The sequence below is a fragment of the Sprattus sprattus genome (genome assembly GCF_963457725.1).
Source record: "Sprattus sprattus genome assembly, chromosome: 12".
Lineage (NCBI taxonomy): Eukaryota > Metazoa > Chordata > Actinopteri > Clupeiformes > Clupeidae > Sprattus > Sprattus sprattus.
Window position 1 is genome coordinate 11263411 of NC_137910.1, and position 144179 is coordinate 11407589.

The 144179-nt window shown below is 42.3% G+C and overlaps 7 protein-coding genes and 1 long non-coding RNA gene across 8 annotated transcripts in view; 3 read left to right on the forward strand and 5 right to left on the reverse strand.

Moving 5' to 3' along the window:
• Window positions 1-1832, forward strand: part of slit1a (slit homolog 1a) — a gene marked incomplete at its 5' end in the record, with an annotated part of 105275 nt that extends 103443 nt beyond the window's left edge. Inside the window, 3 exons of the mRNA XM_080848878.1 lie at window positions 127-415; window positions 766-977; window positions 1494-1832. Of these exons, the coding sequence (XP_080705004.1) occupies window positions 127-415; window positions 766-977; window positions 1494-1732 (740 nt within the window). The 3' untranslated portion in view covers window positions 1733-1832. The remainder of the gene's footprint in view (window positions 1-126; window positions 416-765; window positions 978-1493) is intronic.
• A 16752-nt stretch (window positions 1833-18584) lies between these two features.
• LOC308373188 (ligand-dependent corepressor) lies at window positions 18585-25183 on the reverse strand (the record flags this gene model as incomplete). The annotated part of the gene is made up of 6 exons (XM_080848603.1): window positions 25124-25183; window positions 22549-22628; window positions 21991-22126; window positions 21494-21823; window positions 21084-21168; window positions 18585-19542 (listed from the first exon to the last, which is right to left on the reverse strand). The coding sequence occupies exons 4-6, from the start codon at window positions 21771-21773 to the stop codon at window positions 18585-18587; spliced, it is 1323 nt and encodes a 440-aa protein (XP_080704729.1). The 5' UTR covers window positions 21774-21823; window positions 21991-22126; window positions 22549-22628; window positions 25124-25183.
• A 7034-nt stretch (window positions 25184-32217) lies between these two features.
• Window positions 32218-35210, forward strand: morn4 (MORN repeat containing 4; the record flags this gene model as incomplete). Its single annotated transcript, XM_080848299.1, has 4 exons — window positions 32218-32284; window positions 34567-34681; window positions 34794-34903; window positions 35062-35210. 4 exons carry the CDS (start codon window positions 32218-32220, stop codon window positions 35208-35210), a joined length of 441 nt encoding a protein of 146 aa, XP_080704425.1.
• A 6569-nt stretch (window positions 35211-41779) lies between these two features.
• On the reverse strand, window positions 41780-45500 carry LOC308373633. The gene is made up of 5 exons (XR_013968852.1): window positions 45394-45500; window positions 43401-43515; window positions 43126-43260; window positions 42435-42546; window positions 41780-42263 (listed from the first exon to the last, which is right to left on the reverse strand). It is a non-coding gene; the product is annotated as an uncharacterized lncRNA (long non-coding RNA).
• A 12125-nt stretch (window positions 45501-57625) lies between these two features.
• LOC308373743 (phosphatidylinositol 3,4,5-trisphosphate 3-phosphatase and dual-specificity protein phosphatase PTEN-like) lies at window positions 57626-69930 on the reverse strand. Its single transcript, XM_080849373.1, has 10 exons — window positions 69172-69930; window positions 64712-64796; window positions 64237-64281; window positions 64067-64110; window positions 63562-63800; window positions 63045-63186; window positions 61089-61157; window positions 59893-60059; window positions 58829-59080; window positions 57626-58624 (listed from the first exon to the last, which is right to left on the reverse strand). Exons 1-10 carry the CDS (start codon window positions 69248-69250, stop codon window positions 58439-58441), a joined length of 1308 nt encoding a protein of 435 aa, XP_080705499.1. The 5' UTR covers window positions 69251-69930; the 3' UTR covers window positions 57626-58438.
• A 6659-nt stretch (window positions 69931-76589) lies between these two features.
• Window positions 76590-86179, reverse strand: LOC308373073 (bifunctional 3'-phosphoadenosine 5'-phosphosulfate synthase 2-like; the record flags this gene model as incomplete). The annotated part of the gene is made up of 12 exons (XM_080848477.1): window positions 76590-76731; window positions 76986-77215; window positions 77727-77995; window positions 78212-78347; window positions 78678-78883; window positions 79694-79805; window positions 80251-80364; window positions 80672-80790; window positions 82402-82540; window positions 82977-83212; window positions 83647-83761; window positions 86153-86179. 12 exons carry the CDS (start codon window positions 86177-86179, stop codon window positions 76590-76592), a joined length of 1845 nt encoding a protein of 614 aa, XP_080704603.1.
• Window positions 86180-87194: 1015 nt separating this feature from the next.
• minpp1a (multiple inositol-polyphosphate phosphatase 1a) lies at window positions 87195-93980 on the reverse strand (the record flags this gene model as incomplete). Its single annotated transcript, XM_080848917.1, has 5 exons — window positions 87195-87549; window positions 90569-90699; window positions 91175-91272; window positions 91695-91889; window positions 93404-93980. 5 exons carry the CDS (start codon window positions 93978-93980, stop codon window positions 87195-87197), a joined length of 1356 nt encoding a protein of 451 aa, XP_080705043.1.
• A 13675-nt stretch (window positions 93981-107655) lies between these two features.
• sgms1a (sphingomyelin synthase 1a) lies at window positions 107656-115822 on the forward strand (the record flags this gene model as incomplete). The annotated part of the gene is made up of 5 exons (XM_080848342.1): window positions 107656-108284; window positions 108904-109021; window positions 112500-112653; window positions 113351-113517; window positions 114227-115822. 5 exons carry the CDS (start codon window positions 107656-107658, stop codon window positions 114398-114400), a joined length of 1242 nt encoding a protein of 413 aa, XP_080704468.1. The 3' UTR covers window positions 114401-115822.
• Between the last annotated feature and the right edge of the window lie 28357 nt (window positions 115823-144179).

The following is a 144179-nucleotide window of genomic DNA, read 5'->3' on the forward strand; positions in this document are numbered from 1 at the left end:
CTCTCTCTCTCTTTCCCTCTCTCTCTCTCTCTCTCTCTCTCTCTCTCTCTTTCCCTCTCTCTCTCTCTCTCTCTCTCTCTCTCTCTCTCTCTCCCTCTCTCCCTCTCTCTATCCTTCTCTCCGCAGGCATGCCGGTGGACGTGCACTCGGCCGCCCTCCGCCTGTGGCAGATCCAGAACGGCTCCAGCTTCCACGGGTGCATCCAGAATCTGTACATCAACAACGAGCTGCAGGACTTCACCAAGACCCAGATGAAGCCGGGCGTGGTGCCAGGCTGCGAGCCCTGCCGGAAGATCTACTGCCTGCACGGCATCTGCCAGCCCAACACCGCCGACGGCCCCGTGTGCCACTGCCAGCCGGGCTGGAGCGGCCCACAATGCGACCAGCCTGCCGCCAACCCATGCCAGGGCAGCAAGTAAGAACAGGAGTTATTGATCGGGGGAGATAATAAAATGGTGGTTTTGTTTCCGTAATTACATGATGTAAGGGCAGGAGGAAGTCCAGAGTGCTTGAATCCTCTCCCACATCACAAACCGTATCGAATCTCTTCCTTCTCATTGTATGCAAATAATATGATTTTCCTGTTGAACCTGAAGGTTGGGTTCCTGAAGTGGTGTCAATGGACTTACTGTTTTTGTTGGACAACAACATTGTGTATTCGCTATCTGTACATCTGTATGTTTTCAAACAGCAGAACTTCAAAACTGACAGTAAAATACTTGTCTGATCCAGTGTTCTGATCCGGTTTTCATAATTTCCGAACAGGTGTGTTCATGGGAAGTGTATTCCTCTGGACGCGCAGTCCTACCGCTGCGACTGCCAGGAGGGCTACCGTGGCGCCCTGTGCAACCAGCAGGGGGAGCTCTTCAACCCTTGCAAGAAGCTGCAGTGCAAACATGGCCGCTGTCAGATCTCTGACACTGGCGACGCCTTCTGCAACTGTGAGAGCGGCTACACTGGAGAACTGTGTGACAGAGGTGAGAACCTGTACCCTCAGGAGAGAGTAGAGTGGCACAAATACATCCATTTTGGTTCTGTAGCCTGACTTTAGAGTCACATGACTAAATTAAATGGCTTTTAATGGTTATATGTTTGATCATTAGAGCCAGATGCAGGTGACTCAGCACCTGCCCAACCAGTCACTAGTCACTGACTCTTTAGACCTATATGTGTTATTCTGGATTAAGTCCTTACAACTGACCCTAGTCACGGACTCTTTAGACCTATATGTGTTATTCTGGATTAAGTCCTTACAACTGACACTAGTCACTGACTCTTTAGACCTATATGTGTGTTATTTTGGATTAAGTCCTTACAACTGACACTAGTCACGGACTCTTTAGACCCATACATTTGTTATTCAGGATTAAGTCCTCACAATTGACACTAGTCACTTACTCCTCAGACCTATACATATGATATTCTGAATTAAGTCCTCAAAGTCACAAGATACAGTAATGAACTCACATCGCTCCTTCAATCCCCCCTCTCAGAGTCGGAGTGCCGAGGAGAGCCGGTGAGGGATTTCTACCAGGTGCAGCGCGGCTACACCATCTGCCAGACCACACGCATGGTGTCGTGGGTGGAGTGCAGCGGCGTCTGTGACACAGGTGCCTGTTGCGCCAGCCAGCGCATGAAGCGCCGGAAATACACCTTTGAGTGCAGCGACGGCACCTCCTTCAGCGAGGAGGTGGAGAAGACCATCAAGTGCGGCTGCGTGGGATGCATGTAGCACGCATGCTCACCGGAGGGGGCCCACACACACACACACCACAGAGTGAGAGCGTGTCAGGGAGAGAGAGAGAGAGAGAGAGAGAGAGGGATGAAGAGAGAGAACGGACAGAAGAGAGAGCCAGTGCGAGCACGAGAGTATACAGAAATATATATATATAAAACCTCTATCTATATATTATGGACAACAATGTTTGTATAATAGAACATTTCCTCCTTCTTTCCCGACGGCGTACAACGTAAGGTGGAAACGTAAATGTCATTGTCATCGAGAAGAAAAAAAAATGAAAACAGAAATCATTGTACGTACAACATTGTTTTCAAAAAGGGGGGTCCAAGAAATTTCGAGAGGTGTTGCATTCAGATCAGACGCCATTTAAATAGTCACACACATGGCCTGAGATTTCAGCCCTCATAACGCTTGTCCGCCAGGTCACTGAGAGCCTCATCGCCCCACCGTCCGGAGTTTGCTTCCAGAAAAGCAGTTGGTAAAATGGGAAACAGCACCCCCTGGTGCAGTGATAGAGTATTAGCAGATGTGTGAACAGAAAAGGAGGGATGGTCTCTTGGGCTGCGCCATTTATGATGATTGCAGATGGATGCAGTGGTCAAGCTTGTGGATTTGAAAGAGTTAAATGATGGACGTTCTTGGACCTAGAGAAACCTAGAGCAGCATCTTAAGGTACTTCCAGAATTTCGTTCACGAGTTAACTGGCTTTATGGCTCATGCACACACGTTTACTCGCAGATGGACACACACACACACAAACACACACACACACACACACACACACACACACACACACAGATATGGACACATTCATACAGCTTACATACACACATTCATAAATGTAAAGTACAAAATAGGCGCTGAGAAAGGCACATATTAAATCACACACACACACACACACACACACATATGGCTTTGGATAAGCTGAGGGTTTTTTTGTACAGAGAGGAGAGATCGAACAAAGACATTGCGATGCTTCATTACACGGGACCTTTGCATGTGCCCCAGCACAACACGCTCCAGATCCCACATCCCAGCTCCCGCTGCCAGACGGCTGGCCCTGGCTGCCGGTGTCCGTCGCTTCCCTCTGAATCCCTTTCACTTAGATTGAGTAACGGCCCTTAGGGTTTTGGTTCCACATTTTGAAACACACTCAGCAATGGGAGAGAGCTGGCAGAGTGTCCAGGCTGCATCTATTGGATGGTGTCATTCATGTGGCTTATGTGGCAACCATGACTTGCTTTTGTTTGTGTCCGGATTTGGTTTAGTTTTCTTTTTTGCACTGTCATTACTACAAATCTTTGTTGTTCTAATGTAAGGCATTGTTGTCAGAATGTACCCGAACAGTTCATGAAGAAATACACACATTTAAAAAAAAAAGAAAAGAAAAGAAAAAACCGGACTAACTGCTGCCTCCATGCTTTAAGCTCCATGTCCAGCCTGTCCAAGGCCACGTGATACACATTGAATCATCCCGGATTACCAGATCTTCCTCTGGGGCTGACCAGGGCTACATCATTTACAGATTTAGGTGCTGTCTGGGGGTACCCTGCCAAGTGGCTTCTGATTACTTTGACATGATCTCCACCCCCACCCAACCCCACCCCACCCCAGCCCCCCCAAAACACCCACATACACACAGCAAGAGCTTCCTGGTGTGAGGTGGTAGTTTGGCTGCACTGTTAGTGCCCAGTGCTGCCCATTGTCCTAGCATGCGTTGTCATTGCCTTAGCATTGGGATGTAATGAATAAGCCCTTCCTGTTTCCTCTCCCCAACCCTACAGTGTGAGCAGGAGTAAACTGCTCCTACTCTATGCCTGCAGTATTACTTGTGCAAACTCTTGCATGTTTGGAAGATCTTGCAAATGGTTGTGTAGAGCTTTTTTTTATTATAATAAATATTATTATTGTTATTACAAAAACAAACACTTCAGCGGCTTCAGTTTAGTTTGATCTAATTTTGTTTTGATTTTTATTGTGTTCCTTTTTTTAATTTTGATTGTATTTTTGTTTCCTGATGTAACCTAACTCCTTTAGCCCTCTCTTTATACAGAAATGCCTAACAGATTCTAATATATATTTGTATTTCATTTTGGTATAGTATTTTTATATGTTAAAGAGTAAATCTGTTTTCTGGAAGCTTCTGTGGACAAAGGAAGAATGACCCTTGGTAGGCTCCCTTAACTGTTGATTTGTCTGTTTATTTGAATTGCTCAAACAAACTAGTTTGTAATTGGCCAAAACAAGGTAGCAAATGGTTGGCCTTGTTATATAGGAGGCAGTATTGATTTAGAAAAAAATGTTTAATATTGTATATGTTGTCTTCCATGTGAATATTACATCTAATTCATTTGAAAGTCTGTGCTTTTTTATTTATTTATCTAAAGGCTTTTCCTGATGTAGAATATATAAGGCATAATATTTGTTGCTGATTTTCAATAATAATGAAAAAATGACAAGTTAAAAAAAAAAAAAGATAAAAATAAAATAGTCAGAAAAGGGGGGAACGGCTGTAAGGTATTGGCGACATCACTTGAAAGTTAGAAACTACAGTGTTGATTTCTCCTGACTTACACATTCCATCCACACAAACCAGGGAGGGGGTCGGTCATAGGGCGAGATCATGCTGGTTACAAATGGAAGAGATTGTACCTTTGTGTTAAATATTCTACTCTCTGTTGTTCCAATGTAAGTATGATGCTTGTTTTAACTTCACTTTAGGTGATGGTCAGTCATTTTCATTTCAGTGACACAAGCCATCAGCAAAGATACAAAGTGAACACACAATCTGGTACCACACCAGACTCCAGTAAGTAAGGGTTGGCCCATGTTATGTCAACTCTCTCCCAAATGATATTGCTCATGCCTTTGAACATGGACTGTTGGACAGTTTGGGAGTGCTTTAGCTGATGTAAGACATCCATTTTGTGCAAACATGACTCCTTTGGTCTGGCCGTGCACACGTATGTACCTGATCCATGAGACGCGCAAGCGGTACCAGTAAGCTTGGCAAATGCTTCCACCATGAAAAACAGCATACAAGGAGCACTACACTCGTGAAGTAGTAACTTTCAGCAGTGTGTTTACGTTTCACTGTACAGTACAATAGATATTACGTGGCCAGTTCTGATTCTTTGACTTTTTTTTTGTTCCCTTGCTTCCTTCCAAGGTGGGAGGGGAGGGGTTAGGTGGTGACAATTTCCATACTCTGCTGCTGTGGACTATAAGTGACTATTCTGTAGCCCCTCCTTGAAGAAGAGCCTTGTCTTTTGAAATGGAGGTGAGCGTGGTGGTGCCCACGCCATCCCTAGCACATCGCATGTTAATGATGCATTTCCATCTTTCTGGGGAATTATATATATATAAAAAAATCTAAAAAAAAATTAAAAGGTCTTTAACAGTCTGTCCTTCCCGCCGTGCTCTAAGACGGTTGATCCTGTGGTCCGGAGCCTCCCGCAGCATTCTAAGCTATACCCATGATCCATGTATTGTGAACGATGCAGTGTCGCTGTTGTATTGAACAAGTGAAAGAATCGTTCCTGTTTGTTTCCTACGGATGTGCTTCTGTTGCTTTTCTTTTTTTTCTCTCCGTGAGTCTCCAGGATTTGATGGTTATAATTGATAATTGCAGTAATTCTGAATGTATGTAGTGCCACCAACAAAATGTTTACTGAAAATCCACCCTTTTCATTCATTAAAAAAAATGTGTGTGCTTTTACTGTGTCTGACCACTTACCAGTCTTTAAATCTTAGCGTGGTTTAGCGTCTCAAATTCAGAGCTAGTTTGTCTTGTGAAGTGTGCTGGAGACAGCAAGTAGAAAATAGGCAGTGGGCTTCTTACAATATAGAAGATATATCCCAAATTGAAAGTGGCATTGAACTGTTTGTTCATATTTCTTGAGGTAGGTTTATGAGGTAGTCAAGCTGTTACATTTCATTCATATTCAGACACACAAACACATACACAGAGATAGACACACAACCTATTAAGGACATCTGAATGTATATACCTAATGTACAGCACTTCAGTAAAGCAGTAGAAATTGTTCTAATTACTAACACGTGCCTGCAGAAAGGTTCTCAAGAATATCATTGGTTTTGTGAATACGGTCAGGACCATAAGAGGAAAATAAACCTGAATAGCATTGGTTTTGTGAATACGGTCAGGACCATAAGAGGGAAATAAACCTGAATATCATTGGTTTTGTGAATACGGTAAGGACCATAAGAGGAAAATAAACCTGAATATCATTGGTTGAGTGACTACGGTAAGGACCATAAGAGGGAAATAAACCTGGGCCACACTGAAACATTCAAATATTTTTATGTGCAACGCAGGAAATTCATAAAAGTATCTTGGGCTCAACACAAATAACTGGAGTCATCTTGAAATACATAAGCAAAAAAGGAGAACTAGATTTCCACTGCAAAGAATGAAATGTTCAAGTCTGTCTGTAGTTAGATTGGGAAACTAATGCATTGAACACATACTGGCTGCCAAGTGTTTCAAAAAAACAATAAAAACAGAAAGGTACCATCATTTGCATATACAATGAAAAGCCAAGATCACTAAAACATGGTACTGTGCTACTTATTTATTTCCCAAACATATGGATACAGAGATTGCGCTATTGATGAAAATTGTACAATAAATTTGTTCCCCAAAATACAAAGAAACATTTCCAATTACACTAGTAAATACTGAATAATACCTTCTGAACGGGAAAGAATAGTAATTTGTTAACAACCACAATTCCCTGAAATAAATATATGTAGTCGCAAGTGGTTGGTTCTCTCTTGAAAAGCCAAATATAAACTGTAAAGATACAAACTGAACAGATATTTTTTATCTCCTAAAAGAACATCATAGAATCATAGTATTTGGTAGTATTTCTGTCTGCAGGTTATCTATAATTCATATTTGTTTCAGTAAAATTAAATTAGAACTCTAAATAACTTAACATATCCACTGGGGAATGACAACGGAGACTTCCTGGCACATCATGTTGTTAACTGTCCTCAGTGAACTATCTTCACAGAAGTTTCATATATTATCAATGTTTTGGACCATATCTTAAATTAATAGAATTGGTAGAATTCAGTTTACCATGGTATCCATCTGTACATGCATAGCTTTATAAATGGGATTTCAGAAAGCCTCTGGGTGTCCTAAAGTAAAACTGGATTTGTGGTTGGGTGGTAAAGCTGCCTGACAAAACACCCCATGCAAACAATAGGCTACAGCTTTCTGCACTACAAAAACGGCTTTAGAGGTTGAACAAGCAATTGAAAAGCATAAATCTACAGGAGGAACCACAATGTGCAGTTACATTTCAACCTGCGAAAAAAGGGCAGTAGACTAATGCTTTTGACACGACGACACTTCATTCCGCTCCAACAATAGTAATGCTTTCTGAATAAGGTTACCCAGTATGTATACATTGGGGAAAGTTCGAATGTTTAGTGCCCTACTTACAAGGGAAAAAAAATGTGCAACTTTTTTTGTTAACCTTTTTTTTCTTGCTTTTTTTAATTTTTATTTCTTAGCCTCAGATAAACCAAGAGTATGGACGGGACAGGTTGGACAAAGATGATGTGCAGATTATGTACTTATTGCCACGGTCTAACAATCTGAGGTCAAAAAACACCAAGGCCAAAATGAAACCTCTGTCAAATAACTCCATTAATCTAATATAAAACACAATCTACAGTTAATGCTTGTTTTACTGTCCACACTTCAAAAAAAACAAAAAAGATCATTGGAAGAAATGCATCCATGGTTAAGGTAATAAGCTAAACCATGTTTCTTTCCATGTTTGTAAAAACAAAAGTATGGTTAAAAATGAACGGGGAAGACAAATAGGACTGTGCATGAAAAGGACCTCCTTCTCCCTACAGTACAGGCCTGGGCAACGGGTCGAGAAGCGAGGCTTTATGTCCAGAAATAGTCTACATCAAATCACACTGATAAATAAGGCACCTTATCTAAGTCCCACACAACCACTTCTTGCCAGTAGGGCTGCAAATGTTTCTATGAAGAAAAAAGAAAAAAAACGTGAGCGATGGATTTAATTCAAACACCCATAAAAAAAAAAGGAAAAAAAGTCCGGTTTCAGTTTCACGTAAATTAATTCATTTAATTTACGGTTCAGTCATGGCTTTCTGTTTGTTTGATGGTGTGCATGGTCATCCAACTTACATGCTACAAACCCAGGTCAAAAACACTATGTGGGAAATAAGAATCTTCCTAAAGCCTAGCAAATTTACATGCGCAGCCCTACTTGCAAGCACTGTGCGGCTCTAGGGGGATAGAGGAGTAGGGCCCTCAGCTCTAGGGGGAGAGAGGACTAGGGGCCCTCAGCTCTAGGGGGATAGAGGAGTAGGCCCCTCAGCTCTAGGGGGATAGAGGAATAGGGCCCTCAGCTCTAGGGGGATAGAGGACTAGGGCCCCTCACCTCTAGGGGGAGAGAGGACTATGGCCCCTCAGCTCTAGGGGGATAGAGGACTAGGGCCCCTCAGCTCTAGGGGGATAGAGGACTAAGGCCCCTCAGCTTTAGGGGATAGAGGACTAGGGCCCTCAGCTCTAAGGAGTGGGCCCCTCAGCTCTAGGGGGATAGAGGACTAGGACCCTCAGCTCTAGGGGGATAGAGGAGTGGGCCCCTCAGCTCTAAGGGGATAGAGGACTAGGGCCCCTCAGCTTTAGGGGATAGAGGACTAGGCCCCTCAGCAGCAGGTCACATTGTTTACATGGGAACGTCACATAAAAAAAACACAGCAGAAAAAAAAGAACATTCAGCATCAAAATTGCAAAATTGGATTTAAATACGTTTTTTTTTTTTTTTCAATATTTACATCTTCATAACTTTGCAAACAGATTGGCAAGTTTTTCTCTGCTCTATATTCCTGTATATATATATACGAATTAAGAGGGGAAAAATGATAATGTTTAAGCAAACCTTGAATGTACACATACTGCATGACTATCTCAGTCCTCAATCTAAGAGTGGTTATTCAACTCCCCACTCCTGCAGTCCATTTGTCTGCATTCTTCAATTTGTTTTCGAGAGTGATGTCCTTGTACGTTTCACTGGAGTTACAACAGGATCTTGGGCTCTCTTTGTGGCAGACTTAGGAGACTCGCTCAGGCGCTGTGCAGCCTCAATCTTCCTTTGAGACCTTGTTAGCACTTGGTCTTGTGAGACTGACGGCTCAGGACTTCCGAGAGCTTTCGTAGGTGCCGTCTTCCTTATATCTGCCTTAGAGTCACTGGTTGTAGTTTGCAGAGATTTTTCGCCTCCGTGTTTCTCTGCTGGATTCTCTTTTTTGTTTGCATTAGCTTTTGGACTCAAGGGAGTAGCTGTTATGGTCCTCTGTAGTTTGGGGGACGCCTGGGCCTGCTGGACCCTCTGTGGTTTGGGGGACACCTGGGCCTGCTGGACCCTCTGTGGTTTGGGTGACGCCTGTGCCTGCTGGACCCTCTGTGGTTTGGGGGACACCTGGGCCTGCTGGACCCTCTGTGGTTTGGGGGACACCTGGGCCTGCTGGACCCTCTGTGGTTTGGGGGACACCTGGGCCTGCTGGACCCTCTGTGGTTTGGGGGACACCTGAGCCTGCTGGACCCTCTGTGGTTTGGGGGAAGCCTGAGCCTGCTGGACCCTCTGTGGTTTGGGGGACACCTGTGCCTGCTGAACCCTCTTTGGTGCAGGGCCATCTTTATCTGCATGTTCCTTCAATGCTTTACTGCTGGTTGTCTTTGTGACCTTTTCTTTAGCAGGAGTCCTTGCTGCACTTTTTTTAATCAAGGGGGACTGCTTAGCCTTTTCTTTCTTGGGAACTTTTGTGCCTTTACCACCACTTCTCTTTGAAAGAGCCAGTTTCTGTTGCTTGGAGGAGGACAACTTCTGCTTGGACGCCCCTTTGTTTCCGGCTTTCGGGTCTTTTCTCGACTGCTGTTTTCTCGTCTGCTGCTGCCCTTGCAATTTCTCTCGTATGTTGGAGTATTTTCTCAGGATCCTGGCACTAGCTGGGTTTTTACCAACACCTGAGGCCTTCTGGCTGTCAGTGGACTGTGAAGCACCCCTGAAACTCTGAGGCTTGGTGGACATCCGAGTAGCGGTGGTTAACGGCTCTTTTTCTTTCTCCTTTATGCTGATGGATTCTTTTTCCAATGCCTCAGCAATAAGCTTTTGACTCTTGGCATTGCTCTGGACCGGGGAGGCAATGGCAAACTTCTTCAAGTGTTTCTTCAAACGCTCTGCTTGCACACTCGGAAAGACACCATGTGAGGTCCCTGCCATAGAGGACGAACTGTTAAAAAACAGCTGCGTTTCAGACGGAAGTCGTGTGTTTACCTTTTTGACAATGACAAGTGACTTTGTTTCTGTGGACTGCAAGAACCAGCGACAAATGCTAGGCAAATCAAAGGATTTCATAAATAGCATCTGTACAGGTGAGAATTTATGGGGTTCTAATGATCTGGGTTTTCGAATTCTACGCTTGCTTTTCCAGATGTCTTTGAGGCGGTCTGCTTTGTTCCTGGATCTTGGTGTTTGGGGCCCTTCTTTATCTACGTTGACCCACCCTTTTTGCATTTTATCAAACTTGGTATTCAGGTTCATAACAAGGTGTTGATTTCTTTCTCCTCCTAGGGCCTGCAAGAACTTGTGGGGATTTGGTGCTACGGGCTCAGAGTTTGGGATGCTAGGCAAAATGAAAGGCATAACAGGTCCCTTCATTTGACCCTGCGTAACCTTTCCAGGTCTAGTCTTCCGAGGGGATCTAGCAGGCTTCTGTTCAGTCTCTGTGTCTGAGGAAAGATTTCCAAATTTGGAAAGCCTGGGAGATCTCTGCGCTTTCCTGGCCCTTGCAGACGTTGTAGGGCTCATGGGTGTTATAGCGCTGCTACTTCTTAAGGGCATACGCCCAGCACTCTCAGAATGATTTCCAGCTGAAGAACTGCCATCACTATCTATACCTGTTCGGCTTCTCAACGGCATATATCTAAATCTTTCTTCAGCAGAATTTGTGGAGGTGCTTTGGGAATCCCTGTGCGCGTCGTCAGCTACAATGGTGCTTGCACTTCTTAGAGGCATGTATCCAGACTTTTCGACTGTATTTTCTGTGGAAGACTTTCCCATAGGTAGAGGTTTACTGCTGTCTACAGGGCTGGTCTTGCTTCTCAAAGGCATGTGTCTTGAGACTCTAGGGCTAGTCACAAGAGAGGGGTCTGACTCAGGACTGAGCGACTCCATAAGACTATCTTTACTGGGAGGATCAGGAACATGCAAATCTTTCAATCCTCTCTGTTCAGACATGTCTGAAAGTGACATGTCCGTCTCAGGAGTTTCCTTTTCTTGTAGCTCTTCGGTTGTTAAAATTTGAGCATCAGTGACGTTTGCTACTGGGGAAACTGCCTTCTGTTCTCCCTCTTGTGTCTGCCTTGCCTGCCCTGACCTAAGTATCTTTTTCGTCAGCACCACGTTATCTGCTTCTGGGTTCTCACTAGAACTCGAATCAGCTGTTTTGTCCAATTGATCAGTGCTGGACTGTTGTGTTTGTTCTTTGCAAACTTCTGCACTGTGCTGAGCTTCACTGGTAGATACATCACTTGCTAGCGGTTTTGCCTTAACGGATCTCAAAGGACGCTTTGTCTCAGGACTCTTAGGTTCTTCTGCAGCAGAATCAGAGACCTGTGCTGATGCGGTCTGATCATTTTTCTCAGGGGTCGTGGAGCTCTCTTCAACACCCGAGGCCCTCCTGCGCAATTGTCTGTCAGAGCTGCCAAAGGTCCTTACATTTCTGCGTTTTTTCATTTTTTTACCCTCTGGTGAACTCAAAACCTCTCTTGCCACTTCTTCCTTCTCCAAATATGTTTCTGGGGGAGTATCTGAACAAGTATATTCACTAGTGGGCTCATCAACTTCTTTCTCCTCTTTTTCACAGCTGCTTTGAACAGTGCTCAATTCGGTTTCAGTGCCAGACTGTTCATCTAACACCTCATCATCTTGAGTGGTATTGTCAAAAGCCTCTTTCTCTAACGCTGACGTTTCTGACAGTCCTTCCCCCTCAGCTGAAACGTGTAAGCCAACATTTTGTTCTTTCAACACTACATTAGTTTCTTTATCTTTCAAACTAAGGTCATCTTCTTGTGCCAGAGCTGGTGATTCATTTCCGACACAGGGATCATCTATACCCTTGTCATCTGAAACAGAAAGTGCCTTAGGTGACTGCTCACATGGTGGATCCTCTTTTGTCATCTCCAACACTGGTTTGGAATTTTCAGCGCTTTCGTTATTCTGTTCAAAATTTGCCTTGTTTAGATCATCGGTGGCAGGTAGCTCCATCGATTGCTGGGAAAGTGGCTCTTCAGTGCATACATCCTCATCTTGTTCAGACGAACTGCCCTTCTGAACTGCTACTGGTGCGATAACTTCAGGATGAGCATCTATCTTGTCTGGACATGTTGTCTTACCAGTCTGACTTGTTTCCACAACCAGATCGACATCATTCACATTTGTCAACACATCACCAAGCATTTCGCTCTCCAGTGGTGTTTCCGATGGTGTTGTCTGCATAACGGATTCCCCACAACCTCCAGCAAGTGGCATGTCCACTGGGGGGACACCATCTGGCTTGGCAAGGACCTGTTTTGGAGTGACTAAATTGATGACAGGCATTGGTGCCGGACAATTACCACTTCCATTTTCTGCTGATTTCCGTGCCAGTGTTCGTACAGTTTTGAGTTCCAGGAACTCTTCAGTATACATGTGACCCCTAATGCTTTTCCTGGCATTTCTTCGTGGTAGCATCCGGTTTGAAGACTCCAACTGACACTCCGTAATTGATTTCCCAATATAAACTATGTCACAATGGCTATCGGGATCAATGCGACAAAGAGAACCATCCTTTGTTCGAGGGAAAGATCCTCTTCTGCTTTTTCTAGCTGTTCTTGGTGTGTTAGGAGAAACTGTGGTAGAAGTCCTCAAGACTGACAAAGGGCGGGTTTGGATATCTTTGGTATGTATTGGAAAACTTTGTAGAGGTTCTGAGAACTCATGTCTGTCATACGATGGGGACACGTCAATGTCTGATTCTCTGCTACTTGTTTGCATTAAATTGTTAGAAGCACACTGCGCCTCTTCTAAAGTGCCAGTAAAATACACCTTGTCTTTAGCTTGTGAAAAATGAGAGTTGGTACTGCCGATTCCATGGGGTGACTGGTATTGGCGGCTCAAAGTTTCACACTCATGTGAACTGGTGAGGAGAGATGACAAAATGTTGTCTTTACGAAGATCTAAAAGTGAACCATTCCCAGGGACATTACGTGAATCAGGAAAGTGAGTGTTTTTTCCTAGCGCTACCTTTTTGCTGTGCCCCTGAATTGCCAATTCCAACACCTCTGCTTTGCATCTGGCTTTTGAAGAACATTGGAGCTCTGAGCTTTGCTGGCAAGGTACAAGGCCACAGCTCCCCGGCTGCCGCTCATCTCTCGCAGATACATTTGAAACACTGGATGAAGCATCAGCCTTGACTTCAGTCTCCAAGTATCCCAGCGCATCAACAATCTGACGCTGGTGATGCAAACAGAGCTTGGCCATGAATCGCTCTAGATCAGACGTGGACTGTAGTTCACTTGCATAAGCAAGATCCAGGTCGTGAGAGTCACTGCAAGACAGAAGGAAAAAAGACATACATAAGATATCTCTATCAATATTTGGCAATGCTTTACAATAATGAGTAACATCTTGTGAAGTAAAAAAACCTCTAACTTACAATGCCATGTCCTGATACCAAGAAAAATGTTACTTTTGAAATATTTAATATACACGTCAAATCTCTTATCTGAATAGTGTGTGTGTGTGTGTGTGTCTGTGTGTGTAATATATATATATAGATATATAAATATATATTTATCTATATATAAATAATCACAATGATTATATGTAATTCCTTTATCCAGGAGTTAAAAACAAGGCTGTCACATTGCAAAAGTTCTCATAAACATTTATTGAAAGAAAAATGTTAAAACATTCATTTTAGTTGGTCTGTAATATTCCAGTGTAATAAAACACAGTTAGATCCACTCTTTTGTGAATGAAACCACCGATTGTTTTCACATGCATTAATCAAGATGCTCTAGGGCTAGGCTAATTAATAAACAATACAGGCTAAAAATTAAAATCACTTTAACACATCACAAATAGAAACAAATAAAATCTTTTTGGTAAGCAACAATTTAAAATAATACTTCATCTTTGTTAAACAATGAAAAAGGGCAAACAAATTCAGTAGCAAGTGCTATTTAACAAAATGCCAATTACTGCCAAGATGTCCCCAAAAACAAAAAAAGAAAAGAGAAAAAAAAAAAGACAAAGGGCCTACGCACAATAGAATTTACAGTACAAAACATTGAATTACATAAAATATGAAATGAGGTCCAGTGAAGCTCTGGTCTGCCTGTTTTAGAAAACAAAAGGCTAAGGCCAGAATTCACACAGCTTATTATACTGCCATGTGTCATGAAGCATGATAACATTCTGGCTTACAGTGGTTCTAGAAAATGCATGAAAATAAGTTATTTTCACCCTAAAACTGGGCCAGTATGCTACATCACTAAAAGATGCCAGTGAACACAAACCAAAAGGTTTAGCATGTGAACATGTCATCGCATATCTGAGGTACTGCTCGCATCGGAGTTCGTTATATCCATTTGGCCAACATCTAACCTGGACAAGGGGGTGAATTCAGACAAGCACTTCCGTGAATGCACCTAACACTTCACAGCGAAGGGGAATTACCCAACAGGTTTGACATCAAGAACATCTCAACGCATCTTTAATAATAAAATCTAAGGATTTTTGACATTTGTATGCCACTGTAGCTCTGAAATTCATCTGGCAAAAAAGGGGAACATCTAAATCTCTTTAGCCTAAAGAAAAGAAAGACAAAAAAAAACGTAAAAGGAAATTCTTTCTGATCTGTTATCAGAAAACTATCTGTGATGATGCTAAGTGTACTTTTTTTTCCTGAGGATGAGTTGTGTGCAAGAATCAGTTAGTTTTACCAAATGACGCTACCTGGTTCTAATGAGCATCTAAAAATTGAAAAATCAATTGTGTGAACAATGCATACAACAGCTAACAAAAACCTTCAATGTCAACTGCAACAAGAAATACAGAAGCCAAACTGAGCCCATTTCATACCTCCGTGATGTTACAGTCTGTTTCTTTGAAATGTTGGCGCCTCCTGATTGCTATAATAAACTTGATCCGTAATTAATAAAATAGAGCTTACATACCAATGCATTTAATGACATATGGTATCTATAATGTATGGCTTAATTCCACTCTTCAATAGAACATTAAGCTTACTGGCAGGTATCGGTCTGAATCCTGTAAAACAAATGGGATATACATGTGATGAACGTTCTTTTCCTGCTACCATGGTAACAGAAATGAAGGATAAGAACGAGCATCAAAGACCTGACTAGGAACCAGTCATCAAGTTTAATGCTGTCAAATATTGAATAATAATAATAATGAAAACTCTAAAATGATTTGTGGTGTTTGGATATATTTTTCATCTTTTTTGGAGTGCATTTTAGTAAGCAAAAAGAATAAGAAAAACAGAAACAATAAATCATATCGATTTGGAATATATTATTCTTTTGAAGTGCATTTTAGTTTTCTTCTTTTATCCATGCAGGCCTGGACAATATGCCGGAAATATTATATACCACGGCATTTGGCCATATCAATGCACGGTCCAAAGTTTCATCACCGCATTTTTTTAATATTGACGGTGTGGTTAGTTTAGACAGAGTCTAAGTTGTTGTTCATTTCTGCTGATGAACTAAAGCAGCTGTTCGAGGCCTTTGCCACTTGAGGTCAGTCAAATGGCATCATCAGTGTTCTACCTTCCTGATAAGCTTTTGTTACAACGCAAATGCACTTGTCAAATTACAATGGGAAGCAAAGAAAGAAAGGTTGAAGAAGGGACAAACAAAAGTAAAGCGAAAAATAGTGTCTACACTGCCTGGCAATATTTTGGTTAAATCCCAAATAACAACATTGAGCCAGCCAACCAAGTGAAAGCCGCCACGAAAAAAGGAGATCAGGTGAAACATGGCCGCTCCTTTCATTCATTTGTAATCAATTACGTAGCTTTGATGGATATACAACAGCTAAAATCTTGGAACAGCTTTTTGTAAGTACACTACAGAAGCGGTCACTTCACTGAATTTGATTATTCGCTTTGTTAAATGTAGTAGAACAGGCATAATTGAATAAAACGTGTTCTTCAATGATTGATTAATCCCCAGCCCCACCCCATCACCCACACAGACTCACTTAGTTTTGTAATATATCAAGGAATTCACCTTACATTGATTAAAACAGTTAATATACGCTATCTCAAACTCAGGTGAGATACACACACACACACACACGCATACGCACACAAACAGTGGTCTAACAATGACAATGTTTGAGGTGAGCTCTGATGACAGTATACACATACATTTGATACACAACATTTCAAAGCCTATATGTACAGTATATGAGGTATTTCAGTAATTCCAACGAAGTAGTAGGCATTCTGTGGATATAGATTTCACAAGAAAAAAAGCGTAGTTAACATGTAAGTATTGCACCGGTCAGCTAATTACTTAAATCTGTGTGTTTGTGTATATATATATATTATATATATAAATAAAACTATGTATTTATCATCTCCTAATTATGCAACCTGTTAGGCTACAACAAAACCCAAAACCCACGAGAGGAAAGCGCTTACATTTATCTAGCCCTCATCTTCGCTAGAATCTCATTTCTAATGCATCACAGATCTGCCTTCATATATTAAAATGCAACATATAAATAATAAAAACGTACAAACAACTGTAGGTAGCTGTACAGTTTCAGATTTTCTAAGACCAAGAGGATAAATAAGATAACCTTCAAAAACAAAACAAACAAACAAAAAAAAGAGGATAGGGAAAGGAATAAAAGTGCAACCCCATTTCTCCCAAACCCAAAAGAATCCAAAGATTGTAAAACATTTACGACAGTGCCTTATAAATCTTAAGCAGCTCAAGAGGGAGAACATGAAATTTCTAGACTAAAACCTGAAACATTCACACGCAACTCCTGAGTGAGATCAAAATTAATTCACCGGTTCTGAGAAATCACATGTGTAAGACCTACTGATATTTAACAATTCCATCTGAGCGGTCAGAACGTCAAGAAACGGCGCGGCTTTCATGAAGTCTTTGCTTGTACGAGTACATAGCATTCATAAACACAATGGCTAAAAGGAGAGACATAGAAGGGTGCGCCTCCGCTATGCTCACCACCAAACATGCTACTAGTCCATCGAAAATGTCTCCTTAGTGTCCAATGTAAGATAACCAGCCATCCTTCAATACAAACCATGCATTTACAACCAAACTTTGAGGGACATTTAGTTACAAAAACCTCTTGCCTCTGACAAAGACTGGACAAAACATTGAGCTACAAATGCCTCCACTGGCCAGACACACCCTTCCTTGCAAATGAGTAATGCCAGAGGATTGTCATGGAAACATGCAGCTTTCCGCAATTAATTTTGAAGTCGTTAAGTCCGTTAGGTTTTTTTTTTTCTCTTTCCTTTTTCTTCATCAGAGATGAGTAGTGAATGTACACTTGCTATACATTACAAACAAAACTAAATATTTTGTAAAAAATATTTCTCGTGGTCTTCCTATGGCCTTTGAAGCGTTCAAAACACTCTTCCTGTCTCATAAGATATCTGTCTTCACGTAGCCTACAAGGCCGCTTACCTTTCATTGACATTTGAAGACTCCTAGTGCCGCACCAGGCCCTAACATTATGTTCAAATTTACAACGTTTTCAGGAAACCCTGACAGTCTTCTGACAAAGTTCAAAACAAAAAAAAGTATCAAGCATCACATGCAAGAGAGGCCATGTGCATCAATACTTCCCTACGATCTTCAATTTTGATGTAGTCAAAGGAAGGCTCTTTTTCCCTGATGATTACTACTGAATTCCTGGTTCAGCTGAACAAACTGTTGAAAAGTGCAACTGCAAAAAAAAAACCTGCTGTTGATGTATATAAAAACTCTGAGATTAAGTATAGAACATTCTGAAAGTATTGACCTAAGGTACAGATATGAGGTGTATATGGTATGTGCTGTTTTAGGACACTTCACTTTGATACTGACAAGTTCTTCAATCATTCTCTGTAGGGGTTAAATCAGTCTCCAATCTGCATCGATGTACAAATCCAACACCCTTTGGGTAAAGTGGTTCAATCGAAGTCTTCAGTGTTTTGGGGGCCATAGCAGCAGTCTGACTTTCATCAGTGCTTGGAGTAAAAATTATGGCACGAAACAGTAGCAATAACCTGATCAAGATCCTCTAGAAAAGGAAAAAAAAAGAATGCTTAACTGTCATCACCTTAAGTCACGTAGTGTAGTAAGCGCAAGTTGTTAGAGTGCTTTTGTTATTTGGTTTGCCTGCCCAACTCCCAGTGGCAATTCAAATCCAGGATCAACCCCACCCACATGCCCACCCCCCCACCCCCGTCCACCTCTCCCATCTTCAACTGCCACAATTCTGCTCACCAGCAGTTTTCAGTGAAGGTCTCTCTCTCCTTTCTCTCTATTAAGGATAAGAAAATCTGCACTCATTTAAAACTACTCACTATTTTTGTATCTGCTGTCCAGAGAACAATATCGTAAAAAATGTGTTTTGGTATTTAAAAATCCCTGCTTGGGCGTCAAGCCCACATGACTGCAAAAGAAAAAGAGAGCGAACTCCCCTCTGCTCCGTGAAATTTCTCTCTTTCATTCATCTTTGGAAACATCAGCGCTGGGTGACGCTTCCTCGAAGAGATCGGGCGGCTCGCTTTTCACGACTACTTCCTCCTCGTGCTCCTCAGTCTTCAGTTTCAGCTTCTTCTTAGGCGGGTTCTTCAGTGTTCCGAGGCGCTCCTTCACTTTGTATTCCAGAGTGCTGTGAGGTATTCCGTAGACGGTCTGGGCCTTGGAGACGCTCATCTTCCCGTTCATCACCACGCCGATGGCCTCCTCCAGGTTCTCCATGTTGTACTGTCGATAGCGACCCCTCTTCTTCCGGGGCTGCTTGAAGCTGGAGTCGGCCTCGGGGTCAGAGGTTGAGTACGGCTGGCCAGATATGGCGCGCTCCGCTTCCGACCCCAGGCACTCCCCAGCCTCATCGTGGAGGCCCCCCATGCTCCCTCTGCGGCTGTGCTTCGGGAAGATGGAGTGGAGCTTTTTGCCGAGGGCGTCCTCGGAGTAGGAGCTCATCAGCAGGCCGTAACCATGCAGGCTGGAGTTGTGGGTACTCCAGGACAGATCTATGCCTCTGACCTGGGGGATCTTGAGGCCTACGGGCGGCGAGTGGCCCATCTCGGTCTTGTGCTGCAGCGACTTGAGAGCGGCAGGACTTCGTACAGGCACAGCAGAGGTTTCACTGAGATCAGATAAGCCCTTGTGGTCAATCCCTGCCATGTTCGGCAGGGGTTTCGAGAGGTTAAAAGGCGGCTTGGTCCAAGATTCATTCCTGAGTAATGGAGAGGGCAACTGCTTGTGTTTCAAGAGTCCCAGAGGTTCTGTTTGGCGTTCAGTGACATTTCGGCCCGGCAGGTTCGGTTCGGAGTGGGTAAACAGTTTAAGAAGGGAAGGGTGGTTGTCAAACTCGCCCATTCCATCGTCCTGCGAGCTCCAGGGAGGCGGCTGGTCATCTGCATCTCTCGAGCTGTGGTCACGTCTCGGGGAGATCCTGATTGAATGGAAGGAAATTGGTGTAAGCAGAGCTTGCACAGGTTTCGTTTTTTTTTTTCTCTCTCTCTTTTTTCTAAGGGAAGGATGGATTAGGGAGGGGGAGGATGTGGCCGCTCCTTTATGAGATGACCTTGCCAGGGTAACATCACTCTTTTTTTCCATTTGTCAAGAATTTGCTCTGCTGAATTACAGGAGGTACAACAAGGCTCCAGTTACTTGGAATTAGTTTATTTGGTTTGTTTTGTCCTCATATTACATAAGGAATGACTCAAACAAAACAAAAACATAAGGAAATCCAGTTGGAAACCAAACTAACAAGGGGACAAAAGGGAAAAGAAGAAAAATAAATAATAATAATAATAATAATAATAATAATAATAGAAAAAAGGTTTAGGCTAAAACCAGCAGCAAGCTTCAGTGAAGCCAAGGACTCAAGGGGTTATGTTCAGCAGGTTCTGCAAGTGAACATCAAACAGACACTCCAGTGCAGCTCGGAAGTAATGACGTTACCACTAAACAAGCACAACTATAAAAGAGTCAGCCAAGGAACAGGGAAAACGTTAGTATCCACCAAGTAGGGTGTTAGTGAAGGGGGGGGGGGGGTTTGGGGAAGCTAATATCTATCAATGTCCATTTTTTTGCAAATGATTATGAGAAAAACAAGTGACAAAAAGAAAAACACCACCACAAAAAAAGCTATTCCTTTGATTGGGAGAAGGGATAGGCAAGAGAGCAGAAAACTGATTTGTAAACATGACAGGCATTTTCTTTTCACTTTCTGCTGGACAGTATTACCCCCACAGATTACTCTTTGAGTAATCAGTTTTAGATAAGCGCCTCATTTTGTATTCTCTACAAATATTATGCTCACTTTTTTGTCAAATTGCTTCATATTCAGATTTTAGGAGCACGCTATTTTATGAGGATCTTCATCAGGCTAGAGTATGGAAAAAAAATGCGAATAATTAAACTGAATCATCAAAGTCCATGAGATGGAAAACCTACACCTGTACCAGTTATACAGAACCTATTTGAGATCAGTTCTGCCACGAAAGAAAAAGGTTGTCATTCGTTTAAGAAAGTGAGATGATCAAAAGAGGTAAATCAAAAAGGAAATACTCAAAGGATTTTCCTATGAAATAAAATGACAACACAACAAAATCAGGATAAAAACAGTGAACAAACAGGGAGAAAAAAAAAAAAAGGACAAAGAAGTGTGAAATATGACAACTGAAATCCTAAAATTACAATGACATGGCTTTGTTTCCCACATATGTTTATTGCCTTTCTTAGAAGGTCACTCAAGATGTGACTACACACCCTTCAGAAAGGTGCTCTTAGGGCAAACACATGGTGTTGCACAGCAGCCTACTGCACCCTAAGTAACCCTCTCAACACGTAAAATTAAAACAAAAATCCACTCAAATGTATTAAAAGGCAAAAAAAAAAAAAAAAGTAAATGCATATCCAAAACACATTTTTTTTCCAACTGTATCATATATTAAAAATTGAATGATCTAAGTACAGGTTTCCACTTACCCCTTAACCAAAGGCGCAGTAGGGGCTCGCACCGACCCGGCACCTTTGTTACGGCTCTTGTTGGTTGAGAGATCAAGGACACCATCTATGGACAAACACAGCCAAGGTCATCAAGGCTGGCATCACTCACTCGCTTAACAACATTAAAAGGGAAATTCAGTGACCAATGAAGTGTGTCTAAGCCAAATCAAGTGAGTCAGCCAACTGTGTGGAGTCGGAATGTCATGGAAAAGGAATTCCAATGGTGGAACCCACATGCTTTAAGCAATTTTGAAAACAATGTACAAACCCGACTGACTTGCACCCGCAGTCATACACCCACACGTACTGGAACAGTGGATTTTAAACAGCAGGCGCAGCAACACCATGCCCTAGCTCTAGACACCCCCAAACCCCAACCCAAAACACACCTTGCTCACAGACAATGGCGTCAGGCTTCTTGACTGTGAGGTCGAGGGGAGCCTCCTGTTCCGCCATAAGAAGCTGGCTGAGGACAGGGTTCCTGGCCGACGTGAGGGTGGCCGGAGCAGTAGCAGCAGGGGCCGGGGTCGGGGCCGGAGCAGGTGCAGGGGTGTGGGAGTGTGTGGTCAGCAGACTTTGGTCCGAAGTGCCGTTGGGCTGGGGGGCGCCCTGAGCAGCACTGGTTTTTGAGGTATATTCGGCAGCAAACTGTCGGATCATTCGCTGCATGATCTCACGAGCCACTACAGGAATGTCCGGGTCTGAGAAGCTTGGTAGGTCTGCAATTGCAAAAAAAAAAAAAAAAAAACGTGGTCTCAGTACACAGCTGTACTACGGATACTTACCCCAACTAATACATCAGTCAGTATGCAATAAGCGCTGCACAATATACTAGCAGTACATTTGTATAACATTTTCAAGGATTACACAAACAAAATGGATGTACCTTTCCTGTGCAAGACAGCATTGAGAAATTCCTCTGCTTCCCGCTCAAGATTGCTGATATTAAACTGATCTTTAATGAAGGACAATGGTCTTGCCACACTGCCTAAACTGTCGTTGTTCAGGCCAATTAGGTGTTCCTGTGACAGGAGAAGATGAAAAAAGAGAAAAGAGGGAAGAAAAAGACAAAAAAAAAGATGTTACACATATGCCATCAAGCCTTTTTATAGGAGTGTGATCCTGGAAGCCAGAGTTTCTGTTAAAAGTAATACAAGAAAGCAAACAGTGTTCAGTGTCAATTGTGTTTCTCTGTCGTCTGTGTGTTCGTCACGGCTCTCAGATGTTTCGATGAGGTGGAAAGCCATGAAGGGGATGAGTGGCGGTGAGGGGGCCAATAAATGGTTCAAATTACATCCAACCATTTCAACACAAGACTGAGCCACTTATAAAAGACGTTATTATGAGGGTGAGGGGGTAGGGAAGAAAGGCAAGCATGGAGACAGAAATGCAGGGAGAGGAGGAGGAGGGGGAAAAATAAAACACGGAGGCAAAGAAAAACTACCTTGACTTTCTCTCGTCTTAAGCAGCAGAAAAGACAATTTTCATCAAATGACCAATCCGACACACCTTCAGGCTGACAATCTGCAAATCCAAAAGAGAGGGGACAGATTTGAAAAGACAGCAGTAGATAATAACTGGCCCCAACAGAGACTGACCCATATGTTGAACAGAGGTGGTCAAATGGTGATTTGAATGGATTATGCTTTATTTATTTTTTTAAATCATATGGTGGAATGCTTCAGTTCATACATAGAGATACACTTAAGACCCGACAGACAGAGACATGAAGAGAAATGTCATGGGGATATGATGGTATTTAATATCAGTGACATTAATGACTTATGAGCCTGAATCAGACAACTGCCGAGAGCCTTATTCAAACTCCCTTTTCTTTTATGTTAATTTAAAAGGTTATATATATATTTTATCAACTGAAAAATTAAAGGATATTTCTCACTTAACATGGTTCTGAAAGACTGGTTTGACACTGGTTGGTTTAAAAATACATTGCCTGAATTTGCTATATGTCAATAGCTATATGGAGAAGTCGTTGTTATGGAAACACCCTCTGGTGTTTCTGCTCCCTGCGATCCCATGTGATCACCCTAATTGCAAAGTGACGTCTGAGTCCCTTCAAATGATATGTCTGAAGTGAGCAGACCTATGTCTCTTTCTCATTTTTTTGGATTCAATAAAAAAAAAAAAAATCATCCCCTTGGTCTGATATGCAGTGAAACCAAATTACAATACAAACACTGAGGCAACTCTTAATCTAACAAAATGTAATTTTCCTCACCACAGTGAATACTACACTTAAGTCGAATAAATCTAGACTCTGTTATTATCATGGCAGGACAGCCCTTCTGGCCTTCTACCATTGTCCAGCTGCCATTCAACCTCAGAAAACCCTATTGTGTGGTACAGTGGGCTTATTTAAACTACTCTGGAGATACTAGGTCCGGGGAGACAAAAATGGTACAGATGACGGCTAGGGTCCAAACATTACCGAATCTACTACAATAAGTTGCGATGTCATGATATAGCATGAGTCACGTGACTAGAGGTATTGTTCCTTTCTGGTTGTCACTACCCAACTGAATGTCAATGATGAACAAAAATCTGAACTTGCTCAAAAGAATCTCTTGTATTGTCATCGCCCCGTCTGTCTTTTGCAGCACTTGAGCAGCAGTGAGCCCAAATAATGGTCAGCATTGTCTGAGCCACAAAACACATTGTCAAAATATCTGAAAGGACTGTGGACTTTTACACTGGCAAAACTCCAGCCAAAACCCAATCTCGACATACAAACAAAGCTTCTTTCTACCAGCATGGCCTAATAGGCCCCACCCTGTGTGGAGAAGTGAATGGGTAAGTGTGCCAGATGTTGTGATAATGCACCATTGTGAACTGGACCTCATGGCCAAGACTACGCCGAATTAGAGAGTATGACAGCAACTTACACAAGAAACCAAACCGGTAACAGTGTCTATCAGCTGTATGGCAATAAGGCAACTAGGGGGAACTTTTAATGTCAGTGAGCAGGGAGAAATGCTAATTAGCCCAAGGCCACTTCATTAAAACCAATATCTTAATAATGTATTTTATGTGTTTGGAGGGAGCTTCAGCTAATGACCAGAGATATTCTCCACTGCTAAAGCAGAGGGCTACATATGCACACCAGGCACGGCCTAGACATGGGCGACACAGGACAACCTCTGCAATTCTGTGAACTACAGACTGAAAAGGAATAAAGATTTTGAATATAATACTCCAATATACTGATTTATTTGCCAAGATTATAGGGCAGTAACTTAAGTACTGCGACTGAATCAGTTGGAACGTTTCATTTCATTTAAGGCAGTCGATTATGCTTGTTAAATAAAAAAAATACTCGGTCAGAGAAAATCTATAACAAGGTCATAAGAAAGCCCAGTCAAAATCCTGCATCTTGAGCTCAAAATGGTGGCCAGCGTGCCAATACAGCACCTATGTGACCCAAATAACCCAGCAATTAAGCTCTGGCCCTGACAAGAATCTCACAGCATGACTGCATCTACCACCTACACTTATGAAGCAAGCTTTCGGGATGACAGGTTGGCTCACAAGGCAGCACTAGCCTCCTGAAATGCGAGGCGTTCTTTGTCGTGAATGTGCAGCAAATACTGCAGTCAGAATTAGTCTTGAACAATAAGACACCAAATGAAGGCCATGGCTGTCATTGTGACGGTCTGCATGAGGTTCTGCTCTGGCTGTGATCTTTGACCTGCATTTGTGGAGGTGTGGCCCGTTTATACAATCAGGTTGAAATTTTTGGACCCCAACCACACCCACACCCACACCCCCCTACTCCTGCTCAGACACACAGGACTTTCAAAATCACCATGTTTTTCTCCACAGTAAAAAATAATAATAAGATTTTAGTGTATCCTTTATAAGACCATAGTTTTCTTTCTGTTAATGAAGCATAATTTACTGACACTGAGGGTTATCAATCGTGATTGAGATATCTGGGTATTTTATGTTAATTCATAGTCCTGATGTTGACAAGTCAGTAAGCTTTTTATGACATGACTCACCTTTAAATAATCTAAGGTCGTCTTTCAGCCTTGACCCAAACAATCCTTCCAAAATGCTCTCAAAACCTGTGGGGGAAAACATATGATAACATCACTCAACCAAATCTCACTGGTTAAATACACGCTGGACAAAAAAAGTTAGATGCAAGCACTTTATTATATTTATTATACACATTATATTTTTGCATCCGGTTAAAATCCAAACGGACTGATCTGAGCTCGGAGGCAACTGGATTTGTTCTACTAGAAGGGAACTGGGTAGAGCTTAAATCAGAAGCATGTCTACAGCCATCATGTCTCAGGAGTGTGCTGTTTAAATGTTATTACTTCACATGTCGCCTAGCAACCACCTCTACCTCAACCAGCACTCTTCATGGGTAGGTGGGGATCGATTCATGATAATATGAAAACATATACAGCAATACACAGGGATACAAAATTGATTGTTATTAATGAAGAGGCATACAACAGCAGGGCTCAAGAGTATTGAGGGGGGGGGGGATGTTGTCTATTCAAATTAATGTTGAATTGTAACCAGGACCACGGATGCATCTACTGTGTGCAACAACCAATTTGGAAGCAGTAGTTTAATATTTTTCACACCTATAAAATGCTTACTGAACAATGCACCTTTCAGAGCAGGGTGGTGCAATATGACAATATATACAGTGCGACTATGGAGCAAAATATGAAACGATAGACTTTCAGCCCTGTTTTTGAGCAAATGAATGAAAGAAAAGCCGAGGATTGATCTTTGACTAAATTACCAGTGCGGTCATAACATAAGTTCAGAGCATTTGTGGGTTTAGATAGTTTAGACACTGCTACAAATCGCACTATTAGTTTATGTGCGTTTCTTTCACAGGCTAAACTATGCTACTGCAGTTTGCTTTTAAAAGTCAGTCCTCCTCCAACTGGAAAATCATTTCCAAGCCTACTCCTGACACACTACTATAGTTTAAACTGGAAGATCCTGTCCAAATACAAGTATGGAATTATGTATTTACAGAAAACATGATACATCATGATATGTATTGTTATCTGAAAACAAATTACCTGTATCAGAATGAGATTTGGGTCATAACGCACAGCTCTATTTCAGAGTTTGGCTTTGGGCTTTGGCTACATGTTGGGCTTTCGGTACATTCGCAATACAGTGATAAAACAGCTTAACAGTCAAAGGCATTTATGCATTTGACTACAAAGGCCCATTAGATGGATTTCAGGATTGAAAGCCTGCTCATGTTCCAGTTAAACACCTCCTGTCATTAAAATGCACTATTGCTTTAAAAAATTGCTAAAGCCTGTAACCATCTCAGCATGTGTATTTGAAAAGCATTACATGCCTGGCATCACAAGCATGCTTTTATTTATGATATACTTCTTCCCCCTAGGCTTACCCTAACCAAAACACCTCTGCAACTGGCTGGTAAAAAGGAAGCATTCAAGGCTGTAGCCTAATAAACTGCCAGTAATGCAGGCTACCATTGCCTGTAGCGCATCCAAAAGTAGGTTAAGCACATCCAAATACAGCTGCTAAAATTAAGCTAAGTTAATCATGAGACTTCCTTAGCTGCAGCTGCTATCAACCCCAGTAAACTGGTCAATAATCAATTTGAACATGTAATAACAGCAAATAACATTATTTTGGCAGAGGTTTAGTCCAATTAAAATTGCACTTTTTTTTAATATATCTAGTCCAATAGCCAAAGCAGATTATTATTTACAGACCTAAAATTAAACGCACTGAGAGTGAAACGCCATCATTCACCAAACACTAACCAGGAAACGAAATGCTTGAAAACTTGTATTTCTAGGAAATGCACTGCTCCAATACTTGGGCGCAGTTTCAGAGCTTGAATGCATAGTCTGATTGCTCTCGATCACAAACAGGCAGACACATTTATTTAAAAAATGACTTCCACCAAAGCTATCCAAGCATGCTCCTCAAGCAGTTCAGACTAGGGGGAGAAAGTAGGTCAACATCCCAAGTTTGACACACCAGGCTGACATCAAAGAGTTCTTGAGGAATTCATATTTGAGCAGTTTTCATTTGCAGTTGAAAGGGACCGTTACAACGTCGAGAGTATAAAAGGTGGGATACACTTGTGAAATACAGATCTATAGCCTTCCCCAAAAATTGTACAGCATTTGTTCTGCCTCTTAAGATTGCACAAATTGCTAATCAACGGACTTATCAGCCTTTAACTATGTCCTAACATGGCACCGACGAACAGTAAAAACTGTACAATATAGGCCTATACACCCATATCTAGGCCCCCTCCCCTTGCCCTAGACAGGGTTAAACGTTAATTTAATTAGGCTACAATTTCAATCATACTTTTTTTTTTTTTAAACCTAATTCCACCACTGAAAGAAGGGAATTAGCACACACTGACGAGAGTGATCCGATTGTAATGTGCTCCGCTGCGGATAGTGTAAATAATTCTGGAGATCTGTATGAGATCCACTGGAGGTATTGATGAATGTTTTAAATATTCTCGACCCAGTGAGAACCAAAACACTATGCCCCAGGGATGTTAGATCAACACTGCTTTTGCAGCCCCTTCAGTGCCGAACTTGACAGGGCTGAGACTATGGTGCAGTTGTGCTTCTACTCAATATTGACTTAAATTGATAACATTGACATATTTTGCATGCCTCAGGGAAGTGGGGCCTAGGCCTATAGCCATACTTGAAACATCTCTGGTGTTCAAAAAAAGAAAAAAGGCTTAGGGGAATGTCATAAAACATCGCCTTATCAAAGCTAAGACAGAGACAACAAAGACCTCTGAAAAATCTTGAAAGGGAGAGACCAGAAAATAAGTGGCCTTCAAAAATACCATGTTCTTAAGGGCACATGTTTTATCATATGATTTTCTCATGAAGCGGCGCAGGCTTTGACTGCAACACAAAGAGCTTCATTGAAATGGTGAATGTAAAGTTATGCATTCCTGTTTGTGCAGGGTGGGGTTAGGGCACTTGAAGCTGCACGAAAGCATTCTGTTCTGACAGTCAAAATTCTTCTACTGTTTAGGATTTCCTTCAAACAAGACAAAATAGGGAAGTGGCAAACAACCTCTATAGGTTTGAGTACCATTCCCAGTTACCTAAAGCTTGGGAAAATCCTGAATGGGACTCCTATGATAAAAATGGGCGTAAAAGACCAGGCGTAGGTTTCTATGCTATTTCTACAACTAGATGATGTTACTGTTGCTGTGCAACCACCTGCGACGAGGCACACTGACATCCTGTCTCTGCACAAAAACAAACAGTAGAGCTGAACACAAAAAGGACTGCGGTCTAACCACACACGGAGCAGCTAGTGACTTAAACAGCTATGGCAAAACATAAGCAAGACACAATGGTGGTGAGTTGACAATGTAATCCAGGGAGCGATTCTGTTCGTTTAAAAAACTACACCCAGAATTCATGAAAATTGCTTGAAATTCATTGACAACTGTGATTAGCACTGGGCAGAAGCTGTTCTTCTACGGTCAGAAAATTCTGATCTGATCTAAATCTGCAAGCATATTATTCCGATGCGCCCAACCCTTATGTAACTTGAATGAAATATGAACACACAAGTGCACGATTATATTTTCAGTACAGTCAGTTGCTACAGATTTGTAATACTTAGCATGATAGAGCAAAACTCCCATTGTTTTTGTTTTGAATCATTGACGGGGGAGAGAGGAAAGCAGCAGTCCTGATTTAGGCTAATGCTGCATTTTGACAGACGTAATGATACATCAGCCAGGAAACCCTCAATATTAGCAAGAGCAATAAACATATTTCCTTTGTAGCTGTTTCAAACAACCTCTCCTGGACCATTCCCTCCAAAAATCAATGATACAAAAATGTAGCTAGCTTTTTAGTGCCATCTGACAGTTTGTTTGACCTATATTTGCAATGCCTCCACTGAAACCAGAGCATGCCGGCTGAATCTAACATGACAACTTCAAGTCTATCCAATTATGACAACTTGACTTGTTATTACAAAGGACAGCTGAAGCGCCAATAAAGGGTCAGGCTGAAATGAACAGCGAATTCTGATAATGAAATATGCCAAAATGGCTGAAACAGGGAGGTTGTGTCATAAGCAGAAATGCTTTAAATACTCAATGCAATCCTATAAATAAATGTAGAAACCCTAAAGGGTTAAGAGTAGTCTACAGCAACAAAGCTACACAAACAGCCATTTGTGTTTCTGCTGTTTTTTGCCATGAAGATTGAATGTAAGCTACTGTGACGCCAAAATGTCTCTTAGTGAGGGGGTGACGACGTACAAGGCAGTCCAGCCTAAAACTGAAAAGCTAGACAAACACGCTGGTTGTTCGAACAGAAATATTATTCAGAGCATGTGTATCAGAGCACATTTCCAAAGGTTTGAGTAACAACAGCCGTTTGTGGGTCAAGTGTGAACTCACAAAAAAGCCGAGTGGGTGCGTGGCCCTGTCAAATATCAACAGCGCGTTCTACCCTATCCATTTTAGCAAAATAAAATGCGCACCACCGTCCAGATACTTTAGCCGATTCGAAAGTAGTGGGCTAAACAATATATTTAGAGATATTAAAAAGCAATGCCCCTACAAGGAGCACCAACACAGGAGGCGTGAAGTTCGCATGGACATATTACAGTGCAACACTACAGACTTATCTGCAAACATGCATTCCACACCCACCCCCCCAAAAAAATGCAGTTGCAAATACAAATGAGCCAAAGTCATTTTCGTGTGGGGCGTAAGTATGGAATACAGGGTTGCAGACCACAGTCAATAACGCGAGTTGTAAACGTTGGGATCACTGACTCTGGTAGCTTTGACAAACTGTGCTACAATTACCGTTAGCTCGCAGTTAAGCATATTGAACGTGACTTAAGACCACTTCCCCCAATGCAAAGGCGAACACACCCCAAAGCAGATGGGAGAAAATCCAGTTTGGCAAGTACAATCTAAGCCACTAACCCTGAGCGTCAAAGTGCAACGAGTGTCGCCCTCCCCCACTAATATAGCTACAGTACACAAGAAAGAAAAGGGGAAAAAACATATCACATGAGCGCGCACACAAGCAAAACGAGTGTTCGAATACGGTAGTTTCACCCAGCGTCCCTTACCAATAAAGCTTAACATTCGCTTTGCTAACATAATGTACAATCACCATCCAGTTCTTAAGAGGAACTTCAGACAACTGATAGAATATCCATCACATTTAACACATTTGGTTAAGGGGTTTAAAACCACCCTAAGCATTTCAGTTCGCCTACAGCACAAAATGACTGTCAGAAACAGGAAAGATACAGAAGGGCGGATAAACTGGGTAATTCGTTCGCCAACTTGTTTAAATCGATATTTAGAGTAAATAGCTGGCTACAATATCAGATTTTTCTGAACTTACGTTGGCGTAAACGTTTGGTTGCTACATTGGTATACATTGACTAACGTTAGTTGGCTAGTTCGCAAGCTAGCTTAATACCTAGCAATTCCGATCAGATAATAAATAAACAAATATTAACGTTTAACAAACGGGAACATGTGCATTGGTTTACACTGCTGTCTACAACGACCTTACCTACACATTGAATAAGTTTATACCGCCACGAATCAAGATCCTGTCGAATGCCGCGTCTCTCGATGATACATTGCTGCCTCTTGCACAGACTCGCCATTTTCTGTCGACCAATGCGTACGTGAACGCGCACGCTCACACTGCGTTTGGGGTGGTTTTACGTCGCATGAAAGTTTGTGCAGCTGAATGGCTGCTACAATGTCTCTTATCCTGTAGGCTGCCCATCAAAGCTTAAACCCGTCCCTTGAAATAAAATGCGACGCATTTATTTTTTCCATTTTATCAGGCTACATGTAAGCCCTTGTCAGCATGTATTGCATTTGTTTGTCCTTACTGATAACAGTAAAAATGTAAACATCATCTTACCAGTGTATTAGCTGAGCTGGCTCAGTCTAGGTCTCGTGGTAGGCTATAGTCTCATGTCAGAATACCCCTCTGCAATAAGGACTCGAGGCTTTTTTGGCTGTATCGCATGTTTTACATTCTATAAGCTGGATAGTCAGATAAGGAAAAATATTTGTGTAGCCTAACTAAATGCTATAAAGCACTGAGGCTTTAGATGATAGCTCGTTTCTCATGATTTCCTCCTAGACTCACGGGATGCTCCTTACATTTTCATAGACAAGCCTACTATGGCCAAGGCAAACGACCACTTAAAACAGACATCGGCATTGTGCAGTCTTTAGCCGAAACAGGGTTGTCAAGAGCAGTGCTGTACCAAGTCTGGCCAATCGGAATACAGTATAAATAAATCGCCAAGAAAAGCATTCAATAACACAACGTGTCCTTCAGGAAGTCGTCTGCCCTGCCAGAAGAGGTGGGGTTAGTGAGAAGCTAATCAGCTGAGGCTGCTTACAGTTACAGGAATTGTCAACCGTGCAGACCGATTTGTAAATATAAAAATGGAATTTGCATGCCCGTGAGACATCAACCTAATGTACAAGGTAAACATTTACCCGTTCCGTTTTAGCATAGATGCGAATTCAGTCATTCCAACTGATATTTCATACATGTTCTTCACATGCGAGTCGCTAGTTAATTAAATTAAATTACACTGGCAATACCAATACGTCCGTGTGAGATCAAATAGGCTATGTTTGGTTTATTAGATGGCTGTAATTTCCGAATGCATAGAAGCTTCTCAACTGGATGACTAACGTGCACTGGGCGGCCTTTCACCACATCTTAATAAGATATGTTGGGCTACAAGCAATGGGAGTTAATGTATTATTCATTATATGTTGCTGCTCATGACTTTGAATTAGGCTGCGGAATTTGACAGAAGCCTTAGCTTAAATGTCATTCCATCCCTTTCTTTCTTTCTTTGGCGGAAACTTCTATCACTAGCCTATCGGCTTATTGTCTGTCTAGAGGTATAGCTTGCAAAGTAAAATGAGACATTATTAACACCAATCAATTGGTAAACTGCTCCCATACCTCCTCCACCCAAAGGCAAATATTACACCACGTGCTTCTATTTCTGCTTCTGTCTAGGTGCATGTGTCTTTGCCAGTGTCAGAGGAGGTATGACTCTCACAAGGGGATCCTTCAGCTATTCTAGTGGAGAGGAGTACCATGGCGAGTGGAAAGAAGGCAAGATGCATTATGTCTTTTTTTTCATTTGGCATTTACTTTAAACAGAAACTGTTGGCTGTGAGGAATATGGTTAACATTACATACAAAGACTGTTAATGAGTGTCACTGAACCTTTGCTAGTTTAAGAAAACGGCAAAGCTTTTTATTCATCACAGTATATGCAAACACTATACCATACCAACTCTGTTCATTTTAGCTTTCTTCTCCTTAAAGTGAGTGACTTTACCTCTGAGAACATGGTTTTCGACTGGACCTTTAAATCTGTTAGAATTACAGCTATAGGTATTTAGGGATAATCTGGCCCTGAATACCAGAGGGGGGTGGGGTTTTAGGGATGAAAGCGCCAGGGCAACTAAAAGCCAGGACAGTTCTTTTAAAACAGTATGTTAGTCGTAGTATGATTCTCACTTCCAAAGTGAGTCAAAGAAATGAGTGCAAATATTATTTTGAGATTGCATCTGTTTGCTCTGTGTTACGTTATCTAACTGTTTTAAAGGCCTGTAGCCATTCAGTTAACAGATCAAAGGAAAGCACACAGAGCCTGTGTAATTAAGACATCATGAGTTAATCCTCTAACAACTCAAGACATGACCCGGCTGTGACAAAAGTGTGATTTTGTAAAGGGTAAAGAAAACAGTGATGGATGAAATCTCGGACTACTGTAAGAAATCAATTAAGGGAAAAGGGAAAGGTTTCATTGACTCACCTCTTTCTCACCTGTATCAGTATTTTAACTGTTGACAACCTAGGCTATCAGAGTAGGGGAAATTAATGTTCATGTACGCTGTAAATGTTTGCATCACGTACAGCGACCATCATTTTGTATATTGCCTTGTATAGTATCGTTTGGGTCATGTTGTGGTCTTGTCTCAGTTAGGTATCTTTACAGTGCATTACAAACATAGATGCATTGTGTGCCTACTGCATGTTTTGTGTAGGTAATACATCTGTTCATGAGCTCTTCAGAATACAGAGAATGAGTGTTCATGCTAATGAACACATGCTATTATTTGTTAGCTAACAGAATTTCTTTTTTTTTTTTAACTTGTAAAGTCGGTTATGAAGTGTTATACTATGAAGTGTATAATATCTATAATGTTATTGTGACTGATATACAGTATATCATATATATATATATATATAAACTATAACTATACAGAATTCTATGGCTTCTATTCTAGCCCCTTTACATACATGTGAGAATTCTGGAGGTTAAAATAGCTTGACGTCAGCTGTGACTTACAAGGTAAAATCTAGAATTCACAGAGACTTGCATAAAGACTCGCGCTCGCCAGACATGTCAGAAACGTGTGGAAAATTATGATGCTCATTTACTCAGATCCTGCCTTGAAATGAAGAGTGTGCTTAACATAAATAAAATAAAGGCAAAAAGAAAAACAATAAAAGATACAAAAGAATGTAATTCAAAGAAAATGCAAAGTACATGAAATAGAATAAAACATAGTGGAAGTAGCCCCGGACAGGAGTCATGTGACAAACATACACCTTATATTAATCTTTGGTTGTCACTCAAAAGGAAAGGAAGGATGCAGCTAAAGTGGACCATTTTGGACGTACTGCCTTGCACAGGATCCTTCTGAGGGCTTATACTGGATTTTTGAGATAGCCCTGTTGGTTTGCCTGAAAGAGTGTGAATGACAGGTTCATCCACCTACTTGGCATAAGTACTTTATCCCCAGCCATGTCAATAATTTGGGCTGGCCTTCATGCCTTATTCTCTTTTGTTTTATTTCTTTTAGAAATTGCTGGAAATGCTTCAAGAAAAGTGAAAATATCAATGGGATAATTATAACAGATTTTTATGTCATGACGTAAACCAACATAGTGTGAGCAAAGACACAAGGCTAGTGAAGGAAAACAAATGATATATCAGAGCTCAGAATTATCAAATAGAGGGGTTGCATCTCTCAAACCGTATGCTGTGAAGCTTCACAAATGAGACCGATTTCTCTGACACAGCTGACTGGGATGCAGCCTTCCCACTGAGACGTGACCTTTATCTGTTTGTTGCACAAAATCAGTGTAACGACTATAACCAACACAGATTTGTCTTGCATTAATAGCTGAACTTATTTTGCACCAATTTTTGTTGTTCTTGTTATTGGTTGTTGTTTGGTTTTACAATTTCATTGAAAATGGTGGTTACCAGTAAAGGTAACTGTACGTCACTTGGAACAAAAGCATCTGAATAAGGGTAAATGTAAGAATAATGTCACATTGATGTTTGATTTTGTCTTATTTGTGTTTCTAATGTAAAGGGAGGCGTCATGGGCTAGGTCAGCTGAAATTTGCTGATGGCACCTGCTATAAGGGGCAGTTTGAAAATGGCTTGTTCCACGGATGTGGTGTTCTTGTGTTCCCCGATGGATCTCGGTATGCTTGCCTCTTCATTTAACATGTTCCTCTGGTCATTGCTATAGGTTGTATGTTCACGGTTTCTCACTTGATTATCTGAAAACAACTCAGCACCTTCTTTTTACCAAAGGTACGAGGGAGATTTTGTTCAAGGCAAATTCCAGGGTGTGGGAATCTTCAATCGTTTTGACGGGATGAAATTTGAGGGAGAATTTAAAAGTGGACGCGTGGAAGGATACGGTAAGCACTCTGAACTGAAAACAGCAGTTCAGTGCCAAGATTATTTGCTCTGTTGACTAAGTCTCATCAAATCTGATCACCCTGTATTGTCCTTGTGTTGTCCTTGTGTTGTTCTTGTGTTGTCTTTGTGTTGTCCTTGTGTCACTGCTTGGTTGTAGGTCTGCTGACGTTCCCTGACGGAACCCACGGGGTGCCACGGAACGAGGGCTTGTTCGAGAACAACAAGCTTCTGAAGAGGGAAAAGTGCCAGGCGGTGGTGCAGCGAGCGCAGGGCTCGGCCGCCAAGGCCCACGGCCTCTCAGTATGACCAAAGGAGCCACAGTGCACTCCGGCCCGGCTAGCCCTCAGGGATGGGCGACAGGGTTCACATCACCTCTCTCTTGCCCACGTGGGTTCTGTTTCACATTTGCCTTGGCCTCATTACTGATGCTGAACCTGAGTGGCTCACACCACCCACTCTTGCCTTTAGTTGGGCAAAACTGTCCCATCTTTGCTGCTCAGTCTTGGCTCGATCCATTGCTGCTGAATTCCATATTAGGAGTGGATCACCAAAATACTTTATTTCCAGTTCCAATGAGTGATCAGACTAACAACTTGTTATCAGCCCAGAGGTTCTAAGGCACGGAGTGGTAAACATTCTCCTTCACTGTATCTGTCTGCACTTATGATGGAAGAACATCTTCAGCTGATAAGCTGATGTACCTATGGTAATTACTGAATTCACTACCACATAGACTGATCGTAATGTTGCTATTAATTAAAACAATCTATTTCGAACAACAAATGTTGTTCAAATTGAGCAATTTCAAACTCATCTATTCAGTTTTGAATATCTCTAAATTGAATGTGAGCAAGGATTTTGTGCCGAGCAGACTGTTGCTCTGAACATATTTTAGTGAGCCACTCCTATGTTAACCTCACATGCAAATAGGCATGTCTGTTATCTTACAACCCCTTATCCATTTCCTGTTTCAACAACAGACACTACATAGCAAGTTGCTTAGTGGTGAAGAATGAACTTGTTTTTAACCGTTGAACTTATTTAAGGGTGAAAAGAGGTGACCGTGGCCTATACATCTGGGGCTCTGTGAACAAGTTTGTATTCTGTCACTTTTTTTATTATCTGTCTTTGCCTTCACTTTGCCTTTCAGAAAGGAATCAGTGAATACTGTAGAGTACAGTAACAGTTGTTCGATGAAAATGAATGAAAAGCTGTATGACATATTCCTTTTTTTCCTCACGACAAAGGCAAGCATTTTTACAGCTGCTCAATACCTAAAACGAAGTGTACTTTAATGTATTTTAAACATTCAGTATCCTATGACTTTCTCTTAAATCATTCAGTCTTACAATGTCATTTTGTGTGAGTCATGTCTAGGATTTGTGTCATTATAGCCTGCTGGTAAAAAAAATGGGGTGTGTGGAAATAGTTGCCACTATTTACTGTAGGTCCTCATCATAAAAAAAACATTCAGTTCAGTGGCAACTGGTTTTGCTAGCTGTGTGTTGTTATAGGCTAGCATCTTACAAAAATCTTTCTTGGTAAATCATCAGCCTTTTCAAAGCAGTTCACATCTATCGTATGGGCTGCCCACAGCTCCATGTTACATTGTGTGTATTTCAGCCAGTACAGGCTTCAAATGATATGAAGTACTAAGAACTGGTCCACATTTTCTGTCCTTGAAATCCTGAAATCAGTGGAGCAGTTTAAAAATAAAGAAGAGGGAAACTATTATATTATGTTCAGATAGAATGTAACATTGCAGCGCAGGTTTTCTAGTACAAACATAACAAGTCCCACTTCATTTACTCTGTTCCTTAGAGAAACATTCATAGAAGGTTTTCCCCACGATACACATACAATATAAATAGCTCTATCACCTGTCACTATTATGCTCATCCAATCAAGAAAACACCCTGTGCGTCAATCATGTGTTTTTCCCAGAGCAGCTCTGGGAAGATCACAAAGAGGATGGGCTATACTTTCAAAATGGCTAACCCCCAGAGACAATGCTGACTACGCCTTTGATATGTCTGGAAGGAGAGCTAAATAATAGTGTGCAAAATAATCAGTTCAGTCAAGTGTCTAGTCAGTTTTGGAACTGAATAAGAATCTTCTGGTGATTTAAAGACAGTGAGTGGGTAGAATCGGCGATTGGTGCACATTTTCACACTACATTATACAACAGTGACTAGTTGCCTTACTGATTCTCTAGTGAAAGAACACGATTCAGTGGTCCCAAGATCACGTTCTGTATTTAGGATTCAGTCATGTACATATACTGTACATACATAAACCATGTTAAAGGTCACACCACACAGAAATGAAATAATGTATTCATTTTATTCATATGTATTGTTGTCCATGTTCTGAGAGAAACAGTTCTTAAGTTTAGAAATGAACGTCGGCATGCTGCTGCCACCTGAAAACCTTTGACAGTATGCTTACGAAATTGCTGACCTCCAGATTTTTGATAGCATAAGGACATTTCGGGTATTTGATTGGACTGTATGTATTTGTTTGCTGTGTCATTCATTTGTTATGTTTGTAATATACTTACATGTAGAGTGTGAATCTTACTTCAGACTTTTTAAATTCTGAGGTATCCCAATAACTCGGGCGTGGTGTGTTCATCTAAATTCCATTGTTTGTTCTTACAGAACCAGTGAAATACATTATGCACTTGAAAGGCAGCCAAAGGTCTTGTGAAGCACTGGCAATATTGAAACCCGTAGTGTTTCTGAAAGTGCTATTATTCATCCTTTCCTCCACTGTTTGACGATGATCACCTAGAGCCACCAATACTCTCAAGAAGTGTACACTCAAATATACTGAACTCTCCATTGTGTGACAGTGACGTGTTAAATAAACTTTCATTGCATAGCCTAGTTTGTATGCAATGAACTTGACTGGAAAAAGTACCAGAAATAAATCCTGTTTTGATATATAAGTACTTAGGTGCAACAGTATTAGATACAAGTATAACATACACTTCATTAAACATGTCATGTGTGCTGAGCCTGTTGTGTTTGCTTTTCCTAATAAATCCTGGCACCCAAACAAGCCATTTACACACTAGGTGCCACACTAAAACCCAAGGCTAATTAGCCACCCGATTGACTGGGGTAGTCACAGCCAAGACCAGCCAAGATACTGCATTGAGACCAGCTTAAATTTGACAGAGGTAAACCAGGCAACATACTGCATTGAAAACAGCTTAAAGACACGGAGCTAAACCAGGCAAAATACTGCGTTGAAACCAACTTAAATTAGACACAGAGGTAAACCAGGCAAGATACTGCATTAAGACCAGCTCAAACAAGACACAGACGTAAACCAGGCAAGATACTGCATTAAGACCAGCTCAAATAAGACACAGACGTAAACCAGGCAAGATACGGCATTGAGACCAGCAAAGAAACAAGAACTGCTATTTCATTCCGTTGAATGACATATTTCACAACACAGTTGATGATAAAAAGCCTTCTAGATATATTGAATTCCTCTTGTCTTTATAGCAGTGTAGGTGCACGGCACATACAGGTTTGGAAGCCATAAAATAGTATGTCTGTGTAGACTGTTTACATATAATTTTCTCCCATATTCCTTCTCAGTCATAATGTATAAATAGCTTTTGTGGCATATGCCTGGACTTTCACCTTCAGAGGGAGGCGCGTTACCATGGCAACCACTTTCAGTTCTCTCCAAGTGAATTTACATGCAGGTTGATTATTCACAGCGCACTTCTTTGGTTCTTTTCTGCTGAAGCAAAGGGCTGTCATTCACAAGCCTCATACAGCACTGGTTAAAAGTGATAAGAGTGAAGAATAACTGGCCTTTGCTTCGTATAACTTATGTGGAACGAGTTGTTTCATCATGAATCATGATCTCTGCCTTTGTTGAACTAGCTCTTCTTTCATTCCTCTGTTTTACAGCTGTTCACATGCTACTTGATTTAGACAACAAACCACAAATTCAATCTCCACCACAAATTAATTTGATAGTGAGCTGTCCTTTTAAAAGAAAGCTGTTGTTTTCAAATAGTCATTGCACAAGTTCTACAGTGACATTTAGGGCTCAACTGCCTGTCAAGCAGGTTCAAATCTACTTCAACATGTAATTCAATCATATATCACAATGACACAAGTTTACAGATGAAGGTATGATCAGCTTATCTTGTTCAGAGGGGCAGACAGCAGTGCCGTTGTGTGGTCTGACTGTAGTACTGCAAGGACTGTTTCACTGGCACTTTGGACATCTTAAAAAATACCTCTGCACAAATTCCCCCAGTGAAGTCAGTTTAAGGAGGCAATGCTGCATGTCTTCAGCACACCATGTTTTGGGTAGTGTTAACCACCAAAGCCAAATGAAACAAGAGCATTATTAGTATCATATGGCGCTGCACTTGTGCTTGTAGTGGCAAGGATTAAGATTTTTTAATTCCACAGAAAAAGAGATACAATGCAAGGCCACAAATATTTATTATAAAATGTAATGACTTTTTACTAGAAGTACTTCAAATAACTCCTCTTTAATCCAGTACTTCACTGTCCAGGGATCGTTTTATATATCATCACAAACAGTAATTCTCTTAGACTGAAACATCAAGTCATTAAGGTACAATCATTTTCTTCAACTGGCCTCCTGATATTGCCCATAAGGGCAGGGCTTGTGTGGGGATTGTCAAAAGTGAGTGGGTGGGAATGCCAATAACAAGTCCGAGCGGACAACAAGATGCGTCAACTCAACTCTGCCACCTTGTGGACACAGGAGGGAATTACAATTGAAAGAATGCGTTTCAGACAGACCGACCGACCGATAGACGGACGGACATACCCTCTTATAGAGATGCCGGACGCATCTAAAAACACACAGACAGACAATGTCTGAGGTGTCAGCACACAAAGTATAACGTAGGATAGAGGCCTCTCATCACAGCTTTCTGACATTGACATTTGTTTTTTGGGCTTTTTGCTTTTAATCAGACAGGATAGTGAAGGTTTGACAGGAAATGAGCTGGAGAGAGGAGGTGGGGAGTGGGATCGTGACATGACTGCGGGTCGGATTGTACCCGGGTCCCCGTGGGCGTTCAATCCCGTTCATGGCCAGGGCTACTGCTTGCGCCACAGCTCCCCCGATCATTTATATTTTTGAATGTTGGCCTATTGTGTACATCCCAAACATATAAAGAACACAACCCTATTTGTATGTCTGCTGGCAAACACCACACTGCATACAGCCTCAACAATATATTCATATCATAGGTGACTAGAATCTCTCACACAACATCTATTTGACTCCTTTTTCATTGATGCCACGTTGAATCTGTTCGGCCTGCAAGTTCAAATTACACTTGCGTAGTGCTGTAAAGAAGGTCTCACTGGCTTTGTTCAGACCTTGGTGTTCTATCCATGCATTGAGGAGACTTCCGGTCTGCTCCTCATCATCACCAGGATTGTTGGCCTTGTGTCGTTCCACCTCGACTGGATTCATTCCAGTTTCGAGGGCAACCTTCTTCATGTGTTTCCAATTCAAATGCTGAACAATAACACTCACGTGGGGCTTTAAGTCTCCTGTGTAAAAATCTGTAAATAACATAGTACATAAAGAAAAGAACGACACCCAAACCATTAGCTAAAGAGGAAAGTAAACAATGACACATAACCCACATGTAGCCTTGGCTGTCAAAAGAAGGGGACATGTACAGGCTACCAAATGACGAAAGACATACATAAAATACATCGATTTAGTACAACTGTTATAACAAAAACAATACAGCTGAATGACTTTCACATATTATATTCTAGCACTTATAAACTACATAGTAACGATGGAGAAACAGAGAAGGAATGATATGAATTTACATACCTCTTAGCGGCTAAGGAAAAAAAGATGTGGGATTTAAGTCAATAATGGTCATATGACACTCAGTAAACAACAGTGAAATGAATATACAGATCACAAATATCATATAACAGACTTGAATTACCTTATCTTGCACTGCACTACAAAATACATACAGATATTCACCTACTACTGTATGTACATAGATGAACACATTTTCTGCTGTCAGTGTGGACAGTTCCACCATGAAACCACAAGATGGCCATGAAAGGCTATGTTTACATGTACTTACCACTTGAAGTTCCACATCTGGGTTCTCTATCTGTTTTGCTGTAACATGGGAAATGACACCATCTGATTTGATTAAGTAAATCTAAATTTCTTTGCTAAATCTAAAATATACAATTAAATGCTTTTCCCCACAGTGGTCAAACCCAACCACTGTTCCCATCTGGAAATCCAGATTGTTGTAGAATGTATCACACAGAATAATTTAGTAAAATTCAAGGCTATTAGATTTAGATCTAAAAGTACATGAAAAACCCATGTCCTTCACACCTAGATCACTGATTTTGACAATTGATGTTGCCATCCCAGCAAGCAAGCCTCCACGGGCCTCATGCAGGCAGGCTGTGGGCACTGTGGGCTAGGGCCAGCCCACACCAATCCTATACAGGCCCGGTGTGGGCACTGTGGGCTAGGGCCAGCCCACACCAATCCTACACAGGCACGGTGTGGGCTTGCCCAAGCGAGGCCCGCAGCTTTGGGTTCACTGCGGGCTGTCACCGGATAGCCCAACAAAAGATTCTAGAGTCTAAGCTGCCCAGAAAACCCATGCTGGGCCTGTACGGGCTGCCACATATGGGCCCCCTTAGGGCTGGCACAAGGGCCGTTTGAGGCCTGCCCACACAGAGCCCCTGAGATTTGTCTCATTGGCAAAATGCTGGCCCCTCAGTGCTGGCCCTGCGTGCGCAGCCCTCAAAGGGCCCTTGTGCCAGCCCTAAGGGGGCCCGTACAGGGCCTGTGGAGGCTTGCTTGCTGGGATAGCAACTCGTGACTCATATTTCTACACCCCACCTTCCCCACTGTCCACAAGACCTCCCCGACAAAATAAGTGATATATTGTATGACACCACCTCCAAAAAATTAACATGGTTCCAGCTAGCAGTGCCTATAATGCCATATTTTTGTGACATGTTGCTCACCTGAGTTTTTCTTTCTCCGCCACAGAAAGACAGCAGCACAAGCAAGAACAGCAAAAACAAACACACAAACTACTGCTATTACAACACCATTGGTGTTGTTTGTCCCTGCAAAAGATAGTGCATACTTTATCATCATGGTCACTCAGTGCTGTGAAAGAATGACCAGAATAGCCAAACTCTACTTTATGTTAGTCTGAAAAGCTTATGAGTTTTGGGCTTTAGTTTATAAGCTTTAGCACCTTTATCAGGTTCCAGGCAGACAGTGTTTTTCCTGGGTGTGCATGTTGTATTCACTTTCTTCCCTTCACATCTGCAGTGAGTTAAATAAAATCACTTACTGCATATCCTAATACAAGGCGTCACTGCTGTTCTACCATTCTATTCATGTATAATTTCAAAACCTATGATTAACAATACTGAGAAAGTCTTAGCACTAATGTCAATCTATGATAGAGTTATCATATTAAGCATTAATACTCACAGGTCACAGGGATGACATGCCTTACAATTGCCCTCTTCACAGTAGTGTCTCTCCAGGCAGTCGCACACAGCATTGGATGTGACTGTGCAGTCATGTACCATCTGAAGATTGGCTAACAAAAACAGCAGCCCAACAACATAATTGAGTTTGAAGCAGCCCAACCGTCCTTCTGACAAATATATTTAGCAGTAGATTCTGACTTGCTATTTTGTGGGGCGATGCCTGATACTTCATGTTATTTAAGAGACGCGTTTGCTTGAGTGAAATGGAAGTGAGGTGGAAGGTTAAGTCACAGTGCAGGACGGTGCCACCCGCAATGCAGATTACACTACACTACACTATACTATACTATAGAGAGATATTATAAGGCACCAACCATTTTAAATAAGTCTACACTGCTTAAGGGGTAGGGGGGTCTTACTGGGCAGATGTATGCCCACACAAAGTACAGTACATACATCACCCACAAATCTGCAAACTATTGCCAGTAAGTGAAAGCCACAGCTCTTTTGTCCGTATTGATCTTGAGATGATAATATGAGCAAAGTTGTAGAGTGACAGGTGAAATGACAACAAAACTGTTACAAAACTGAGCAGGGAATGTATATGGGCAGACACAAATATGTATTAAAACCGTCCATGATCACTGTGAAACCAAATGTGCTCCTCACAAAACATATAATACAAATACCGTTGGCGTTACATCCAGTGCAAGGATCACAAGACTCGTGGGAGTTTGCCTCTGCAGTATATGATGTTCCTGATGCACAGGTCTCACACTTAGAGTGGGGGTCGCTTGTGGTGCAGTGACTCTGAACGTAAAAACCTAACAGCATGCACACAGAACACACACACAGACATAAACTCACACACCAATAAACACACACACCAATACAAATTAAAAATGAGTTTGTCAAGAGTTAGTTTGACAAGATAGATTCAAGTTTCCTCTTAATTTATGATTACCCTTGGGACATAGGCAACATGTCCTCCCCTCGTAGTCATATGTCCCATATTCACACCCTTCTTGTCTTTTGGGGCGAGAGTGTCCATGTGTGAATGGCATCAAAAGGATGACCACCTGCAAAGACACACAAATGTAATAGCGGACTGGCTGCTACTTTTAAGAATGGTTTGGAAGTTGTACAATCACGATGGAAATATGGGAACTAGGAGAAAGCTACAGACCAATGTGATATCCAGTTTACACATTGCAATCATCTAAAATGTCATCAACATGATGTCACTATGTAGGCTAAAAAGTTTTAACTAACATGAAAATTCTTTGCCATCCTTTGTAAGGTATGCAACTTATGGAAATGTAATACATTTACTTGAGAGAAAAGAAATGCCATGTTTATTATCTCATTAATTTAAAAAATAAAACGAAAATTCAGAAAAACAGTTCTGCTCTAATTAGGCTACTTAAAAGCTTGATGCCATGGTCCCGCATGTTTAGTTTAATCCAGTTTTATTCTGGTTTGGGTTTGAAATATATATTGTTTTGGGTTTCAGACATTGGCAGATACTCATGCCTTTAAGTATTGTAGTGTTGTTATTAATTTTGCACAATGCACAGGCACCTCAGAACTTTGCAGTTGTTCAGACAGAAAGCTCATTCTGATTGGCTGGACATTGTTTCTCCAGGATCATTCGAACCGATACAGTAGGGACATTCTAAAACGTTTAACAGAAAAGGCTTATAGCTTAATGTCCACTGATCAATGATCACCAAATTTCTCTTGGACATCTCTCATAAACACTTCCACCTGTCAAAAATATTAAACCGAAATCTTATGATTATGGACGATATCTTATTAAGCTTTTCCATTAAGGAGAAGACTTAACTCGATGTTCCAAAATAGGATTCACAAGGAATAGTTAGGACTATGTTAAGCCATTGCTGCCCGTTGCTGATTCTGACAGTAGACAGCATTGATTAGGCGCAGATTCAGCACTTCACTTGTAGAATTACAGATTTACAAATTACATTTCACACAAATACACACGCGAAGTTTGATGCATTTTTTTTTTTTAAATAAGAAAGTATGTAGTTACAAATAGACATTACTTTGTACAAATCATAGTCTACTTATTGAAATGAGAACGTATAAGTCACAAGTGAGGGGTTTTCTATTTGTTGATTAAAAAAAAACACATTTGATAATTATTGCATATTTGTGAATCATGGTCCGTGCATTTACAAATAATTTTAAGAAATGTTTTCTCTCCAAAGGTAGGTTTGGGCAAAGAGTAACACTCCTTGCCTTCTCTAGTTTTGGTGTCTGTGAGGGAAAATCCTGACCACCCTTGCTAATATGCTAAATGGTGTCTTTTGAAGATATTGTTGACAATTACTTTTTTTACGAGGTGTTAAGACCCAATCCACAGACATACATAGTGCATAGCCTGGATGGCTAGTGGGAATGACAGGGTTGTTTTCTTCACATTACCGCATACCATCAGAAAATAATTTGAAGTATGTGCAATTTTAAGTGACACACCTAGACCTACCGCTCTAAAAACTCCCACTTCCCTAAAAGAATGTTCCAAGTTCAGGTGTATTCTCCTACTTGAAGAACCATAGTCATATAAAGATATATATGTCTATTATCGGAAATGTTCCTACTTCCCGGCAGCTCATGAACACACCAGTCCAACGGTAATTCGGGCATGATATCGAAACTGAAAGTATTTTGACCGTTCTTAGCAAACGAGTTTGGTTTTATTTATGTTTTATTTCAGTTTTTGTTGGCTTATAAGACGTTGATGGCGTTTGTTTAGAAAATGTTAACTACAGACAAGTCCGCACAAAGCTTATTCACAAAAATAAAAAGAGAAACGAGCCACTGCAAAACGTTCCCCTCAAAAGGTTAGGTTACGCTAACATTGGCCCACTTCAGACATAAACAGACTCAAAAAATGATAATGCGGGCTGCAGCTTATAAAATGTACTCACCATTAGGCCTATGCAGAACATCCGAAGCCATATATCACTTTTAAACATTGCAGGGGAGTATAGTAAGCTTGGACACACACGTCCTGAAGTCTTCCTCCTTCAACTCGTCTTCGAGTTTTGTTCCGAATCCATCAGTCTTCTGCGCAGGCTCAAAGAGTGACATTTCACCAGAGATTGTTTTCTGCATATTTCCATTAGTGTCAGGTGCGTGATTTTCTGTATGAAACTAGAATTCATCAGAATGCAATGTAATGTTCAACTAAGTTTAACAGAGCGTCTGTTAACATGTTCATGGGTATAGGCCTACCAGACATAATGGGTATTTCTGTATTCAAATACCAATGTTTAAACCTATTCTATTAACAATCGTAAAAAAAAACAGTTGTCTTGTCCTTACAAAGACTAAATCAGCCCATATTTTAAAAACGGAAGCAGGAGTTTGTTAGTACAGTATGCAGTACACGGCCTTGACCAGCAGGTGTCGGTGTCTGTGTTGATTAAAAATTACACCCTGTCCAAATTTGTCCAATTCTTTTTTTCTAACTTCTAATTTTCTTAACAGAAAATACCATACAAATGACAAAATTATGTCAATTATCCCAGATATTTATTGAGTGATACAGAACCCACACAGTGTTGTTATACAGTACACTTTCTGGCACCGAAATCCAAAGGGAGTATGAGCTCCGTAACCCTTTCTGTTCACTGGTTTATCTGCATTGAGTGAGAAAAACTTGCACATGTGTCACTTTTGAACAGCCACTAGTAACACACTTGTAAGCTTTTAGTTTTTCCACATCTCTGCAGACTTGTCCTGTAGTTTTGAGTTCTATACAAGGTCCTTTTCTCCTATACTAAAGGGCTGAAGGCCTCAGTGCGTTTGATCTTGCCAAGTGGACTCAATGAGCACTGTAACTCTGACCTCGTTAGGTCTCCCCATTTTTTTCAAGCACAACATTCTTGGCCAGAGAATCCAAACTTCCTTGAAAGATGGTCCATTGGGATCCATATTAAATTTCCATCTCTTTGTACTCTGTGGGATTCCTGGAAGAGCGCGTTCCGTGCTGTGTGTCTGCTGTCTCGGTTCACGGCGAGAGGACATCATGGAGAGCCACAGAGAGTGAGGTGTCCTGAGTTGCAAATGTGATGTAGGTGAGCAGTGTCACCACCAATACAGATGGGTGGAATACGGATCAAATGTCACTGAGGAATTTCTTCAGAGGATGGTTTTTATTTGGACTGATAATACATGCATGAGCACACACACATGCATGCATGCATGAGCACACACACCCACACACCCACACCCACACACACACACACACACACACACACACACACACACCCACACACACACACACACACACACACACACACACCCACACACACACACACACACACACACACACACACACACACCCACACACACACACACACACACACACACACACACACACACACACACACACACACACACACAAAAAAAACACCAACACACCCACACACACACACACACAAACACACACACACACACACACACAGACACACACACACACACACACACACACACACACACACACACACACACACACACACACACACACACACACACACACACACACACACACACACACACACACACACACACACACACACGTATACACTTATGCCCTGTGTTCTCATTGGACACTGTCAGTCTATTTCAGTCCAAGTGTTCACTTCATAGTGAGATTTCTCACAGATCTACTACTTTGCATTACTTCATCCCTCACCAGAGGGAAATAATGATTAAATCAACAGAAAATTCCATGATATTCTGACAAAATACCAAACTGGTATGCTGTTGCCTTTGTCTGGTGTGTATCCTCTGGTTCTTGTTTTGACTAAACAAGCTGGTCAATGAACCTAAGCAGAAAGTGTCCTTTCCCCGCTAGGATACTCATGGGAGACTGAGCCACCAGCATGAGGCAACAGTGAGTTTCCTGGAGACTGCGGCTGTGCCTGGGCCTGTGGGCCCTAACACACACATACTGGGCCTGTGGGCCCTAACACACACATACTGGGCCTGTGGGCCCTAACACACACATACTGGGCCTGTGGGCCCTATTACACACATACTGGGCCTGTGGGTCCTAACACACACAAACTGGGCCTGTGGGCCCTAACACACACATACTGGGCCTGTGGACCCTAACACACACATACTGGGCCTGTGGGTCCTAACACACACAAACTGGGCCTGTGGACCCTAACACACACATAGGTTCTCTCACTTGTTCACTCGCTTAAACCCTTTGACTGATGTGAACAGAGACTGTGTCTCTCTCCATTGGACAGGTCCTGGGTACATACAGACATGAATATATAATATTGAAGTCATTATAATATGGTTTAATATACTGTTTTGGGGGTTTAGTGGTTGAGTCACAAAACTTGCTTCAACTATTCAATTATTAATCAAATCCTTTTTTTTCAGCCTGAAGCTTCATTTTGAGGAAATATGACTACAGACTATCAATCATGAAAGACTGGATCAATCATGTTGCAAAATAATAGATTATTGTGTTTATAACTAGTCTTTTTTCATATAAGTCGTCTTCAGAATGTATTTTGATGGCCATGGGAAACGATAATGTTCATTAAGACTCTCTTGAAGGTATCATGATCAGATTGACACAGAACCCCCGAACAGTCCATGTAAACAGAATAGAAATAGTCATGGAATTATGGCGCCGCATGCAAGAAAGTATGTTCACAGCAGGCACTTCATTAGATGTTGAATCTACACAAATACAGTCCACTTTCACAAATTGACAATAAGATCACCACTGTTTCTCACTTATTCCTCAAGCCCCACCACCCCTTATCTGCCCCACATCTCTTTTCATCAGTGGGTATCTTGCTTCTCTCTCTCTCTCTCCCCCCCCCCTCTCTCTCTCCCCCTCTCACTCCCCTCTCTCTCGCTCTCTCTCTCTCCCCTCTATCTCTATCTCTATCTATATCTTCTACCTGATCCATCAAAATATACATTTTTTTTTTTTTTTTAACTCTGTCCATTTTATCCCCCCAAGTCACGTCTGAATAAGGGGGGCAAAGGTCAAAAGCTTTGCGGAGTGTGTCAAAGTTCTTGGAGGCTGTTAAATATTCCAGTCTTAAGAAGACTTGAATGTTTGTTTAAAATGTATTCCTGTTACAAAACTAAGACCAGATGATTAACCTGTACAGTAGCATGATACCATAATAAATCATCTAGATCTGTTAGACATTTGCTCTCTTGCTCTGGCAGGTCTATGTTAAGGCAATTAAACTCTTCCAACCATAGATACCAGTTTTATACATTGTAGATAAAACGCAGTTCCTGTGGTCCAACCTCTTTTATTGAACAATCTCCTTCATATTTCCGCCACAGAACTTTGACCCGAGCGCTTTTGATAGACATGTATACATGATGTCCATAATCCACAAACCATCTATCCAACCAGGCACACTTATTAACCTATCCGTGTATTAACTACTGATAAAATTATATAATTATTTTGATGTATGCAATCATATATTATTCACAAGATGTGGTTACATCCAAGCTATATCAATAATATATGTCTACGAGTTTCTGAGACACTAACCCACTTACCGTTGTACCAATATGCCAGTCTGATCCACAGCCATGCACCAGTATAGCACGCAAACAGACATCATCTCAAGATGAACTAGGTGCAATCATTCTGAAAATACAACCCAAGTGATACTAACGAACTAGCCTCTCATACAAAAATGGGACATACTCTTTAATACCAAGATGAAATATAATTCAAAAGCATTGATCAGCGTGCTTGTGGGTATATGTTTACTTGCTTCTGGTCGCCTGTCAACCTCTAGTGTTATATACGTGTGTGTGTTTGTGTGTGTGTGTGTGTGTGTGTGTGTGTGTGTGTGTGCACTGGTTGCTGTATTACCCCTCTGTTACATCAGCTGTGATTCCAGGCTTTGATGCACATCTGTGCCTGCGCATGTGCAAGCACACACATGCGCAAACACACATGCGCACACACGCGCATACACACACACACAGACACACAAACACACACACACACAAACACACACACGCACACACACACACATATGCACGCACATACATGCGCACACACACACATGCACACACACGCGCATACACACACACACACACACATACACACGCACACACACACACACACACAAAGCTGATGTGTGTTCAGCCTGCAGCTTAGTAGCTGACCAAATTGATTGAGAGGGACTCATGGAAAATCAAGTCAGTGTCATTTTCCTCCCCGGCAGCTCTCCATCTTAAACTAAGAGGCATTCCAATTGACTTCCTCTTTAAAGACATGACACAGTTTAACAGTGATTGCTGTATTTCATTGAACCATTTTCTTCTGAATCAGTCTGGGTTTGTTATGTCTGTGATGGCAATTGGATGTGATCATTTAGGGTTTTTTTATGGATAGTTTCATAAAAAAAATATACACAGACACAGACACAGACACAGACACACACAAGACAGCACAGACTATCTTAACTGTGATGCTGGTACCACACAAAGGGACCATGTAATCGCACAGCATATGCTCACACCCACACACACACACACACACGCACGCACACACACACACACACACACACACACAAACACACACTCGCATGCACACACACACACACACACACACACACACACACACAAGACAGCACAGACTATCTTAACTGTGATGCTGGTACCACACAAAGGGACCATATAAAAGCACAGCATATACACATACACACACACACACACAGACACATACACGCTTGCATGCACACACACACACGTACACACACACACACACACACACACACACACACACACACACACACACACACACACACACACACACACACACACACACACACACACACACACACACACACACACACACACACACACACACACACACACACACACACACACACACACACACACACACACACACACACTCACACAGCTGCTCGGTTGTCTGACCTAGTTTCTACGGTTGTGCTGATTGGGTGAGCTGCTGCTGTGCATTGTGAGTTTTCTGATTTGCATGTCTGCACAGTCACTGGCAGATGGCACCAGAGGATGGCCAGATAACAGTGTGCCCCAAAACAATGTTTGAGGAAACAAAAAATCCTGTGTACATTCATTTAAACATCCACTCAAACAAACATTCCAAGATATGAAGACTAAAACCTCTCTCTCTCTCTCTCTCTCTCTCTCTCTCTCTCCCTCTCTCCCTCTCTCTTTCTCTCCCTCTCTCCCTCTCTAACTGTCTCATTCTCTCCCTCTCTACCTCTTTCTCTCTCTCTCAGACAGGACTAACCGAGAGAGAATCCCACTCCTTCTAGAGCAAAAGTGTGCTCACTCCCCCCAGATCTCCTCCCAGAGGGCAGCAGCAGCAGCACTGTGACCCAGTGTAGGTTCCTCTGTGGTCACACTATTCGTGCTAGGCAGGAAGGAACTGATGACTGTGACGGTTATTCCAGTTCTCTCTTTAAATTAATTCCCACAACCCCCTTTGCTTGCACAGAGGAATCAGAGGGTCCAAAACACAACATTTTCATGATAAACATATACATTATTTAGATTTTTATCTGAATGGATACTTTTTGAGAAGCGTTTTCCCGCCACCACCAACACACACACACACAGAAACACACACCGCGCCTCATTGTCAGATGTTCCTCCAACCTGTCGGGAACAGACAGAGGATGTCAGGTCAACCTGCTTTTAAATGAGACATCTCTATTGTGTGTGTTATCTTTGCGCCTGTTATGTGTTCCTTAACCTTAAACACATGCTTGTGATGATACGACGACATCCCGACCTCTCTTTCTACATATGTACTCCAAGGCCCTGTCTGTCGTCTTGTATCTTCTTAACACAACCTAATTCATACAATCTACAACTACGGTATGTGAACATCCTTGCCCTGGTCTCTTACAGCAGTCGCCTGGTAACCTTAGAAGCACACCCCTCAGTCACCCGGTTGATCTGTCGTCTGGGTAAGATTTTCTCTGAACTTCCGATCTGCTATACATGTCCTCATACCTTCCCCCACTTCTCTGTTGCTTTATGACTAAACACTTCCTCTTTGCTATCATCACACTGCAAATATTCTCTTTAATGTCTATTTTAAGGTAAACAACTTGTACACTTTAACCTCTCCTTCATAACACTAGACCCTCTCTCCTGTTTTTTGTCCAAATTCTTGACATTGTTTTTTTACTCCAGCATCTCCTATGGGAAAGCGATCTTAGATATCTATCAGCTCACAAAGCTTGCGTCAGAGTACGCTAAATGGTGCCAGTATTTATGTTTATCAGGGCCAGATAATGTGTGTGTGTAGGATAATGATGGAGGAGCTAAATCTCTCTGTGTGTATTTGTTTGTGTGTGTTTGTGTGTGTGTGTGTTTGTGTCAGCTGGAGTTAATGTGGGTCAAATAAACTCTGAGATTGAGAGCGGTTTCAGAGGAGACACTAATCTGGGGGTCGGCTTTGTGCCTCTGATTGAAATTATTTTTAAACCTTTCCTCGGCACATCCCTGTGTCTGTTTGTGTGTCAGTGTGTGTGTATGTGTGTGTGTGTGTGTGTGAGAGAGATAGAGAGATAGATAGAGAGAGAGACAGACAGACAGACAGAAAGACAGCTTGAGCAAATGTGTGTGTGTGTGTGTGTGTGAGAGAGAGAGAGAGACAGACAGAAAGACAGCTCGAACGAGTGTGTGTGTGTGTGTGTGTGTGAGAGACAGACAGAAAGACAGCTCGAGCGAGCGAGTGTGTGTGTGTGTTCACAAGCTGGGTTCAGGGAGAGGGCGCCTTATGCGGTATTGATATGGGGAGCACAGAGAGTGTTATCAAAGACAGCTCCTCCATTCATTTGCTGGTGACAGATCGTAGCCTTGCGTAGCGGATCCAGCTCCAGGGGGAATGCTCGTAATCCTAATCCTTTTTACCCACAGGATTCCTTCCAATCAGCAGTCTGTCTCCAATGAAAGGATGCACATGTTTGAATGAGCAGACGCACACACATGTACACACAGGCACACACATGTACACAAAGGCACACATATGCACACACATGTACAGACACACACATACATGTACACTCAGGCACACACATGTACACACAGGCACACATATACACACTGTACAGACACACACACATACATGTACACTCAGGCACACACATGTACACACAGGCACACATATACACACATGTACAGACACACACACATACATGTACACTCAGGCACACACATGTACACACAGGCACACATATACACACATGTACAGACACACACACATACATGTACACTCAGGCACACACATGTACACACAGGCACACATATACACACATGTACAGACACACACACATACATGTACACTCAGGCACACACATGTACACACAGGCACACATATACACACACATACATGTACACTCAGGCACACACATGTACACACAGGCACACATATACACACAGGCACACATATACACACACATACATGTACACTCAGGCACACACATGTACACACAGGCACACATATACACACATGTACAGACACACACACATACATGTACACTCAGGCACACACATGTACACACAGGCACACATATACACACATGTACAGACACACACACATACATGTACACTCAGGCACACACATGTACACTCAGGCACACACATGTACACACAGGCACACACATGAACAAACAAACACACACACACACACACATGTACACACACACACACACACACGTACACAGGCACACATTTGCACACACATGTATACACACACACACATGTACACAGGCACACATATGTAGACACATGTACACACACACTTGCATCTTTCTCACTGCTTCCCCTTTGATACAGATGTGATTGTGTGACTTCCTCTCCCACAAGCTCTCTGCAAAATCTGACATTTGACTTTACAACACATATGATTGTGTGTGGTTGTGTGTGTATCCGTGTCTGTGTGTGTGTGTGTATGACAATACGTACTTGCCACAAAGAAAAGGTTTTGTAAAGCATGACAAGTCCTTTGTAATAAAGGTACATACACGTACATAGTACGTTTTTACTTCTCTGTGTTTACTATTCAACCCCCCAAGGTGAGAGTGAAATAGGAACCATTTTCCCATATGACCAGTAGCAAATAAAACATCAGTGTTATTGGAATCAAACCTTCATTGGTATCAACACGTGTTATTGTATTATTAACAAAAGAGTACACTGAATACACCATAGCTTGCTCTGTTGGTCTGGTTTGTGTCTTCAAAACCGTAGTTTATAAAGAGCTGCATGCAGATTTAACTTGGTGAGAAGATCTTGATTGCAATCAGCTACTACAGTATACAGTATAGTAACCAGAGATCTTTTTTTAGTGAAGGGATGTGTATTTGTTCAAGAGTTGGTGCGTGGTGTTCATTTGCATTTGTTGAATGTACATGGCCTTTCGTTCCTGGGTTTCTTCATGAGTTTGTGGGGTCTGGAGTTCCGGTGGTGGAAGGCTTGGGTGTTGTGCATGTTTATACCTCCTTCAGTGTCTGTTTAAATGCTGTCTGTGCGCGCGTGCAGACGGGCTTGTGCGCTGGTGTAGGCCATAGAGGAGTTGATGACTTTCTGTGTGTGTCTGTGTACAAAACCTTTGATAGCTCTTGGTGAGGGTTTTCCCTTTGGCCTGTGTTTAATTTCCACTTCCTGTTTTAAACTAAGCCTAATCCAAACACAGCTGTGCTCTCCAAAGAGGGGGGTATGGGGTTTGCCACGCTCTGCCTGTGAACAAACTTTAGAGAACACGGTTGACATATTCAACAGGCTCAGCAACATTCTCACAACTGCTCAATTTTTTTTCCAGGGGGATGGGGGTGGGGGTGGGGCAGCACCTAATTGGTTATTCAGAGCTGGTCTTCATGACTCCCCGACGGCCAACCAATTACAGCACACCATAACAGCTCCCCTCTATTAGCAACCGAGCATGGCTTTGATGTCTTTATCGACACAAGGAAGACAGGCACAGGGGCAAGGAGGGATGGGAAAGAGAACTCAAACCAAGAGTGAGAACAGTGAGCTCAGGGGACAGGAAAAGAGGGACAAGATGGACGAGGGGAAAAAGAGACAGCGGAATGGGAACCGGAGAGAGAGGAGGGGAAGGAAGGAGATGGTCAGGGATAGCAGAGCGGGAGGGAGGGAGGATTATATATCGCCGTCTTCCTTTCATTATTATGAGATTATTATTCGCCTCCTCTCCCTGCGACATGCTCGCTAATCTCATTATGGAGTACGGCCGCAGACAATGCACAAGAACCCTGCCACAGACGCAGACGTGCACACACACTGAACTAGACACACAACCTACTGCACACGGCCCAGTAGGGAGGGAGACCAAAGCAAGTTGTCAGTCATTACGTTGTCCTATAATTGTGTTCATGTCATGTACTGGGTCAGCAGGTCAGTGGGATATCCCTTAGCTAGGTGGTTTAAAAGCCATCCTCTCTGGTTTATCCCCTAACCCGATTTGTGTTGTCCAGTGTGGGAAGTTTCAGACTTTCTGTGTCACTCCAAAAACTTCAGGACATTTCCTGTTGTATACGCTCCCAAGTACGACTGTCTTATAGTTTGCTGAGATGTTTCTTCTCAACCAGGAGAACATGTCAGGAGTTTGTTTTGGTGTCATCTTAAAAGTACCACTTCTAATACATTCATTCAGGTGATTAAAGTTAATATTATAAGCCATGACTGAGTGTGTCACTCCAAAAACTTCAGGACATTTCCTGTTGTATACGCTCCCAAGTACGACTGTCTTATAGTTTGCTGAGATGTTTCTTCTCAACCAGGAGAACATGTCAGGAATTTGTTTTGGTGTCATCTTAAAAGTACCACTTCTAATACATTCATTCAGGTGATTAAAGTTAATATTATAAGCCATGACTGAGACAGAACAAACATTGTGTTGTGTAAAGTGCCTTGAGATAATGTTAGTGGCACTATATAATAACATTATTATAATTATATAATAAATGAACCAGCGCTAGGCAAAACGTCAACTCATCATCTACCTAAACCTATGTTGGAAACATAACTATTTTACCTGCCTGTTTGCAGCAGCAGTAACCAGCAAAAGTGTCAGAATGAATGGTCATTCATGCACACACATATTTGGTTTTTGCTATGAAGGATGGATTTCAACAGCAAAGCTTCTGATTTCAGGAATGAATTCCATTTAGCAGAACGGACCCTTCAGAGACTGACATCATTTATTAATTTAGCAGACGCTTTTATCCAAAGCGACTTCCAAGGATGTATACACATTTTAATTAGGGGCAATTAGGGGTTCAGTGTCTTGCCCAAGGACACTTCGACAGGGAACCGAACTAGTTCTGATTACTAAACGACTTATCTACCTCCTGTGAAAAAGCTAGAGCCAAGGCATGTGTTTCATACATGGATTCCAAACAAAAGGAAAATGGAAACGAGATTTATAGAATGTGTATTAAGAAAAGGTATTATCTGTCTAATGACATTTGCATTAAAAACTTCATCAGGAAATATTTGGGTAGACCCGTTTCACAAAGAGGAACGTCTCCTCTTTGTGAAACGGGTCTACCCAAATATTTCCTGATGAAGTTTTTAATGCAAATGTCATTGGCGTCTGTGTCACTGCCACAGCACAGTGGGTATTGCACAATGTAACTTTGGGGTACAGGGTGCGAGACCTCTCACGTGAACTACGTAAAGTCGTATGGCACCACCTCACACAACAACAACTAGACCCATTCGCTAGATATAAGAGGAAGCTTGAATATGAAAGAGTATGACGTAGGCTGTGACCTTATTGGGGTCATCCCTTTCTCAGGGAGATTTGTAGTTTTTCGCAAATGCCCAAAGTCATCGACCTGTTCTGTCTCAGCCTAGCATCCAAATTAAATAATCTTGCATCAAAGAGTTTGATCAGTCTTCATCAATCCCATGCAATAAGCCTGGGAGGTTTGATACCTTGAAAACCTAACTCAGCTGGCTTGTAATAAATTACACTGTCCAATGTATATTAAGCATGGCGCCAACAACAATGTATTAGATTACACTTACGACACTTCAAACGCTTTGAAACAAAGTATACGGGCTGATTATTGGTTAGGTTAGCGTTCCTCTTTGATGTCACTATAAATAAAACCATGCCGAGTGATGTTTGTGTGAACTCTTGTGATATTACTCTACCTTGTCAGTCTACGTGCTTCTTCGGCTTCTGCTGTTGTCTTTGCCGGTTCCATGTCCTTCTGCTTGTCAACAAATACGTGTAACACGGTCCTTTAGGGGGTCTCGAGGCGTGATTTGTATTTACGACAGTGGAGTACAAGTGATCTACATTCCGCAACTGCAGGGGGAGCCCAGTAGCAACAAATACCAATTGTCACGTTATTGGGCTTTAATGCTGCCTAGAAAATATAAACATATGTGTTCAAAGATGACTGAAGGCAGCCGACTATCTTAGTATCTGTAGTATTAAGTGAGTATTTGAGTATTAAAACTATTTAACATGCTTTTAGATTTTCATCTGGACCATGGGCCTAAATTTCAGTTGACAAGCATTTTGCACCTTTAACAAAATGAAAAAAAAAAAAACACTGTTAGACTGTTAAAGTGCCAATAATTACAATTAGTGAGGGTAGGAATCAGTGTATTCAGAGATAAGTTAATCACACATGAAACATTCACTGGTGACAATTATAGGAATACCTTACCAGCTGCTGCAGTTCAAACTGGAACTCAACTGCTTTCTCCATCTAACCCTGAGTAGATAGCAAGTATATTTTGCCAGACCTTGGTCAAATCATTTGGTCAGAGGTTAAGTCATGTATAAGTTTTTTAAGTATCTAGTTCAATAACCACTGCCAGTTATTAAGTCTGTCGGAGCCACAGCCATAGAAGCCTTTGAGCACTGCAAGAATTTGGTTATTTCCTCAGCGATATGTCCAATGCCGAAGACATCTGACGTCTTTGGGTTGATTTGTTTACCTTATTTTCTTTCCGTAATTTCTTTTCCAACCCTTTTTAATAAAAACATTTGAATAGCTTTTTATTAAAACATGGACATTAATTGCAATTAGCATGCACACCAGTTTGTCCTTTAAATGTTTAAGTCTTAACATTATTGCAAACACCGTTTCCCTGCTGTTTCGTGTATTAGATTTTTTTATTATCTTAGGATAAAAAAAACATTGACAATTACATGGGATGCCTTTTTTTCTTTTCTTTTTTTTTCTGCATAATTTAACGTTATACACAGTGGGGGAGGGGGGTGGGGGGAGGATGGCGTTGCCAACACACCTTAGCCTCCTTTACGCAGGCTGGCCCCACCTGAACCAACGGACTGTCCACTGCACTGGGTTCAGAGGTCACAGCCTGCAGACAGCACAAGAAGCATTCACAGTAAAGAGGGAGGGAGCAAGGGAGGAGGAGGAAGAAGAGGAGGAGATAAGGAGAGGAAGGGGGAGAGGGGAGGAGAGAAGAAAGAGAGAGGAAAGAAAAAAAAAGTGATTGCAGCACTGGCCTTGGTGTGGACAGGAGAGAGAGAGGGTCCTGTGTCCATCCCTCCTCTCCTTCCCTCTCCTGATTGCCTTGATTTTTCAACGCATTTTGTTGTCTTTGACACAAAAAGGGATTTTCTTTTGTTTTTTTTATGTACACAGAATAGCTACAGGACCTTCTCCCCTTCCCCAGCAGGCAACTGTGTCAATATCCGCACATAAAATAATAATTATAGTAATAATAAAATAAAACAATATATTGGTCAGGATATTTGTTTTTTTCTTTCTTCTATAACTGATGGCGTGTTTTCTTTTGAAGCGACACAAATGTTCTATTGCCGTTTGGGAGAGGGCGGAAAGGTACTTTCTTCAGTTCAGTTTTCAAGTTTTCTCCTTTTTTTCTCCGGTTGTGGGTTGGTATTTCATCTTCTTGTTGCGTTTTCTTGTTTTTTTTATGAGTTCACACTTTTGTAATCTGTGTGTGCTGCTCCTCGTCGAAAGGCTCGTTCTCGGGGTCGGAGTCAGTGGTGTCGGAATACCGGTAGTGATCCGGCTCGTTGTCGCTCACGTCTGGAGTGACAGAGGTGGACGTGCTGGCCTCAGAGTTTGAGGGCTCCTCCGCTGTCCTTGTGAAATACAACTTCACCTAGAAAAAAAAAATTAATGAATGGAAATAAACAAACAAACCTTCCCCAGTTCTGAACTAAACGCCAATGGTCAAATGCCATTTGTATTTGTCGGTCAGTTGTCTTTATTTTTCTAAACATGGCATGGACCATATCTTTCTATAGTGTTTCTGCAGATTAATAATATTTAGTAAACTGCCTCTTTAAGCATGGAGAAAGCTCACCTTAAAGTTGGGTGAGAAATATCTGTTGGCTTTATCTTTGTTGGCTTTGTCCAAGTCGTTTTTGGAGAGGGACAAGATCAGGTAGTCCCGGTCTCCGTCGGCCGCTCCGCCTCGGTCCATGGGGGCGCTCGGGGGTTGTGCCGGGAGCTCGCCGACGTCGTTCACCACTGACCCGTTCTCCACGTGCTCCTCGCTCTCCTCCGGCGGTCCCGGGATGAAATAGGTGTTCACCCAAAAGTGAAACATTTTGTCCTGAGGAGAGGACGATAGCGAGAAGGTTTAATGTTTGAGCATGTGTGCACACCAGTACATGCGCTCACAAGTGCATCCATGTTCAAATCACTGTTCACTCAAAAACTGAATTTACGAGATCACCTTTAAATGCGTTCTAATTTCATGAGGACTATTAGCCACCTTATGGAGCACACAACTAGCATCTAGACATTAAGCGAGAAGGATGATTTTGTTAAATCGGACCTTAGAGCCCAATGCACTACAAACTATTTTGAACTACTTTGAGCAGGCACAAAGTTGTTTGGATGTGTGTACACAAAACCAACTAATTAAAACCCATAATTACATTGGAATGATGGGCAGGCTACATGAGATAGGACATGCACCATAAACACAATTGGTCTGGTATTCAAAACGACGCACTTGGCGCACAATGCTTTTGACAGAGTCTGTGATGATATGCTGATATAAAAAAACCTAAATAAAATAACAAGAGCTAAATTAAGTCTGACCGCCAAGTTCGCCTGATCTGTGAATGAATGACTGAAAAAGGAAGTGTTTGCCTGCCTCCTCATGCAATTCCTAAACCTGATGGGGGGGGGGGGGGGGGGGGGGGGGGGGGGGGGTTGATAAGGGTTCAACCAAAATGTCTACTTAGGCTGCGCTCATGGCTTACGATGAAAGCCAGTGTTTCCCAGTACTCTGCCTGGTACTGCAAAGTGAGTCATATTTTCACCCCTTTCTTTTTATTTCAACAAAGAGATCAGTTAAGACCGTGAGAAAGTTTGTGCTCGCAGGAGCTTGTGCCGACTGGAGTGGGTTGGACTGACCTTCTTCATCATCTTGTTTTGCTTGTGGAAGAACTCCACCTTTATGTCGCCACACACGGGCAGAGGCTGCGGGAACTCAAAGAACACGTGCTTCTCTTCCCGTCGGGTGTGCACCGGGTTGGAGGTGTGAATCTTAACCTTAAGCTGGTACACCACAAACTGAGGGTCTGGAAGGAGGAGGAGGAGGGAGCAAAACATGGATGGAGATAGGGGTGTGAGGAGAGAAGGAGGAAACAAGGAAGATTGGCCAGAGATGAAGACGAGAGAGGGGTGAGAAAACAGAATGTGAGACAAGCGGAATTGCACAGACAACCACACAGAAAAGGTGTTAAAACACCATCACGTCATAGGTCTGCATATAACAACATTAACCAACCCATCCCCCCCTCATGACATGTTAGAACAGGAAAGCACAAACAACAAAAATAAACACCAAAACAGAGTCAGGAGAGAGAGACAGAGGAAAGAACTGACCAAAAGCACCAGATCTTACAGAACCCAAACACACACCCAGAGCCACCACCAGAGCCAGTAAGGGCTGAACCGGGCCCTATTCTGTGGAGTCAGTGATGTAATAATACGCATCATCTAACCCCTAAACAGAGGAGTGTGTTCAGCCAATTTAGTTTGTGTCCAACATCACTTTGATCCAGAAATGACGGCATACATTTCCCAGGAGGCTGCAGTGTGGGAAGTGAACTCGTGCCCTAGTGGCGGCTAGTGCTGCCCTTTAGCCCGTGACCTCTGCCTCACTTCAGCACGTGCCAGCAGAGCGCATGAGCTCGCCTCTTCACAGACAGGAAGTGATGACTTGTGTTGGTTAGTGCGACGGTTAGTGGCAGGCGTCAAAGTTAACCTCAATGTGTATAAACCTAGCCGGTTGCCATGGAAGCACGGCGAAGACGCTCGCAGCCTAGCACTGTGACGTGGTGGTTACATTTGGGCTGTAGCTGTTCAAGTATGCTCGAGCCCCCAGCACATTACACCCGGCAGAGCAGGTTTTGCTAGTGATCTGCAACATTGAAATTAGTCTGAACTGAACCGTCTGTGAGGTACTTCAGGTTTTTATTGTTTGTTTTTTTTTGCTGTGTGGAGCTGACTCCTATGCTGCCTTGTGTTGCCATGGCTGGTGAGGTGGGTGCTCTGTGAGGTTGCTCGCTCTCAGTTAATGATGTAGTAAATTAAGGCTGTTTTACCCCAGTGCCAGCTCGATTTCTTGAAGCCCTGGGAGTTGAGTTCGCTCCTGTTTTTTACTGTACTGTCCCCTTAGAGAGAGAGAAGGAGGTTAACACACACACACACACGCGCCCTGCTGAACCACTGGGGAGGGGGGAAAGGGGGGGGATGTGTACGGCCTGGCGGTCTCAACACACACACACACACTGCTTCGTTAGGGGTGCAACGGCCTCACACACTTGTTCCAGCGACGCCGTTCAAGTGCAAGGCTTTGTGTCACGAGTGACACAGCGGTGGTGGTTTGTGCGTTTCCTGAAGCCGCCTTACAGGTAGCAGCTGATGTGAATGTTCTTTTTGTTGTGCACGCCAGATTGTGACCGCCGTTTCCCAACACCCTTTCTCCCCCCAGTGTCCCCCTTATGCATAAGATCACAACATCTATTATAACTCTTTGACTAAGACTACGACAGACTTACAGTGTGTGCCTGGTTTAGTATATACAGGTATAGCAATAAAACTAAATAAAAAAAAAGATTCATCTGTTAATAGATAGAAATAGGCTTACAACCAAATCTTAACTGTTGCACCACTTGAATTTGGTCCTGTGCGAATGTCATTTCCCAAGATTCAATAGTGTTTGTAGTCAACTTGACCAGTTGTTCTATAACATTTTGAGCCACAATCCCACTCCATCCAGATTATTCTCCATCACACCAGACCAGGTTTCTTCCTGTTTGTGCAATAGATTGCCATCAGCACAGTTCCCCAAAATATTATATTACACTTTACCGCTATCAAATAGATACAAGAACTTTCCAGACCACATACACATGAAGCGAGATTTGTACAAACTAGTCCCCTTGCCAGTGCCTTACTGTCAATCTAGTTTCCATGCAAACCATCTCCATCATAATGTTCCATTAATATGTTTTCCGTCTGAAGATGCACTAAAACAAAAGTAGAGTCTTAACCGGATGGCTGTTATGTCTAGTTGGATTTTCTGCATATGACTTGACTGAGGATATTACGGTATAGGCTGTGAGCAAATTAAACATCGATCTCTTCTGGAGCCTGCTTGACATAGCAAAACCCTTTATTCAGTCAATTCGATTTGTCTAGCACTATTGGATAATTTCATTTCCAGGGTCCAATTAGATCTAACAAACTAAACTGACTTGAAAACTAGTCAAACCCTAACCGTGTGTGTGTGTGTGTGTGAGAGTGTGTGTGTGTTGAAACATTGCACCCCTAACATTTGCAAATATACTTAACAGATATTCAGTTGTCAAGAACTAAACACACACAACTCCTTCAGTGCAATCCCCATTCTGCTGTGTTGCTCCTTTCTTCCAATGTCACTTCCTGTTTCTCACAAACTTTTTTACTTTGATACCTTTGGTTTTAAATGCATTGATTAGAGTCCAAATCAGAATAGAGCCCTCATATCCGGGTGAAGAGAAGAGATAGAGGTGGGGAAGGTAGTGAATGAGGGGAGGAGAGATGGAAAAAAAGGAAATGTCCAGGTGGTTGTCGACCAACGAAGCACCCCACATTTTACTATCTGTAGGTCACGACAACCAGGGCGACAGAGCCAAGAGCCAAGAGGAACACAAGTGTACGCTCGAGTCACGAGGAGCATGCAAGAATGTTAACGGAGAACCTCCTTCACAAATGTACATTTTCACCACAGCTATTTTTCACTTGCCGGAGTTCACTGCATTTGGCAGTCAAAACTCAAATGTGTTCATAATTATATACATTTTTGCTTATGCAGACAACACAAACCAACTCAGGTCTGAAGAAGTAAATAATACAAACATATGTTCTAAAAGCCTGCAAATAAACTAAGGGCAAAATTGATTTCAGTGAATTTCTATTGGTCTTAAGAGAGGTAGGAACAAAACACATGCACGCACATAAACTCATATGGCCGAGTGTGAGTGTACGTGTGTGTGTGTGTGTGTGTTAAGACTTACTGTTGGTTCCTCCGCCAAACATGGGCACAGTCTCGAACACCATCTTGTGAAAGAGGAGGGCGACGGGCCGGTACTCCAGCTGTTTCTTGAGCAGGTAGCTGTAATAGTACACGTACCGCCGCTGGCTGGGGATGGTCACCCCCTGGAAGGCAAACAAAGACACAGGGTCGCAGTCAGTGGAGGGAGAGGAGATGCCACTTCAACACGAAGGCAGAGGCAGAAGAGAATGTAGTCATAGCACACTCTCTGTTTCCTAGAGTGCAATACTAACAGGCCTTTTGAACATGCCTTTTGGTGAAGGATGGCCTTAAAAGCTATTTAAATGCTCTCTACACACTCGTACACCAGCTGCACAAGTGCTGACTTAATGTGATCACCCATGTTTATTTGTTTATCGTTTTAAACTGTGAGGGTCAGAACAAAAATTGCCTGGATGCTACGTAATGGAACGCAGGAATTTCAAACATTCTGGCTTCCAACCTGCCATGAACGACAGAACAAGGACCTCAACACGCACCTTCTTATCCCTGGTCCTGACTTCGCCGTAGAAGTCCAGGGCTTCTTGGGCCTCCTGAAACTTCCTGCGATGCAGCAGATAGGCACAAATCATGACCCCCGTGCGACCTTTGCCTGCCTTGCAGTGGATGGCGGCCACATGATTGTCGTCTTCGCTCAGCCATTGGTCGAGGTCCTCGCAGAACGGCTTGATCAACTCCAGCTGAGGGGGGTTGTGGTCTTCAAAGGGGTATTGTGCAACTGGAAGAAAAAACAAAAAGACTTAACCGCTCTGGCTCTCCTGTAAATGGGATGGGAATCAATGGCAATTGGACGGATCACCACGGTCTACCCTGTGCTTAAATTAAACATCACCACATCTCTACTCTCCCCCCCCCCTCCCTTTTCTGTGTAGAACAACACTGCACCCAGACATCAGATAAAGTAGTCTAAAGATGGGTTAAAGAACCGATGAGGTTTTTTTTTGTGGCTCAAAAACACAAGTAGGCATCATAAATTCTACTCACCTCTGCAGTTGAATTTGGCAGTATCGTAGTGTCGTTCTGCACATCTGAAACAAAGCAACAGACTTCATGTAAGACTCCGCATCTTTTTCTCTCCTCAAAACAAACAATCAAACGGAAAAAACACGGCATGCATTCCAGTCGACATGTCTACGCATCAAGGGTTTACTTACAGATTATATATCTTGTAATGGTTTTTGTGTTTTGAGTCCAAAAACCTGAAGAGAAATGTCAAAAGAGAAGGAGGAAAAGGGGAAAAAGTTGAAGATCTGAGATGATTGATTGAAACCGCTGTGGTCGACAGTGTTCCACTTCTGCTATAAATATACATTACACAACCTTCCAGTATGTCCTCAGACTCGGAACACACATCCACAACTTTCTCAGTCACTTTGCTCTACAGCTGGACATCTTTGTTCTACATCTCACGTAAAGCAAAGACGCAGCTGTATGTTTGATGTGCATTCCATCGTTCAAGAGCAGTCATTTCTATACAACACGGTTCATCTTAACATCTAATATCTGCCAACATTAGGAATATAAATATCATGTTGGATTAGTCATTATGATTACATGGGTATTATTATGTCAGTCACATTTTCTGTGAAGTGTGTGTGTGTGTGTGTGTGTGTGTGTGCGCATGCTCACCTGACTACATCGTCTATATTATTTCTGTAGACTCCTTCCAACCTTTCCGCTGGAAAACCCATGGCGATGATATTCGGATATATGTCTGAAGACCTTGAGTTAAGTAAACATACAGTCCCACTAGGACATAGCAGTTCACTACTGCATGGCAAAGTCTGTCAAAATAATCACATTGACGACACATCTGCATCTTTCATTGTCAGCATTACACTGCCAGCACTACAGCAATCACAACAAAACAGGAAGAAAAAGCAGTTCCTTGTCTATTGACATCATGACATACACAAACTTCATTTCACCCACTCAAAAAGGCATTCTAGACAAACCAGGCATTCAAACACGGTGAATGTCTTCTCTGCCAGGATCCCCCATTTTAACCACACTGGCAATGTGATTAGGAGCCGTTAACTGGTGGGTGGGGACAAATCTGGTGTCCCCACCCACAAACAGCCATATCATCCTACAGTTTTGTTTCAACCACGCGTTACAGCCATGCGTTACAGTCACAAGTGGATCTGCTATTCTTCGGTTGCACAGATATCACACAAACTCACAAATGAACCAAGAAAAGCAAACGCACACACATACTTGACTGTAATCCCTTCACCATGCCTCTGTCCCTATTTTCTGCTCTCTCTCCCTCTCTCTTTCGCAGTGCTCTGCACAAGCTCTGGGAGTGCAATGCTTCACTCATTTGCAGAAGTGGCCCTTTCTGAGAATATCCTTTCAAAATGGAAACCCTGAATGTTTTTAATTGGATGAGTCAAGTTGTATTTTTAGCACCGGTACATTTCAAGTGCTCAAGTGCATTTTTTTTTTTCATTTCACAAAGAAACAAAGGTGGACAGAGGAGGGGGCTTAGTGCCGCTTCCAGCATCGGAGGCTGAATGAAGAGGTGAAGCCCAAGCTTGCAGGACATACGAGGGGTTTTCGGTGGTTCTGGTCTCTACTGATTTGCAGTGATTGTCCTCCTGTCACATTGTGTACATTTTAAGACATTAAACGATAAACTCCCTTTTTCTGGGATAATGCATTGTTCTTTGCATAGGGGGGTGGAGGGAGGATAACTGGGGAAAGCTGCTCTTTTCCTAGCAGTATAACTTTGAAAATTCCACTGCTCCAAGGTCTTCAATGCAAAATAATACAAATAGCTGAAAAACATCATTTCATCAAACTTTGCTATACGTTCAATTATAATGACGAACAATGTTTAAAACTACGAAAAATAAAGTATAAAAAGACGGATAACATGTAAACTGCAACAGTTACAACTAGTTACACGTCTAGGAGGAAGACGGACTCTACAGATGGTAACACTCAAGATAGCCTAAACTTTCTACAGTCCAACATACAGCAATCTACTAAAGTGACATAAGTTTCAACACTGTCCGGCTGCGTTAACAAACCAGGAAACCAAAGAGACCGGCATCAGTTCCTGCATAATATTTTGCATATGCACAGCACAGAATGCGGGCAGCAAGTTCCTATGGTGGATTGGAGTAGAAGGTTACAAGAAATACTAACATCATTAAAAGGACTTTTAAGGAGGGAGCTTTGAGCTGAATTCTGTGTTTCGAGTGTTTCTGTGATTCCTGCATCCAAACCTGTTTGATGCAGGATGTATATGCAGCTTGTGTAGAGGAACTAAACAGAATATGAATTCCACTGAAAGTATGTGTGTGTGTGTGTGTGCATGTGTTCCTCTGTGTGTATAAACTCTTAAAGGGCAGTAAAGAATATGTGTATAAGACAGTGTGATTGTGATTGTGTGTGTGTGTGTGTGCTTGACAGGCAGTGTTTGTGTGTAGATGTTTGTAGTGTGTGTAGATGTGTGTGAGTGTGTTAGGCCTAGGCGTCCCTTCTGTGGGCTCTCCCCTTCCACTCCCCCCCCCACCCGATAGCGGCTCAGCAGTGCTCTATTTTAAGGTCCGTTCCCAGAACTCAGATACTGCGTTACATAAGGGCACAGGGCCATATTGTTTTAGATACCATGGCAGAGAGAGCAGGAGAAAGGAGGAGAGAGAGAACGCAGGCGTACACCGAGTCATTACGGCATTTCACCACTTACTCACATGAGTTTTTGGGGGCGTGGGCGTGGGTGTGTGTGTGTGTGTGTGTGTGTGTGTGTGTGTGTGTGTGTGTGTGTGTGTGTGTGCGCCCACGGAGGTGCTCCACCACGTCAACCATGCTTTGGCTCGTGTGCTAGAAATGCACCTCGCCTCGACACCTTCATGTGGTCTCTTCTCACACACACACAAAGTTAACAAATTATCAATCTGATGTGACAAGTATACCCCCTCCACACACAAACACAAACACACACACACACGTGCCCAAACCAGGGTGCTAACATTCTTGAAAAGCTGATACTGATTCCACCCATTTATTCAGCCACCCCCATCTCATCCACAACTTCCCAAATCTGTGTCCTGCAGCTTGCGTCTGCCCAGACCCACGACTGCACAATACACATTTCAGCAGCCAGATTATTGTCTCTGTACATAATTAAGACGTACAATTCAATCTTCTGACATGGCAGCTTGTATGACCTCTGACCTTTTCTCCAGCAAGCTTGACAGGATCCCAGACCACCTAACAGATGTGGGAGACTTCTGTTATGTTAAAGCAATGGATACAAGCTATTTTATGTTACCCCCAACCGATAAAACAAAGGCTAGCATCACCATCAGTAGCGTTCTATGCACCATTGCTAAGACATACTAGAACGCAGCATGAAATATTAACAGGAGTTAGGCTACAACATTGAACGTTTTGCAACAATGAGCAGATTTGTTCTGTGTTATACCATTCACTGACAACAGCACAGGTAAAATCATTACATCTGGCTGACCACTGGACTAGCTTAAAATGTAAGCGTGTCTTTTTCTTCTACGGTTTTAACTTTAAGGTAACTACATTACATGTAGGTGGATTAGTGCATGGATTAATGTCATCATGTGCATTCTAGTTTGATCTGAAAGCCATTTCTAACATAGACATGGTACCTAATACATCAATAAAAAACAATCACTTAAATTCCATCAGACAGCCTCTTCAAAGGCCTAACAATCTCACATCCAATGTAACTACTATACCATGCTGACAGTAACCTGGAATTTGATCTCACTAGTCTAAGGGGTCATTATTTCCCATTCCAGGTTACAAATTCAGTTATGCAAAGTATAGATCGGCAACAAAAACAAGAGCTGGACAATATATGTCTTCTTTATATCCAGACGGAACACTGGATAATCCTAGAACCCTTGAAGTGCACAACCTTGAACTTCAAGGCCTCATCCCACCAGGACTGCCAAACTGCATTTTCCATTCAAGGAGAGCATAAACATGCATCACTGCTATTACCCTAGGTGCACATTATACACACAAACCTCTGGCAATATAACGCCAGTGACTTTGCCATTAAAGCTATTCTTCCAACCGTCTTATTCCTACAAATTATGTGCATACATTTTCTAATGCAACACCTACAACCTATTATTATTGAGCCACAAGTAAAAAGTTATTTGAAAATGTTCACTTAACCTTACTTTCAGTACAATCCACACAGTTGAAAATATGTCGGATCTCTGGAGCCTGGCACATAATGGCAATTTTCTAAAACGAATGACAAACACCAGTGAAAGTATGATTATATTAGTCAGAATCTGACGAGAAAACTATATTGGCTGGCCACAGAGCTAGCAAGGCAAGATCCCTTCTAACCTAGTTGAGTGGCTAGCTAAATGGAACGACATTAAATTAGCTAACATTAACTGTCACCTCATATGAAACGTCAAATAAATTAACACACCATAATAGACTTGTAACTTGTCCATCAACAACAGAAGTTTACACGGCATAAGATAACGAACAGACTACAGAGCGAATCATTTAAGATAGCTAACGTTATACTCTATCAAGACATGATCGGACGCTTACAGAGCACTGTTTGAAAACGAGCCCTAATTAACAGGCTAAGGAGCTAGCTAGGAACGTTACAAGTTATAATGCTAGCCAGCATGCTGTTTGTATCTGTCAATTAACAACTACACAGCTTGACTCATTTTACAAAGTAGTAACATCCAATGTAACATGTACACAAACGTAATAATCAAATGCTACAATATTTACTTAGTTCCGGTGGCTCGCAGGCTTGCCATAAATCTGTCATATGGGATCTCGAGTATCACCGATCACAGAGATTTTTAAATTAGCTAACAAGCTAATGGTAGCTAACATGTCAGTAACTAGCCAGGCAAATAGCTACGGAAAAAATACTTACAGAACAAGCTAGCATTAGCAAGCTCAACAGTAGAACCCAGCGTTTCTGCTGACATTTACCCTAAGGTTGTATCAGCTGCGTTTAAGGGTGCAATACGTTAAATGCATTCTACTGGCAATGCATTTGTGGAAAAGGGAGCACCTCTATCTAGCTAATGTTAACTGTAAGGCAAGGATACATGTCAAGTCCAAATCGAATCCATCCTCTTGATACCTTCGTTTGTTTCGACTTACAATTTCCTTGATTATTGCAGCCATTGCAAAGTCCTTCAGGTTCTATCAATTACGTAAATGTATATTGGCTTCCTCTTGCAATGGCTTTGTCCCACGATCACCCTTGCTTCTCCTGGTTTTGCAGCTCCTTCCTTTACGGTGACAGGGCTAGCGGGCTAGCACAGTGGTTGTCGTTGTGAATAGGATTAGAATGGCCTCTGGATCATAAAGACGGGCCTTGCTCGGCTCCACCACAGCAGGCCCGACTTTCCCAATCCTGGAATTTGTCGTGCGACCCACCAAGTGAGAAGATATCCAATAATCGACAAGCCTGATCGGAACGCATTAGACACGGCCAAAGTCTTTGGGTCCGCTACAGCCGCCGTGATTAGGTCCACCGAGAGGAGAGAACCCTCTCCATTGCTGCTAACGCAGAAAATTCAGACAACCCTTTCCCAGGCAACTCACGACGTAGCTAGCTAGTTGGCTAGCATTTCTAGCTAGCAACAATGGCTAGCTAGCAGCCCCTTTCTTATCCAAAATCGTCCTAGCGACGGATCATCATAGTCCTTAAATTGAACAAATACGCAGGGAAAGTGACAGGCTCCACCTTAGTTTGAAATAAAATATGTAGCGGTCACTGTTTCAAGGGATAATATGTAATGGCTTCGTCCGAGGAATCATCTTTTCGCGATTCTCTCCCAGCTGAACTCTCAAACTTCCATCATGGCTTCCAACAGAGGAAAAAAGAAGGTAGACCAGGCAGACTTTTAGTAAATATCCTACCGCCGTGAATAAATAGATCTACAATACCTCATTTATGTCAAAGTATATTGTGCATTCAGCTTAAACATGTTTAAATGGATTTAAATAAATGTAAAAGTAAAAAACAAGCAAACATCTTTCGTAGATAATAAACAATTACGGTAATCTCCTTTGTTAGTCGCGGAAGGACACGACTCCAGCACGGGCAGCAATCTTCCCTGTCAAAGTGGTCACGTGTTTTGATAATTGGGGAAGTTTCCAATACACCGCGCTAACTGGTGATGTATTGTTTCATTTAGTGATCGAAGCTATGTTTCACAACCAAATGCATCTGCTACGCTGAAATACTTAACTGTAATGTAATGTTTTCATGAAAAGGGACTGGCAGTAGCTTGACGATAGGCGAGTTAGACCATAAAATGGAGTACAGTGTCTAGTTAAACGTTTAGGACAACATGATTTACGACAACACAGTTATTATAACCGTCTTATAAATATTTGGTCAATGCAGAGCAGTGAATTGTCAACATGAAGGCAATTGTTTGCATCTAGCTAGCACTGATACTGCAACTTTGGGTCAATAAATCAGTGCTTTCTTGGCGACTCAATTTGCGCCCTCTGGTTGGAAGTCACGGTAGTGACATCCTTAGTTCTCTGAGTACACCCATTAAGGATTTGCCTGTTTATTTATTATTACACAGGCCCCTATAAAATTGAATTTTAAGTCGCTTATTTCACAGATGTTTTTTTTTCAAAGTGACTTACAAATCATTTAAACATTTTGAAATCAGAACAAAAATAACAAAAGTTACTAGTCTATTTTTTGCACTATGTGGCGAACGGGCCACATTGTGGGCTGTCCCCTGTGTCCACACTGTGAAATAGGTAATCTGTATTAAATTCCTTATAGGCTACTTGCGCTGTTAGACAAGACCTATGGAATTACAGCTGACGTGAACTATGTGCTTACCATAGCCAAACTTCCCCAGAGGCTTGTTAGGCTTACTTCTGTGGTGTAACATGAACGTCATCCTTTTAAATGTCCGGTGTAACAGGACATCTTTACTACAGTACCATCAAGACTTGCACAAAAGGGCCTATAGGTCTGTCTATCAAAATCACTTGTCTGTGAAAACACACATAATTGTATGCCCAAGCATGTGGTGACTCTACGGCCTGCTCCTTTTAACATGGACCAACCACACACCCACATTATCAACCTACGGCCGGTTCATGATAGTGCAGCCAGTAGGTAGACAACCTTCTTCAAGCACAACCCTGTCTTTGAAGACAAGGGCATCAGTTATCTTCAGTCTGCATGCTTCACCCCTTGAGCTGGTTGAGAGTACCTACCTGCTTTCCTGCTCAGTGTTCACTATAAAAAATACCATCAATACCAACAGTAATGCGACAGGAGCTGCACCATTAACAGGTTAATGACTTCAACAGGCCAAGGCCAGTGGGCAAAGTTAACACATTTCTGAGTGGTCAATACTTCTTCTAAGAACCCAAGAGAGCCATGACATGGGTCTGATTGAGATGGAGGAGAATGCGGTTCAGGAGAGATGCAGAAGTTTAAGACTGGCATAGAGGTGCATTTATCTTATCATTGCTAGTTTATTGCCTTTAATGTGCATTAAATTACCCATTTGTTGTTATACAGTCAGCACTGTACCCCACTGTTTCCACAGTATTACCCATCTTTACACCTGCGTATCTGCATCAGACATCATTGTCATGGATTTCATCTGTCATTTTCATGGAAGTGTTTAGAAATAATGTTCCTGAGCATAAACATGTATTGTCAGTTTCTATTTCAGATTATTGTCACTCAGGGTTTATCAGGGTGACCACAAGACCACTTTTCATGTGCTGTTAACCTGATCCATTTAGTCTGTTCTGCACAGGCCCGGGGTTCTGTTGGGAAAGCACAGAGGGTCCAGTTGGCGGATTTAAACAGGGTAACCTGGAACGCACCAGATCAAACAACCTTATCTGTGCTTTCGCTACCGGGGAATTCCCTCTCATGAGCCTGTTGCTCAGGTACAGGAGAACACTCATCTCATTTCTCTTTAAGCTGTGGAATCAGCTTAGTGTCATCTGCAATCAGTCACTCCACTAGAACACTGGGGCACATATCTGGGGCACCTGTGGAGAATTTGGAGTTAATTGATTCTTAATAGAGCTAGTATTCACACCCACTGACCTGTAGAGCATCTTCTTAAGCCAGTAAAGATTGATGGTTTTGTACAAGTTACTAAAACATGGAAGTACTCTTCATTTGTGTAACTCTGGTCAGTGCTACATTTTCAGGTAGAGACATGCAAATATTTCAATCTGAGCTATTTGTTTTGAGTCTTACAGTGGTGTGGTCTTTCTTAGTCATGCAACCTTGTCTATTCAGTACTAACTGACAAAAGAAGATCCGGTACAAGTAGGCTACAGATGCTATCTCAGAGACACCTGCAATTTTGACATAACTCAGACAAGAATATGTCTGGATTTATGTAACTGATTGTCTTGTTTAAATATCAGAAAATTACAGGTCTATCTATTCTGTATATTTTATATATTAAGATTACTGTACATAATAGCTATAATGAAAGACGCTCACAAGACTCAGAAATAGCTATATGAGGAGTGCCATGAACACATAACCTGTGAAGCTTGTGTACACACTATAAGTCCATTTGTTCCTTTATGGTACATATTTCAAGGCAGTGATGTTTAAAAAAAAAAAAACATTATCAGAGATAAATCAAAATGCTATTTTCATGTGGCATGTAAAGATAAGCAATTGAGTATGCGTTGTAATATATTATACCACCCTTACTTTTTGCCACCTTGAAGATGACAGTTTTCAGAAAATTTGAAAAAAAATGTTTTAATCATGTTCTAAGCACTATTTGGATGGCAAACATACAGCCGCGGAAAAAATTAAGAGACCACTTCAAAATTATCAGTTTCTCTGGTTTTACTATTTATTGGTATGTGTTAAAGTAAAATGTAAATTTTTGTTTTATTCTATAACCTACTGGCAACATTCCTACCAAATTTCAAACAAAAATATTGTCATTTAAATCATTTATTTGCAGAAAAATGACAATTGGTCAAAATAGCAAAAAAGATGCAGTGTCTTCAGATCTTGAATAATGCAAAGAAAACAAGCTCATATTCATTTTTAAACTACACAATACTAATGCTTTAACTTAGGAAGAGTTCAGAAATCAATATTTGGTGGAATAACCTTGATTTAAAATCACAACTTTCATGTGTCTTGGCATGCTCTCCACCAGTCTTTCACATTGCCGTTGGGTGACTTTATGCTACTCCTGGCGCAAGAATTCAAGCAGCTCGGCTTCTTTTCATGGCTTGTGACCATCCATCTTCCTCTTGATCACATTTCAGAGTTTTTTTTATGGGATTCAGGTCTCGAAATTGGGCTGGCCATGACAGGGTCCTGATCTGGTGATACTCCATCCACACCTTTACTGGCCTGGCTGTGTGGCATGGAGCATTGCCCTGCTGGAAAAAAACACTTCTCAGAGTTCTCTCTCTTCTCTCCTAGTTCGTCTTCTCTGATGAGTCCAATTTCACAGTAGGTGCAAGACTCTGTGGCTTGTAGGCCTCTCCAGGTCTCCGTCTAACCATCAGACGACCATGTGTGGGCAAAGCTGAAAATTGGACTCATCAGAGAAGACGAACTAGGAGACCCTCCAGTCCGCTTTGGTTCAATCCTTATGGTCTTTTACAAACCTCAGCCAGGCAAAGTACAACGTTGTCCCGGAAGAAAAACTTGCTTCCTTTTGCTCTGACAATGTTCCCCAACTCTGAGAAGTGTTTTTTTCCAGCAGGGCAATGCTCCATGCCACACAGCCAGGCCAGTAAAGGTGTGGATGGAGTATCACCAGATCAGGACCCTGTCATGGCCAGCCCAATTTCGAGACCTGAATCCCATAAAAAAAACTCTGAAATGTGATCAAGAGGAAGATGGATGGTCACAAGCCATGAAAAGAAGCCGAGCTGCTTGAATTCTTGCGCCAGGAGTAGCATAAAGTCACCCAACGGCAATGTGAAAGACTGGTGGAGAGCATGCCAAGACACATGAAAGTTGTGATTTTAAATCAAGGTTATTCCACCAAATATTGATTTCTGAACTCTTCCTAAGTTAAAGCATTAGTATTGTGTAGTTTAAAAATGAATATGAGCTTGTTTTCTTTGCATTTTTCGAGATCTGAAGACACTGCATCTTTTTTGCTATTTTGACCAATTGTCATTTTTCTGCAAATAAATGATCTAAATGACAACATTTTTATTTGAAATTTGGTAGGAATGTTGCCAGTAGGTTATAGAATAAAACTAAAATGTACATTTTACTTTAACACATACCAATAAATAGTAAAACCAGAGAAACTGATAATTTTGAAGTGGTCTCTTAATTTTTTCCGCGGCTGTATACTGTACATTTGTATCAGGGGCTGGAGCTTGCTAAGGTTGTTTTCCCCAGAAGAGGGGAGTGTTGGTTACTGATTTATGTCTATTGTGATACCTACCACGTCAGACACCCTTTGTTCAAGTATGCTTGTCCCAAAATATGGTAGTTTGTGGTAAGAGCAGTGGATAGCATTTTCCCTGGATGGATGGATGGATGGATAAAATGGTACTCGACAAAGGACAAACGGACAAACAACATTGAGTAGTAGCAGTGTGTATGTAGCAAGATCTGTAAGAACGAGTGGGGCTTAAAGATCCATCAGCTCAAAGATGAAGTGTTTTGTGGGCACATGAGTGGCACAGCGCACAGGAGTGGCACAGCGCACAGGAAGGCAACCTGGTGAGACGCAGAAGGAGCCGGGCGACCAGTCACCCCACAGTCACCCCACAGTCACCCCACAGCCACCCTACAGCCACCCCACAGTCACCCCACAGCCACCCCACAGTCACCCCACAGCCACCCCACAGCCACCCCACAGTCACCCCACAATCACCCCACAGTCAACCCACAGTCACCCCACAGCCACCCCGCAGTCACCCCACAGTGCCCGGATCCTCCACGTGCCGCAAATGACTCACCTAAGCATCAAGTTTGAGAGGAGAAGGATTAAGTGGCCGGCAGCTAACAAGGCAATGACCGGGTGTTGAAGACCATCGCAGAATCGATCAGCGCTGGGGTCCAGTGGGCTAAGAAGAAAGTGGTTCTAGTTTCCGATTCCACAAAGCAAGTCATGCTACACAGTACTGTAGGAAGACCAACTGGAAGAGGCGCTTTAGAGGGAGCTCAATAAGTAACGGTAGCCTGGTCACAGAATGTCAGCAAGGTGGCTGGACAGCAAGATGTTTACCAGTAGAGGTACGCAGTACCACACACGTTAGAACCTCAAAGTGGCTGTGCCTCAAAGGAGGAGAGCCATGGGGGTAGACTAGCTAGTTTGCCATCTAGACTCAAGTTTGGGTCTGATAACCCCCAGCTGGGTCGCTTGGAGCAGGATGTATGCTTTCGGAAGACCTGAGACAACCAATAATTTCATGAATTTCACTGAATAGGTATTTCCTTAATCTCTCTTTGGCATAAAAGCAGACTTCATAACATAGAGGAATCACGGACTCGCTCTCAGAAATAAGAATGTTCAATTAATTCCAGTTTAATCATCTTATTCAGTTGTTCCAGAAGGTAGACAATAAATACAAATGGCTGAGGATGCCTTTAACAACACCATTAGATCTATCCCAGTTGTAATATTTAAAATGTTTCTAGATGAGAATTGCTAAATTCTATCCAGGTTCCTGATGGGTGCAGTTCGAATATATCTCAGTCATGAAACAAATGGACAATTTCATTTCCTTATGGAAGTATGTACATGTTCAACATAATGTAAAGATCCCTCTCCAAATCCCATAAACTATTTCTAACTATTCTAATTATAAAAGATAAATATCAACAAGAGTATACAAAGTAAATGATTGTTATAATCTCTTCTGGCATTTAAAAATGTCCTGGTCTATTTAGATAATCATCTGGAAATATTTAGATAATTCACAGTCTAAAAGTCACTGAATGAACCCTTACAGTGTAGACGGATAAACTGATTAAAAAAATCTTTACATTGAATGTGATTTAAATGTTCCTCTGTGCATATAACGTTTCAACAGATTTACAGGTTCACAGAAAATATGGAATGATCTTGACAGACACAGATTTGACCTCTTTTTGACACCTTGACAACTTTGGCAGGCCCTATGAGATGTGTGAGAACTTCATGACGATGTCTATCGCTGTCTCTTCCACAGAGTTGTAAACTTTCACATACTATGTAAGATATTATATGAATTCATGGTCTAAGCATGTTATGAATGATGCTGTTTATATTTGCTGTGCCGTATGTGATGAGGTGTGTGTGTTGTGTCTACTCGTGAGGATTCCCATCTGTTTGTGGACACCTGTATTTGGGTAGCTCAACTACAGTAGTAAACTGATACTGGCATTTTGATTGAGCTGTAGTCTCAATTTGCCTGGTTGTGCTGTGTCCTGCAGCTACTGGTCTTTTGGTATGATCCATAGTACTTGGTCAGGATCAACTGGTCTTTTTGTATGGATCCATAGTACTCGGTCAGGATGCAGCTACTGGTCTTTTTGTATGGATCCATAGTACTCGGTCAGGATCTTCCAGGCTTTGGGGGCCATGAAGCCATCAGGGGGATTCTCTCCGCTCCGAGCCAGTTTCCTCATTCGTGTTCCAGAGATGAACTCAAATTCAGCATGTCTAAAGAAGACACACACACACACACACACACACACACACACACACACATAGATCAAGAGGAGTGAGAGGGGGTGATTAGTGTGTGTGTGAGTGTATGTCTCTAGACATGTCTCAAGTCTGAGAGAAAATAATCAGCTCTATGACTAGCTTTCTTTTGTTGAAGTGTATGTATGAGTTTGTGTTTTGATGTGTGTGTCTGTGTGTGAGAGAGAGAGAGAGAGAGAGAAATAAGGAGCATTTTAATTTGGCCTAACCTTTCTTTGTCATAGAAATCCATGGCTTTTTTGGTCTTGTTATAAGCTGCCACTCTGAATGGGATGATCTCCACCAACGTGAGCCCCGGGGCCATGGAGAGGACCTTCCCCCCGTGCGTGGGCTCGTAGATGTCCTGCCCTGACTCGGGATGGGGCATTCCTGCCGGGTCTCTCCCCACAATGTAGAAGTTGGCCCCTGCCACCATCCTTGCACGGCAGTGCCACTGCACCTACAGTGGACATAGGAGGATTTGCACAAATGCACCCAAAGGGCAATTAGCTGCCTCTTCTAATTCTTGATCTAAATTCCTATTTTATTCTCCCCCTTTTTTTCGCAAATGGAGAGTGTGGTCACCCCACCCGGAGTCGACCCGGGTCTACAGAGTGCCAAACATGCACTCTGACCGCAGCGCCAAAGAGCCAGGCTCGATGGCATGGCAGTCTGAACATATACTCATCTGTAGGGACGATCACATCGTCACACCCTTTGTAAAGTACTGTGTCATCTGCACAGGTTCCTGAGTACACAACATGTATAGTTCTCAAATGTTTGCCACCACTGTCTGTCTCTTTGGTAAGAGGTGTCTTCAAGAAACTTTTGAATAGTTTTCAATTGTTATCCCTCTGTACTTTTTATTAGATGTGACTGCGAAATCATCTGGATAAAGATGCAATCACTGCACTTCATCTGAAGGATTATTCCCAGACAAGCATCCCTCATCCGCGGTGACCTTGTCTTACCTCAGTGGGGCCTGCATACATCATGGGCGAAGGGAAGATGGCCACGATGGTGGAGGCGGGGTCGAGCACGCCCTCCTCCAGCACGGCAGCGTGCTGCTTCATGCGCCATGGAAGCGGTACGTCGTCATCTTTGGTCCAGCCGCCCAGTGGATGCAGGAGTAGCACGGGGCGCCGGTAGCCACGCTCCTCGAGTCGCCGCCGCGTGTCCTGCATCAGCAGGGCGTGGCCGTTGTGCACCGGGTTCCGCAGTTGGAATGCAAAGACCGCATCTAAGGTAAAACCCAGGGATAAGTGGGCAGAAATGGGTTTCAACAGACCAAACATGAGCATGTCCGCTATATGGACTGTATAGTACAGAATCCAAAACATACTTTTCCTTTAAACAGTAACAATAAATGAGTAATGCACATAATGTATATGTCATAGCCTTTTATACGTTTGCTGTACGTTTCAAGCGGCCAGACCGCATTGCCAGTCTCTCTCACCTGCTTTCATCTCTTTAAACCTCTGCTTCAGTTCCTTAGGAGTGAGTCGGTATTGGTCCAGACCATCTTGCCATCTAATTCTCTCTAGCACTTCAAGGTCACCACCAACCAGCCAATCTCCACTCTCCAACACCATCTGTCCAAGAAAAGGTGCATGATCATGTTATTCAGACTTGTTATTCACATGGAGTTACTGTGTTTGAGTTTTTATTGAGTATTGAGGTTTCAGTGACAACAATGAAAAAAAACTGCTTTTGAAGTTACAAGAGCCGGACTGACGGAATGGCTGTGCATCACTAGAGCTCGACTGTGGATTTGGTTAAAGATTATTTGTCATGATACTGACAGTGAGCGAAGCGCCTGATGCACAGTGTAACTGATTAACACTCAGGAGTACTCAAAGCCTGAGTGTCAGCTCTGGGTGAATGGGCATGTGACATGACAGAGGTATCTAAGCAACCAGCACCTTTATGTAAGGGTGTTTGGGGCAGGTCGTGCCCCACTGTCGGGCACAGCGTTCCTCCTTGCGGTGCTCGTAGAACTCTGGGTTCCGCAGGATTGCCACCCTGACGCCCTGGAACTCCAACGCCACGGCGGCAGATCCATTCAGCTGCTCTTTTGTCTCCGTGGATACGGGCAGTACAATGGGAATGGAGAAGTTAATCACTCCACCTGAGGAGAGATCACATGCCGTCCATCACAGCTCCGGCTTCACCGCACTCAAATGTAACACAATGCTATAGTCGAATAGTATTGTATAATACTGTATTGTTTGTCATTTTGAAACGGATTAAATCAGGAGGTTTGCAAACAGCCTAATCCCAGTACAAACTTGTGTTGCGCACACACTATTTGTCTTGAGGGTGGTACTTGGGTGTGTTCTTCTTGGTCTGTATTTGCTATATCTTCTAATCCCTACTGTTCTATGGCCTACAGACGGAACAACTGAAAAAGGGGGCAGATGTTTGTTCTTCCATGACTTCCATGTCGCTCATAAAAGCCACGTCGGACCTGATGTTGTAATAAGCCATCCTTAAAAGGATGTTGAGTTTTGTGCGGTACTGATGCTACTGGCTTAGTTTTATGGGCTTATGTTGTGTGTTCACCTTGTAAAATCATACACCGACAGTACTAATGAATTGGTCTTATGTACACACTCTATATCATATGCTGTGATCTATGGCTTCGTTTTCCTTAAAGATGGAACATTGGTGTGGTGGGTTTAGAGGATCAGTAAAGAAATGGGTTTGCTGTTTTCTAAATGTAATCCTGCTCACCTTCCTCTTTGTGTGACAATATAACCAATACAACCATGTTGCAAAGACTAAAGAACACCAGTAAAACTAGAATATGCCCTGTATTGTATGTGTGTCTAAATACCTGGTGGCTTTGTATGTGTTGCATAGGAAAGATGACCTCTATGCTTAGTGCTTAGACTGAGTAAGTGATATTGTGTTTTAGTTGATGAGGGGGATTATTTACCATCTAGCAGGTTATTGAAGTGAAGAACCTGCAGGTATTCTCTCTCCCTCATGAAACCCTTCAGGGGGCTGGCCCAACCCTCGGACAGCACCTGCACCCACTGGAGGTCCAGCTGGAGAGATGGAGGAAGTGTTAGTGATGAAAAAGAGTGTCATTAAAGTGTCAGCAAAGATCCTTTATACTGAGCTTCAAAAAAAAAGATAAGACCCATCACTGTTAGTTCCAGTGAAGTTCAACTGAGCGCAAGAATAAATGTCAAATAGTAAGAATAAAGGTCAAACAGTCATGTTATCAAAGTAACATCAGAAGATAAATGATAAAGCAGGGTCCGTTTGTCCACTACGACACCTCTCTTGAATGCAATCCATACACTGCAACAAGTAGACGATAATGTCTAGGAATCATAAACTCGTCACTAGCCATTTATGTAATCCTGTCAAATATTGACCACTGATTACTGTTGTGTGATAATGAAGGTAGAAAATGGCACAGACCGACACAGTGAGGCATTAAAGTGCAGATGCTGGAAAGGGTCTCTATGGAGACAAGGAAGTTACCTTGTTGATGGTGATAGTGGGCAGTGCACTAGCATTAGACTTGGCCATCTCCAGCATGTTCTCCGGTACAAAGAGTTCGTTAACCTCCCCCACGACCCCACTCGGAACGATACTCTATTTACAGAGAGAGAGAGAGGAAACGGGTTATTACAGTAGATGGACATGACAGATAGTCAGACAGCGTATCATTTGCAATCTGACCCAAAGACATGCAAACTAAATCTAAAAACCAACAAATATACAAAGAAAAACCCTGCAATGTTTTAAGGTTTTTTTTATCTTGTTTTTGAGAACAAACACTACATACTGGTCTTGTAATGCACCTTTAAGGATGCTTCAGGACGACACTATCATGTAAACTATGTATTGTATGTGTTACTGATTGCGGAGGTTAACATTGTGTCGTTTAATCCATACTAACTTGCTCTTTCAAGAGGTCCACCACTTGTTGTATGCACTCATTCACTGTAAGCTCCCCTGTTTTTAGAACTAGGTCAGGTGCATCTGGACGTTCATAGTCAGAATCAATGCCGGTAAAACCTGTGTGAATACAAACAAATGAAAGCCCATGAAGACAATGTACAGACCGTGTTCAACTGTATGCATAACCAAAGGTACAGTTTGTGATTCTGGCCTTTAATATGGTACATGTAGAATTAGCACATAAATCAACAAAAACAATCACAGAACTGACCCTTGACTATGCCTTTAGTCTTAGCATGTAAGTGACCCTACTCATATCCGAGATCATACACTAGATTTGGTTATCAGTATTCCTACTGTAAATGATTTGCACTTAGCTCTATCCGAACATTTCTGTGTTTTTCTTTTGATGAGCTGTTCACTTCAATAAACCCAAACTAACTGTAAATCGTCAATAAGAGGTACATTAACGAAAATAGCATATTAAATATATCAAAGCTAAAATTATTTCTGGTAAACATAAGCGTAGGATGGCTGTATGCAACACACTTTTTTTTCATAAAGACAATACTGAGGTAGTCCATGCAACCCATGTTAAAACTCTTTGCATAAACATGGAGGGGGGAACATTAGTTTCAGTGACCACATCAAAGCCATAACTAAATCAGCATTTTGGCATCTCAAAACATAAGGTCAGAGACTTTGTGTCTAAGCTATTTAAAGAAATGTATTCATGCCTTTGTGTCCTGCAGGGTTGACTATTGAAATGCTCCCCTCACTGTCCTTCAAAAAATAGTCTTTTAGACAGCTACCATTGGCCCACAGTTAGATACAGAGTTGAATTCTACTTATTACTTAATGTCTATAAGTCACTTGAAGGTCTGGGCCCTAAATATATCTCTGAAATGTTTGCTGAATATAAACCTGGTAGGTCTCTTAGATCTGCAGGAGGTGGTCAGCTAGTGGTGCCCACTGCCTTTAATTCATCACTTGAGAGCCATGTGTGAGTTTAAAAGTAATAAAGCGAATATTTGCCCTTTGGTTATACCACTATTACCTTTTTATCTTTGCGCTTCTTTTTATTCTTTATTTTTAAGTGCTGGAAAAGTATTTTTAGCGTTACGTATAAATCACATTGTTACCAACGTTTTAAGTCTCTTAAGCTCACCGTTTAGATCACGTTGAATGACCTCTGTGTTTGATAATGTGCTATATAAATAAACTTGAACTTGAACTTGAACTTGACTTTAGCTATAATACAGATGAATATACATGACATAACCATGACAAGCCTCATGAAAACCCATACTGGCAGAAAGATAAAGGGGGAAAACCCTCTGGAATGTGAGTAGGCAACCTTAGAGGAGAGATGGCCAAAAAGATAAAACCACTGACATGTTAAAGGTACAGGAACACATTAAAGATCAAAGGAACAGCATTATGTCAAGTAGTTGACAGCATCCTTCCCCTGATACTTTAGGATTTACAATGAATTCTTAAGTGGTTAAGGATATATTCAAATATAAATGTATGAAGTAAATGTATGGAGGTACATTTGGAAAGTTAAAGCCCTCACCAATACAACTTTTTAGATTTCCTAAATATTCCTTGAACAAGGCAAGGAACCACTAATTAAACTAAACTAACAAAAATCTAGTATGTGTGTGTGTGTGTGTGTGTGTGTGTGTGTGTGTGTGTGTGTTTGTGTGTGTGTGTGTGTGACATTACCTTTAATTTCTCCAGCACGTGCCTTTTTGTAGAGTCCTTTGACATCACGACTCTCACACACTTCCAGAGGTGCGTTGACAAACACTTCAAAGAAAGGAAGGCCCGCCTTGTCATGAATGCTACGTGCCTCATCACGGTCCTACACAAGGGAGCAAAGGTCAAACAGATAAGACTGGAGATATGGACAGATAGATTATTCACGTCGGTAATCGTACATCTGCAGCAATAAATAATAATGGAGATCAATAAAATCCGCTATTAGCTGACAGAGTTCACAACTATGTCAAATGTGTAAGATATAATTATGGTTTGATCTACAGGTATGTACATAAGATGGAGGCAGGAGCTACGAAATGTATACATTTCGAACTTATGGAAGTCAGACTTCTACAGGCAGATTCTATATTTAATTTTTTATGGTCAGATTCTATATATTAATTTTTATAGTCAGATTCTATATATTGATTTATGTCTGGCATAGAGGAAGATATCTATCTATCTACTGGCATCAGATGGAGGAAATGACTATGTGATGTACATATGTGTTCCCCTGGTGACTGAGGTCAGTCACTGACCTTAGTAAATGGCGAGATGAAGCTGGTGATGCAGACCAGTCCTGCATCAGCAAACAGCTTGGCCACCTCAGCAATGCGACGGATGTTCTCCTCGCGGTCCACGGCACTGAAGCCCAAGTTCTTGTTCATCCCATGACGAATGTTGTCTCCATCCAGGGAATAACACGGGATGCTGTGGGACACCAGGTACTCCTCCAGTGCAAAGCCAACAGTGGTTTTACCAGCACCAGACAGACCTGGGAAAAACAATGACAACTGTGAGTTACAAAAGATACTGCTGTTATTTACTTGAACCAGTCACTTTATGGGAAACAACCAGACCTCATTTACTGGATGATTTGGCCTGGGTGTGGTGCTTGTAACACAAATTCCTTGTATTGGGTGTGGGCTTATATACTGACCAAGTTTTTCAGCAACAACAATTTCTACAGTTAATGTGAACAATTAATCAGAATGGAATGAATCAGAGTGTTCAGAATGGACACTTCGTGTCTCATTAGGTTCAGCTATTATCTCCGCAATTGTGACATTCTTTGCGATGTTCATACCACACAAAAGCAAACCGAACTCATCACATTTGCTACATCAGTCTACATCTGGGCCTGTAAAGCCAGGTGGTTTTATGGTATGGAATGAAGTAGCGTTCAGCGTGATGGGTGTAATTGTATACCTGTCAGCCAGACAGTGCAGCCCCTGAAGCCTCCTCTGGTTCCCACCACCTGGCCTCTCTTGCTGCGGCTCACATGGTGGGCCTGATACACCACGTTTGTGGACCTTTGTGGATTCTAAGGAGAACACATAATACTTTAATAGTGTTTATTAATTGTTTACTTTTTATTTGTGATGCTTTAAAAAAATGTAATTCTTCTATTCAGTGCAAACAGTCACAAATTATTCATTTTTTGTAATATTCCTTAGGATAACATTTTTACCATCTTGAAATACCTTAACACCACTGTACATGGGTAAAAACAATATCAGCTTGTCTTGAATATTCGCAATACATTCGCTTTCAACGCTCATTTCTAGGACTAATCTTTCTTGTCCTTTATTACTTTATTATTGAAGTATTATTATGATTAAAGCATTAGCAAACTCTTGCCTGCACCCTTAGGTAAATACAGCGAGAGTCTTTGCGATTGCCACATGTTTGGATAAGCATCTAGGCCTTTTGTATTTTGTGCATGAGCACAAAGGCTGAAAATACAAAAGAAAGTCATTGTACGTACAGTATGTGTGTGTGTTTCTGTATCTGTACATCGTTCATGCGCCCACAGAAAATGTGTTTTCTTATGGATTCTGTCTGTCATTTCAAAAGGGCTACACCAAACTCTTGACGGATTATATGTTCGGTTAGTTTCCACATAAACTCCTCTTTCCCACTGCTTAGAGTGTCTTCTTAAGGGTATCACACCCACTACTTGGCTCGCTGGCAGAGCCTGGAGTAGGGTGACTGTGTGAAGGCATACTGTTTGGACCATGACGTTGGCCCATGGCTGCTCTGAGAGAGTCGAATGGACAATGTGGTCAGTGTGCTGCAGCTGAGCAGTGATGATGTGGCAGATTCAGTGCCCACTTGCTTTGGAGCCTCCCAGATGCTTTGAAAACACATACACACACACAAACACTCTCTCACACACACACACACACACACACACACACACACACACACACACACACACACACACACACACACACAAACACACACACACAGACACACACACACACACACACTCACTCACACTGACTCTCTCTCACACACACACACACACACATCTGCCTAACCTAACTATCCTCTCTACCCCACCCAAAGGGAATGATACAATGCAAGCTCTTGACATCTCCATCTCGGCCCATCTGCCCCAGACCCAGACCACCAGACGCATGTTTACACGTGTTTAAATTCTATGGCTTCTTTGAATCAACACATCCCAGTGACTAAGGCGGAGTGGTACAAATTAAACATGGGAGTAATCAGAGAGGGGACAACACACTCATCCATTCATTACATTCCCAGACCTGAGCCTGAAAAACTTTGAAAAACTACATTTATCTCAAAAGTAAGGAATGTCTTTTCCATGAGTGTGAACCCGAACTGTGAGACTCCCCGTGGGCCTGCCGCACACTCCAGCTAGTATTTGGAGGGTAGACGTTGGAGGTAAACAAATAGGCCTATTCATTCATTAATTCATTCACAAAGCACTATACTGTGAGCTGGCTACAGCTCAACCACAATCTGTATTCCTCTACAGTGAGCAAGCTACTACTCAACTGAAGTCTCCATTTCTCTATTTCCCCCTGAGTGCATCACTTTTCTAAAATACCCTTTGTGGTATTCAATGTAGTGTATTCTATGTCGTTAATTATATGAAGCGTATTCAATGTAGTGTATGATATGTAGTGTTGTGGTATTCTATGTAGTGTTCCAGTTCAACAAATGTCCTAACCAACAGAGTTTTGCATTGATTGGATCATTTGGAAAGACAATAAGTTAACTAACCTGGGAATTCTTTTAGCATTAGACTGTTTTTAATACATACAGTAGGCCTATAGCCTATCAATAAGAAGAAATATGGATGTAAATCGTTAATGTTTGTTTTGTCAAACGAATTAAATAATCATTATTTAAAAACCGTAAGGAGAGAGTTGTATCTCTTAAATTACAGGACATGATGACTACAGAGGTTTAAGAAACACTTGAAAGAGCCACTTCACACCTGAAAACATAAACAGCTTAAAGTCACAGACAAACTAAACCAGTAGCTTAGAAACAGCACTTTGCATAGCCCATCCATCCTGTCAAACTCAAGACGAATTCGCGAGGGGACATTGATGCAATTAATTAATTAATCATTTAAAAACTTGCTATTTGATTAATAGTTCCAAACAATGGTGTATCCTGAATGCGCGGAGGTGAAGAACTGTAAGCCAGTCTTCTGTACTGTTGCTACAGCATCTATACATTTCTTTCTCAACACAAACAACCATACATATCTGCGGTTACATAACATCTCAAAAGTTTACAGCCAGTTTAAGTTGTCAGAGGAAAATAACAAGCCCGTGTACAAAGGAGCACGGCCCTTGCTTCTAAAAACTTTGTAACATTCTGTAGTCTAATGCATGCTACCTCTTTTAACTAGTAGACATAGCACGAAAAGTCCGGTTATTCGTCTTACCGTGCACTGCTTTTTGTTTCCGGACATCGTGATTTCGCTCGAGTGAGCAGTGGACTCTGGACGCTTGTCTCTTGGGCCGGGACGGGGCAAATCGCTCTGGGCGGGGAGAGTTACGGAGCCGGTGTGAGGAGCTAAAGGGGTCGGGGTTTTTAAGAGTTCCTGAAGACACGTAGCGTTTCCCCGCCCTGCCCCTTTTAGTGCATATCTACATATTGCCATACGATATTGTCCAAAAATCACATCAAGGCTGGATCGACAGTGTCAGTGCAGGGGTGGAGGAAATACGAAACAGAACTCGCAAAGAAACGAGGCGTTGGTGTTAGTTTAACTCATTTTGGTTATACATTCATTCTCCCTATAACGTCTTTCTGAGACAATTTGCCAAAAGGCCTACACTTAATGCAGACGGCAAATGACCACCTGCTGTAGCCCTCAGTCCATCGAACCTTACATCCATTCTCCTCACATGCAGGTGATTCCCTCATAGGCTTCTGCCACCAGAACTCTGATACCTAATTGTGGTAGCCTATCATCATGTGCAGGTCCTTCTTCTTACCTATCCTTATTACATTTGTTTTCTTTCCAGTTAATGTCCGATGAACATCATTTTAATTTACTTCAAGGTCATTGTCAAAGGCATGGGATACAATATCAGATTTCCAGGTCGATTCCCCATTGTAATATTTTTCTAATTGGGAGTGGTGCTCAAAGCATAACAGCAGCAGCATTCACACAGGCAAGCAAGTCTCTTGTAGCAAGGTTGGGCAATGAATCAAACATAGTGCTGTCTTATTTGGCAAGACTTTTACTAAAGGACATTAAGGAAGTTTCATGACACAAAATCCTAAATCTGAGTCTGGTGGAGAGGGAGGTATAGGCTAAATAATCATGTCGATACAATATGTGCCTATAGTTGTGCCTGTATCTTTGTGTTGATAGGAAGTCATGTTTGCATATAGTGGTGACGTGTGGTTAAAAAAACATATAATGTTGACACAATTCCTAGCAAAACACCACTCCAATCCACCACAAAGTCAACCCATCACTCTGGCAGGTCACACACAGTTTTTTGGTCACATCCCTGTAGAAGCTTAGCATAGTTACGCTTGACATCCTCAAACAGTGGCAAATGAGTGTCCGTTTTGGGAAGCATCAAGGGCTGCTCATTGAGTCTAGTCTCAAGCCTGAGGCCTTCAGGACAATCATACAGCACCAGGACTAGGTTGCTAGCATACGGCACTATACGCCCAGAGCGGAAGGCCCTCCCGATCTGTGTGGCAAAGTTAGTGGAGGTCAAAGGGTCGACGTCTTTGAACAGCCCCAAAAGGGTGAGAAGAGGAATCAGCGTCTCTGCATGGCCAACCTGCACCGTCACAGCCTCAGACACCTTGCCAGACCTTAGACAGCAGACAGAGAAAAAATCAGAAAGAGAGAGAGATGGCTCAGCACAACGTATTCCCTAAACGTGAAACATTTCCTGGTGCATTTCTGTGTGAAGATAAGCCATAGGGTTAAACACTTTCTAAAAGAGAAATTGAAGATAGACTTTAGATAGACAACTGAAAACTGAATACCCGGAAAATATGAATACCCTGTTGCCTCCAATACATAAGCAAGAACAATATCATAACTTTTTAGTTAAACAAATGTACACATCCAGTAATTAATGGTGAGCTCCTGTCTGTATATATGCGCACAATTTCTGTCGGAGAGTTGATTTCACAAATGTACCATAGTAGTAATGAATACTGTAATGCATGCTGTAATTACATAGTAGTTCTGAAGCTGAAACGCCATCACTTACCACATAGAATACTTTAGACTTTGTGTAAACATAGTGAAAGTCACTATGACACAGCATTCACCTCTTACGGCTTTCAGATATGCAGGCGTGTGTGTGTGTGCGTGACTTCTGATCTAGATGTGAGCGTGTGAGCTAGCAATTAGTCCTGAAGATGTCTTGATGATGGATATACATTTCATTGAATGACTAAGCACATGTTATGAGACCAGGAGGGTTCCCTAGTATATAACGTACAGGCTAGAAACAATCTGCTGACAGAAACCATCCACACCACACCTCATCAATCACTTGGGTAAGACTTCATGACTAATGGGTTCTTTCAAGGAATTATTGCAGAACTACTACATTGCATTTAAATGAGGTACTGCCCCTTTGCAGGATATGCAGTGCATTAATTATGGTGATAATTAAGATATTATTATATTAGATATACAGTAAAGGCTGTGTAATGAGGCAACGTAATGTTAAATTGCAGACTCTGCAATTCTGGCAAAAGGTTGCTGATATTTTAACTTAGCAGGTAATAAAATTACACCCCTCCCTGAAGCAACTTGCTGATAGGATGGAATTGTTTATGGCTCGTTCGGAGCCACTATGTTTATTCCTAATTAAAAGAATGTTGAATGTGACAAGTATTGGATTAGAACATATTGGATTGGACATGTTTATGGAATAGTATTCTATTGCCTCTCGATTATCAAAGGAGAATGCATTTAGTCTATGAAAAACATGGCAAAAACAAATAGGTACATTTATTTGTATGGTACACTCCTCCTGTGTCACTACTAAAATGAACAGAGACTTGACCTTGGAGCAGACATTGAAAAGAGCGGGCACAAATCGACTGTTCTAACCAGAGCTGTTTAGACAGGGTGAGAAGCGCGCTGTGGTGCTTAATCCTCGTGGTATTTTGACCAGAGCATGTCACAGACATGTCACTGAGACCCCAGGGAGCTTTGTCAACTTGTGGGAAAAGGGTATAATATAAACATAAACACTGTGGATCGTATTAAAAACACTTCAATGATCTTACAAACAAGGGTAATTCTGTAGCCTAATTCTGTTGATGGGAATAAATGAATGGCAGTGATGAGATTAACGACTAATGATACATTGTTGATAATTGTCTAGATATTGGTGTGGGACAGACAGCTGATAAGATACATTTTTCCATTTGAGCTGAGAACATTCTAAATGTACTTTTAGAGGAATCATGGATTCAGCCTCCTCAGGTATATGTAGGAAGGTTTCTCTCAAGGGAACTCGCAAGAGGTTGTTTGGGAAACACACCTAGAAAAGTAAACAGCTTTGTTAAAGGCACCCAGTGCAACTTTCGAGGCTTAAAAATAAACATTCAATTTCTAGTCACACACGTAGTAAGTTTCAATAACTCCTCACCATTACATATCGACATTCAAGGAGCAAAGATGAGACGTCGTTGTGTGGTGAGAACTGATAGAAAATCGATAACAACAACAATCGCCGCCATTTTCTTTATTTTTTGTTACTTACAATAAATAAAGCAGGATTCCAGTCAATGGAAAAATGGCCTCTCCCCACCGGCGATTGTTGTTGTTTACGATTTTCTATCAGTTCTCACCACACAACGACGTCTCATCTTTGCTCCTTGAATGTCGATATGTAATGGTATGGAGTTATTGAAACTTACTACGTGTAAAAAAGACTAGAAATTGAATGTTTATTTTTCATTGAATGTTTATATAAAGTTGCACTGGGTGCCTTTAAGGTATACCTTTCACGTCTTAGAAACACTGTTGTCGGGAAACTAATCCCTGACTGCTCTTTGTGAACATCACTGTCACCAATATGCTAAATATTCTGACTAGTTACACTGCAGCAAGCCAGGCAGTGCTTTGCACAGTCAGTCATTCATGTCAGGCAAAGTGGCACTGAAAACAGTGAACGTAGTCATAACTTAATCTAGCCATAACTGTGCTGATGCTCAATGTCCTGTTTGCTCAGGTGAAAGGCAGCGGTTAACTAAGCCACTGTGCAGGTAATAAGCACTGGCTATATCCTGTTTGTATAGTTAATCTGTGTGAAAGGGGAGTTTGTAGCTAGCACACTACAATACTATTAGCCTATTGTCTATCACTTGTTCCTGATCACATTTTCACTTGCAGAAACAACACAAATATAAAACATTGTGTGAATGCCTGTTACTCTTCACACAAACTCATCATTTGAACTCTGTGTATCTGTGTGTCACGCTTCATAGAAATTCAGTGTCTGGAAAGTGGGACACGTCTTTGTTGTTTATGCAACCTGCGCTGCCTGCGTTCTCCTTGCTGCCCTCCCACTTCTCTGGAAGCCTTTACAGGCTCCAGCAGTCCCTGACACAGGAAAGGTGTCCATTCTTACCCTCCTCACCTCTTCCAGTAACGAACGACAGGATTGTGTTACCTTTCTCACAAAAGCAAGATTAATGTTAAGGAAGAATGAGGTGGTCAAAAAGAACAGCTTTCTCATACACAATGGGAATAGAACCTTGTTTAGCTACCTACCACAAGGACGCTGCAAAAGAATATCATGAGGGCACTGGTTAAATGCAGTCACTCCATGTTAAGTGAGGACATTTTGCTGGGTCTCACCTGCTGTCGTTAGCAGCTTGGTCGAGACGATTGAACAGGTCACGGAAGAGAAAGCAGCTAGATTTGCTGTTGATCTCATGACCATAGCTCTTCTTCCAGTAGTGCTTCAAGTCACCCGCATATTCCATCACCTGCAGGAAAGACAATAATTTAATAATTGGCAAAGGTATTGGTGATCATTTAACACCACACACACAACTGTACATGGCATCAATGAAGCTAAGAAAAGTAGAAATACGAATGAATGTCAATTAATGCAGTTTGTTTTGTCACACTGAGTGGTTGTGGATATAAATAAGCATGTGTGTACTATAGCCGCTACTTCAGGGGCAGCAAAAATTGTATATGCAATTTTTTGTTCCATCAGCCCAAATCTCAGGGAGGATGGAGGGACGGTGTCTCTCGCCCAAACCTAGTGTATAGCTAGTGTGAGTTTATATAATTTTCATGCTCTGTTGCACTCAAGGGTTTCCAACATATGTCTCCCTTCCCTTAATGTGAACCCGAGAGCCACCCACAGGATTAATCCCACTACTTCAGGTTCAGCTCCTGGTGGACATACAGCTGCTTTACTTGGCTAAGACAGTTGACGAAAAGTGACTGTACCTGGGCATCCACATTATCAAACAGTTGGCACCAAGGAGAGTTGATCGTTTTTATGGCAAACTCATAAGCACACAGGTAAAACGCAGCTTCTGCCATATCTGCAACAAGGTAACAACGACAGAATTGTAGAACAATGTAAAGTAGGCACTCTCATAATTTACCCTTCATCTCAATTGTTTGGACAGTGGAGTGTAAATTGAGCAAACAGCACCACCTGCTGTTCAAAGTGTCACACAGAAACTTGTCTGATCCAAAATGGTGACTTTAGGCTTGCAACATATTGGATGTTTCACAAGAGCTTTACTGGAATGCTTGCACCCTTTCCCAAACTCAAAAAAATCAGAGTCTCCCAAATGTCCCTTTTGAGTACCTCCACCCCAAACACCAAACCTGTGTATCAAACACATGTTCTACATTGTACGCAACAAACTCTAACAGTCATCATAATGCAAATGGAGAATAAACTGGAACAGTTTAACAGAGAGAGAGAGAGAAAAGGAAAAAAGGGAAGAGTCCAGACCTCCTGTGATTGCAGGGTAGGGGACCTGCAGCCTATCAGCCATCTTCTCGTAGATCCTCGTCATCTCTGGCCCGCTAAGAAAATGCTCCAATTGCACCACGGCACTCTTGTTTTTGTCCACCTCCACAACAAATCTTTCACACTTTTCGAAGAACCGCATGAGAGCGTCATTCACCTCATAGCCAAAGTCCTCGCCTGTGAAACAAAAGAAGAGTATTTGGGTTCTAGAGCTGTTGTCACAATAATTCTCATATGTTATTAAATTGAACAATTTTCTTCAAAATGTATTTTATTGTTTGAGCAGTTTTTGTTTTGCTTATTCTTGATGGGTCTCCAGTCTGCACTGTAAATATTTGGACACAAAGAAAACAATAAAATAAAAGAACACTTCTTTATAGACTATCTGGCCTCATCTTTCGACTCTACTGCTGGCTATCCCGCCACAGTTATTATTATTATTTAATCATTTCATATGAATAAACATTGCTGCATGAATCAACAACGTCATTATCTGAAGCATCATAATTCACAGGCTGAGTTGAGTATGGGGCATGACAAGATAAGGCTAGTCTACATATTTGTTAGCAAATAACAATTGCAGGCTTCACATTATTTATTGGAATGGGACCAACATGCACCTGCAAATCAGGCTGTTTTCATAGTGTATGCTTGCTGTTCATACCATAAAGGTTTTTCTTTTTTTAACTAATGATATTGTGTGAAACTTTAGCTCCTAAAATTAATGTATCTTCAGGGCTTTAACTTAACTTTTTTTCAGCCATCCCAAAATACTCCTCAAATCGTCCTGAAGTGAATACTGTCCATCCCATTAATCTATGATCTACTAGCCTACTTGCTTTCACCATTATAGGTGGTGTAGGGTTAAGGACTTTATCAGGGTCCCCATTAGCTGATGCAGAACATCAGCTACTCTTCCTGAGGTCCACACAAAACATAAAACATGACAACAGATGAAGCACAAAGAGCACAGAACAGAAATTCAAGACAGTAATAGCCTACTGTGGAGTTGGACCATACTGCAAAATGCTAGTGCTAAGTTATTTTTTCCTATGTTTCTAATGTAGTTAAGAAAGGACACTGGCACTAGTCAGGGCCTTTTGGATTTTTGACCTGACGGCCACCGACTTCCCTCCATTTTCGAAAGAGAGCGGTAGCCTATTCAGTTGGTTGCAATAGGCCTCACCACAACTAAATCCTAGATAGCTACACCTTTAAAGTATATACTATTAATGTTAGATTAACATAAGCCCTAATCACAAAGTACAAATGACTGCTAACAATTGAGAAACTAACCTTTGTCGACATGCCAACGTGCAAGCAATTGTTGAAAAACTTATATAAGTAAAATAACTACTCTACAGACCTAACTAGCCTACTCTACAGACCTAACTAGCCTACTCTACAGACCTATCTCGCTAATAACCGACACAACACAACTACTCGGATCCCGTGATGCATTCCTATTTATTTGGTTAGTAGACATAGGTTTTAGCAGAAGTCAAGTGAGACGGTCATCCTACATTTCTGTCAAAGTCTGAATTCTACAACAGGTTTCCTTTGGTTGCAAGACCTTGACACCAAAAATAAAAAATATCGCTAGTTTGAATATTTGTTAATCAAACAACAAGTAGCACAATATATGTGTCAACCAGTTTCGCAAAATGTGTAGATTTCACACAAAGGCCTACCTTCAATACCAAAAGATTTCTTCAGGCCTCTCTGGAAAGCGATGGTGCTGTTGATACACCTGTGTGTGGAGCTTGTTATGAATTTAATGCGTCCATTTCGGAGATTATGTTCCGTTACCAAAGTTGGGAAAGACTTTGCGAGTCTCATTGCCAAGTTCGCATGGTCCTTCCGTCCATTCTCAACAAGACGACCGTCCATGTCCTCTGTATACCACATCTTCCATTGAGATAGGCCCACTTCCTGAAGCCAGTTTGACGCATTGGATGAGACTAGGTTGTAGAATTCCCTCATCTTCTTGGCATTTTTATTGGTGGGGTCCCGAGTACCGTGACGTATAACAGTTAACAGGTGAATAGCACTACATTCCGCAGAGGGCAAGCGAATTAACGTTTCATTTACTGCGAGTGGGTCATTGATCAAGTATGTGTTGACTTCTTCATAGCGACCTTTCGTGCCAAAATGTGTGGCTATCAAGGGAATATCTTCAAGTAACGGATCAGCATTTTCACTAACACAGCAGGTTAAACTAAAACTCAGATATGCGAGGGCAATTACTCTCGGAATTTTACAAACCATCGCTGCCCTCTGCAAGCAGTATGAGCTCGCTGGCTGTGAGAAACTGACACGTTTCCAATAGCTCGTGTTTACTTCAAAATGCAACCAACCTGAGGTGCGTTCAATTTGGCGAAGTCGTGTTCTTTGTACTTTGTACTTTTGAAATGGTTCAATTTAAACTGCAACCAAACATAGAATCCTGACTCCAAAGTTCAAAGAACATGCGTGCTCAGAGCTGGGGGTAAAGTTTAAATTAGATTATATTTCAGCACTGTTTACATGGACAGCGTCAATTAAATGTAACTTCACTCCTACCGGGGTTATAGTTTTATCTGCGAAATAATACATATAATACTGTTAACTGCCGTTATGTGTCCCCAGAAACACTTCCATATTGTTGTCAGAATTTGCAGCCGTTTCTGTAATTTTTAGGAAGCGAATTGCAAAACGTCGTCTGAAACTCACCAGAGGACCCGATGAAATAAAAGCCAGCGGGCTGTAGGCCCACTGCCCCCACTGGCCTATTGCTATCAGGTCACACAGAAACGCGCAGAGCAGCGAGGCCACAGCAGACAAGAGCATGAGGCGGGCGTTTGGCATTCACACAAAATTGTTGTGCAGAGCTGTGGCTGTGTTTTGTTGTGCTTTAGAACTTTACCTCCGTGAAACAACCAGAAAATAAAGTTATTCCACTGCTTCTCCGCTGTTCTCTCTAATGCGGCTCCCTTTTTTCACTCTCGACCTCGCTGGACCACCACAGGCCTAAGTGACGTGTTGAGCCTTTTTCAAACCATAAAATGAAGATAAAAAAAATGCATTGAATGCACTGTAATAATAATAAGGAGAAGAAGAATAATAAGAAGAAAAAAGCACAGCAAACAACAATATGCTTTGCAAACACTGTAAAGAATGTTGAGTCACTTAAAGAGTCACTTAAGATCCATGCCTATTGGGAAATGAGGTCCAAATGCCTATGAGTCTGTGGGGTTTGTAAAGGAATGCGCCCGAGATGCTTCTTCATAGAGTCATTTCCTGACTCTAAGATTGCATTTTTCAGACCGTCAAATCAAGAGAAAATTAACTCTGTCTCTGTCTCAGCAATACACTTTCGCGAGATCTGGCAACACAGCCTGTCAGTGACCATTGGTGCTGAGTGGAACCAGAGACGGTATTTTTGAACCTATAGGCCACATTTTTCCATCTGATTAGGGACAAAAACAATATTGGCCCAGCACTGAGTTACGCTATTACAATCCTCTGGGACAAACATCAGCGTGAAAGTAAACAGCTTGATTTCGCCACTGACAGGCTCATAATGTTACTATACGAGCATTGTGTGACATCTGACTTGAACCCTGTATTTAGGGTGTGAATCCTTGTAACTAAAATAGGCTACCCAAATGTATCTATTAATCTTATAATGTTATTGTCAGTATCATCATTGTTTTATTAAATATTTTGATGACATTTCATTTCAGCTGCCTTTGAACCTATTGTCTATGTGAAATACAGAAGGAGAAGAAAGATTTAGGCAATAGGTAGACCATAAATTATTCAGTGATTTAACTATGATACAACTAGCTCATCTTTGGATGCTACAAATGCAATATAATGTCAGATTAATATTCAGAGGCTGGTGCTAATGGTTCTAACAGGGAAAGGGCAAGGCTTTGGATAGGAGACAATTGAATATTGATCTAGAGATTTAAATGTTAGTCTGTCGGTTGAAAAGCTATGTTTTATTTTGGCCAAGAATTATATCTGGAGCCGAAGATCTGAATACTTTCAAAGTCCTCTCACTGAGGTTATCCAGTAGTTACTTTAGGAATAGTTATATTCCTCTGACAGAAAGATCAACAAATAATCAGTCAACCAAAAAAGGTTGTTTTTTGTGTTCTGTGTAGTTTCTCACATCCATAATGTTTATTGCTATTTTCTTTATTTGGTTTAATAAATACTGAATTTGAACAATCTACTGTCTTGTAGAATTATCTTCATATACTGCCAGTAGAATTATCTTCACCTTTATCCTGAAGTCTTGAAATAACCATCCTGGTGGTATAGCGTACATTATATATTCCTACTGTAAGTTAACATAATAATAACAATAAAAATGACAGAAATAAACTTTATTTATATAGCACCTTTCATGCAAAAGACTGCAGCTCAAAGTGCTTAATATGATCAAAACAATTAGGCCATTTCGCAAGTCTGACTTTGTATGTCTTCAGTTGGCGGTGATGGAGGTTTGTCTTGTTTTGTGTTCTTTCACAAGGTCGCTGTTTCACAACTACTACAACTAGACATACCCAATTTTACTAGATGCTATGGATGCCTGTCTGCTTTCTAAGAAACCTATATATACCCAGTGTCCACCCTTGTATGGAATGTATAAGGAGAGATATTTCTTGTGTTGTAACCTCGAAATCCCGTGTAAGGTAATGGTTGGACAGTTGGGTTGCAGTTTTCCCACACTGCATAATTTATCGCTGTGGATTATGGGTAAACAAGTGACTCCCCCTTCCTTCGCCTAACTGATAACATTGTAGCTGCCAAATGTGAGGACCCTGCCTGATGTGAGTCCGCCAATAGGATGTCTAGAGTCCGCCGCTGCCTGATGTGAGTCCGCATGCGCAAACACAAACGGTTTACGGCAGAAGGCTCAGGAGCAAACTATCCAAGACGTGCATTCGCATACATGGTTTAATATCAACGTATCTGGCTTCTCTTAACGCATAATGTAGGTTTATTTAACGTAGTGTTTTATAATTTTGTCGACGGTTTACAGCATAAGGCTCAGTGTCAACATATGGGGCTATGTTGTATTACTGTTACTAGTAGGCTAATGAATGCACTGCTTAACTAATAATTCAATAAACATGAAGCTTAACATCATAAACCTTGGTGGATTTCAAACGTAAACAAATGCGCTTGTCATTCCACTTCATGCTGTAGCCTACACCACCAGCATTACCTGGCTCGTTGTACTACAATAGTGTCGCAAAGTTTGCGCATGCGGCCTCACATCAGGCAGGTCCTCACATTTGGCAGCTACAAACATTTCAGTAGGCTGCTCGTAGCTAACGGAGTGGGGAATCTGCTCGTTTTATACAAAGTGTACACTCTTTGCTTGTCAACTCGAAGGTGATCATAAATGGCGCGTCACGGAAAGCGTTCTCCTCTAAGTGCAGATTTCCTTGGAGAAAATAGAGACGATACCATATTTTGAAATACTTGGCTATATTTTTGTCCACTATTTATACGCCACATTCCAGTGCTAGCTACCAGTCACAAGCCGTCAGATGTAACGTTATGCGGTAAGTGAAATAGAAACAGTAACACGTCTCCCTACACTGATCACAGTAATTAAATCCATAGTCGTAGCCAAATAGTTGCGAACAAGGTGTGTCTATGGTATTTCTTTTCTTACTAACGAGCCAACCTTTGCACTGTAACGTTAATCCATAGCCTACTTAACGCAACTATCCAGCAAGCTGGTTACAGCGACGTCATGGTTGGAAAACAACAGTGGGATATGATTTTAAGTTACTTGAGTCTCGCTTAGGTTACGGCGCGTAAAGACAGGATTTTAGGCGGTCAAAAGGTAAGTTGTTTGTAGTTTTCCAAGGTTATCATCGCTTCCAGAGGTGTGTGACTGCAACTATTGCGTTTAACTTCTCCAATTGCTATCGTAACATTGTATCCCATATGGAATTATGTGCGCTAACTAAACTAACTGTACGCTACATTTACCAGAAGTCAGGGGTAACATATAGGCTACAATTTAGAACTTTTGATCGGAGATGTCCTACTTTTTACCCCGGTTCTGGTTTCTTTTGGGTACAGGACTTTTTTGTTCGTTGTGTGCACAACTGAGTTGTTTTGGTTTTGTATTAAATGCACCCAGGGATTTGTTAGGCACTGCTCAACATCTAAAGCGAGGCTACCTGAAGTGGAGGGCCTAAAAATAGGTCACTTTAACATTTTCCTTCAAATGATCCCTAGAGGCAGAGGTAATGCTTCATATCACTCGACAAACTTCCTACGTAGCCGTATGAATCTCGTCTTGTATGGAAGTATAACCCCCCCTGTACATTTAGGCATTTAGGATGGCGTCATATTGTAGCACATGAGCTCTGTGGATCGAGGCTTAGTCAGACACGGAAGAGTGTGTGACACGCTCACCAGGTTTAATTAGGTGTATATTTACCCACTTGTCACAGCCCAACTTGGGCAGCTTGTTGGAAAGGAGAAGGCTTCCTACAATACCAATCAAAACTGTCTTTCTTTCTCTCTCACACACACGCAAACTTACTCTCTCTTGTGTTCTGGGATGTAATTTGATCACGTTTCTTCATACTGCATGAATGAAGGCGAAAGAGTGGGAGAGCAGCATTTGACCTGATTCTTTTGTGTTTTCATGGAGCTTAAATGGACCTGTACCTATGGGAAACAAGGGTAGACCTCGTAACGGATCTCCTAACTGCCGCCCCGTAGGAGGGGAGGAGGTGTTCTCTGGTGTGTGTGTGTGTGTGTGTGTGTGTATCTGTGTGTGTGTGTCAGGGTACGGAGTGAGAGAGAAAGAGAGGGAGGAGAGGCAGCCAAACCACACTGTGTACTCTTTCTTCTCCGTTTCGTTCAGGAAAAACCAAGGACAGCGGATGTACATTTGTTCAGGAGGCGAGCTAGAGAGCCGGGACCATGGTGCTGATGGGGCACAATGAATCAGATTTACTGTTTCCATCAGCACAGGCCATTTCTCAGGCGTCCCCTCTCTTCGCTTGTGGGCAGAGAGGGCAAATATGATGAGTGTGTGTTTTAGCAAGGAGCCGTTGCTATATTAAGATATTTGCTTTTTAGTTAATGTCGCCTCAGTAAGTGTCTGGCAAACGTGTGTGTGTGTGTGTGTGTGTGTGTGTGGACAGAGTGGACATTGCCAGAGATGGAGTACAGCAGCCACAGCAGCCCTCCTCAGGCTCCCAAGACATATTCTAAATTAGAAATGCATGAACTTTCATTACGTCTCACATGATGTGTCCCAGTTTCTCTGTTGTTGGACAGATAAACGAGGCCTCAGACTGCTCTCTCTGCCCACCCCCCCCCCCCCCCCCCCCCCCCTTCCTAGCTCTCTTTGGTGAGGTTGAGGGAGGAAACAGCTCCACACTGTTTATGTCAGTGCATGAGCCTGAAGAGTGTTTGGATAAACAGGGGGAGGTCTTTCTCTTTTAAAAAACTGGGTGGTTGTCCCCCCTTCAACCCTTGCTTCCTCTACTCCTTTCCCCCATTTTATGCTCCTCCTACTCCTCCTCCTCCTCAACTGCTCCTTAGTTACCTCTCTGAATGTAGTTGACTTTGTGTGTCCAGGTTAGTGTGTTTGCGTGTGTGTGCATGTGCGTGTATGTGCGTGTGTGTGTGTGTGCATTAGCGTGTGTGAGTGGTGATGGGGGGGTGGGGGAAGTGTGATGCATCCTGCTGAGATGGATTCTGACAGAAAACGCTTTCGTAACTGTCTGCCACACCAGACACAAGTGGTAAGGGTTAGGTAAGCAGTGGTTTTTGCAGTTATCGTCTTTCCACTTCTCTATAGTGTTTGCGCGTGTGTGTGTGTGTGTGTGACAGTCAATCAGAGCATGAAGTCTATCGAGGACGTTCGCTCACACTTGTCCATATATATATAACACCGATAGTGTGTGTATGAGCGTGTCTGTGCATGTTTCAGTCAATGGTTTTGGAGCTTGTCGTGGCGTTGTGTTTGTGTATGGTGGGGGTGGATGGGGAGTTGTCGTAATGTGAAACTTGTGTAAGCATAACACGTGGTGAAGGGTGGGAAGGCGTTGCTAACGCTAGTTCTGTCTTGTGTGAAGAGAATGCAGTCAGACACTCTGTGAAGGGTTGATGATCTCATGATGTCAGAGAAGTGTCTATATCTTTAGAGAAGAAAATCTGATCCAGACAGACACAGACACACACACACACATACACACACACACACACACACACACACACACACACCAAATACACACATAAAGTAAAGTATTCACAACTGCTGAGTTTACGAACTATACACACTAGTCTCGGGCCTGCACACATCCAAAGCTTTTCTATTGGAATGGAAAACCAGTCTCTGTCAGGACATTGAAAATCTATCAACAACAAAAAAAATTGAATTTTGTCCTTTTTGTTGGATTAATTTACTGAAAATGTCACCACAAATCTTTCTCTTGGTTGGTATCCCTTTCTGACTGTGTCTGTTTCTGTCGCTTTTATGTGGGGAGGAAAAGGAGATGGTCTCTCCCCTTCACCTGCCCTGTAACTGCTTACATACTCCCAGTGCTTAACACAGCACCCTTGAATTGATTTAGACTCACCCACCTGTGTGTGTGTGTGTGTGTGTGTGTGTGTGTGTCTCAGGTGTACATGATCACCTGGAAAGGTGCATGCTCATTAGGTGACACACCTGGCAGGGGGACAGATAATGAGGCGTATAAGTACAGGACCCTGGAGAGCTGGAGCTCATTCTTCCCCTAGACTCTCTCCCAGTAACATCTGTTGACTAAATGTTGCACTGCAGTACTGGCTAGCATCTGCTGCAAGGCCTTTAGCCTTCTCGGTTCACGGTTTGGCTAAGTTGTTCCCTTTCTTGAGTGAGTGAAAGAGCAATAGATGATTGTGCATCCATCATGCCCCAGAAACTGAGTGGTTGAAAAACCAGCACACTCCTTAATTGCAAGAGATGCCCTCACCTTCTCAGTGTCCTCTCTGTGGGGATTAAGCCAGAGCATTTCAATATACTGGTATTTTGTTAGCACAGTGTTTAGTAGTTATTTATAAATGAATGCTCTTTCTGCATCTTTCAGTGTGCATTGTAACCAGGAGCAAGTGAATGTGCTGCCTGGCTCATTATCACACAAAATGTGTGGCTGTTGAAACCCCCGTATATGTGGGCGTGGGTGTGTCAGAGAGTGTGGTGTTTAAACTAGACTGCAGAGGATTTATTCATATGGAAGGCGCATCTGTTGATCAAGCAGCAGAGCATACTTTAATTTACAAAATGTAAATACATTTTACATTTTATTCCACAGACAATAGTTTGATTCTGACATTCACTGTCATGATCAGAGAGTTCTGAACTTATCAACTTATCAACGAAGACGGATCAAAAGTTCACTTTGTATTCTGATATCACCTCCTGAATATGCAATGCAAATATGACCACGTTTCACACAGTTTTTGCTAACATCTGGTGAAACTTCTCGCACAAATGTACCGCCACCCTCCCCCCCATTTAATCAAAAAGGTCCTGTAAACAATACCTGTTGGAAAACTTGAACTAGGCCTAGCTAACATTATATTCTGGTTGCTTAAAGGTCCTGTAGGCAATACCTGTTGGAAAACTTGAACAAGGCCTAGCTTACTTTATATTCTGGTTGCTGGCTTTACGTGGACAGTCTGTGGACAAATGTCTGGTACTCTCTTGGGCAACTCAAATTTCAACAGATTTCTGCTTTATACAACCAGTCAAGAAAGAGACTGGTGTATTTCTGCTATATACAACCAATCAAGAAGGAGACTACTGTATTTCTGCTAAATACAAACAATCAAAAAAGAGACTGGTGTATTTGCCTGACAATGAGGCCTATATTTTGTGGATGAGGGGATGTACCCCAACCTACAGAGTCTTAGCATTTAGCGGCACCACTATGCTATTATTGTTTTCAGCATCTTGAAGGGGCACTCGTTTCTTTTAGACATGGTGGACTCCATGTTGTGTCCATTTTGGCACAGCTTATGTGGTGGACCATCCCAAAAGTTAGTTGTGGTCTGGAATGGCAGTGATGAAGACCGGGTTTAGCAGTGTATCAATCCTTTGGGGAGATGTGTGCCGACGGCTCATTTCTACACTACAAGCAACAGCTCGAAGAAGCTCTGAGTTGGAGGCGGGCGGATAAGAACAATCAAAGATGGCCTTCCATTGAAAGGCTTGGAGTAAACCAATGAGATCCACCAGCCATCTCCGTGCTCCCTCACTTGCCACGCAATCGCAGGATTGATGTTTCTGCTCACAAAAACCTTCCCCTCAGCAGGCTCAAAAGGTCAGCTTCCTGCCTGTTAACGCAGAGATGGATTTCCTGTTCACACAGATAACCCAAGACAGACCATGACGCGTGAAAGCCAAGATAGAAAGCACAGGCCTTCTGTGGACCTGTGATTGGCCTAAATAGCTAATTTCCCCCCATTGAAATGCCTTAAATTGAGTCACTGAGAGACAGGTTATCCGTCCATTGGACACGGATCCGATTTGACCACTGCTAAAGGCCACCATACCCACAGAGAGGAGTTATCAAGACCGAGATGGAGAAGTCCAGCATCGATTGGAGCCACGTCTGTGTTACGGGGATATCTGCACAGTATACACACACACACACACACACACACACACTCTCTTATCGCACTTGTCTATGTGGACAAACTCGCTGTACATTCACACATACATACATTCTCGGATTTTCTCAGATTCATAGAATCATGGCAGATGGATGTAGAACTAATCATTTGCACCTTCATACCAAATCCCCCAAGGACCAGTCTGTTTGAGACTAGGGGTCTCTCTCTTTCTCTCTTTCTCTCTCTCTCTCACTCTCTCTCTAAACAACGCTGCTCTTTGAAGCCCTTGCTCTTTGAAAAGCTTTCTTTCACATAATGGAGGTTCTCTTCAGAGGTCATACACAGCACTTCCTGTTTCACGGCTCACTTTCCCACAATGCTCCACTGCCCTCAGGACTGCTTGTTCTCAGATGGGTAGGATGGAAGGATAGGAAGGATAGAAGGATAGGAAGTAGCTGCTATGAACCTCCTGGCATCAGATTTATGTAGATGTAAGAACTGAAATACTTTTTCAAATTTTGGGGTTAATGAGGAAAGCTTGAAAGTAATGTCTGTTTTTGTGAGTCGCCAGTGTAAACAAAACATGGCAAGAATTAATTTGATCGATATCTTTTATTTGATTTGTGAGTGAGGTAAGGAGACATTTAAGTGCAAACTGAAGCTCCATTTAGTCACACTTTGCACTCCTTAATTGCCATCTTAATTCCAATCACATAACGAACATATTTTGTATGAAGGCAAATCAGGCGCGTGCGTGCGTGCGTTTGTGCGTGCGTGCGTTTGTGTGTGGGGGTGTGAGTGTGTGTGTGTGTGTTGGGTAAATATTTGCCGGCGGGCAGGTTGAACAGGACCTATTTGCTTTTTATGAGGAAACGGCCGTCTATGAACAGCTGCTCACAGTAACGGGTCACAAAGGTGTGTTTACAGCAGCTCTTTAACTGTCGAATTGTATTGTGTGTGTGTGTGTGTGTGTGTGTGTGTGTGTTTGATCATCAGAATAGAGGTTTTGTGATCTTTGTTGAGTTTTGTCTGATCTTCTTTTTTTGTTGATTTAAGAGAATCCAAAAGACTCAATGCTTGGGAGTGTAGACCTTGCTTTGTTTAAGCACATGCCACAGCACTGTGAGGAACCTGACCTCCCTTGCTTTTTTTCTTTGTTTCTGTCACTTATGGCCATGACCCATGGGTTGTTGGCATGTTCAGCAGCAGTCAACACGTCACAAGGAAGTGAAACATGTTATATGTGTCATGTGTGTCATTGGAGTTGGCCTCACACGCGGACGTGTCTGTGCTCTTTGTCTTTAAACAGCTCAGCTATCAGAAGCGACCTCCTACAGACAAAGCCATTTCTAACGCTCAGCTGCCAGGGCAGGGTTTGCTGAAAAGAGAGGGCAAGAGGGAGAGAGGGAGAGGAAGGCAGGCAGGCAGGCAGGCAGGCAGGGAGGGAGGGAGAAAGAGAGGGAAATAAAGGGAGTGAGAGCTGTGCTTTGAGTAGTTCATTCTCTCTTTCCACGAATGAGAGCGTCTCCGAGGCCAGTGGTGGGAAGAAGGTGACGTGACGTGAAAGACGTTGACCCCCCTGAGTAAGGCTCCTTCCTCTAGCATGACACTCACAATGCATATCAGGGTGAGGCTGAGCGCTGTTTACCTTAACCCTTCAGTTTGGACTTGACTGCTGTTGCTTCTTTCTCTCTCTCTTTTTCTCTCTCTCTCTCTCTCTCTCTTCCGCCATGTGAGTGTTTTACAGGAAATGTTGCGTTCACCTTTATCTGAGGGCTTTTGAAAGATTTCGGGATCGAGTTGGTTTCCCTTTCCTGGTCTGTACTTCCAGAGGGATAAGTGGGAAAAAGAGTCCCTGAGAATGATTAGTGTGCTCTGACGCAGGGACTCATTCTGTCCAGGATTGGAGCTGCTGTTGTGTACCCAGGGCTATTTGGTGTTTGTCATCAACAAACTCAGGAAGCTGAGAGGGTGAATTCTGAGAGTCTGTTACTGACTGTGGCACTGTAGAGGGAACTAGTAGTAGTAGTAGTAGTAGTAGTAGTAGTAGGTGTGTGTGTGTGTGTGTGTGTGAGAGTGTTTACATAGGTTATGGTGAGTGTGTGTTGGACTGTAGGGATATTGCATATACTGGAAATGTCAAACTGGTGAACATTTGTCACTTACCAGCTGGATTCTATTTTCAGTGAGTGTTCCACTCGCTCTACAGAGAGCACTTTCAGAGGCACCATTATGGAAGAAATGACCACGGAGACGCACGTGTGGGTGTGTGTGTGTGTGGGTGTTTGGTTGTCATAGCACAAAAATACTGTTTTGGCTGTATTTCTTTTTCATTTTTCCTGTTCTGTTTGAGCCCATTTGTCCAGCTACAGTTGGCTATTTGTTTGGGTTTTAACTTATTTGGTTTTTGAGTCCATAACGGTTTCTTGTCAATGTTTGGTCATACCTCATGGCACTTGCGTCTCCCAGAAGTGACATTTACAGCAGCATGACACTGTCTTCAGGGCAGTGTTGTAGAGAGGAGTCAAGGTGACAGAGATTCAGTGGAGATCTCACAGACCTCATCTCTTTTGACCAATGTTAAAGTCATATGTCCGTGTTTAGGTTCGAGACACACACACACACACACACACACACACACACACACACACAGAAGATATATTTTTTTTACCTCCTTCTAAAATATAAGTATAATATTGAAATGTGCTAATATCACCACATAAAACACACCTGGGGAGGGAATGGCTACCACTCTCCCACCCTGAAGTGAGTTGCGGGCTTGACTGGTTATCAGAATGATTCTTTCATCACTTTGGTTGGGGCTTTGCTATCACTGCAGTTGCCTCATAGCCCATATTCTGTCCAAAGGTCTCTGACTCACTGCTGACTCAAGGGATTTGTCCACCATGGCAGTCAGAACGGCTTCTCTTCTGTTGCCCCAGCCTCTCCCAGCAACCCTGAGTTCACCCTTATCGGTGTCATTTAGTTCTGAGTTCACCCTTATCGGTGTCATTTAGTTCTGAATTCACCCTTATCGGTGTCATTTAGTTTGCTAGTTTGTTATGGTGCAGGAATCACTGTATGGATCTCTAAATGGTTTAGGGATGTGTTGGCTTGAAAGAGAGAAAATAATTGTGGTCTTGACAAGACGGATATATGGATGGATGGATGGATAGATGGATGGATAGATGAATGGATGGACTAAGTTGAACGTTTATGCACAACTAGCCAGGTCATAACAACATAAATCCTGACACAGTAATCTGTCATCCTGCTGCTCACGTGAATGGCTACCTTCCAAGTCAATGAATAATTGTACAAACATTATCATTGGCATTGAGTTGGCTTACTGGCTTCTGACTAGGTAGCAGTGCAACAAACACTGACCTCCTGATGCAACTCGAGTTCAGTAGTTTACCATTTAAACATTCAGAATGACTTGAGCAGAACCATCAGAGTGGAATATTCCACAGGGGCAACTTTTAAACCTAAGATGTCTTACAGTTGAAAGAATCTGCTTTCATAACATTCCGAACCACATTCCACACAGACCGTCGCTAGGGCATGTTGCTGTGGAATTGCTTGCGTCCTTATATCTGATTCTCAGTTAGCTTCACCTTATGTTTGGTTCTTCTCCAGGTTTCCAAGGCTACTGGGGAGGGCAATTCTGCCCTCGGCGAGGTACAGCTGCTAGGCTCAGCTGGTCGGGGCCGCTGGTGGGTCGGACTGCGAATGCATACTAATGAGCATGTGGAGGACCTGATCAGTACGGCCCTGCCTGCTCTAGAGTTGTAATCTAACACATGACATCGAAAGGTTGCTGTGTACCGTGGTTTTGAGAAGTGAGTGGTGAGGAAAGGTGTGTGGTGTGTGTTTGTGTCATTGTGTGCGCTTGGATGTGGTTGTGTTGAGACTTTTGAGAAAACTGTTCTGTTTGTGATTGCAGAAGTGAATTAACAATGTGGGTCACCTTTTAACATTTGTGGTCGGTCAAAATGGCCTATTGGTAATTGTGTTGGCTGTATGCGGCCATTTTTCTAAAGGTTATGTTTATAAATATTTCATTTCTGCATGCATTCAGAACCTGTGTGTCTCAGTTTCATTGTTTGCTTTTCTGGCTGATTTATAGCTACAGTTTGACCAAGCCTTGGCCTGTCCAGGCCTTGACCTGCCACTGAAAAACACTCAGATCCAGACCCCCACACACACACACACACACACACACACACACACACACACACACACACACACACACACACACACACCAAGTGGAGGAAACTTCCCATGGCTTCAGTTCCAAGGCCTTCAGCTTGACTCATTAATCAACAGAGCTTTGATGCTTGGATGACTTGATGGAGGGATCTGCAGTTAGTTGCTCTGTCCTTTTTCAGGTCTCACCGGAAGGCTGAAAGTGATGTGGTTAAAGCATTAATCGCACGTCATACCCTACCCTACTTGCACTCTCTCTCTCCACACACACACACACACACACACACACACACACACACACACACACACACACACACACACACACTACACTCACCACACCACTTCCGGTGGTTAAGTGAGCCTTGGTACATGCTTAGCACAAACGCAGTTGTTTCACATATGATAAGCTGGAACAGAGCATATACACACACTGGGTATACACACATTTTAATAAACTAGCCCGACTATACTATGGCATCAGAAATCTGATTGAGTTCAACAGTTTACTGAATCTACTGTTTTAGTGAACAGTGGAGGCACTCCGATGCGGAGCCAGCCAAACGGAAAAAAGAGGGACCCCATATACCCTCCCCTCCAAGGATGTCTTTCTCACTCACTCACTCTCTCTCTCACACACTATCTCGCTCACTCTCTCTCTCACTCTCTGCCAGCATGCAGGAGTTTCCTCCTCCACCCTAATCCGCTGGCCTGTCCTCCTGGCTGTGCAGCAGGCCGTGCTGAAATCCCCTGCAATGTCTGATGTGTTCCTCTGTCTGTCCCACAGGGTGGACGTGCCCGTGTGGAGCGAGCTTTACTCCTGTCCGTCAGTCATCTGAGGGAGAGATCGAGAGGGTAAGAGGGAGAGGAGGCTGTGGTCTGAGCAAACCCCCACCCACCCCTCCTCCATCCACCCAGCTGCTGTCCTCCAATGTCCCAGAGGAAGGGTGTGCCAAGCCTGGGGAGGAGACCGTTGACTGTCACCTCGAGTGTCACCCACACCAACCTCCCTCCAGAAGCCCCCCTTGGTCACTTCCTGCTCTGACCACCCCCTGCACCCCCAGCCCCCCCACCCCCACCCATCCTCCTGCAGGGTCAGCTGACCATGAAGGAGGTGGGCCAGTGGTCGGAGGAGGATGTGATTGATTGGCTGACGGAGGAGGGCATGCAGGAGTACTCGGAGGCCTTCCAGCAGCTGGACGGTCCGAGCCTCTTGCGCCTCTCTGAGAAGGACTTCCGCGGCCCGCCCCTCTCGCTGGTCTCCGGGGACAACGGCCGGCAGCTGCTGGATCGCCTGGAGACGCTGCGCATCGCCCACCACATGGAGGCGCACAAGGACATCCATCATCACCACGGCAAGAGTCACCACGCCAACGGTCATGCCCTTGGCAACGGCACGGCGAAGCTGCACCACAACGGCATGCCAAAGAACGGTTTCCATTCGGACCAGGTGCACATCAAGATCCCGCTGCCGGCGCCGGCGCCTGAGCGCTTCCCGGCCGAGTGGAGCAAGACTGGCACGGCCTTCCTGTACGCCGTCTGCTGCTTCCTCACCACCAGTGTGGTCATCTCGGTGGTGCATGAACGTGTCCCGCCCAAGGAGATCTCACCGCCGCTGCCCGACAAGTTCTTCGACTTTTTTGGTCGTGTGGAGTGGGCCTTCTCCATCTGCGAGGTCAACGGCATGCTCCTAGTGTTCCTCTGGCTCATGCAGTGGATGCTGCTCAAACACAGGTGAGTCTCTCTCTCTCTCAAACACACACACAAACACACACACACACACACACACACACACTAAACGGCATGCTTCTAGTGTTCCTCTGGCTCATGCAGTGGATGCTGCTCAAACACAGGTGAGTCTCTCTCTCTCTCTCAAACACACACACACACACAAACACACACACACACACACACACTAAACGGCAGGCTCCTAGTGTTCCTCTGGCTCATGCAGTGGATGCTGCTCAAACACAGGTGAGTCTCTCTCTCAGAGACACACACACACACACACACACACACACACACACACACACACATTTTCTCCAAGTACATCACTTAAAGACCTTTGTCACTGACTTTAAACAACAACCACCGTGACCAAGCATTTACTGCGGGTGCCAAGACACACCTAATAAGAACCTCATAAAATGGATCAGTTATTAAAGTAAAAACTACAAGGTGAAGAAACACAGGTCACACACAGAGATATTCACAAGTTCTCTTGCGTCAACACACGCCTTGTGTCAACAGGTGTCTTTGGATCTCAAAGTGACTGGAGGCCTCTGACATTTATTAACATTAATTTTGTGTGTGTGTGTGTGTGTGTGTGTGTGTGTGCTCTTCCTACCTCCAGGTCCATTGTGGGTCGTCGTTTTTTTTTCATCGTGGGCACACTCTATCTGTACAGGTGTGTCACGATGTACATCACCACCCTCCCGGTGCCTGGCATGCACTTCAGATGCGCACCAAAGGTAAGCCTGCCTTCTCCCTCCTCCCCTATCACTACTCAGAAAACACATATCAATCTCCTCAGAAGCCTGCTCAGTGTGTGTCTGTTGACAACATAGGCTTGTGAGCACTAGAGACCCAGAAAACCTGCTGCTAATGTGGGTTAAATCAGCTAGTTAACCCGCTGCTAATGTGGGCTAAATCCGCTAGTTAACTCACTTCTAATGTGGGCTAAATCAGCTAGTTTACCCGCTGCTAATGTGGGCTAGATCAGCTAGTTAACCCGCTGCTAATGTGGGCTAAATCAGCTAGTTAACCCGCTGCTAATGTGGGCTAAATCAGCTAGTTAACCCGCTGCTAATGTGGGCTAAATCAGCTAGTTAACGCTACTGCAAGCCCTCCTATCAGGTAGAAGCCCCCACTTCTGGGGTCACATGTCTCTCTCTCTCTTGCTCTCTCGCTTTCTCTCTCTCCTCTCTCTCTCGGTCTCTCTGGTTACAGCACCCTGTCAATCAGCTTTGCACTGGCTTACATCAGCAACATTACACAATAGTGACATCGGTCTACTTCAGCCTCTGTAAACATGTTTATGTTTGGCATGGCATGGCTGAGTTTCCGATTTAGGAGCTGAAGGAACTGTGGTTAAAGGCAGAGCCACATGACCGAGTCTGTGTGTCCACTGAGTCACTCTGACCTTTGAGAGAGTTTGGTTGACATCTTAGAGGGAGTAAGTCGGTTACTGTCAGCAGGTCTGATCTACCGACGGCATGAGTGGGAGAACAGGAGACAGATGGAGATCATCATCAGTAGGATGATGGGTTTCATTTCACGAGAAATCGAGGATAAATTGTAAATTTCAAACACCAACTGGGAAGTGTGCGTGGAGATGTAGTATTGTTATGAGTCACAGGGGGAGTCACACTTCTGCTGTTTGGGAAAGAGGCTTAACATGAGTGCGTGTCATGCTCATGAACACAGGGGAATTAGATCAGGACCTGTCCTGATGTCAACATTTCCAAAAGTCCCCTTTTATCATAGAGATTATATCAATCCCTTTGCCCCTGATTGGAGTAAGACACTATCCTCAAATGGACCAGCACTGGGGCCGTGTCTTCCCAACAAACTGTTTTCTTCTCCATCTTAATCGCAGGGTTTTCCCATATATAGGAGTAACCTTGTTTATATTGAGACAGGCTCAAACATGTTATGGACTTTGTTCCAATCTTCCTGTTAGTGTTGAAGTATTGGATTTTTATCTCCTTCTGGATAGGACTGTGATGGTTTTTGCGACGGTTTTTGAGAGCATTTTAAAATCTGGATATAAAACGTAAACCGTTTTTATAAATCCTCTCCCAAAGCCGAAAGCCTGCAGAGTGTACATCAGATATCCCCACTCAACTCTTATCAAAAGCTTTTCATATTAACTTTTAAATTAGTTTTTGGAGTATTTTGAAGAGGCCTCTCTTGGTAATGTTGTGGCAACACTGTGAACACTCCTCTAATCAAGTTGGAAGACAGTTTAACTTAATTGGCCAAAACTCTGAATGACTTTAATTACATTATCTTCCAAATGTAAATATTAGTCACTGCTGGTTGGGAACTGTGGTGTTTTTATTAAGGTTTGTAGATTAGCGGCACTCTCTTCCCAACTTGTTTTAAACGGTTGAATTATGTTTAATTGGTTAGCATGTTTGGTTCAGTTGCTAAAATGACTTGCTTGTTTTGCCTGCAGAGGTTTAATGTTTAAGGTTGGACTCTGGCTAAGAGCAATGGTTTCAAATGTGTGTTTTCGAAAACTGGATGAAGAATGGGATAATAAATGGGAAGCTGGGGTCAAAACAGTGAATGGGAGCCTAACTGTATGTGAGTCAAACACTGGCTAAATAAATTATAGATAATAATAGATAAATAATAGATACAGTGCAGCCACAGACGGCACGGCTTTTGAATCAGACTTCCACAGATGGGGAACGTATTAGTGTAAGGTGCAATCCCTGTCAGGCATACAAGCTAGATCATCACTTAAAAATGTCCCGGAAAATGATATCCAGAAAAGAGTAAGACCCCGTTTGTAACATCTTATTTTCCTTATTGCCTTATTGAAGCTCTTTAATTCTCGACTGGCCAGTTTTTCAGAGAGCCCGTGTGTGAAATGATCATACCCCTCATGTACGCCTTTGAAGCTTCCAACACCGTCCCCAGTCACTCCTCTGAGCCAATATTTGGATCAAAGCAATCCTTAAGATAGCCATAGCAATATTTAATGTGGGGTCCTCAAGATAGCCATAGCAATATTAAATGTGGGCTCCTGAAGCAGCGATGCGTTAAGTCTCCACCTAGTTCCCCTTGACCTGATCAGCATGATCAGACAAAGCCATCACCCCAATCTTACAGTCAGCCACTACCTCAATCATACCTCTAAAGACCAGGAAATGATCTATCCTTGAGTATGATTTACGTGGGAAAAAGTATACTCCTTTTCTTGGGGATTGACTTATCTCCATATGTCTCCCTGACCAAAGTCTTTCATTATCAACTGTTTATCTAATCTATACCTTGGCATGGTTTTATGATATGTTGTTGAGACTCAATGGACATCCTGCACCTGGTTAAAGTCCCATTCCATATGTTAACTTTTACTCCATCAATGGTGGTCTGTATACATATCATCTTGTCCTCGTCCCCATTCATCTCACTAGTAAATTGAATTTTGAAACACCTGCCAAACCGAGTGGCATTTAAGTGAGTCTCTTGAATTAGAGCTGTTTCAACTTTAGGGATTTCACAACCACTTCTTCCTTTAAAAAAGGGTTCTGGGTTACGTGAATATTTCATGTAATCATCTTTATACATTAAGCCATTAGACTACAAACTTTTGTGTATAATTCAGCCGTGAGTGTGCCTACATGAGAGCACTCACCCCTTTGACACATATCCTGTGCTGTGAGTATCACATAAACCCCTACCCTACCCTAACCAAACTATAACAAACGACAGGAACACTAGAAATGGACCCCTTGTGCCACTTCCCCGTCCCCTCACACCATGAAACACAATCAGAAATCTTCCTCTCTTACATACATGTCGTAAATCTACACTACCAAATCTACACTACCAAACATCCGACTCCATCATAATTAGGATCCTTCCATGGGCCCAAACATCCAACACTAAAGTAACTAAGTTCCGTCCGTGGGCCCAACACCATAGACAAAGTTGTTCACCCTGGTCCCATCCCATTGCAGGGTTGATCAGGTGTCTCTAAATAGAGCCACTTCCTCCAATGCCTTCAACAGCACAGCCTGCAGTTAGGGGAAACCCAGGTGGTGCCATATCTGGTATGGGTTGCAGTTCCTCTTAATTTGACCTTGGTGAAGCGCCACTCCGCATGCTAGCATAGCTTTTGCCTTTTTTGAGTCAGTTCTTGCAGCTGTCATTGTGTGTGTGTGTGTGTGTGTGTGTGTGTGTGTGTGTGTGTGTGTGTGTGTGTGTGTGTTTCAGCTCTCTGGCAGGTGGGAGGCTCAGATCCACAGGATAATGAAGATGATTGCTGGCGGAGGGTTGACAATCACAGGATCCCACTCTATGTGTGGAGACTACCTGTACAGCGGTCACACCGTGATGCTCACACTAACTTATCTCTTCATTAAAGAGTGTAAGTAGTAGCACACACACACACACACACACACACACACACACACACACACACACACACACACACACACACACACACACACACACACACTCATATATTTTCGTCGCTGCCTTGTTCCCTTAGTTACTCACACCGTCACACTGAGGTGTCAATTTTTGTCCCTTCTGGTTCAGGGAATGTATTAATGAGCAAATCCAGATGGTTGACTCAGATCACAGCGGAGGGATTTTGCATTTACAGCCAAGTTATGTTCATAGCCTGATTTAAAGCGCCCTCCCAATCTGCACTCACACTTCACACGTCAAATACCATAAATAGCAATAGTGACACCTGGTGGTGACTGATCATACTCCTCCTTCTACATTAATTTGGTCCAGCAGACTCAAACTGGTCCAGTTACACTATGTTTCTGCTTCGCCCAGTCATTGCCTTCACAGCTAATGAAATGTTTAAGCTTTATGTATAAAACACACACACACACACACACACACACACACACACACAGGTAGTTACACGAGCAGAAAACACTTCTCACTTCCTTCATGATTGACTGAAAATACTCACAGCTCACTTCCTCTATGCTATGCTATAGTAAGCATTTGTGATTTTGGTTATTTGTTAGCAACTATGTTTTCAGACACACCATCGATCATGTCTCTTATTTGTGTGTTTTGAATCTCTACTCTCTTCCTAACAGACTCTCCAAAGAGGTTCTGGGTGTATCACTGGGTCTGCTGGACTCTGAGTGCGGTGGGGGTCTTCTGCATCTTACTGGCCCATGATCACTACACTGTAGACGTGGTGGTTGCCTACTTCATCACCACACGCCTCTTCTGGTGGTATCACACACTAGCCAATCAGCCGGTGAGTTTGTCTTGCCATGCCAAACATGCCTAAGCAATCAGATTAAATTAGTGTGTTTCCTTGCAAAACACTTTGGTATCCTTACTGACTGTGTGTGTGTGTGTGTGTGTGTGTGTGTGTGTGTGTGTGTGTGTGTGTGTGTGTGTGTGTGTTACTGAAATGAAATACATTAAAGTCCAATTATTCTACTTAGGTCTCTAATTAGGTTGAAATAAAATGAGGTCTACAGAGCACCCTCTGATTGATTGCTTATTATGAAAAGCATCAGCAGTATAGCCCATCTAAATTAATAGCCCGGGTATGCAGTACATTAATGAGCTGCATGAGGGTTCACTATCAGACACCAGGGTGAGGTGCATGAGGGTTCAGTATCAGGGTGAGGTGCACGAGGGTTCACTATCAGCGTTCACTATCAGACACCAGGGTGAGGTGCATGAGGGTTCACTATCAGACACCAGGGTGAGGTGCATGAGGGTTCAGTATCAGGGTGAGGTGCACGAGGGTTCACTATCAGCGTTCACTATCAGACACTAGGGTGAGGTGCATGAGGGTTCACTATCAGACACCAGGGTGATGTGCCAGGGGTTCACTATCAGGGTTCACTATCAGACACTAGGGTGAGGTGCATGAGGGTTCATCCATGAATGCAGGTCGGAGTAGTGGTGGCGGGATGGTTGGATTAAATTACTTTCCTGTTGTTGTGCTGCAGGTTCTGAAAGAGAGCTCCCAAGGAAACCTCTTCTCCCGGGTCTGGTGGTACCGTCTGTTCCAGCACTTTGAGCACAACGTCCAGGGCACTGTCCCGAAGAGCTATCAGCTACCGCTGCCAGGGCGCATATTACCGTGGGTAACGGTGAAATACAGCAAACTGGAAACGCTGTGACCCAGGTCATGTGAAAGGAGTGGAACAGTGTGGGACTCCACGGTGCGAGAGGCCATAGTAAACTCCTCCTCATTAGACTACATACCTGCAAAATGGCTCAGCACTGTGATCTACTGTTATTTGTATTGACATTACCTTGTATTTGATTTATTGGAAGATATTGTAATTGACTGGACTAACATGTGTATCCCGAACAGTACTTAAGATGACTGGAGTTGGAAAGCCTCAACCCGCTATTCCTCAAAATGGAGCTTTAGCATTTCAGAAATGCAATTTTTTTTTTTTTAAACTTTGACAGTTTATGAGTAAATCCTTTAAACTTTGATTCTGTGCTTAGAATCATGGTTGTATCCATTACAGTAAAGGAACAAGTACAATTATATAACTTTTAAAGGTGAGTTCTCTCTTAAACTGTTAAACAGTCTCAAACTCTTATAGAAGCAGATTTGTTTTGTTTTATACATCTGTAGACATGCCCTCTTTTGTACATGTACAATCTTTACAAATGCGGCAAGGGTTCAAAACAGTTTTTTCTGTTTCTCTATATCTCACAGGTCTATTTTTCAAAACAATGTTCAATATCTTTATTTCTTTTTTTTCTTTCCTTTTTTTTTTTACCTTTTCGTAATGAGTGCTGAATGCTGGATAATCTTAAAATGATGTGATCTGTTTAGTGTTCAATCAGTGCCTTTATAATTACGATTGTAATATGTGTGTGTAACTTCGACAACACACAAATGTCCTGTGCGTGTGCGTGTGCGTGTGTGTGTGAGTGTGAGTGTGAGAGAGAGCTCCAGTTTAGACTTAACAAACAGCAGAGTGACCGTAATGTTGCCAGCAGCCCTCTTGCCAAACTAGTGTAAGTATATTAGCCATGCATGAGAGGTAGGATTAACGGGTCACTCTCATGATTTCCCCCCCCCCCCCCCCCCAACCAAAACTAATTGCTTGAAAAATAATGTGAGATCAGATTGAATGAGATTAGATTGAATGTCCGAACTGCTTCATTGATTTGCATTTGTACTCATTAAGCCTGTGGGTCGATATGTTTGGAGGAGGTCCCATTAGCACCTGTGGAGCTCTGCCCATCAGTGTGCTCCTCACAGGAGAGACTGCCAACATCACCCAGAGCTGCAGTTCAAACACTCATCAGTGTGCTCCTCATAGGAGAGACTGCCAACATTACCCAGAGCTGCAGTTCAAACACTCATCAGTGTGCTCCTCATAGGAGAGACTGCCAACATTACCCAGAGCTGCAGTTCAAACACTGTGGGTGTGTGGCTCTTGGACTTTGGACTTTGGACTGTTGTTGGTATTACACTTACCACCGCAGCACTACACTCCTGCTAGTGAAGAATGTCTAGCAGCGCAGCCATTCCTCTCTCGCTGGCACACAGGGTTTTTTTTTTTTAAGGAAGTAAGGAATGGTGTTAGATTTGTTCTGTTGTTGTGGAGGTCCCTTTCCTTAATTTAACTGGTTGCAACTTATTTTGGTGTAATGGAGCCAAACTGAAATTGTTTGTTTTTATTATTTTTGTTTTCTGTTCTTCTGTTCATCTTCTTCTTTCCCCCTTTATTTTCCTTTTGAAGAAAAAAAACAAAGATCGTTATGCACATGCCCTGCTGAACTGGAATTGCAAAGACACGGGACTGCAAGTGTCCCGTTTCTCCCTGATTGTACCTGCTCTGCATGGCAGATGCTCAGTGGTCAGAGCACAGTAACGTTCTGATGGGACCTCTTCTTGCAGAATGCTACACGTTTAACTTGGGTGACTGAAAACAATGTCACCTCCCCTGTCTTCTTGAAGAGAATGGGCCATATTTTGACGGTAGCAATATGACCTGATGGCTATGGCTAAATCCTACTTCACCTGAGCTTGAAGTGGACTGCTAGTTGGTCATCATGACTGGATTCACATTCATTTCTGTAATCTGGCGATTCATTTGTAATGAACAAGAGTTTGCTAGCTGGCAAGGAGTACACTAACAGACAATTCAAAATGGCCTGGCTAGTATAGCTCATGAATATTATGTTTTCAGCCCTCAAAATATGGATCTACGCAGAGTTGTTTGGTAGTCAAGGTCTTGCATTCTGTTGTAATTGTTTATTTGAACAACAGCCCCAATATTGGCTGCAGTTATGCTGAAGACCGTACAGGAAATGATCACTGCTTTTTCCCCTCTCCTGTCAGTCACCTCTGCCGTGGAGAAACTGTAGTAAAGGGAGGCGATCTCTGCGGTTGTAATATGCAAGTGGGCACATATCTTGCATACCCTAGTGGTGTCTTAGTTCACATCACTGACCTAAAGAAAATGAATTGTAAAAGCACTATGTACTTCCAAAGAAGCTATTGACACAGGCCGGGATGGATGAATGGCTGGATGTATGTATGAATGGTGCTATAGATGAATGTGATGGCCTGTTTTAGGCCAACCCTGTCCCGTGCGCTGATTTTATTTGTAATGAATTGTTTGGACTTAAGACTGTTTGCCATTGCCGAATATCCTTCCTGTTCATAAACGTATGTGGCCATATTTAAAAAATAAATAAATTGACATTTCTGGCATCAGGGGTTTTCAATCTCCTTGATTTCATGTTGCTGTATTGGTTGAGCCATTTCAATTGTTCTAAGTTTCATGTTTAATATGCTGTTCGTTGTTTAAAATTACTTTACATGTGCAATTTGGTTGTTAATCATATTATTTTTTTAGTAGCTGTTAAGTAATTTAATGTTTTTATTTCAACTGAATCAACAGTCTGATTAAATGCAGTTTTTGTTTCTCTATGTCCCTGTATGGCTGTGATGTTTCTATAGTAAGGTGATGAGGAGGTGGAGGAGCTGGGAAGAGAGGAAATAAAAAAGTTTTATTCTTCCATCTCTTTTCATTGTGAAGGTCTCCTTTCTTGGGTCAACCTTGGTACTTCAGAGAACATTTGAGATGATAATTAATCTTTGGTCTTTGTGGGCTGTTCCTACAAGAATACAGTACTCTTAAAATCAGTCCCAGAATTCCTCATTCCTTCAAATCATGACGTGAAGATGACATTATTTTGTAAATGCGTATTGAAATATGATCATATAATGTATAGAATAATTTTAAATAATTCTAAACGAGTGAGTGACACAAAGGCTTATGACTAGGCACATAGTGCAGTGGCTAAAGGGTCATAGTGTTAGTGGATTACAGAACAGCACATTAGAGGATCTGATTGTATCACTGGAGGTGTGGTTTTCCCTTCTAGCAAAGATCCTCCACCCAGTAACAACCAGATGAGGCTTTATATGTGTCATGATCTCCATTAATAGACTCCTGTTTGTCCTTCTGTTTGATCCACCAGTTTTCGTTGCTGACCGCTCAGACTGGTGAAACCCAGTTATCTGCTGCGGTGCCAATATGCCACCACTAGATGGAGACAAACACCTATCCAAACATTACATTGTCTGAAAATGGACCAACATCATTGGAATGAGAGACCCTATGGCTTCATTCTCCTGTCAAAACAAAGTCATAGGTCTATTTTATTAGGAGGGTTGCCACTTACTCTGACTTAACTTATCTGAGTTAGTCGCTAAACCACATCCCTGTGTGTGTGTGTGTGTGTTTGTATATGCAGAGGAATTTCTTTTATCACTGTTTGAGATAACTCAATAGTCTGAGCTATTTAAAACCAAGTTTGCTATTCATTTGGTTTTGAATCCACTGCAGTGGTTTATGTCTGCCCTTGTTAACTATTAACCTTTTTTGTGAAAACCTTCCCCCATGTATTAATCGGTACTTAAACCAAGGCTCTGACAAACATTTGAAAGGCATAAAGGCATCTGAAGAAGTAATTCTCAGGTATTAGAGTAGATTTTATGTCTAAGCACATCTAAGCATTCACACAAGAAATAAAATACCACTTTTGCACAGTGTGTTCCGCAAACTCTATTTAGGATGGGTTATGGAGTTTATGGTCAGACGGGACCAGAGACTTAATTCAGCTCTTCTGCCCCAGGCTTTGGCATGTTGATAGTGGCCTACAATTCCTGTGTTTGCGTGTGTGTGTGTGTGTGTGTGTGTGTGTGTGTGTGTGTGTGTGTGGTGTGTGTTATCTGCTGTGGCAGAAGACAGGTTGTTTTTTTTCATCTGCAGCGTTCATCTCGTTTAGAATTCAGGAGGGAGTTTCCTCTGTGGCAAGGTCATCCAGCAACACTCGCCGCCGCCGTCCTCCTCATTTGCCTCAGGGGTGAGCACAGACATTTCCAGTCTCTCATTATGACTGAAGCTTGTCCAGCTTCTATCTAGCAGCCTGCACACTGAAATGAGTGCCATCTCTCCCCCGTTGCCGTTGGTCACAGAGCTGACAGCTGAAAACGAGTGAATCCCTCCCCCCAATATGAGGCCCATGGACACCGTCACCCAACCACATCACAGGGTGCTTCCACCTGAAGGACAGTTCGAGATGAAAACATTTCCTTCCGCTTGCACTACTCTCACAATCAATCGACAGACAATGTGGCACCTTAGCGGCTGAGCGGCTGTGATTTCATCCTGCTTATCTGTAGCGAGATGGAGTTGCAACATCTGCATGTGAGTAATGTCTGTGAATGAGTCATTTTGTTCAGTCGGAGGAATGGGGCTTTTCCATCAAGGACACAGCAGGGATGAGTAATTGAGGAGGTTCTGCTTGAATCCCATTCATAGCTCATACAGCACGATGTTAGAATCACACTGCGTTCTTGAAATGCTCGGGTTAGGGGGTGAATTATGTTATCCTTTCCCCCTTCCCTGATATCTTTACGGGTAGTTGAACAGCTGAGTATGATTTCAGCATTCAGGGCATTCACAGTGGCAGGAAATGTAAGGCCGCTACTTATTTTGTAATTTCCGTGGAGTTAGTCCACGCAGGCAGTTCTGATACAACTTCACTCTTAGTCATTTAAAGTTCTCTTTCAGTTCTCTATCCGTCCAGTGTCATCTTCGGTATATTTCATGACTAAGGATCAAGTCTGTGACGAACGACCTTTGACCCATGTTTCCACAAACTCAAGGGGTTGACAGTGGACGTGTCATTCACTCAGTTTCCTTGGGGGGGAAGTGACTTCACTGGAAATTCACTTCGGCTGCATTTGCAGTAATATTTTTGCGGAAGCGGGAGAAAGATGAGCTGTGCCAGTCTCGTAGATAGGTCCACTTTTAGTCACACAATCTCACCACATAGCAACACTGTCGGCCCTGTTGTGGTTGATTAGCACAGAATGACTTATTCTTGCTGAATAAGCTTTTCCACAGGATCGCGCCAATACGCAGTCTCCTTTTTTATTGCAAGGTGATTGAGAAGAAAGCCTCTGTTTAATTAATGGATGCAACTTATTATGTAAGAACTTGAATTAGCTCAAGATAAATAAAGCATGGTTATGGATGCAGACTAAAAGAAGAAGGCTAGCCCATGTGTTTATGTACATTAATCTTTCAGCTGCTCCGTGTAACAGTACTCCTTTCCCGACAAACAGCTGAGACCTCGTTTGCGATTCTTACCCTTTCACAGTCAAGACCTCATTTAGCCCATGCTTTTCTATCATATTGGATTAACTGGCGGATAAGGAGCAGCCATTTGAGTCCTGATAAGGTGCATTTCATCTGATTGCAAAATGGCAGAATATATCACAGGCTGGTGTCCTTGTCTGAGGGATTGCACTAATTCCCAGGCGGCAGGAGGGTCTTTCCCAGGGGTCACAACATGCAGGATCACGCCAGCTAAAATATTTCTGACGAAGTGCCTGCCCAGGGCATTCACCAAGAGGAACGCTATGTTGCAATTACTAGGCATCCAATGGGTGACAATGGAGGCTTGACCTCAATCTGTCAGTGAGCTGAAGACAGTGGTGCAAGTTAGCAATGGAAGTGGAGGAAATGATGTGGGGTGCATCCAGGTCTTGCTCCACCCGAAGCTACTTTATTCATGTCTGCCACACACACAGACACACACACACACACACACACACACACACACACACACACACACACACACAGATGGGGGGTGCATTCAGGTCTACCTCCACCCAAAGCTACTTTATTCATGTCTGCCAACAGGCTCCTTACCCACCAAGATAAAAACTTTGCGGCATTTTTACCCTGCCGCCATCTTTGGTATGTTGTATATGTGTATGCATCTGTGAACACGCTCACAGAAACACAGAGACAGTGTATACACACACACACGCACCGACACACACAGACACACAGACACACACACACATACACACACACACACACACACCACACACACACACGTACACAGTCGTCTGAATAATTTAGAAAAGCTGGAAGTAGGAAGAAATATATGATATACTTGTCATGTGTATTGTAGATATCCTATGTTGTTAGGAGCCCCTCCACACCCCCATGGTCGGAGGCATGGTGAGCAAGCAGATCTTTCCTCTTTCTTTCCCCTGAAGCACGGTTGCACTCTACTAGACAAGGCTCCAGGAGCCAGACTGAGGCATCGCCAGCTTTCTATAAATGAATTTTAAATGAGCTAAAACAGTATTACCTTGAAAGAAAGGAATGAAAGCGCTGATCATTTGAGATGTTGCTGGAGCATGATTACTGAGGGGACAGTTACAATGTTCAGGGCCGTTTGATGGACCTCATGTCAAGGAGCAAGTGGAAAACATGACCACTTCAATGTTTTACTCATTATGTGAATTACACGGTAACCTCCTAAAATGAATGGACCCAAATGATCAAATGACAATGTAGCCATGTATAGCGGTCAATCTGGTCACAGAATTTCCCCAGACTATCTGAGTTCTTAACCCACTATGACGTATATACAATGTACACCTTCCAAAAAGGGAACAGAAATTGCTTTGATTGTAAGTTTCTGCCAAACAGAAACTGTATCCAAACTAGCATGTTATGCATGGCTTTACCTCACACATCACATCAGCTTCATAGGATTCACATTAGTGTAAAATAAAGAACAGTACATCACATCAGCTTCATAAGACTTACATGAGTGTCCACCCGGGTCACAAACTCTTCAAGGTCCTCCCCTCCAGCAGGAGGCTGCGGTCCATCAGGACCAAAACCTAACACCACAAAAACAGCTTTTTCCCAGCTTATTAACAAGGCCCTGGATCCCCACCTGTCTTGGACTCTTGTCCCGCCCAATCACCCCAAGTCTGAGTTATGTTAACTCACATTTCACTTATTTACATTGCACACTGCACATTGCACACTCACTTTTGCACTCCTGCCCTGCATTTTTTGCATTTTACCTCTCACTTTACCTTTGTATATACACTCTTTTTTTAAAGATCTGATTCCATACTGTGTTATATCTGTTGTACTTATGTTATGTGTAGTACTTAGTGTGTTTCTATGTTCTATGTTTTATGTTATGTGTAGTACTTACTGTGTGTGTATGTATGTTTTTTATGTTTACTGTATGCACCCATACACCAGAGCTAATTTCAGGTAGGCGTAAACCTACTTGACAATAAATCTGTTTCTGAATCTGATTCTGAAAATCATACATCACACCAGCTTCATAAGACTCACATCAGTGTAAAATAAAAAGCATCACACATCACATCATCTTCATGAGATTCACATTAGTGTAAAATAACAATGATCTTTCTCTTCGTTCTGCAAAAGGTCACATGGAAGGGCAGTTATGTAACTCGGCAGTCAGCTGGCCCTGAAGAATACATTCATAATTTGCAGCAATGCCTTGTTATACCGGTGGAGTTTGGCAAAGGTCAGGGTTCAAGTTTAGTGGACTTGAGTTTCTATGCAGCTCAGTCCAATAGTTTTTCCTGCAAAATATGTCACTATCCAAACGTCTTTGTCCTTCAATATGCACATGCAAGTACATCAATATGCTCATTCCGACCCATTCTCTTTGGTAATCATGTGACCTTTATAAATGTGCCGGAAAAATTAAAATACAATTAATGGTGTGCTTACCTCCATAGAGTGAAACATGACATTAATGTTTGACATTTAGACTTAACATTACTTTTGTGTCTGCGCAGAAACCATTGATTCTAATTGAAAACCCCAGCGGAATTGTATCTTCTGTCAATAGGAGTGCATCAGAGTGGAGAAGTTCTTGAAGAGTATCAGTTCTTTCATGATTTCCAAATTCAGAGGCCTCAAAACTGAACACAGAATATTTGATCTTCACCTCAGCCCTAACAAGATAGTATCCACAAAAGATCCAATGGCACCAATAGGCTGAACAAAGAAAGAGAAGGAAGAGGATGCCTCATCATCTACTGTTAATGATACATTTTTTTGCAGGTTTTTCAACCTCGTGCTTGGAGTAATGCAACAGCATTCAGCTGTTCTTGATCTTTTCTGCATCATTTACTTCCCTTTGTGGAGTGACATCAGCATTATCCTTATGGAACAGGTGTAAACACCAACAACAGCTGAGCAGACAGTTCACAAATGAACACTTTGGCTCGCCCCCCCCAGTGTTATAATTATCTGGTGGTCGGATGCCACCGCGATAATTATAGATCTGGATCTCTTTTTCTCTTTCTGTCTTAACCTTTCACTCCATTTGCCCCTGGGGCTCTTTAAATGCAAATTAGCCTGACACAGTGGCATTGATTGAGTGGGGAGGAAACCCATTTAGCCCCTCTTGACTCAAATGAGACAGGATACTTCTAAGCCATCCAGTGCAGACTCCAGCTGCATCATCTCTGCAGCACATAAATACATCCATGTTGCGATGAATTGTAGTCTTTTATCTTTATTGTATATTTCTCAAAATGTGCATATGATAATACACTGAAGTGTGACTCTACTATGCATGAGTCATGGGGTTCGAGTGGCTTGATAGGTCTGCTTAGCTTCTACCCCTGAAATGATAAATAAAAAGAAATGCCTTGATCAGTCAGGAGCTGCACTGAAATAATTATATTCATAAATCATTAATTTTCAAATCTCTCCAATCTCACAATGATCTTTACCTCATCTGAAACCATTTCACATACTGTTATGGCTAGCATTGCAAGCGACCTACCTCCCTTTTGCAGTGTATTTGTTTGGAAGCTGAAAAACAGTGATGTTGCTTGCAACACTATTTCGAAAAACACAAAAGATACAACCAGTTTCTTCGAGGAGGAAATAAATCCTGAGAGATAAAAGTTACAAAACAAAACAAGGCATGGTTTAAGCCCACTGAAAGAATTAACTTTAGATTGAAGTGCCACAACCTGTACAAAGCAGGAGGTAAAGAATCCCTGTGCAATTTAATCCTGAAAGTTTTTAGGAGTGGTGCATTTTATTTCCATCTAGTACAAAAGGCAATACCCCTGATAAAAACCCACCCAACACGGTTTGTGTTTCTGGCCAAACGTGAGTACAGCTGAATTGGGAGAACAGCGGGGAGCTGAAAAAAACAAGATAGACTAAATGTTTTTTTGATCGCACAACCACATCCTGGAGTCCTGTGCAATGTGCCGTACCCTGTTCACTTAGGAGAACAATTGCTGTGTGTGACAAGACACCATGGCTGAACTCATCGTCCACAAGTTTAACTTAAAAAAAAAAAAAAAAAAAAAAGTCGAGAGTTGGAGAAGCGTACAGAACCAGAGTGGGTTAACATCCGACAGGAGACCTCTGGTATTTGCCCTTCCTGACACGGGTCAAGGGAACGCTGGGAAACATAAGAGGAAGTGCTGGCTGAGGGATGATTGTACAGTGCTGATTGCATTGGGTGACAGGAGTCTTACAAATGAGATAACTGGGAGGAACATGTAGATATTCTCCAGAGCACAGCAGGCTGTGGACATGTTTACCAATGCAATAATTAACGTCTGAAAAAAAAGACTCCATTTTCATTTGACATAGATGCACTTGGTAATGATAAAATGGTGCGTGTGTGTAATGCCGCAGCAGAAAGGAAATTGGCTGTAGAAACATATATGTACTGAAAATATGACAAATGGGTGTCACAGAATGTCTTTATTTCACTTGGTGACTTTATACACCAAATATCTAAGCCCACTGGCAGAACTACCAATCCTCTGGATTTGATTCTCCAAACAGTTGGTTCTACATTCAGTTTTCCATGAAAAGTCTTTTCCACATTGAAATGTTTCTTCCATGGCAGTCAGCAGAGTTATACTGCCACTGCAAAATGTTCAAACCCTCTAATGTACTAAAGGTTCAAACTAAAAGGCTGAGTGGAAAAAAACCCAACAATAAACAGACAAATTATATCATTGCCATTTCAGTCGGCATGAAAGGCCAACATAAATCTGAATCAGCGCTGAATCAGATATAAATCAAGTTTGGGGCCGTCCTCTGACATCCTTTCGAAACGTTGGACAAGATCCCAGCCTGACTTGGGGGCTCCATTTGAATTTATTAGAGTGGAAGGAACCTACACTTCCATGGTTGAGCTGTGTGTGTGTGTGTGTGTGTGTGTGTGTGTGTGTGTGTGTGTGTGTGTGTGTGTGTGTGTGTGTGTGTGTTGTGTGTGTGCGATGTGCGCAGGAAAAACTGGGTTAAAATTAAACTGATGACAGGCAGGCCGTCTGGAGTTCATGGCCGACCCCCACCCCCAACCCACCACCACATTTCCAGTGGCGATACCCTCCATATCATTCCTCTCCACATGCTTATTGGGGCTGGAAATGCAGTGTGGTTTTAGGTCAGGGCTTTGGCCGTATGCTCCTGCTTTTGAAACGGATGGAATGTGGTTGTTGACCAAGAGAGAGAGTCATGATGATTTTTTTTGCTGTGTGGGGGGAGGCAAGTGTGATCTAATCTGAGGTATGAGGGGGAGGCGGTGGATGTGGAGGAGGGGGGGTGGGGGGTGGGGGGGTGGAGAGATTGAAATGGAGAGAGGAAGTTGGGAGGGCGCTTTATCCTCAGTTCAACCCTCACTCTCAACCGATTTCACACACACACACACACACACACACACAAACACACGCACACACACACACACACACACACACACACACACACACACACACACACACACACACACACACACACACACACACACACACACACACACACACACACACACACACACACACACACACACACACACACACACTTCAGGCCTGAGAGTGAACTTGTGCTGTTTCATTTCTGCCAGAGACAGCACTGACTGTTCCTGCCTGCCGGCTGGGACACGGCTCTGGCACACTTCTCAAAGGCCATTGAACTTTGACCTGCTGCAATTTGAGTCTTCTGTCGCCACAGTGACACATTTTAGACACACAAAGGGCAAACCCCTCCTTGGGTCTTATAAAGTGACATATGGAATCAGAAATGAAAAGGGTTTTTTCTACTGTTCACTGTAGTATAAGTGTAAGTAATGTATTGTGGTGTGAGTGGTGCAAGGACATTTATTCACGCTTACAATAATGCACCATCCTTTCAGAAAGTGCCACATCTGCTTTTACCACCTCACATGTCCTGATTTTATGAATTTACGTCAACTGTTGCTGAGATGTTTTAAAGCCTGAGAGAGGGAGGGTCACAAAAAACACAATTTCAGTTAGGATTTTACTATAGATAAGTCTGATGTAGTTTCTGCACGCTCTTTTAAAAGAATCTTTATTTCACAGAATCCATATTTTGCAACAGATGGAGATGAAGATGATGCTGATAATAACGATGAGGGTAACAGACTAGTTTAGCAACACACCCTGGAGATGCAACAGCAAGACTATCTGTGAAAACATCACAAAGAAAGGATAGAGAAGAGAGTGAGATAGAAGAGAGATAGAGGAGCGAGGAGAGAGTGAGAGAGGGAGAGAGAGAGAGAGAGGAGGGAGTGAGAGAGGGAGAGAGAGAGGAGGGGTGAGTGAGTGAGGGAGAGGAGAGAGAGAGGAGAGATTGAGAGAGAGGAGAGAAGAGTGAGTGAGTGAGAGAGAGTAAGAGAGAGGAGAGAGGGAGAGAGAGTGAGGAGAGAGGAAAGAGAGAGGAGAGAAGAGAGAGGAGAGAGAGAGGAGTGAGTGAGAGAGGAGTGAGTGAGAGAGGGTAAGAGAGAGTGAGAGAGAGTGAGAGAGAGGAGAGAGAGAGAGGAGAGAGAGAGAGGTGAGAGAGAGAAGAAAGAGGAAGCTCTGCAGGTCTCAGAGGAGCTGCTCAGTCTTTTGTTCTGAAGAATTCTTTCCTGTACAGCAGGAAGACGAAGACACAGAGTCCTTGATAATCTGAAGAGAAAATACCATATTACTCACAACTCCAGGTACACCAAGCACTTATGCAGCAGACTTTTTTTACCCATAGTTCACTTTGCTATGGTGACAATGAATGGAGCAACCTCCCCCTGGACAGTCACACTCACACGATCTTGACACGATCTTGACACATGTAAGGACAGTTCACAGCATATTCCCAGTATGCAAACGACCGTGTGGAAATGCACAGAGAGCGAGCCAGTGTGCATTACACCATCAGACATTCCTGTGGTTTTAAATCACTGCTTCACCACAGCCGTTAATAATGGACGCGGCGGAGGTCACACAAGCACACTGGCCCACTGCACAAGCATTCTTTCCCTTCTGATGAAAGGCACTTAAAATAGAGGGCTGGGAAGGCTAATGCAGTTGGTGGGTCCCTCACGTCCAGACAGAGGAGTCTAGGCAAAGTGGGTGAGGATTTACTGTAGTCTCATTAGTCTTATCATAGAATGGGTCTCTGGTGCACCTCAAGAGCACTTTTATGGCTTTTTAATTTGAAGTGTCCTTACTTCGGGAGGGGTGATTGTCCTTACTTCGGGAGGGGCAATTGCGTCAAGTATTTGGCTCAGCTGTCTCACCATTAATGGCCCAAGAAAGGAAAATTTCAACTATCATCATCTTTATTCATCAGTATAGTACAGCTTGCTTGGTATGTGTGGGATATTTTAAGGGGGTACCTGCATTGCTTTTTTACACCCACCTTCACAGGCTTGGGGTGGTGCATCTACTCTGAAGACTATCATCAAATGGTCCTTTTTTTAAATAATTTTGTTTGTATTAGGGCCGGGACTTTAACGCGTTAATTAAGATTAATTAATTACACAAAAATTAACGTGTTAAAAAAATTGACGCATTTTAATCGTATCTATTTTTGCACCGCGGAACGTTTCTCACTGGAGGAGTTTCAGACGGACCGATTATACTGGCGCACCAACTAACGCGCATAAACTCGGTTCAAACAAGTTGAACAACAAACCACAGTGGCACAGTGAACATGAACAAATAAGCTGATGAGACGCCGTTGGTTGGCCCAGTCAGTGGATGGGACATTTTGTGACAAAAAACAAACGGATGGAGGCGTCGTTAAGAACATGGTTCAGTGCAAGCTATGCAACAAGGAATTCGCATATCACCGCACATCGAGTATCACCTCAATGCAAAACATATAGCAGCTAGCGTGGACGTTAAGCCTGACTCCGAGTACAACCCACACACAACCCACACTCCACCAAAGATGTTTTCTAACAGTTAGGGTTTCCAGTGTTCTGAATGTACTTGAAAGTATTGTGTTTTACATTAAAAACCCATATTTATAGTTTACAGAAGGTCTACTTATCTATAGACTACCTGAATTTCTGAAATGTACTACATTTCTAAATATGGTATTGCTACACTTAATGGCAAAAATTGCACTGGTCTGTTAGCCTGGATACCAGCCTGAACTCCGCCCACAAAATTTTTGGTCTGGGAGATTCAGTCTGGAGTCGAGTTAGTTGGGAGGGTTTAAACGGCCCCGAAAAGTGATCTGACCATTCAAATTGTAAGGGCGGGCTTTATACGTTGATGGACAGATATAGATAGAATACCGGTATACATCGAACAAAGATGGCGCCGTCTCGGAAGCTTAGTGGGACATATTTTATATGATTTAAGCTATCTACACGACTTTTATATGTCTACATTGACTCGGTTAGTTGTGTATACGCAAAACGAGTGTTGCCCAGGATTATAGGTCTTAACTGAAGCACTCTAGAGCATTATTGATAGGTTATGCTAACGCGTAGAAAAAAAAAACATTCAAACGAATGGTAGCTTCTAGCCTTGAGTGCTAATTAAGTAACGTGAGCAGGCATATCTCAACAGATATGACAGCGCATTCATTTTGAAAGAGGAACAGAGAAACGCGATCAAGGCATTTGTCGATTGAAAAGATGTTTTTGCCGTCCTTCCTACGGGATCAGGTAAAAGTTTAATCTATCAGATGGAAATACTACGTTGCTCTGATTGGTTCTAGGTATCCAATTCAGCGAAGAGGAATTTTCTTTCCTGGTTCGTTGAAACACGCCCCATAATCACAGCCCAATAGTCCGGTCTCAGACTCATATTCTGACTAGAATTATGAGTATGACATCGTCAGGCTACTGGTCTGTTGGACTTGAACAAAAATAAATTTCAGTCAGTTTCAGTGTATTCAGTCATTATTCAATGGTATACTAAAAATCCATGTGAAAAAAGTTACTTCTCACTGTTCTCAGGTCAAATATTTGTATGCGATTAAAATGCGATTAATTTCGATTAATTAATTACAAAGCCTCTAATTAATTAGATTATTTTTTTTAATCGAGTCCCGGCCCTAGTTTTTATTTAGAGTACAATCAACATGAGACATTTACAATACCTTAATACCAATACTTTGAAAACACAAATGTTCCTTCCTAATTCAGGACTCATTACTAGGCAAAATATATCATTTTGAACTTGAAAATATCTGTAAATTCTTTAAAGGCACCCAGTGCAACTTTCGAGGCAAAAATAAACATTCAATTTCTAGTCTTTTTTACACGTAGTAAGTTTCAATAACTCCATATCATTACATATCGACATTCAAGGAGCAAAGATGAGACGTCGTTGTGTGGTGAGAACTGATAGAAAATCGTAAACAACAACAATCGCCGGTGGGGAAAGGCCATTTTTTTAAATCTTCCGACTGCACACGAACAAGGCCGATGAGTCCCGAACGCTTCTGGAGATTCTAACAAGCAAGGCAGTGCTGTCTGTTCTAAGGTATTTGCTGAATGTTACGCAATGATATTCCGCAAATGTGGCCCATGCACTGAATACAGTTGTTAGTACTTTCATGCCTGTAATTGAATACAGTTGTTAGTACTTACAAAATGAATTATGGCCGCGATTGTTGTTGTTTACGATTTTCTATCAGTTCTTACCACACAACGACGTCTCATCTTTGCTCCTTGAATGTCGATATGTAATGGTATGGAGTTATTGAAACTTACTACGTGTAAAAAAGACTAGAAATTGAATGTTTATTTTTGCCTCGAAAGTTGCACTGGGTGCCTTGAAAAAAATAAAAATAATAATAAATATATATACAGTACTGTGCAAAAGTTTTAGGCAGGTGTGAAAAAATGCTATGAACTAAGAATGCTTTGAAAAATGTAAACAATAAATGTTTATTTTTTATCCATTTACATGGTAAGACTGAGCAAAGCAACAAGACACAACGTAGTTATACTGCATCAGCAGGGTCTCTCCCAGACAAAGATTTCAAAGCAGACAGGGGTTTCAAAATGTGCAGTTCCAGCTCTTTTGAAGAAGACGTTGAGGATCGTAGACGCAGTGTTCAGCCAAGGAAACTTAATGCAGCTGATGAAAAACACATCAAGCTTATTTACCTTCGAAATCGGAAGATTTCAAGCAGTGGCATCAGCTCAGAACTGGCAGAAACCAGTGGTACCCAGGTACAGACATTTACTGTCCGGGGAAGTCTGGCCAGAAGTGGTCTTCATGGAAGAGTCGCAGCCAAAAAGCTCTACCCCGACAAGGAAACAAGGCCAAGTGACTGAACTAAGCACGTAAACATAGAAACTAGGGTGCAGAAACATGGCAGAAGGTGCTCTGGACTGATGAGTCAAAATTAGAAATATTTGGCTGTAGAAGAAGGCAGTTTGTTCGCTGGAGGCTGGAGAGAGGTACAATAATGAGAGTCTGCAGGCAACAGTGAAGCATGGTAGAGGTTCCTTTCCAGTTTGGGGCTGCATTTCTGCAAGTGGAGTTGGAGATTTGGTCAGGATGAATGGTGTCCTCAATGCTGAGAAATACAGGCAGATACTAATCCATCATGCAATACCATCAGGGAGGCGTATGATTGGCACCAAATGTATTCTGCAGCAGGAACATAACCCCAAACATACAGCCAATGTCATTAACAACTATCTTCAGCTTAAAGAAGAACAGAAAGTCCTGCAAGTGATGGTATGACCCCCACAGAGCCCTAATCTCTACATCATCGAGTCTGTCTGGGTTTACATGAAGAGACAGAAGAATTTTAGGAAGCCTACATCCACAGAAGATCTGTGGTTAGTTCTCTAAGATGTTTGGAACAATTTACCAGCCGTGTTCCTTCAAAAACTGCGCAAGTGTATCTGGAAGAATTGATGCTATTTTGAAGGCAAAGGGTGGTCACACCAAATATTGATTTAATTTAGAATTTTCTTCTGTTCCTTCACTGCATTTTGTTAATTTATGAAGAATTGATGAAAATAAACTGTTAACACTTCCATTTTTGAAAGCATTCTTAGTTTAAAATATTTTTTCTGCCTAAAACTTTTGCACAGTACTGTATATATATATATATATATATATATATATATATATATATATATATATATTCATATTTCTCTAATAATCTGTGGTATAGGTGTAATTTCTGCATATTTCCGATCATTTCGAGCATTTTTAAAATCAAAATCGCTGAATTAGCGCATTTCCGGTTGAAATAGACAAATAGGCGAGGGACGTGCGGTCAGGGGAGGTAGAAGCATGTATGTCTATGGGCAGGGGAGGCAGTGCCTCACCTAGGATTGTGACCTAATGACAATTCATAATAAGCATGAAAAACGATTCTTTTATTTTCAGTATCAGCCTAAAATGTATCTTAATTCCATCATGGAACAAATCGAGTTCATATGATAATGTTTCAAATGCTGCTAAGCCAAGTTTAGTGATTGCTAGCAGCAGCAGACACACAGCTTGTAGTAGAACCAACTAGCTCTGCCTGCTTTGCTTCTACAAACGGTGAGCCATCATGTATCACAGCTGCCCATATCCGAGACACTGACACACCCGCACTGACGAGGCGCATGATACTGCCATGGTCATGAACACAGCTCAAGCACAGCTGGCGGATAACGACAGCAGTGATGTCAACAATGTGAGTAACATCAATGGTGGTGATAGAGTGACTAGTGAAGACCCATTATTATGGCGTGACAAATTAACAGATAGAGAGAGAATTTAAATGGTTAAAACAGGACCTGTACCAATTTGGAAGTTTCAGTTGAAAACATTCAGAAACAGTCAGAACTATAAAGCATTAATCAAATGTAACAAGTAACATTGTTTTGATAAAGTAATAAAAAAGTTACACTACTAAAACACTGCACTCAAAACCTCATAATTCAAATAATTTACAACTGTTTAATTTTTAAAGTCATATACTCTCAAAAAATGTCAGTTCCACATAACATTAAAACGATTTCTTTTTTGGGGGGTTGTGCCTCAACATTGTTCTTTGCCCAGGGCCTCCAATTTGCTAAAACCGCCCCTGGGTTTTGCGCTTGCGTGCGCATGCATAGAACCTTTGAGCTGAGCTTAAAACGCATTGAAAAAGCATGTAGGTGATGCACACAGTACCTCTGCCTCAATGAAGGGGGCGTGCGAAAGCCCACTGGTCGGGTTTATGCTGGTTCTGCCGTTGCTCTTCTTCTACGCTTATATTTGACCCTGACTGCGAGAATGGAAAAAGCTAAAACATTTCTCAAAACTGGACTTTCAATCAAAACGTGAAGTGATCAATAATGGGATACTAATTCCGGAGCTAAAAGGTATGCGACGGGACAGAAGATAACTCGATCGACTTCTCACATTCAAAGCCAAATTGCTTTGAAAATGTTTGGAATAGATTTGGTTTTGGACGTACAGGCATTTATTTTTGTATTATTACCAGTACTTCAAAACACACATAACATGTACAACTGTTTAATTAGTTGTCTGAAAGTGTCTGGATGAAGCTACACTTCTACACTATGCTCACTTAACATCAATTGGCATGTTCTATGCAACAATACACTGTACATATTACAACTGTACATATCTGGAAATATTAGGCCCACACCCTCAACCTGAGACTCAGTCACCGTCACCATCATCCGAGTCCGTTAACTCGACAGTGGGTTCTTCCTCAATGGGTTGATTAGAACAGGTTTGCAGTTTAAACATATCTGCGCACTTCAGGCCATTGGTGAGACATGTGCACTATAGCAGTTTGCATGACCTTGTGCACTTGCAGGTGAGCAACTGCAACACTGCATCGGGTACCCCTAGCACCTATTGTAATGCCCCTCAACAGCAACAAGTTCTTTACTCGTGATAGCAAGTGTCCTCTGGTCAAGTTTGCTGGTAACAGCTTTTCTGATACGATCTAACAGCATATGCACGAGGGTCAGTAAAAGCCATGGAACAGAGTTCTCTTGGCATCTTTTAGGGAATCAATTAAAACATTTGGCCTCATCAAATATGTGATGACGCACAATGTGTGCAGCACTTGCAATGTGCATAACATCTTTGGTGTTGTCTTGTTCACAGGCTTCGGCAAGAGCAATTCCAACATCATCTTTAAAAGCCATCAGGATTTATTCTCCCTTTGTATAAGCTTGCATATCAGGGAACTCAGCTTGAACTTGAAGACTGGTGTTGTTTCCTCATCTTGCCTGGTCTATTCAATGTAAAGGACCAGCTCAGCAAACACAATTGTTAATTGGAAAGGTTGGCGTACTTATTGTGGCTACCATCTATAATACTGTTCACACTCTATCTTACAATTCTGCGGATGACAAGTTATCTACCAGGGATTATTTGCAAAGTTAACACTATTAAGCCAAACCAATAAAGACACAATGTAATATCTTTAAATATTTTATTAAATTGTAAACGTGTAAAAAATGGAAATTTGGAACATAAAAAACAAATGGAGTTGTTAAACTGGTCAATGCAGAGTTGTATGCTCTATTTATTGCAGAAAAGGAAAAAAACATATTGAGTTACCCAAGACTAGGCGTTAAGTTTGCATGCCAGTCAATAAAAAAGGCAAATTTTCACGTAAGCTGGACATTGCTAAACTACCAGCTTTATCTTACCACTACGTTGAATAAATAATCAAGGTACAATCGTGTTATTTTGATGCTATTGCTGCATGTCAACATGTATTTAGCTAGATAACAGTATAAAATAATGTCAATAACCGCATACTATATGCAAAAGTCATGGACATTAACTTAGCATTGCAAGAACTCTGCATAACTCAACCTGTTTCTCCAAATTTGAAGGCAAATTTTTGAAGGCTAGCAAATCCTTTTTTGAAGTAGACCGGAAACGCACTGAAACCTCCACGAATCATTCTTGGGGCCTCTGAACTTGAACATGTCTTTTAAATAGGGCCAAGGGTGGCTCATATCAGAGGGCTCAGTCGAGGCTACCTCAGCATCCATGTTGAATGTTTAGGCCATTTGTCAGGCTGTCTGTTGAATGTTTTGGCAAATTGCAAGTCTACCACTCGCGCTGCTGTCAGGCGCGTACCCTGCTATCATTGGAGCTGATAGGGACACTTGATTGGTTTCCAACAGCAACGCAATCCATATTTTTGTGCAGGCAACATTTTGGCGAAACTGTGTTCATAAAATGTAAGGAGTAACAACATATATTGTAGAAATGTAGCGGAGTAAAAGTATAGATAATGAGTCCAAAATGCAACGGAGTAAAAGTAAAAGTATGTACTATTATTTTTTACTTAAGTGAAGTACAGATACGTACAAATAAGTACAGTGATGAAGTAGAAATACTTTGTTACATTCCACCACTGCATATGTTAGTTATCGGCCACGAAATATTCGAAATATTAATATGCACGCAGCCTGCTTTTACATACTGTAGTAGTATGACAACATTGTAGAACCCCTCTGAGGCTGCATGATAATGTACTCTTCACCAAAAACAGGCAAAGATATTTAGTGTAGCAGTATGTACTTGTGTGAAAATGAAATCAAATGTGAAAAATAGGCTGTGCAAATATTTAGGCACCCTAATCATTTTAATGATTTGAATACCTGTAACTACTCAATACTGAATAAACAACTGTCAAATGATCTGAAATCAAAGATTGTTTAACATCGTGGTTTAGGGAAATTGTTGTGACCAAGAACACACTAAATTACTTAATTTCAGTGCAACATAAAAAGGACAATATTTGTTAACCGGCATTAGCATTTTCACAGATGAAATCACCAAATCTAAGTATAGGGGCCGGCTTACTGACAGACACCTCACAGACTACCTCAGACTGGCTGTATGTGCTTATGAGCCGAACTACAGTACAAGGCACTCACAGAGAGTGTTCAGTCACAGCCATCACACTGACTTGAGACCCATGAGAAATTTGTCAGTGCTGTGTTGTAACTTCATTTGATAAATTAAGCAGTTCATATCCAGCCTGCTCATTGCAAATGTGTGTTTTCTTGTTCATATTGTGTGCGGTTAACAAATATTTCCCTTTTTATGTTGCACTGAAATTAAGTAATTCAGTGTGTTCTTGGTAGAGATGCGCGGATGGGCTATTATTTCATCCTCAACCGCATCACAAAACGCATGATCCGTCCGCTATCCATCCGCACCAATTTTTTTGACCAATTTTCAAAACCGCACCCGCCCGCCATCCGCCTGTTGTTTTTGGGCTCAGATACACATACGCGTCTTTTTTCAGGCAGAAACGCTTCAGTAACGCCTTGGCAAAGTGCAGTGGCCAAAACAGAAGCGGTGCGCTTCCCTGCCTTGCGCTGGAAAGTTGAGAATAATTCAACTTTTAAGCGCACCTAAAAAACGCTTCAAAGACGCAACGCATGGTGGTGAAGGGGCGCACGCTTTAAACGCGCCGTACCATAGGAATCAATGCATTTGCTCGCGTCCCGTTTTTACAAAAACGCGTATGTGTATCTGAGCCCTTAAGGTATAGGCGCTGCTGACGCGAGGCTAGAAAGTTCTTGAAATGAGACTGATCCAATGCCTCAAAGATATTTAAAGGATAAAGCCCCTAGTATGAAAGCCTTTTGGCTATGTTGTAGCCTATTCCCAGAATATTATCAGTGAAGTGACGTCTGTCTCCGATCGATGCACAGGGAGAAACTTTAAAATAGCCAAGCACATCGGCAAACCTGACCTTACCATAGGCTAGTAGGCCTACACCTTTTTTATCATTGTAATAAAACGCAATTTGGTACACCATTTTAATATGGTAATATAGCCTTGTTTTTAGTTTAGAAGGAAACGCAGAGTCTGTTAGCCTAATTCCGAAATTTCACCGCATTGTAGGCTTTATACTGTAACAACCCCAACACTTCCCTGCTTGCCTTGCAAATCAAAGTTTTCCGACTATTTTTCTTACCTTCTTTCTGAGCTGGTGATGTTACTGAGCTAGAAGTTACTGAGCTAGAAGTTTAAGTTGTTCTGAACATCTCGCGCTGCCAATGCCCAATGTCACTTCTGAGTCAAATCACTCCATCAGCTCTTTGAAATTCCTTATTCCACGAGTGGTATAGGCTACAATGACTGGCTGTTTTAAAATATAACTAATAGCCTAACGAAACAAAATAACCCAGGCAGTTTCATCTATGACACGTTAAGGCTTCTTCCAATACTGACAGCTGACTCATAGCTTGCAGGTTTGCGGCGTTGCAAAGAGACGCGACATGATAGGGGTCGTCACTTAATTTGAACTTTTTTGCTTCCTTTGTTTGCTTTGTATGCATACACGGAACTAGGCCAATTTACTGCCTGATGAAAATTTGATTATTTAAAAATGTGCTTGGATGTAGGTAACGACATTTAACAACGTGTAGATATTTTGAATTTCGTTGGGTAAACCGCCACCCGCCCGAATTTAATTAAAATATAATTTTTTGTCACGTCACCCGCCCGATCCGCGGTTTAACCGCGGAGTCCGCGGGTGCAACCGCCAACCGCGCATCTCTAGTTCTTGGTCACATCAATATGAAAGTTGGACCAAATTGTTTAATTTCTTTCAATTACAATTAGGCAAAATACAAAGTTAAGTTGTAAGTACAGTCTGGACTGGACAGTCTTTTTCTCTCAACGCCTCAATAGGTAGATCTTGCCTGTCACCAAGGCAGAGGCCGGTGATCTTTGGCCAAAAAGTTTGGTGACCACTGCCCTAAACTATTGCTTTATTTTTTTTTTAAAGACTTATTTTTGGGCTTTTATGCCTTTAATCAGATAGGACAGTAGAGAGAGACAGGAAGTGAGCTGGAGAAAGATTGGGAGAGGGATTGGGAAATGGCCGCGAGTCGGACTCGAACCGGGTTCCCATGAGTATTCCGATCCATTCATGGTACAGGGCTGCTGCTGCTTGCTCAACAGCTCCCCCCCAACTATTGCTTTATTAAGAGCTAAATATATTGTGTTCTCCCTCACCAGTTCCAGTAAAATATAACCGTAAATAGTTTTGACAGTAATCAAATCCAGGTGTTTATACAAGTCACATTAAAAAAAAAATGTAATGGCTTGATTATACTTGCATGTCCTCAGGGGGCCATGTGACATACATTTCGTGATCAGAGGGTGTATGCGCAGCTCTGTGCTGAGTTGCGCATACCCCTACTATTTTTTGTGACTGCACCACTACATTACCAGAGCACCTGCAAACTCAAAGTGGACTAGAAAAGTAGAACAAGAACAGTTACGCCTCTGTGTTGTCAACAGATGTCTGAGTGCGGACTCAAAGCGGACTAGAAAGTAAAACTAGGACAGCTACACGTCTGTGTTGTCAACAGATTTCTGAGTGCGGACTCAAAGCGGACTAGAAAGTAGAACTAGGACAGCTACACGTCTGTGTTGTCAACAGATTTCTGAGTGCGGACTCAAAGCGGACTAGAAAGTAGAACTAGGACAGCTACACGTCTGTGTTGTCAACAGATTTCTGAGTGCGGACTCAAAGCGAACTAGAAAGCAGAACAAGAACAGCTACGCGTCTGTGTTGTCAACAAATGTCTGAGTGCGTGCCTGCAAGTGAGCATAATGAAGGCCTAAGCCTTAAGGTTAATACCTTCATCACCAATACAGAGGGAAATAAACACTGTGAAGACTTTTCTGTGCTTGCTGAGAGACCGACTGCGGTAATAACCATGGTGCGAAACTAAGGGCCAGAGAGCATAGTTTCTGTCAGGGAAGATGAACGGCTCGCAGCCTCTGGCCAGTGTGAGTGTTTATATAATTTAAAAAGTATTTACACCGGGCCGGAGTTTGTTAATGGATGAGATTGAGCAGAGTGGGGAACTGGATGTCAGCTCGACTCAGGAATGAAATGGAGGGATCATCCCCTGGTCTTTCCATCACCCCAGAGGGTAATTGCTGCCGCAGTTGAAGGAGAAGCATCCCATGAATCATCTCGTACGGCTCATGGGTGGGACGTTTTTACTCTGATTTCCAGCAAAGCTGTGGTATTTGTTGCCATTCACTTTTGACCAATGACAGGGCTGTATTAATAAAGACGTTCAATGTCAGAGTTTCACTTCCTTGAACATGACGTCCATTCACTTGAATGCCCCTCCCCTCCTCCCCTTTTGCAACACAGACACACATAAATATCTGGAAAGTATTTACTCGTAATTTTGTCCAAACTTCAGTCAAACTTTAATGACATAAGTGATTGCACTCCCTGAACTGTCTCCCCCGAAGACTGTGCTAAGATAACTGAAGAATCAAAACACAATACACACATACATATATGTGTGTGTAGACACACTCCACTATGGTAGTGGATAAATGAGAATGAAAGTAAGTGCCAGTTAAAAGCTAAATGTTTAAATTGCCCTCAGTGCTTGGGGGGAGCTTGTCCCTATGCATTAGTTTGCATCTGAAATAATGAATCAGACAAATAAAATATTTGAGAGCAATCGGAGTTGGCGTTCTGGTCATGCTCCGCGCGAGATGTTTATAAACGGAACACGCTCACCCGCGGGATCATCAGCAATTAAACACATAGTGCTCATGCATATGCATGGTGTGGAGATACTGATTATTCAAATGAGATTAGCTGAGGTGGGCTCGGGGTGTTTGGAACATACTTGGTACATATTTTATCACAAGAATTTCTTTCAGGATCAGTAGCTCCAGTCATTTGAAAGACTTTGTAGGCCACATTTTTCAGATTTAAATTTTTTAATAATTTCCACAAAGAATGACAGCTATTTGTAGGCAAAGCATACTCCAATCTCATGAATGAATGGCAAGGCTAGTGTTTTACAGCATATGGATGTGAAGAGCCTTTGGAAAAAAATATATAATTTGTGAACCCCACGGTTGAAAACCCTAGATAGACATACATCCACATTAACTCCTCATCAGTGGCTGCCACAACCTTCCCCGTACATCCATATACCCCAAGGTCCCTACTAAAATATACACTCGATCCACACTCGTGTTCCTCCATCTATTGGCATCCATTAAGTTTACGGTCGTGTTCATCTGCTCCCTCTCATCCTCGACCCGGAGCTGGGCAGCCTTGGTCTTCATCTTTATCTCTCTCTAAGGGGGGCGCTTCTGTTTACCCCATTACATCTCCAAACATAAACTACGCACGGGACCATAAACTGGTGAATAAGCAACAGTAGGTGAAGAACACACTGGAGAACGAAAGGAAAAATGGATCGCTATAAAACCCGTTAATAAAAGGTTATGTATTATTGAGAATATGCAGGGCTCTGTTGGAACAGAGATTAGACTAGGTTATGGTCTGCTGTGCCAACAGGCCTCATTTAATTCAGTTGTATTTTCTCTTGTGCACATATGCAATGGTGCAATGTTTGCACAGACCAATGTATTGGGCAGGGATGAGAAAGCATGCAGGAACGAGTGGACCTAGCCAGAATATTCTCCATGACAGGCCTGACATTTTGGTTCCTTGTTTTTTTTTCTTTATGTATTACCTTTTATCATTTCCTCTCAGATTGGTTTCACAGATAGTGACAGAGAATCGGGTGGGTTGGAAATTCTGTAGGAGATGTCAAATTAGATAACATAATCTCTACATCATTTCTTGAGTTCAGTTCTTCTCAGTCACCAGCTGAGGAGCTGACAGACGCTGTGGGGTATAACGGCTGCCCTGGGAAGAACCCCTCTATTAATCAGTTACAGTAATTCTAAATTTCAAAGCTGCTTTTCTAAATAAACAATCTCTCATGGCATTTTCAAACCATATACATCTCCTGCTGATCCTTGCTTTGCAACACTAATGAATGGAAAAACAAAACACCCCACCTATATGCCACACATAAAGTTATGCATTTAATGTGAAAATCTATTTTCATCTGTGTTCATTAAGATATTCTAGTGTCAAACATTCTATAACAAAGTGAAGAATAGAAGTGCATCCTGTTAAAAGGTGTTAGCACTGTCAGTCGTTAGCACTGTAAACTATGCACCATGACTATGGTAAATCTTGAAAAAAAAGAATCACTTATACTTAATTTCCTGACTTTGATCCCTAAAGTCTCTCCAAAAAAAACTGCCTTTATTTTGATCTTTTGCGGGTGAGGAGTGCCGCATCTTTCAGTTCACAGAAGTGTTATTGTGAGGTAATAGAACAGCTCTGGGCCCTTGCTCTGTGTATTCAGATTTGAGGGCATTAACGTCACTGTGGGGAGAGCTGAATCCCTCCTTTTGTTCTCCGCAAAAAAAAACACAATTTGTTTCAATTTATACTAATTCTGGGGGATTTTAGCTCTGCTTTCTCACCGCACAGAGCGTGTAGTGTGGTTAACGTTTTTTTTTTTTTTTTAAAGCAGAGAGAGGGAAAAAAAATTCTATCGCATAAATTCACGGCAACAGACAGCCATTGTGCCGTGGAAACACAGGGGCTTTCGCAAAATCAGGAAGAGGAGGACCAGGCATGCACACAGCCCACAGTCACAGTCAGACGGGCACATGCAATAGATAGCAATTTCATACTCTACTGACAGCAAAAAGTGCAAAGATTACAAAGACTTACGAAGTGATCACAAGTATAAAAAAAAATGACTGTACACTGTACACAAAGACAATGTGGAATATGTAGACAGCGCATATTTTCCACCATGAGGGGAAGGCATATTATATAAAAGGCTATACAAAGACTGAACTGATGCTGGGGATTTGCTGAGTACTTCTTTATTGGGTGCATGGAAACATATGAAGGTGTGTTTCGAAGTATGGCTTCAACAAATAATCAGATCTTACGCAAACTTTTTCAAGTCAAGACAAGCAAGTATCTTTTGTCCGTAACAACCTCCCTCTGAAGCAGCTCTCACGCGGTGTGAGACACACAGGGATTTCTAAAGCCTGCCTATCCTTCAGTTCCAGTAATAAAGGCGAGCAGATGTTTCGCAGTTTCACTTGTGTCCTGTCAGCCTCTGAAAGCAGTGTGAGCAGAGGGAGGATGAGCATCAAATATAACCATTTCAGCACAGCATTAGTGTTACACTGCCTTCTATGGGAATGGCATTTAGACTGTCAGACTGTTGGGGGCAGTTGAAGGATGTCGGTTGATGAATGGCAAATTTACTTCCACCATTTCCTCCTTATTTTCTTCTCTGAGAGTTTTGGAATTCACAGCTTCTGTTTGATAGCGCCGCATTGCCAAGCACGACTTGTGTGGTGTCCAGTGCATTCGTTTATTTATATCTTCAAACAAAAAGTCGTTGTAAAATGCCACGGAGGGATTTTGTGTTTTCTTAAATCTCATTGGCTATGGGGAATTAAGTTTTAATTTCCCATTGGGCAATTTCAGTAGACAGGGGAAAAATTCCAACTATAAACAGCCCCGGGTCATTGGCAAGTAGAGGCTCTCCACTGCAGCTACTGCAAATGGAAAGTAGAGCATTCTAATGCACTATCAACAATCAAGCAGCACAGCATATGAAATGAGAGAGAGATAGAGAAAGAGAGAAAGATTGAGAGAGAGAGAGAGAGACTGTAGAGAAATATGGATGCTTCTCTCTCTTTTTCTCCTTTTAGGATCATTTTGGGACAGGGCTACAATAACAAAAAAAAGTTTGAGCAGGAGGATACCAAACTGCTAAGGAATTATAAGCAACAGCAACACAGATGCAATAGAATCCACCCTACCTAAATGCTATTGACGATGCTCCATCCCAGAATGTGCTGTGTACAGGCGAAATGAATGGCAGGCCGGGATGCCCAGTTGGTCTGCTCTCCTTCACTTGCTGATTACAGAGTCCTGGAGAATCCCAAAGGCACACTTTGATGAATAGTACTTAAAGCTATCAGGATGTAAACACAGTTTAGCCAAACTATTTCACAGAAGTGTCCTTTAAAGATTTATTTCACAAACTGAGCCGGTTTGGGTTGCTCTTTATGTTTTGTGTCTGTGACAAATGAGTTTTGACTCTTCCCATTCAGACATAACCAACTGGCCAAAGGCTTTTAAACACAAATACTGTCTTACTATTAAAAAACTGTCCCCTTTGGTGTATATCAAACCAACCGTGGCAGAAATGAAAATGACTCTCCATACGCAAAATAATAGGGTAATAAAGCACAATGGCAAAACCCTCCAAATATATCTGCTCAGACAGAATAATAGCTACTGCTACTGTTCATTACAAATGAAAAATGAGTTAATTCAGGAGCAGATTTTAGGTCATAACTAAAAGGATATCTGACTTGCATCAACCAACCCCAATCCCATATCCCTACCCCTGAAGACAACTCCCTGGAAATGTGATGATGAAATACTTCTTCTCACCATTATTCTTGACAGATGCATGTAGGTGATTCCCAGTGAGTCCCACTGCTGTGGGTGGAAGTGTCCCTCCGTACGGCCAGACTATAATGAGACTGTATCGTGTTCCTGAGGTGCCAACGACACCAAGATCATGGGTTTGATTCTATGGGAGCACACATAGGCTAGTGAGTAAAAGCAGGCACGTGCACAGACATTTTGGGGGGCAGGTGCTCAAAAAAAAAAAAGGGCGCCCATCACCAAAATTATTAATAAATTAAATCTCTCTCGCTCTCTGGCTTCCTCTCCCTTAACGTCTGATACATCAAATGATGTCTGGGGTGCCTTTTTTCTGTAATTGGTCCACCTCACCATGCTTGTGCATCAAATCTGAACTTGGGGAATACTCCAGCCACCCATTTTTAGAAAACCAATGCTTTTGGAATGACCGCCCTTCATAATTTTTTTGGGAGGAAAAATTCTGGTTGTCGTTGTAAAACAGGCAAAACGAAGAGATACATAAATATCACGTTAAACAATATGGGACAAGGATAGCATGACCCCGAGAGCTAGCATAGTTTACCTGCTATTTTCTAGCTATGAATTCTCGTGACATTTATAAACTAACATTCAACATACTTTCGAAATTGTTTAAACGGCATTTATACAACACAAAATATGCACTTTCAGACAAATAATGTCATTAAACCTGACAAACGTCAGTAAACAGCTGGACAATGCTTTGAAATCAAGTTAGTTGTCTGGTTATTTTTTTAGGAAACGTCGGACCAGTCCGGTTTTCAGACGTATTGTTTTCAGCGGCACTAATGTTGTTAATTTATACAACGTCGGGGGATTGCACAAACACCGTCATTACCTGTTTGTCTGATGCAGGTCAGTGAAGAAGTAGGCTGCACCTGTTGGCCTGCCGCTCAACACTGATGTGGGGGATGAGAAGGGAGGGGCGCGGAGGGGGCTTGTGAGCACCGTAGATCATAGGCAAAGAATACTTATTCTATGTCTATGCCGCGGAGCATGTCGGGGCGAAATTCTCACAAGAACTCCAAATAAATGCCCCCTCAGATATCAAAACACATTTGGGGAAATTGATGACGAGAGACTAATTTGTATTCTAGAAATATTGATTGAAAAAAAAATTGGTCTCCAGAAAAAAAGGGCACTTTTTCTCAACCAGGGCACAAGGGCTGGTGCTTGAGCACCAGTTGGAGTCTATCTGTGCACGTGCCTGAGTAAAAGGTATATCTGTACTATAAGTTGCTTTGGATAAAAGCATCAGATAAAAGGAAATGATGAGAGCTTCATGTGTGACAGTGGTGAGGTGTTTTTGTGCCATTTTGTGAGTTGTTTCACTTATCCTCACTGTTGCTTATTGCCACCAATCACTCTTTATATTACATCCAAGAGGTTAATTTTATCAGCAGACTTGACAAGGGATAGTTTAATCCTGTGCTGGAAGGACAGGCCTCATTTTAATTCTCTATGCAGGTGCTGACATGACATTCATGACAGCATCGTGACGGCCTGCTAAAGATGTCATACAGGCTCTGCCAGGGACCTGTCAATCACACCGTTGGCTGAGAAGACGCCGTACCCTTTAAATATTGGATTTGCACCGTCACCGAGGGAATTCATATCTAGCTAGAAGCCCCCCTTTTCTCCTTTAGCATCAATCATGGCTTATCTAACACTGCAAGGCACACTGAAGTGGCCTTGAACGACAATGCATCAGGAAAGCACGGCAGCCCTGCTCCGGCCCTCCTCTGGCCCTCATCTGGCCCTCATCTGGCCCTCCTCTGCCCCTCCCTGCCCTACATTGCTCAGCCCTCTCAAGGTCAGCCATTTTTTTCCTGCTTCTCTGAGGCCATTCTTGATATTTAGTGGCACTATTTCATACTTCCCTTTTGTTCAACATATGTATTGCCATTGTGGGAGATTTTAGAGAAGGTGTGTGTGTACATGTGTGGGTGTG

Bases quoted from the DNA above. Each gene is read 5' to 3' on its own strand.
- LOC308373743 (XM_080849373.1), bottom strand. From the start codon at position 69,250: ATGGCTGCAATAATCAAGGAAATTGTAAGTCGAAACAAACGAAGGTAT. The intron at 64,797-69,171 runs GTATCCTTGCCT...CAAGGTCTTCAG, and splicing joins ATTCGATTTGGACTTGACAT to ACATATATCCGAATATCATC. The intron at 60,060-61,088 runs GTAAAACAGCCT...TCCTCCTTCCAG, and splicing joins GAAATCGAGCTGGCACTGGG to ACCCTCAGTTTGTGGTGTAC.